General features: G+C 44.8%; 2 long non-coding RNA genes across 9 annotated transcripts; one reads left to right on the top strand and one right to left on the bottom strand.

Annotated features, from left to right (window-relative positions):
• Positions 1-35,089: 35,089 nt before the first annotated feature.
• On the bottom strand, positions 35,090-50,294 carry LOC120842981. Its single transcript, XR_005716072.1, has 5 exons — positions 50,213-50,294; positions 45,736-45,930; positions 42,427-42,475; positions 41,381-41,503; positions 35,090-35,333 (listed from the first exon to the last, which is right to left on the bottom strand). It is a non-coding gene; the product is annotated as an uncharacterized LOC120842981 (long non-coding RNA).
• A 1,880-nt stretch (positions 50,295-52,174) lies between these two features.
• On the top strand, positions 52,175-119,064 carry LOC115320649. Of its 8 annotated transcripts, none has more exons than XR_005716062.3 (5): positions 52,175-52,394; positions 77,450-77,531; positions 81,574-81,645; positions 83,450-83,688; positions 111,852-112,457. It is a non-coding gene; the product is annotated as an uncharacterized LOC115320649 (long non-coding RNA). The 8 variants fall into 8 exon arrangements; XR_005716061.2 differs by lacking the exon at positions 52,175-52,394 and adding an exon at positions 75,407-75,452; XR_005716067.3 differs by lacking the exon at positions 52,175-52,394 and adding an exon at positions 118,954-119,064 and having other exon boundaries at positions 77,252-77,531; positions 111,852-111,950.
• Positions 119,065-125,754: the final 6,690 nt, after the last annotated feature.

The following is a 125,754-nucleotide window of genomic DNA, read 5'->3' on the forward strand; positions in this document are numbered from 1 at the left end:
ACGCTTAGTAGGGTCAGTCTATTGTCCAGACTTGAAGGCATTTAGCAACACCATCATGCTGAAAGGCTGTCGTCATGGCTGAGAGTCGCAACATCAGCAACATCCTACAGATATACTGCGAGAAACAAGTTCACGAGCAACAGGCCCCACATACGGTTGTCAAATGCACGGAGACCATACACGCGGATGCAATGAAGCACGAGTGAGAGCAGAATCATAAACGGACCTGTCGACTGCTTCACAGTCTTGTATAGTCGTCAATTGAAGGATACATTTTCACAGGCAGCTTTCTCGACAATTATGAAAGTCTCAAGATCACTGCTTTGTTTTTATTAATATTTCGCATAATAGTTTTGTCAGTGTTGGAAAAATGTATATTCATCACTCGGTTTGATGCCGTTATTCGATTATTCGATGCAGTCGCTAACGCAAACCCCGCTAAAGCTGTTACTATTACTTTAGTTAAGGCGCTAAGGAGGTATAACCGTGGGTGTAAATAAATTGAACACCTCTTTAATTTGGCGTCTGCACACAGAAAGAAAACTGCAACGCCTCTTTTCTTTACACGTGCATTTATTAAAGCAGTTTCAAAGTCGTTCATATGATTCTGGGCACAGTCACAACAGCCGCGACCCTTTTGGTGCGTTCTACTAGAAGCCTCTGCATATTCACAGAAAAAATAGATAAGGATAAAACGTATTCTTGCTTTTCGAATTAACAGAGCGCGCAAAGCAAGAAAAGTTCCTTCTCTGCACAAATCTTACAACATAACGTTTGTAAGCCATTAGCTTCGATTATCATAATTCAGTTCACAAATTCGACATTTTTGTAAAGAATTTTATTTTAGCTTTGAGTGTTCTAAACTGATTCACAAATTCAAACAAAGTGCAAACTTCAAGATCAGATCTACAAAAATAAATGGATCGGGCAGTCGGGCCTATAATTTCTTTGTGGACGAACAGATTTCTAAAAAAGAAACAAAATCTTCACAAGTAGTTACTATACTCAATATATAGTAGCAAGGTTATAGCATGGTCTTATAAAAAAGGGGTCTACATAGTCCTCCCTAAAAGAAAAAACGCTGGTGGTTACCTGTGTGCCTTCAGAACGGGAAAAACTTTTGTCGCAGAAAGCAGGAAAGCAGAGTTCATCTGTCGTCTGCATCTCATTATGGCGGCCCAGACTGGAGCAAATCGAGCCCAATAAGGCTTAACGAGGAGGCTACGTCTACTTTCCGGGACGAGAGAAACGGCCAATACAATCAGCATAACTCGAGCTTTCCGCGAACTGTATTTAGTTCCGAAGCCAGCGCAGATCAAGAAACTTACGTTTCGAAAGCTTCTCGTTGTAGCACAGTCCTCTCGTTGGTGACTGCGATGTTAAAAAACTCCGCTTCACTTTTGTTTATGAAAAGAAAAAACAATACAGTCTTTTTTAACATCACTTAGAAATGCCACACGTCAAGTATTACAATCTAGTTCTGTCTAAATGTTTCTTAAGCGGTCCGGCAAACTTTGAAACGCGCCAAGTTGCCGAAATCGGCAAACTATATAGATGGCGATTCGAGGCGCGATCAGCAACGCAGTCGAGGCTACGGCGTTGGCGTAGCCCACATTGAGCTGAACGTCATCAGTATTACCCATTTTTGTTTGTTTTTACTTCTCTGGGTAAGCGTAACAGGTGATGTCAGTAACGTTTCCTCTCGCCCTCAGCGATGTTCACCTGATTGGCGTAACGCGCCTGCACAGCGCGGTTTTTGAGCCGTCCGGCCGTTCCTCCGTCTCCTACGTCACAACCTTTGTCATCATCTCGACGTTCGTGATTATTGTTTCTGGAAGTTTCGTTCAGAGTACGTGCGCAGACTGATGCCACCGCTGTGCAGAGGTCATCAGATATCGTAGACACCTAAGCGTGGTGAAGACTGCGATGCAGACGACACGTGCGCCAGGCAGACGCCCGCCTCAAGGGTGACCCGCCCCGATCATCCCAACACCTCTTAGACAGCTTGAGATCATGCCCGTCGTTGCGTAGAGGATCACGTGACATCTAGTTCCACGTGGTAGCCATGTTTTTGGCGGCCCGAGGCAAATGTTGCCTGACGGAGCCGAAGTTTCGGTTTCGATTTCTGCTCATGTTTGAAGTAAGATTTTATCAAAATATATCCCATTTTTCGAGAAGCAAATGACATAGTGCCTTTTATTAGTGCTTTTTAATGTTAAATTCCTATTCATCCCAAAATGTATAAAATTTTATGGAGTTGCCTTTCATAGATCGACACGCGGCCCTGACGTCACGCAGCTGCAGTGGTGCTGTTGACGGCACGGCGCATGCGCAGACGCTTCACTTCACGCGAATTCGATTCCTGCGCACGCGCAGTGCCCACACCTGGTGTGGGCAAACGCGGGCTTGTTTGTAAACAGCGTGTCGGTCTATAGTAAGACAACCGACGCCCAGTCACTTCGCGCACTTTACGTCTTCCCTTTGCTATTCCTCGAGACAGAATTCCTTCGTCAGCACTCGGAGAAGTGGTAAACCATTCGCCAAACTGAATGCTTCTTTATTTTCTCCTAGGTTCTGGAGCGCTTCATTCCACCAAGCCATGACATGGAAGATGTCTCGGGACTTATCTCGTACATGCTGAGGGTCCTTGAGAATGCCAATCTCAAGCCGCGCACATGCCAGGTGCTATCCCAAGACCGAAACGGCTCCGACCCGAACGAATTCATCAGTAGGTTTTTGTGACTAGTCTTGTATGGTTTCCTATTTCGATGCGTATGCGTGGACTCATACTTCCTATATACTCGGAAACTTTTCTTGACGTTTCCTGAAAAAGCAGGAGAGCGCGGGCATAGCTTTGATCCGCGCCCAAAATGGAAGATGGCCCTTGCAACTTTCCAAGAAAAGTTGACCCCGAGAAAAACCTTTTTTGTGTACTCTCGTCCCCAGCCACTTAATAGGTGTATCCGGTATGGGCAACGAAAAAATAACGAAAAGGTTTCAAACTGCAAATAGGTAAAAATAGAGGGGAGTGAAAACGAGCATGTGTGACGGCTGCGCTTGTATCCTAAATGTCTCCTATTGGTGTGGTGGTGTGGAGACGGCCGATGTTTTCTCGCATACTAGAAGTGAAGAGCAGAATGCGAGAGGAAAGGGTGCGATTAAAACTGGGTACCGGTTTTCTTCCCGGCAGAAGGCGATTTTGTAGGTCGGCCTTTAAAGTGGAAATAGTAGAGGGTTATGTGGAGGAGCAATTATCTTTTTTTTTAACCTCCCACAGAGTATAAAAACAAAGTCTGCGACATCCAGTCTTGTTCGCGAATATCTCGATAACCCTCCTCTGAAAACACGAAAAACTAAGCGTCGCATTCTTTTTTTTTTTTTTTTTTTTACACAAAATGTGTTTTAATATTATAATTTCGCGAGCTTCTGTGACTTTTGGTTCCAACGGGCAGCTGTAAAAGGCCCCATACAATCCGTTGTAAAGGGGCGCGCGCGTAGTCGCACCATGGTTCCGATATGTTGTCGAAGAGCCGGCACTCTACTGCCCGGTGGCTCATCGCAGCCATCGCAATCGGCGGCGGTCGGTGCGCTGGGTGCGCTTCGGCGGCGCCGTCGCGAAATAAATCGCGCCAGGCGCCAGGCAAACCCGACCAGAATGCTGCACGCGCGCTCGCCTGGCTCGCCGCACTTGCGCAGTCGCACCCGAAGTCCCGGAGCCTGCAAGCGATAGCGGCCTGCAGCGGCAATTCTGGCCATCTGCAAGCAATGTCTGCGTTGTCTGTTGAGTGATAGAGCGTTTAGGCGCATGCGCTACACAGTCCCTGTGTCGATGTGCGTCGGACAGTAGAAAGGAGCATCTCCGACGCACCGGGATTAGCGTAGCTTGCGTCAACCACCTCTGGCGGCCACGCCGAAGACGTTGGGCTATAGTGAGCTTTAGTATTGCGTATACGAGCAAACGCAAGCGCTGCGCGTTAGTGTTGAGTTCTCCACGATGCGCATGCGCGAAGTCGCCATGAGCCAATCCAAGGCCGCAGTTTGGGCTCCGCGCACACGCAGTGTGCAACACTCAACGCTAACGCAAACGCACACGACTTGCGTTCTCTGGTATACGCAATACTAAAAGTCACTTATATCCAGTAATTAGCAGCCGGCTGTAACGGCCAACTGCAGCGGCGGGCTGCAGTGATCGGTTATAACAAAAAAGTCCACACCGAAGAGCCGACATAGGGAATTATATAAAAATACTTCAGTCCCCCCTGCAGGATTCGAACTCACCAGCTTGAGGTAACGGGCCAAGGGCTTTGGCAACTTAGCTCTCCATGGTCGGTGCTATGAGTCATGACCCACGCAAAAGCGAGCTCATTCGCCCCGGCCCTTACTGTCATATAGCGCCATCACACGGCGTCTGTTAGAAATGAAACCGAATCTTAGGTAGGCCGTGACGCACAGACGCCCGTCTCTTTTTCAAGTCTATCGCACATTTTGTACTGACCAGTCTTTCTCGACATAATCGAGCCTTTATGACTATTTATTTCAGAACTCGAACTTTCACTAGATCCCGTTCTCCCCTTACTGCCGGAGGAAGCAAAGGCCCAATTCAAGACTGACGTGGCGGATGTCATTAACAAGATGTGGACTGAGAAACCAGCTGGGGATCCACAGCTTGTGACGGACATGTTCGTGGTTCACGCGAGCAAAATATATAAAAAAAAGTTTTTTTTAACTAGGTGTTTTTTAGGGGCGAAGCTCCTTAGGGTCTACCCTTGTCCGCCCGGCGTCCGTGCTCCCATCGATTGCCATTAGGGTGACCACCCGTCCCGCATTTAGAGCGCGCGTCCCGCGTCTCGCAAGAAATACCAAAATCTTTAAAAAGTCCCGCATTTCACATTGTCGTAGCATTCACTACGCAAATTATGGCGCTTCCGAAGAACGGGCCACGGGGTAGCGCGGAAGTCACTGATAAACATGTGAATATCGATGGTATGCCATTTTCTATAAAAGCACTGCGGGAAGCGACCGTTATTCTTGCAGGGAAAAGACGCGCATGTGCCGTTGTGCCTCTCCCCTTGATGGCAAAATATTGCGAGCGAAAATTGGTCGCCAAAAGTTGAAAAATAAACTATTGTAATTATTTGCAAATCATACTGTGTCATGCGAAAGGGTTGTTGTGGAAAGCTTTTTCTTTTTGTAAAGACGGCCACACAAGACAAAAAACCTGCAACTCACAAGGGTAAAAAAAAAAAAAAAGGTCCCAATTTTGTTTAAGAGCATGTTAGTATAAGAGTAAGTATCGACAGGAAAAAATAAGCCGAAAAAGATTTACTATTTCTTATTTCCCTTCCATGCATTTGGGGTTTGCTGCAGTCATTTTTTTATGTTTTCAACTTAGACACCCATAATAAAATATTTACCATTACAATTACACAAAAATATATCATTGTGAATGAAAATTATTTTAGCTTAATTGCCGCCGCACTATTTTCAGTTGTGTACCATGGTGATTATTTTTTTTTTAATACCGTCCTCCTTTTACTTCCCCCCCCCCCCCCCCTCTTTCAGGGTGTCCCACATTTCGCCTGCCGGGAGGTGGTCAACCTAATTGCCATCCCACCTGTCTTCTTAAAAAAAAAATGGTTGCAGAGTCGACAGGATTCAAACCTGTGCGGGGATTTCTAGTCCATCGCCTTAACCACTGATTTTTGGTATATATCAATTTCAAAAATAGTATATATACTATTTTTGGTATATATCAATGACATTGTAAACATACATGGTAGTTCAAATATAGTATTATATGCAGATGATACCAATATTTTCTTCTCCGGTGTAGACATACACGATCTCTTTGGTAGGGCAAACGAATGGTTAAGGGGGTTAGACATGTGGCTTAAATCAAATAAACTTTATTTAAACGTAGACAAAACTAAGTACTTACTATTTAAACCGAAAGGAATGACATTACCGTCAAATTTTAAATTAGAATTCCAGGACTCTTTCATTCAGCAGTCTTCAACTATTCGTTTCTTGGGAGTTGTATTCCACGAAAACTTATCATGGGCACCCCATATTGATTCGATCATAGGAAATCTTTGTCGAGCTGTTGGTCTTTTGAATAGATTAAGGTATTATCTCCCCCAAAAAGCTAAACGTCAAATTTATTTCGCCCTCATACACTCCCGCATAAGTTATTGTCTATTAGTGTGGTCAAGTACGTCCCAAACAAACTTAGATCGTCTCTTATCTATACAAAAGCGAGCATTACGAGCAATTGGAAACATAAATTTTTTTAGGAATGCCACACCATACTTTAGAACATACCAAATATTAAACTTAAGAGATCTACACAAATATAAACTGTCCCTCGAGATTTGGCGGCAATTTCATGCTGACAAATGGCTGTTCCATACAAAGTACCCCGTGAAAATTGGGCCGTACAATTTAAGAAAAAATGTAATAATGAAATCTCGTTCACGGACAAATTATGGAGACCAGAAGCTAAGTTTTCAGATACCAGATTTTTTGAACAAACACCCAACTATTTTAGACTTTCTAAATAGCGCCAGGTCACCCCTTAGTTATAAGAAAAGTGTGAAAGAAATTTTATTTACGGATCAATAAAACAACGAAAAATATGTCCTAAACTTCTTGAATGATAAATGCATGTAATATCACAAAAATGTTTTTTTTTTTTTTTTTTTACCTGTTGTAGCAAAATGTAATATTATAGATAATTGGCCCACCTGTGTTCGCACACCCCTGGTTGTTTGTGATTTGTCTTCTTTTGTGTTTGTTTTTTATTGTATAGCAGTGAAAGCATGTCACTCTTGTTTTGTTTTGCTACCGCTGTTGCCAAAAAGGGCGGCGTGGCCTCGTCAGGCACTTCAAAGTGCCTTTAGCCATGTCCCCCGAGACATTCTGTAAGTTCTGTCTCAAATAAACTTATACAAACAAACAAACACTCGGCCACGACTGCGGGACGAGTTGCGGGCTCTGAGATGTGGTAGTAACTCAGGAGCTGGGGATGTCATAAGTGAAACGTTGCATGTAGCCGCTCAACGTCTATACAGGAGAGGGCGCTCCGGTCAAATGCGTATATAATCGCGTTAAACTCTGCATGCATTCGCTCAACGTTTATAGACGAAAAAAAAAATCAGCACCATCAGCACTACCTATCAACAAAATCAGTATCATCAGCACCACCAGAGCTTCGCCCCAATCAACATCATTCACCACGTGAAGATGCGGTCATTTTTTTGTTTTTCTTTAACGGGTTCTCAAAATTTATTTTTATGTTCTTATACCGAACAAGTGGTTTTGTATTCTAGCTCAGGAGTAGCCACTGGAATAAAGATTAATGTAGTTGAGTACCGCCAGCCGATAACTCCGTGAGGTGACTCATACACCAGCGATAAGTCGAATTAATTCCACAATACGGAGTTTTTGTAGATCAATCCCATAACTTTGATAGCCATGCACAATACTTCGCCAGCACCTTTACGTATGTATCGTATCTGTATCGGGTATTGTTATCAAATGTATCAGAACAATCTACTTGAAATTCGTAGTACAGAGTTTTAGATATCGCTTTTCGGCATTTCGATAGCGATACACAAAACTCTGAAAAGCGTCTTGACGCGTTTATTGTATTCCTAATCGGTATGGTTATCGGAGATAATATAACGCCATAATAGGAAGTTTTAGTTTATAATAACTGGGATTCCGAGAACGACATCCCATATTCCGCCAACACGTTGCTACTGGTTCGGAGCGCAAAAACTCCCCATTAAAACTTTCTTCTAACTTGTACTCCTTTCCGCAGAAAAAAATATTGTCATTTTTTGCAAATGAGATTCACCCCGTATGTTAATTGTCTACGGCTACGCGGGAACCTTTATTGACATGCACTGAACATGACATTCGCTTCCAAAGGGGTTCGAGGAAACCCATTTGTGTTTGCACTCGCACCATCTGAGTGACCCCGTTAGCAGAGGCGCAGTGAACAACGGCAACGTGAAATTGTATTAGGAAAATACAAACTGTTATTTGCACGTGTCACTAGGTGTTGACTTCTTTTGTGGCAATAAAAGGCATTACACAAGGTAATTTCAAAGAGCTACTTTTGTATTTCAATATACATGATGTGAGCAGCGTGCCTGCCCACAGCGCCGAACGTGCCTCATATGGCCTGAGAGACAGGTAAAGAAGTAGAAGAAGTAGAAGAACGCCAGCCAGCCATGACCAGCCATCAGCCTTCACTCAGCCATCCCTCCATTATTTACTTTATTTTCATTCATTAAACATTTTTCTTATTCCCAAAGTCTCACATATGGCGCAGTCGACAGGATGTCCAAGGATGTCCAACGCAGTGATCCTCACACGGTCAGCTCTCTCGCAGTTTGATCCTCCGCATGCTACGGCCGAGCCTCTGCAGACCAAACATGAGCCCGACGAGGATGCACCACTATGGAGTGAGCTGAACAACGCAGCCTGTTGTCATGAGCCCTCAACCTCTGCTCCACCACAACTAGCGGCAACCGCATCACCAAATCAAAGTCTCATATATGGCTCACATTCATGTGCATCCGTATCAAGTGAAACTACTCTTGATGGCGTTTGCATCGGCTCCCAGCTCACGACTAAACAACAACACGATGTGAAACAAATCTTGCTCCTTCACACTGACCTCTTCCCGCGTGACCCTTTCGACCTTGGCCTCTATGAAGGCATTGAACATCAAATTGACCTTGTACCTGAGGCAAAACCATATGGACGACAGCCATATCGCTACACGGCGACGGATAGACAATTCCTCGAGACCCCGGTCGTCACGCTTCTCGACAAGGGTATCGTCAAGCCATCCTCGGGACCATGGGGATTTCCAGCCATTGTGGTCACACAGAAAAATAAGAAGAGACTGTGTGTCAACTACATCCCATTAAACAAGATGACGATCAACGTCCTGCAACCGCTTCCCCGGGCCGACGACATCCTAGACGATCTTGCGGGATGCTCTTTGTTCGCAGTCCTGGACTTGTGCTCTGCCTACTGGCAAATTCGTGTCAGGGAGTCCGACCAAGACAAGACTACGTTCATTACACATCATGGTACCTTCAAATGGACCCGAATGCCCTTTGGATTGAAAAACGCACCAGCAACATTCCAACAGGCAGTGAACAAAGTTTTTACAAGTTTGAAACCTAGACAGACCAAGTCAGGAGTCAGGACATACTTGGATGACATCATTGTGTTTGCTGTTGAATTCTTGGAATTCTTGGACCTTTTGGATGAGACTATGAGTCTTCTCCAACAAGCCGGCTTCAAGATTTCGTTACCGAAATGCAAGTTTGCCATGCCCTCTGTAAAGTTTCTTGGCTTCTTGATTTCCGAAAAAGGAAAAGAGCCGGACCCCTCCAAAGTTGAAGCCATGCTACGCATCCCTACACCATTGACCTCAAAGCAACTGCTCTCCTGGGTTCAGACAGCCAACTTTTACAGGAGATTCATTAGCAACTTTTCGAAGATCGCTGCCCCCCTGCAAGCTGTGATTCGAAGCCCTGAGTTCAATTGGACACCGGAGTGTCAACAAGCCTTTGAGACCCTTCGTGCAGCCCTCACATCGGCACCAATCCTTGGACACTTTGATGCAGCTGCGCCAACAACTGTTGCTACAGATGCCTCAGCCACCGCCCTTGGTGCTGTCCTCTCTCAGAGGCAGAATGACAAAGATATTGTCATTGAGTATGCAAGCCGTGCCCTCACTGAACCAGAACGCAAGCTGCACAGCAACGTTTGGGAAGCCCTGGCTGTGCATTGGGCAGTGACAGTAAAATTTCGTCATTACCTACTGGGACGAAGGTTCCATCTCCTAACTGATAACTGGTCGGTCGCCTGCCTAACCACAAGTTTCAAGCCTTCTCGACGCTTTACAGGAATGCTGCTTGATCTAGCAGAATTTGATTTCTCGGTTGAACACCGACCAGGTCGTCAGAAGCATGTGGCTGATATGCTTTCAAGATATTCGTGCGCCACCGTTTCTCAGATCGACAGCCTTGTTACTATGCAAACTGAAGATGAGCAATGCAAGGCCATCCGCGCAAAACTTCTGCCAGGACGGGAGTCACGGGACTTCATTGTGATCGACGACATCTTGTACAAGGTTGTGAGCCCAGAAATGCTCACAATAGTGGTCCCAACCAAGATGCAACAGCAGGTCCTCGAACTTGCCCATGATGCCAATGGACACATGGACGCTTCACGCACCCTCGCTAAGGTGAGAGAACGCTATTGGTGGCCAAAGATGGCTGCTACAACAACAGAATACGTCCAGGCTTGCCAAGTTTGCCAAGTGCATAACCGGCCCACAACCCGATCAGTAGGCCCTATGTGCTTTATTCCCACAACAGACGTTCCCTTCAGCACCATAGCAATCGACCACATTACACTGTCTGGAACTCAAGAAAAGTACATCCTCAACGTCATCGATTTCACGACTAGATACATTGTCCCAGCCGCTGTGCCTACGACATCAACAAAAGATGCACTGAGACATCTGCACTCACTTTTCTACCGATTTGGAGCTCCTGACGACTGCCTCTCCGATCATGCTAAGTCATTTGAGTCGCACCAATTCAAGAATTTTATGCATATGCATGGTGTGAACATGCATTTTTCAATAGCATATCGTGCAGCGAGCAACGGACTTGTTGAACGAGCCAATGCAACTCTTGTGACAGTACTTAGGAAACTGTGCAATGATGACCAGTCACTTTGGGTGACAAAAATAGATGAAGCTGCTTTCGCAGTAAACACCACGCGCCACCGAAGCACCGGATTTTCTCCTTTTGAGCTTTTGTTTGGGTTTATTCCAAAACTTCCACGACAGAAAATCCGCCCGCGCCAAGGCTCTGACATCAGCGATAGGCTCCTTACACTTCCGAACCTGCGAAGTGAAGCAGTGTGTAATTCCGAACAAGCTCAAGAAGCTCGGAAAACAATATATGACAAATCACACAGAAATGCATCCTTCAACATTGGAGATTTTGTATGGATAAGACGACAACAACCTATTTTACAAGGATCCGAAAAGCTAGCCCCGAAGTTCAAGGGTCTATACCAAGTTACACGCCAAAGAACCCCAGTCACGTACGATGTTAGACGCGTAACAAACTCCACAACGTCCACTCCAGACGTTCGAGTCGCTCATGTAAGCCAGATAAAAAAATACTGCCTACCGTATTTTGATCCAATACTGTCCGATCTCACATCTGAAGTCCAGATATCCACTCAAGATCCTGCTGAGTCCGCCGCTGAACGCCCCGTCGTGCTTTTGACCGAACCTAACTCAACAGCCCACCCAACAGACCAGAGACCACAGCGCCATCGGATACTTCCGAAACGACTACAGGACTACGATTTGTCCCCGTAACGATTTTACTGCAACAGCGGAGCCCGAGACGGACTCATAAGGGACCCGGCCGGACCCCGGCCATTCTCTCAGACTCAGCCCCTCGAATTTCGTCCTCTCGGACCCCGCTCCATGTGCCAAACGCCGTCTTCCCATGCCAAGCCTAGTCCCAGCGTTAAAAATATTGACAAAAAGGACTTTGCAAAAGCTCAAAAAAAAAAAAAGGAGGTCGGATGTGAGCAGCGTGCCTGCCCACAGCGCCGAACGTGCCTCATATGGCCTGAGAGACAGGTAAAGAAGTAGAAGTAGAAGAACGCCAGCCAGCCATGACCAGCCATCAGCCTTCACTCAGCCATCCCTCCATTATTTACTTTATTTTCATTCATTAAACATTTTTCTTATTCCCAAAGTCTCACAATATAAAAAAGAGCAAAATGTGTTGTGTGTATGTTTATACAGCCGGAAGTTAGCTGACAGATGAGCAATTTATTCAGTGCTGTGTATACCAGAGTGTCGAACCGAAATTTTTATCGGTTCGGTTCGGGTTCGGGTTCACGGCTTTCGGTTCAGTTCCGGTTCAGCTCCGGGGAGTAAAAAATAACGGTTCAAACCGGTTCGAACCGGTTCAAACCGGTTTGAACCGCTAAATTGAAAATTTGTTTTCCGCGGTTTTTTGCAATATGCACTATTTCCGCCGTGAAACGAGTAACTGTATAGTGGTTTATCGTTCGTACAATCTACTTTTATTTTCAGGTACCAAAAATAAGAAATTGCGTTATTTATTTTGACACAACAGTAAAATAGAATCTAGATTAACATAAAGAAATGTCGTGTTTATACGACTGAGCATTCATCTGTTTACCTCAGTTACATATATTTTACCTTGATCGAAAGGTAGTCACGAAGTACAGTCGGCCACCTAAAATACCCGTGATTGGTACAGCTTTGCATCGCAGGACTAAAAGCTGAATCGTTAATGTGTTCTTGAACTAGGGAATTAATTGCAGTGCCTAAAATCATGGAATGGGTATCTCGTCGCCGTAAATATCATAAAATATACTTTACAAAATACGTTTTACAATATACCGGGGGCGGCCGTAAGGAGCAACATATTTTGCACGCCTTGCAACATTTGAATTCCAAGCGGACATATTTGAAATTGGGCGCGCGGACGTAGTTTTTAAGAAGTTGTATCTCCAATTTGTTTCTTTAGAGCTCAATTTAAAGGTCGTGAAGTATTAAAAATAAAGCAAAATCGGAGACCGTGCATTTCCTGTGTTCTATACCAGCCTGTTTGTCGTCTGCACACTTGTTTCTGAGGTCACTCCCAGGTCGCTTGCTGAACGCAACAACGCCGAAACTCAATAGCAGAAGCTGGCGATGAGCAAGATAATCGCGATAATTATTACTTTTAACGAAATATATAAGTTAATGATAAATGAATGCATAATGAATGATAAATGAACGCATAATGAATGAAAAATGAACGCATAAATGAATGATGATGATGTCTACTTGCGAGCAATCTCACAAACCAGTGCGAAGACGATGAACATCCGGTACAGGGCATAGGAAATGCACGATCGCCATTTTTGCTCTATTTATAATACTTTACTATAACCTTAGCTCTAAAAAAAAAATCAACACTTTTCGCGAGATTAGGTTCGTATGCCCAATTTCAAGTATGTCCGTTTTGAATTCAAATTTCGCAAGGCGTGCCAAATGTGTTAGTTCATTGGCCGCACCCTGTAAATGATGACGACGCGACTGAGCTAAAAGCAGTTGAAATATTTATGACGAACGCATGCATTTGTAGTCACTCTGAATCAGTGACATACCTTTTATAAAAACGGTGACAATCACAACACTCGTTTTCCTAACTAACACCCTTTACACTCAGCGTCGTGATGCAGGCGAAGAATCATGCCGATAAAAGGGATCCGAAATGGTGCACTATCATTTATACGCAGCTTCGCACTCAGGTCGAATCTGGCCTAAAATAGCGCGTACTCAAGTGAACATTTTTCTTATGCAGTATAAAGTGGCATAGCCGGGGTTTTGAGGTTTGTTCTTGAGTAGATGCCAGGTGAATTCCATTTGAAAATAAGAATCGCACTTGCTAATTGATATTTTATTTATTTATTTATTTATTACATACTGCAGACCTTGATTAGGACCTTGCAGGTGTGGGGTACATTTCCAAAAGATGTAATTAATAAAAAAGGACACATTTCAATATTTCAAATATCGTTTTACATAACGAACAGTAAAAAGAATAGCAATGACTGTCGGAATAAACGATGAACGTACCGATCTAAAAGACGCATATATATATATATATATATATATGAAAGGCACATTTGAAAATTTCAATCGTCGTTTTACATAACTAGCAGTAAGGAGAATAGCAAAGACTGTGATAATATGCAATCAACGCTCGAATTAAAAAATGTGACAGAAAATATAAATATAAACTTCAGTTGCCAGTCAGCGTTGTGTTCGGTCACTTCTCGTTCTTGTCCCTTGTTTTTTGTGTGTGTGTGTTTTTTTTTTTTTGCGCTGTTTCCAAGCTTGTATGATTTAGTGCGTTATTGAAGTCAGGGAGATAAAAACATTATAGGGCAGTGTGTTCAAATTAGATATAGTGCGTGGAAAAAATGACAACTTGAAAATGTTAGTTCGAGCAAACATAAGCTGGAGAGAAAACTCATGGTGGTTCCTTGAACAAAATAGTATTTTATACTCTACTCGACATGACAGCCCTGACGTTCTGCGTGCGTAATCGTCATAGTTCCGTCACGCTTTCCTGTTGACTTTGTTTTTGTCTTGCCCAAAGACGCATAAAATTGCTGTTCATGACATAAAGGAGGCAATAACAGATTTCTATATGTTTGGCAAGTTAGATATGGTGTGAGGAACACAGTAACGCTATTGCAAATTGCTTCGGGTCTATCGAGGATAAAAATGCAAAAGAGATTTGCAGAGCATCTTTCAGATAATTTGCGGGTGAATTTACTAATGATATATATCTTCAAGGTGATCGACCTTTCATTTATGTTGTGAAATCTTCAGTCAGTAATTAAATATAGTTTTATTATCATCAATAAATGTGACTGTATTAAGTTCACATAACCGAACATAATGGATTGACGGGCTCGTTAGTTGTTGACAGAAGTAATCAAAGAGCAGCGCATAGAAGACGAAATAAACCTTTTAGTTGCAAGTTAGCGGTGGTCCTGTGTTTTACTTCTCTGACCCGTCTTTTATGCGGTACTCTTTTACCATGTCACATAACTGCTTGAGACCGACACGGAAGGACAATACTCGAGTACACCAGCGCTTGAGGGCTGTGGCAACATTTTTTTTTTATTTCGCCGTTTGGAAGTGTGAAACATCGGATCGCCGGATATGCATAATAGGACTTTGTGCTAATATAATAGTTCTGAAGTGAAATACGCGAAATGGGAAGAAAGAGAACGAAAATAAATGGTAATCTTAAAAAGAATATGATGCACGACGCATTAACGCAAAAACAATTGTAGAGACGTAATGATATACCCATTACACATAAATAGCCCAAAGGACAGACGAAGATTCTTATATCACTAACTTAAATTACATTTGGCCATCAGTTTGCATAAACTTGAAACTTCGGGAAATACCGCCTCGGGAGGTTAATGTTACATTCGGCCTTGACGTGCACTTGTTTTTGGCACTCACTTAACAACTTGGTGCTTTCAGTCATGCGCTCTAACATTTTGTTTGCCTGCTATATATCATCGCGAGACTGCTACCTATACTGCACAAATATACAATTCGATTATCTGCTTTTGCTAGTTTTGCGAACATCGCATTTCATAAGGAAACTGAACTGTTTAACATGGTTTGCATGTGACGTCATCGCACTATGCTGGTGGTATTAATAGACCTTTCCGGAAATATGTGGCGCCCCCATTGTGTGCTTGACGCATTGTGACGTTCCGATGTACGGCACGTGAGATTAATCAGGAGGTAGGGACGAAGTTGACGTTGGTTTAATGTTCTGTGGTTTAATAACACAGAGAAGGCAGAAGGAAAGCAAAACGGAGAATGCGATGAGCTCTTTTTGTGTTCGCAATATTTTTTGGGCGTTCTAAGCTCCTAATTATAAGAGAATGAACCGCGTCGAAAATATACGAATCGTTCGAGCCGGCACGAGCGTATATTGGAACAGCCCCACAATTCTCACTGCAGCGGAATCGTATGGGATTTTCCGGAAGGCTCTATTGCAATTGCTCTTAGTCAGAAAATAAAAACAGGTAATGCAAAATGCACGCTGCAGAAGGTTTACTTTGAGTGCAAGCCATGTATTTGATAGACACAAATTATTCTTGCTTGGAGCAGCGTCGTGATGAACGGCGCGAGAACCTGGCACCACGAAATCGCGCTTTTTGGTTAGAGTATCTTTTGCAAAGATGCTTTTTTCCGGGTCCACGCTTTCTTGTCTATGCCGAAAATGCGGAGCAGAGAAACCGTTACAACACAGTACGCTCTTAAAAGTACCCCCCCCCCCCCCCCCCCGGCCCCATCTTTTTTTTTTCTTACTTTTTTTGCTGCTCCTTTAGAGACTACTTTTTCTTACTGAGGGACTCCCTACTCCGTTTGTGGGTGTTAATTCGGCTTATTAGGATAATTTTCCATCGCTTTTATTTTGCACCCAAAAGTTAACAAACTACGGAGATGGTCGAAGCTTGGGGGAAAATGTCCCTCCGAGGCCACTAGAATCTTTCTTTTCCGATATCCCTCTCGTACACAGTTGTAATTCTATATAACATAGGATTAATTAATAATAAATTTCGTAAATGCTTCACGGGGACAACTATCTGAGGCAGTTGAGGAACAACGAAAACATGTTTGGGTGTCTCAATGATGTATAGGCGTAAAATAGGTCGTGCAACAATTTTTGTACTTTCAGTAAATACCAAAAAGAGCTAATCCCTGACTTTGATAACTTGAATAAATAGTAATACCGATGAGACGCAGAAAAAATCAAGGAAAGAAACGATACCCCCCCCCCCCCCCCTCACCTCGCAATTCGAACAAGCGGTCGCGTGAACGGACGCTAATAAGAGTAAGGGGTGAGCTTCAGACATTGTTAAGGTTCTACTATTCTCATCTTTAATTGACCACGACCCATTACGCGAGAGTTTGGTGATGCTGTCTGTCATAAACCCGAGCACTCGACTCCGGCTCATGACAAGCGAGTACGCTAGGGTGCAACATGACTTGCGGTGCGAAGTCGTGATGTCATGTGACGTCACGATGTCAACAACGCCAATAAATCTCGTGACGTTCTAAATTTAAATCAATTTGACAAAGTGAGTCACATGAAGTCACTGGGCCAAGTGACGTGACATCGCTTGACAGCATGTCTTGACACTAGGGTGCCTTGAGCGCGCTTTTGACTGGTGTGTTTAGAGTCCCATCTCTCTTAACAGCAGTCCCAAAGTGTTACCAAATGACGTCATAAAAGCTTGAGTATTCTGCTGTCGAATGACGCGATTCTGGCGGCTCGTCGAAGGAATGCTGGCGAAAAGCACAAGCGAACGCGAGTGTCTTGGTCGTCATGGCGTCCCAACTTCTGGCTGCCGAAGCTACCGTGAACTGACGCACTGGAGAGCGATTTGCAGCAGAATAGGCGTCTGCCACATCAACCACCGCTGCTGGGACACCGCCAAGATCGCGACCGGCGACTGCACAACACTTCTATGATGTCATCAAGCGGACATTGAGGGACCACTTTTTTTGGCGCGGTAAACACACCAGTCGGAGACGCGTTCCAATCATTGTACATGACACTAGGCACGTCAAGTGACCACGTGACACATGATTAATCCTACTTCCAAAACAAAAGCGCTACGAGAACCCATAATTTCTCACAGGTAGCAGTTCTTAATATGACGATTTGATCAATATATATAGAAATGCAGCTGCCAATTTCTTATTCTCGAATATTTGTTTTGTGATACTAACAAAAAAAAATTCCGTGAACCGTTTTGAACCGGTTACCGTTATATTTTTTTTCGGTTCAGTTCCGGTTCAGTTCCAAGATGGCGGCAAAAATTTCGGTTCGGTTCAGTTCCGGTTCGGCTAAAAATAACGGTTCGGTTCCGGTTTTCGGTTCGGTTCTGTTCCGGTTCGACACCCTGGTGTATACAACCGCTAGCCGGGGGTCTTTAACGTGCACCACGCAGTAGTGATACACGATCGCACGCCGGTACGATGCTCATCCAGATCGAAACGGCCAGGGCCGGGGATTGAACCAGTGTTGGACAAAATACTCGATAAAAGTATTTACTTTAGGCTACTAAATCCCTGCTTCATAAATTATTTAAAATAATACTCAAGTTACTTTCACTGTAAAGTATCTTGATTAGAGTACAAATACTTAGAAATGTAACTCAATTACTTTTGAACATACTTCCGCATTGTTTAATTTGTATCGACGTCATTGACAACGACAGTTATACAGCTGCGCAAATCTGGTTTACCAGTATGGTTTATTAGCACGCAACATAAAACGGAAAAAGAAAAAAGAAAAGTATCGTAGGGCTATTTTATGCAGTCCAACTATAAGGAGCAGGATATTATCACGAATGACATATGATGAGGTGGCGAATAACTGAAGAAACTAAACGTTTAATAGGGCGAACTTGTGCCCAAAACAAAATAGAGAAAAGCTAGCGTCGCAGGTGTCGATGTCAGCGGAACAGCAGGATCGAGCGCTCGGTCAAGACTTACTCCGGACCGCCACTCGGAGTACCTTTTGTACCCGCGTGAGTTTCTGGAACATTCGGCGCAGACCGTTCGGCGCGTAAAACATTCGTAACTCGATCAGACGACAAGGTTCTCGAACTTACGAGAATGTCAAGTTGAAAGAATAAACAAAAGGGGAATCCACTCCTTGGAATCGAACCCGGAGTCTCCGCGCGAGAGCGAAGCACGGCAACCATTCGGCCATGAGCTCGCTCGGTAACGCACGTGGCAATACCCCAATATGGGGAGAAGATCAAACCGTGGCGCCCCAAGCGGTTAACTTTAGAACTACATAAATGGGGACAACAAATACAATTACTCAGCCCTCGGCTGACATGACCGAATGCGGCGTCAGCGTTCGGCTGGAGTTCGTGTTCTCCGATGAATTCGAGGAGGGGCTATTTTGTTACCACTCCAGCCTCCATGAAGAATGAATGCAGCATGCACAGTGCCCAGTTCAGCACAAAAGCCGAAGTAGGTCAAGCTCGCAGCCCCTGACGACACCTCTCGAGAGAAATCCGGCATTTAAGGTCACTTCGTTTATTGATAGTATTTTTACATTACACTGTGCCCCGTTCTACTGAAGAAGGTTACATGGACATTCCCACAAGGCCTGAGGGCAAGTGCACAGGCCGTGTGGTGGGTAAACACCTAGGTGTGGGGACAACAAATGGGACAGAGCGCCTCGCCAAGAGTGGCATAGCTGAGGCGAACTTAGACGCATCGTTTATCTACAATCCATATCCCCTAATAGGCGAGTTCACTATAAACGGACTCGGGATAGGAATATGAGTGGAGGAATAACAAAGAAAACCCACATAATAGCCACGGCAGTGGTCGCACCTTCTTTTGGTAGGTAATGTTCAGAAAGGCACTCAACGTTGGGGATGCTTTGTTGGCATTTGGAGAGGTCATCCTGCGCGTTGTTAGTTTCCTGCCCTGTTCCCTGCTTATCAATGTTCGTTTACAGACAGCGTTCGCGAGAGCAATAAGTGACGGACTGGCGACAAAAAAGAAAAGAAACAAAAGAAAACCTCGATGTTTTGTCGTAGCGGGGTGAAATATACAACAAACAAAACAAAAATGTTTATTTGTGTGTGTGTCCACTTCTTATATTTTTTTTCTCTTATTCTCCTGAACCTCAAGTCTGCATTGTTGTCGTAAATCGTTTTCCGGTCTGCGTTACGCCTCAGTGTGGCAATCTTCCGTAAAACCACCCATTTTGTTTGAGGATATTTTGGGGAAACCTCCAGGAAACAAAAGGCGGCTTTGGGAGGACGAGAGGGAAACCTTCATTGGGGGGAGGAACTTTGGGGCGAAATATGAGTCACACTCGGCAAAAAAGCGATGTTTTCAAAAGCTCAAACAAACTCGCCGTAGCTAATTGGAGTTAGGAACAGAATTAGGTTGCTCGAAAGAATGTTCACGTTTGCTCGTGCCACGCCCACGGCACTTCATACCTAAAAACTCGGAAAATGGGGGCATGTCAAAAATGTATTTGAGATAATGAGTACAAGATACTCAGAAATGTAATTAAGATAGAGTATCAAATATTCTCGATCAAAATTATTTGCAAGATACCAAGATACTTCAAAAAGTTTTGAAATACAGTGTCTGGAGTAGAGTATTTGTGATAGGCACATGTCTGGGTTGAACCCAGGTTACCTGGGTTCTGCAGCGCGATCTTTTGCTGCACGTGCTCTGAGCTGGTGTGCACACTCGGCCAACGAACCCCCAAGAAAGAGTCATTTTTGTTCTTATCGGTGTCCACTGCAAACTGTATATTTGATGCCTAACATTCTGAAGGCATTCGGATACCGCAGACGACATTTTACTTGGAGCACCGTCCCATAGCCTCTATGGCTTCTACGGGCAGAATTTAATCAGACTTGTACGTAATCCGTTAGAAGTAACGAAATTACTTGTAATCCCTTACATTTATCAGTAATTTAGTAACGGAATAATTACATAATTTCAAGAGTAATTTTAAAGTAATTCCCTTACATTTTTTACGTAACGGATTCCTTGTAATCCGTTACCTTTTTTTTCTTTTTTTTTTTTTTTGTCAGAACCAACCCCCTTCCCCCCCGCGCCCCTTCTAAATAAAGTTTTTTTTTTTTTTTTTTTTGTAAAGTTGAGCGTAGTGCCACTGTCACGCGAATTGACCAGCGCAAAGGGAGGCTTGGCGCTCTTCAATTCCGCAAAGCCTTTTTTTTTTTTTTTTTTTTGCAACACCAAGCCCTTGAATCTATTTTTTTAGACCCTAACAACAATGTCAAAAAATCCAAATGAACATTTCTACAAAAAAAAAGGGGGGGGGGGGAGGGGGTTGCAGGTTATTTCCGCTTTTTTTTTTTTTTTTTTTTGGTCCCCTTGGTTTTTTTTTTGTGTTTTTTTTTTGCGATCGAAGACGGGGAGAGGAGGACACCAAGTTATTGTGTGCCTCTTCGGGAAGCTCCTGGTGGTAAGTGCACTGAAAAGGATTAACAATGTCCTTCCCGGTTGTAGTGACTACGACCGTTTTCATAATGTCACCACACGAGACAACGCTCCGTCTACCCCACCCTTTTTTGAGGCAGCTTTTTGCGAGCACTTAGAAAATGGTAATAGTCTTCCTTTCTTCTTCTTCCGGTTTTGCCCCAGCAGAACGCAAATTATCTCAAGCAGATATTTTTACAAATAAAACATAACGGTGGCTGACGTAGACTTGATATTCAGTGCTTGAGGGGTGAGTGAAACTCGTGAGTGGGGCCATAGCGCGGCTTACTTAGTACTCTGCCCTTCGCTGCCCGTGGCATCAGCGGACGTCTATCTGGAGAAGAAGAACACCGGAGTAAAGTGCGGTCGGTTCGTGCTCCGTGCATTTTTTAACTGCACCAAGAAAGATGCACACGGCAAACGTGCGTATACATTTCCTTGTTTTAACCGACGTTCTAATTAATTTTTGTTATGAGTGTCCTTCTTTTTCTTCTATTACTTATATTTATATATTGGAAACTTTTTTTATTCACCAACGTCTGAAGTGAGGTTCGAACTGTTTAGAACCAAAGGAAGAAGAATATCGAGCCAAACCTTATTTATTATTTAATTATCACCTCACTGTTACAAACTCTGTTTTGCTATTGATGACTTCCACAGCTTCGCGATTTAAACAATGGAGAATTTTAGTAGCTCGGTCCGATGACTCCGATAACGATATCCGATACTTCGCCGCAGTCTTTGCACATCCATCATATCGTTATCGCGGGTATCGGAGGTATCGGAAGGATCTACTAAATCTCTCGAATATCAGCCAACGGCTGCAACGACGAAGCTTTGTTCTATCTTCGAGGTAAATAGTACTTCCCTTGCTTAACTGAAAAAGCTCATCGCAGAGCATAAAACATTCGTGAGGAACAATATGGCACTCCCATCCAGTGCCTCAGCTCAAATGGTGTTCAGCGTAGCAGTCGACATATTGAGTAAGAAATACCGCAAGATGTTTGACTAGACTTTCGAAAGCCAGCTGCTGCTCAAAACACTCAAGGTCTTAAATGGAACAGGTTGCAACAATAAGAACTTGAATAAATCCTCTCCCCTTTATTTCTTAACTGAAGACAATATTGTTGAAAGTAACGCCACGAAAGTAACGGATTACTTTTTGGGGTAACGGTCAGTTACTTTTATGGGAGGGTAATTGTAATTGTAATAAATTACAATTACGTCTTGAGTAATTGTAAATGTAATTCCTTACTATTTTTCAGTAACGTGTACAAGTGTGATCTTAATTATAGGATTCCGTGTTTTCGATGTTTATTTTTCGTGAAATTCGGAGGGTGTTTTTCGGAGTTTATTTTTAGCTGGGTATTCGGGGATTATCGGAGTTTAATTTTGTTAGATTCCCAATTCTTTGAAATTCTAAGTTTGTTCCCGTGACCCATGGACACCTCGGCGACGTGTGACGTCACCCCCCGCATGCGACCAGCTCATTTGCAGGCATTAAAGAGTTTTAGAAAACCGTTTTTTTTTTTTTTTTTTTTTTTTTTTTTTTTACATCCGATACGGTAGAATGAGCCCTCCTGTACGAACTGCGAATGCGCTACCGACTCGCATATGCCCCGTTCGTACAGGAGGGCCCACCGTTCCGTATCGGATGTGCGACAATAGCTCCTTCAAACTCCCTATTATGTGCTTCCCGGTTTCTGCCACCATGGTCAAGCCAGTGTTTCTTTACTTACGTCCTTGTACGCTACACCATCGGGTCCCTATTAGTCCGAAGCCGGACCATTGAGAGTGCGGCGATCGCTCGATCGTGACGTAGAGTAAGGGATCACGGAACAAAACCAAACACTTCCTCCAATTTTTTTTTTTTTTTTTTTGGTTGCGTGATTTAATCTTTACCGGCGGAAACTCTTCGCCGAGTGTAGTTTCTACTTGATATTCGGTGTATAAGTCTAATTCAAGCGTAACTGCCAAAAGTGAAATCAAAGTCGAATTGGACATTTAATATTTTACAGCGTAAGGTTGGTCTGCCAGGATGAGGCGACACTGGTTTACACTGTAGATGAGCAATTTAGCCAGTGCAGTACAACTGCTAACCTGGGGTCTTTAACGTGCACCACGCAGTAGGGATACACGACCGCACGCCGGTACGATGCTCATCCAGATCGAAACGGGCACGGGTGGGGCTCGAACCCAGGATCCCTGGGTTCTGCAGCGCGAGCTTTCGCTCTACGCGCGTCGAGCTGGGTGTGCGCTTTAACCCACCCGGTTTAAACTAAAGAAAGTTAATTAAATTAATTAACTCTCTTTCGGCTCAAAAACCTCTTAGTGTGTATTTCGGTTTGGAGCAGGGTCAAAAGAATGAGGCTTTGACAAATATAAGCAGGGCAGGGCCGAGTCGCGGACGGGACCGCCTTCTGTTGCTTCGGGGGGTATCCCGAAGCTTGAATGACGTAGTCCCGAGCCTAGTAATTAGCGTATTCACCCACCTAACCAGAAAGGGCGAGGAGAGGGGACAAGGAAAGCACCGAGCGAGGTGTGGAAAACATTTCCCTTGCGAACGCAGTCGCGCAAAGGAAGAATTCAGGAAAAATTGACTGCTTCCGTGTGGATGGAGGGACAGTCTACGCTGAGCATCGGAGGGCGTCAGACGCCAGATTTGTACACGTGACTAAAGAAGCAAGGAACTACACTTACAATTACCTAAGTCTGAATTGTAACTGATTCCAGTCACGATTACCCTTCCACAAAAGGAAGTAACCCTTACGTAAAAAGGAATCCGTTACTTTCGCGACATTAGTTTCAACCATACTGTCCTAAGGTAAAACACAAAACAAAGGAGGGCTCTGGAAGCGTTTATATTTGCTACCATTCATACTTGTGTTAAGCAACAGCTGGCTCTCGAACGTCTTGTCAAGAATCTTGCCTCGTTTCTAAGTGAAAATGTCGACCGGCACGCTGAACGAACTTTCAATATCAGTACTTCCAGTCTTTTCTAAAGTAGCGGAACGCGTTATTTACAAACGTTTAAGTGATTTCTGTAATAAACATAATATTATTACAAACAACCAGTATGGTTTCCAAAAAGGTAAATCAACTGAAATGGCACTGCTAAATATCAAAAACAAAATCATAGACAATATTGAAAATCAGTGCTATACTCTGGGTGTTTTTTTAGATTTCAGGAAGGCCTTCGATTCTATAAAACACGACATCCTACTCTGAAAGTTACCGCTGTATGGAATAAGAGGCAGTGCGCTAAATTTAATAAGCAGTTACATGACCTCACGTTTTCAATATACCGTCCTCAATGATATGCGCTCTCCTTTAGCGAAAATTCGATACGGTGTGCCGCAGGGGTCGATTCTCGGGCCATTACTTTTCCTTCTTTTCATCAATGATATAGTAAACATCCCACAAATACCTAACATAATTTTATATGCAGATGATACGAATGTATTCTTTACTGGTAACTGTTTGGATAGCATAGAAACAGAAACAAATAATTGGCTGGAGCAACTTCATTTATGGTTAGGCTCAAACCAGTTAGAGCTGAATACGGCAAAGACTAAGTACATTATTTTAGAGCAAAAAATAAGCCCATAACTAGCGAAATTAGTATAGCTTTTCGAAACTCGAATATTGAACGCGTGGAATCCTTTAAATTTCTTGGTGTTCGTTTTCACGAAAATCTATACTGGACTTGTCAGGTGAACGAACTCCGAAGGGATATTTCTAGATCAATTGGTTTAATTTGTAAGCTAAAATACCTTCTTCCAGCCTGGTTAAAAAAACAACTGTATATATCTCTGATTCACTCGAGGCTGCATTACTGTTTATTGGTCTGGGGGACGACTACAGCAAGTAATATTAAGCAATTATTTACATTGCAAAAACGCGCAGTTAGGTCAATTGATAATTTACCTAGGACTGAATCGACTTCCCCTAGCTTTATTAAACATGGAATATTAACGTTAGATAATCGTTTTTGCCTAAAGGTCGCAATTTCAGTTCATACTCAAATAACACGAATCCCGCAATATTTTACGAAACATATTTATCCAAGCAAACAAATTACAATTTGAGACACCAGCAGTTTTCAAAACCTAAAATAAGAACTAATTACGGTACACAAAAAATATCCTACCAGATACCCGATCTTCTTAACAGAAATTATTGTGTATTCGAATTAGCCCAGACAATAGCGTCCGTGTTTCTTTTCAAAAAATACCTTACGGTATACTTCAATGTGCCTAGCTAGTGTGCATTCCTAGTATAGTTCACATCAAAATAGATTGTACATTTTTTGAGTGTCATATTTTTATCTTCTCAGATATTGTTTTATTTTTTATTTATGCTGTTTTTGATTCATTTCCTGTGCCCTGCTGCTGAGTGCTGTAACGGGGGTTGGGGACCTAGTCAGGTGATTCGTTTTCGCCTTTTGTCCCAACCTCCCTGACAGTTGTGTCAAAAATAAAATAAACAAACAAACAACTGAGGCACCCGCGAATGCCTGACGTACTGCACTGCATGCTTCTTGCAAATGGTGGAACAGCTCCCTTCTTTGCAGAAAGCGCGAAGTTTAGTAGTTATAGCCGGAATTTCATGCTATCGGAACCTCGCAGTTTTAGAAGTTGTCATACAAGTAATCAGACCCGGAATAAGATCACGCATCCAAATCTATACAAATTTCATGCGACAAATATTGCCAAAGTGTGGTTCAGGAAAAGATAAACACGCGTTAACCACACATAACCATTCAGTTACGAGTTTTTGCATAACTAAAACGTCATATGTGAATAAGCGTTTGGAGCTTCTTATATATTTAACCTACAAAAACATCAGGACTTCTCTTACAAAACAAAGATAGAATGTCGATTAAAATAACTAAATGTAGTCGCACGTATGTCGTACGCAGCGTTTCTTGATACCGGTCAAAACGATTGTAGCAGCGGTCAGCCGTACCACAGCCCCTTCAGCTAGATGCCAGCTAATGCAACGCAGCGTCCCTTTAGAGCGAGAGCAAACGACAGGGAACTAACCCTTACCATGTAACTCCCTCAAGTCGAGAACATCTAACCTAACAGTGATCATTTGTTTTCCTATTAGTTGCTCCTAAAACAACTCAAGGTTCCGCGTCAAATTTCACTGAAGACGTGCCCTGATATTTTAAAAAAAGGCCATTAGCCTTTTAAAATGTCAGAAAAGGCTGACGTGCGAAAAGAACGGCAGAGATTTTGGAGACCAGGGGCTTTTAATATATTATAAAAAAAGTGAAAAAAAAAAAACGTCGTTTCTGTAAGAACTGAGAAGTGTTCTAATATCATTTAAGCAGCATGCATGGAGCGAGAAAGTTTGTGATTATAAAACATCCAGTTATTGGCCCATTGTTTTGAGTCGATATCCCGGCTTAACATTTTTTAGCGGAAAACGGAGCGCCCCCTCCTGTTTTGAACATTACGCGAAAGGTTATAGTCACTTTAATAGCTATATATAGTGCCAGCTGAACATTTGACATCCACAAGATACGCAACAGAGATCGATCGTTTGGCTTCAAATGCTCTCTGTTCAGATGATCAAATGAATCAAATGATAGCACAAGATACACAGCAGAGAGCATTGTTAATTGTCATGAGCTCCTGGAAGACGCTCACTCGCTTGTTTTGTGTCTTCCTCTTTGCGTCTCCGAGGGCAAAGAGTGAAGAGACAAAAAGAAAAGGCACGCACACATCCGCTCCACCAACTTGCGTGCACATTGACTTTTTGATTTTTTTTTTTTTTAGAGAGAGAAAAACATTTTGACCTTGGGAGTTTGTCTAATACTGTGCGTCAAGAGCCCGGTTCGCTGTGGGCGAGCTAGCTGACAAGTGAACACCCGTAAACAACCAAACCACGCAAAAAAAAAAAAGCGATTTCAGTTGACGTGCTAAGCTATGTGATGAAAGGTTTTGAACATCTGAAGAATGTCAGGTCTTGCCTTTTCACAGTTCAGGTGACAGCGCAATTCGAATACCAATTAGCGTCATACAAAAAAAAGAAGATATTTAGAAACTTTTTTTGTCGGTGCTAATATTTACGTGCTTTTTTTTTCCTGTGTGAATGAAAATGAATATGTAACAAATTGCAACCATTCCCCTACGTAAATAAGTAAAAAGCTACGTTACAATTATTTCAGAAAACACGTGGTTATTCCCCTATAAAATTGCTGATAAACGTAAGGGATTACAGTATAATTTTGTTATATGTAACAGGTGGCGTCTTACACGCTTGTATGTAATCAAAGTCAAATTTGGGGGTTTTACGTGCGAAACCAACGACGGGCATCTGGCACGCCCCAGTGGAGGACTGAGGATTAGTTTGGACCACCTGAGGATCTTTTGACGTACAACCGAAAGCTCGGTTACACGGCGCCTTCCCCGCAATAAGCCTCCGTCAGATTGCGGGCACCTTGGCCGGCAACCTGACGGAAACTTAATGTGGAGAAGGCGCCGTGTAAAGGCCTGTCCAAACAGGATACTACAAAACTCACGACTCCGGCAAATCGTGCCGCGCTCCGCTTCCGGCCGTCGGAGGGAAATTTCCCTCCGTCAAAGCTCCCGGGGGGAAACTTCCCTCCGTCAAATCTCCCCCTCGCTTCCTCCACGGCGGCCTTGCTCTGCTCATCACGTGGGTCCGGAGAGCCACTCACGCGCTCTGTTGGCTGTCGGTCAATCGCTCAAGGCCTCCGCTCACAATACGGAACCGCGTCGGACGCCATCACGACGAAAGTGAATCTCGACAAAGAAAGCAGACCCGAGGCGGGCGAAGCGCACCCTTAGACGCAGGAATGTCCCAAATCCACCCGAAGCCGGACCCCCTTGGCCTTTGAGCCGAGGCGACGGCGGTACGCGAGGTCGTTGGCGAGGTGAGCATGACGCAGGTGGTGTGTGATGTCAGAGAAAAGTGGAGGAGGCGTGGAGAGCAGTCGTGATCGTGAAAATTTTCACGACTCCTGCAAAAATTTTCACGACTCCGACAAATCGTAAAAATAAAAGCGTCCGCTTCGATTTTCACGATTTGTCGGAGTCGTGCGTTTTGTAGTATCCTGTTTGGACACCCCTTAACCCAGCTTTCGGTTTCACGTCAAAAGATTCCCACGTGGTCGAAACTAATGCTCAATCCTTCGCTGGGGCGTGCCAGATGCCCGTCGTCGGTTTGGCTAGTAAAACCCCCAAATTTGACTTTGATTACGTACAAGCCTGTAAGACGCCACAACACTCCGAGAGCACTCACGGGATTTTGAGTTAGCGTCTTTACCGAGGTTAAATATAGTATGCATACCAATTATACATACTACATCTACTGGTAACCCTCACCCGGGGTGTCCCTGTGCTTCTCTACAATCTCCGTTGGCCAATGCGCAATCCGGGTTGCCATCATCCCATCTGCGGCAACCCCACAATTAGAACAACTTCTCTCTCAACAACATCGAGAGGAAAGTTTACTCTTATCGTTATCGTGAAAGCATAATCGCACCGCTTTACCGAATAGACCTTTTTCTAATTACCGAAGCATCAAAGAGAATGTTGGGAGCCTAGGTACACGCGGTGCACGAGCCCGCCTTCTCTATAGAAAAAGATTCGAATTAAATAACCGAAATTTCCTTAAGATTTTTGCTTTCGAACAGTAAGAGCTAACGACGCAGCATGCGCAGCGCGTGTATCTACGTTCCCGGCATCCTGTTTGATACTTAGGTAATTGGAAAAAAAGTCTATTGAGTCGAACGAATTAAAGCAGGAAATACCTAATGCAGCGAAGGAATATTTTATGTACTTTATTGCAAACGAAACGTTTGTTTTATATGCCTAGAGAACTTCTACGGATCAAGAGTTGTTTGATAAAAAAAATACTCGCGTTCAGCGAATTCACAAGCGAACAGCAGACTTCCAAGCGAAAAGCTGTGTGAGTCGTGACAGTTTTCGTGGTGTGCACACGCGTCCACTTTCGGAACCTCCCGATCTGGCCATGTCTGAAAATGGTGTTTTTCTACATATGCAGTGTAAACAACCATACATGTTTGGTTCTTTTCAGCGACACTGTGGTACGCGTGATTTCCTTATCATAAACGAGTTCGGTTGCGTGAGAAAAAGCGAGAGAGAGAGAGAGAAGGAAATAAGGCTTTCAAAAATGAAAATACATAATGCGGGATTTTTCAGTATGATTCATCTGCAGGCCGGCGCTTTAAAGGGATGGTGAACTGAAATTTGGATTTCAAAAAAAAAAAAACAATGCTGGAGATGTAGGCGGGACGCTACAATCCCTACAACACTACTAGTAAGGCGATATCTCAAATGGACGGCCGTATTTTTGGAAAAAGAAGTCGAGATTGAACCAGGCCGACGAGGCGCGTGACCGTCAAGATACCTATAGTCAGTTACAGGTTAAGAAGGTAGCGGCAAATGCCCCTCAAAGGGAATCAGATATCCCTCCGCCACCTCCGCATCCAATAGCGTCCCACCGTTTCCGTGACGTCGCGGCCAACGCGCGAGGAGGGTCTTGCCTTTCTTTACATATTTGCTTTATCTTTCGACTTTGACTTAGCATTGTGGAAGCCACGAGAGGGAGATTAGAGTTTTCCCCCATCGACGGAAACAAATACGACTTTCGGGGATTATCTTCCCCCCCGATGGATACAAAGGCTGCTTTCAGGGGCTCGGTTCCCCCTTCAATGAATACAAAGGTCGCTTTCTGAAAAAGTGGGATCGGAGACAAGTGGGAATCCATTGAAGCGGAACAAGGAGCGTTTCCAGTGAACTCTTCTTTCGACTGCGGAGAGATTTGAAACGGGCGCATCACCGCTTATGGGAGGAGCTTCTCCTACCTTCTTGACTTGTAACCGACTATAGTTTCCTCCTCTCTTCGCTTCGCTCCCTCAAGGCCGCGAGGCGGAGAAGACGCGAGGCCGTTCCCTCTCCTTCTCGGAGAAACATGACGTCAACATTCCTGCCAAATGCGCCTCTTTCTTTAAAAAATACGGTCATCCGTTCGAGATATCGCTGTATGAGTGATGTTTTGGCGTTTGTAGCATCCCGTTGCACGCTTTTGCCGCGTGTTTTGGGGAATCCAGATTTCGGTTCAGCATCCCTTTAACTGTTATTTCAATGAACGCAATATTATGGACATAGCCACGGATATATTCTCAATAAAATTTTATTATTATGGATTAAACTAAATCACAGCACTCAGAACAATTCACTGTCGGTAAAATCTCAAATTAACCGACTGAAATGAGTTGAAAAACAAACCGACATCGGGTAGATAAAATCTACGCATGTGATATGTACATCATTTAATACTGAGGAACGGTGTCCAGCACGGCCGGTCTTCTGTCTGATGGCTTCAGGAACCCTCGCTCGAGCACACTGCTCGTGAACGTGCGCGCTCACACCCTGCGCCCGTTGCGTCATACATAACATCCCTCCAACCTCAGACGTAGTCACCATACCGGTCTGGGGGACGTCTAGTCCTTGGTGGATTTATCCTGCGTGGTTCTGTAGCTACAGATCCGGGATCCCCAGCTGCTGGGTCTTCTTGCCGAGGAGCGTCTTGTGGGTGTCGACCGATATCAGAGCGGTCAGAACCGTCGATTTCCCACGCAGCGAGCGACGTCGACGAAGATAAACGTCGTCGTATGTGGTTGAGGTGCCTCCGGATCCTGCCCCAAGCAGTTTCTATTAGCCAAGATCGGCAGCCAATCTTTTTCACCAGTGTGCCGTCGATCCACCTGGGAGTTCCCCTGAAGTTGTCGACAACCACCGGCTCCCCTTTCTTGAAGGCTTTGGATGCAGGCATATTTTCTTGCGGTTGTCGTTCTCGTTCTGGGGGCGGCATCAGTCTGCTTAAGTTTGTAGCCAGTTCGCGGCCGAACATCATGAAGGCAGGTGTTTTCCGGTTGAAGTAGATACCGTTGTATGTTGCTTGTAGAGCAGTCTCGCCACTCTTAATGGCAGAAGTCCCTTCTTGTCCCTTGCCAATCCTTGTTTTAGTTCGTAGACCATCCGCTCAGCTTGGCCATTTGTAGCCGGATGGTAGGGAGTACTGGTTACGGCTTGAATTCCGTTTTTTTGATAAAATTCGGTCATTACGCTTGACACGAAGACAGATCTATTGTCGGGCACTATCTTCCTTGGTACTCCGAACGTTGCAAATAGAGCTCGCAACTCTCGGATGACTGATGCAGATGTGGCAGATGTCATGTAGCGCACCTCAAGCCACTTGGTGTATGCGTCTACAATGACGAGAAACATCTGCCCTCCAAAGGACCCGCGAAGTCCAGGTGTATGGTATCCCAGGGCTGAGACGGTTAATCCCAGGTTGGCAAGGGTACCTTGTGAGGAAGCGGCATGGACTCCTGACAGGCAGCACACTTGCCAACTGTGGATTCAATCCCTTTGTCGATGGCTGGCCACCACAAGTGGCTGCGAGCTGTCAACTTCATGGACACAATTCCCTTGTGTCCTCCGTGGAGCAGATTCATTGCTTCGGCGCATGCAGCGGTTGGAACGACGACCCTGAAGCCCCAGATCAGACATCCTCGCTGTGTCGACAACTCGGCGAATTTCTTTTTAAAAGGCACGAACATTGGCTCTTTGATCTGGTGGAGAGTTCCTCGCAGTACAGCTTGAAAAAGTCGGGAAAAGACTGAGTCCGCTTGCGTCATTTGTGCTATCCTGCTGGCCGTTAGGGATGAACCCATTGGCGCCTCAATCATCAGCACATCACCTGGAGGACATGGTTCATCCTCGCTGTCGGGCAAGGGTAGCCGACTTAACGCATCCGCGTTCTGGTGCTTCTTTCCGGGTCTATAGACCAGCTGGTAGTCGTATGCCGATAGCTTAATGCACCAGCGTCGCATTCTTGGGGAGAGAACCTGTGGCACGGGCTTCTGGGAACTTAAAATACCGAGCAAGGGTTGATGATCAGTGACAATCACCACATTGCTCCCAGCGATATATTGGTGGAAATGTATAACTCCAAACACCACAGCCAACCCCTCTCCGTCCAATTGTGAGTAGTTCCGCTCGGCCTCGCCCAGTGTTTTGGATGCGAACGCGATGAGAGCTTCCCTGCCTTCTTGATCTACCTGAGCGAGGACTGCTCCCACGCGGTACGGTGAAGCCTCACAAGACAAAATAAGCTGCTTTGTGTCATCGTAGTGAGCCAGAGTATAGTATCTTGAGGTTCTTGAAAGCAGCAGCATGCTGTTTCTCCCATCTCCAGGGAACGTTCTTTTCCAGCAGCTTGTATAGTGCGCAAGCCACCGTGGCTCTGTTTTCCAAGAATCGATCGTAAAATGCATTCCAAGGAATGACTGTAGAGTGGCTTTGGATGTCGGTTTGGGCCATTCCTTGATTGCCCTCAGCTTGTCGTCTGTGGCCTGGATCCCCGCTGAGGTGATTCGGTCTCCCAGGTAGGTGACTTCGGCGACACCAAAACGGCACTTGGCTTTCTGTAGTCGCAGGCCGGCTCCTTGAAGCCGTGAAAGGACGGAGTCTAGACGCTCTGCGTGCTCCTTCAGTGTGGAGCCACAGACGATGACATCGTCCAGGTAGGCGCTGACTCCTGGTATTTCTTCAAGTCTGGTATCCATGCACCACTGAAGAATTGCTGATGCTGCTGACACTCCAAAGGGCAAGCGCTTGACTCGATAGAGACCCTTGATGGTGTTTATCGTTACTATGTCAGCAGTGCTCTCGGTGACCTTGAGTAAGCTTGTGCAAGATCTAACGTGGATAATATCTTGCCTCCACGGAGCTTTGCCAGTGCTTCTGATATGGTTGGTAGAGGGTACGCAGCCTTGCGTGCGACGGCATTGATAGTGCTGCGGTTGTCCCCGCATAGACGAATAGTGCCGTCCTTTTTCCGGACCACCACGACAGGTGTGGCCCACTCGGAGTGTTGAGTCGGCTCCAGGACGCCTTGGTCTGTGAGGCGCTGTAATTCTGCTTCAACCGCTGGCTTCAGGGCGAACGGCACTGTTCGCGCTTTTCGAAACTTGGGCGTAGCAGTTTCTTGCAGCTCCAGACTCACGGCCGGACCCTTGTACTGGTTCAAGTCACCGTCAAAAATGGGAGCGTGTTTTTTAATGATATCGATCAAGCTTTGGTCATGCAAGATTTGATGAACACCGCTCAGTCCGATACCAAGAGGTTCAAACCAATTACGGCCAAGCAGATTGCAGCCAGGACACTTCATCACGAGGAGCGGCAACTTCACTCTGAAGCTCTTGTACTGTACCCACATATGTACTGTGCCCAGAGATTCCAGACCTTCACCCGACCAGGTACGCAGGGCGACGTTATCGCATGAGAACTTGGGCGGTTGCCTGGGCCAAGCCGCGCAAAACGTTTCTTTGCTGATGAGTGAGCATGCCGCCCCCGAGTCCACCTCAAATTGAAGAGGGACACCTTCCACAAGGAGGCTCACCACGAGTTTTTCCGTTGCCGTCGGCCCACTTCTCAACGAGTTGATGTCGTGCAGTGAGCTTAACTGACTTGACCCTTGAGCAGCCGAGCCAGAAATTATCTGTGGGTCAACTAGGTGAACGGCGCTCTTGTCAGAAGCCTTTTTTTTATTCATACAGGCCTTTGCAATATGACCCACCTTCTTGCAGTATCTGCACTGCGACGTGCGGACCCAAGTAGCACAGAATTTTCTAAAGTCATCGGCCATGCCTCGGCCATTGCTAGGCCAACGATCAATTTGGTCGGCCACCGGCAAATCCTCGGTGGACAACCAAAAACCATGGTCGGCAAAAGCCAGGCCACCGATGCCTCGAATTCAGCTCGGCCATTGGCAAAGGGCAGTGCTCGGCAAACTCCCGGCCATCCAAGGTATTTTTTTACATGTTGGCCACCAAGGAAGGGCCTAGCCCGGCATTTGCCCAGTTGCCAAGGCCCTGTTTTCACCTTGGCCACAGGGCAAAAAAACGAGGGCCGGCATTTGCCAGGCCACCGAGCTCTTGTTTTCACCTTGGCCATTGGGCAAAAAACAAGGACCGGCATTTGCTAGGCCACCGAGGCCTTGATTTCACCTCGGCCATTAAGCAAAGACCGAGGGCCGGGATTTGCTAGGCCACCGAGGCCTTGTTTTCACCTTGGCCATTGAGCAAAGAACGAGGGCCGGCATCTGCTAGGCCACAAAGGTATATCCGAGGGTCGTTTTCAGCCTGGCCATGGAGCAAATACCGACGCGGCATTAGCCTGGCCACAGATGTATAACCGAGGTCTCGTTTTCACCTCGGCCGTTGGGCAAAAAACAAGGGCCGGCATGTGCTAGGCCACCGAGGCCTTGATTTTACCTCGGCCATTAAGCAAAGACCGAGGGCCGGCATTCGCTAGGCCACCGAGGCCTTGATTTCATCTCGGCCATTGAGCAAAGAACGAGGGCCGGCATCTGCTAGGCCACAAAGGTATATCCGAGGGTTGTTTTCAGCCTGGCCATGGAGCAAATACCGACACGGCATTAGCCTGGCTTTGTTTTCACCTCGGCCATTGAGCAAAAAACAATGTGACATTTGCCTGGCCAGAAAGGCATAGCCGAAGGTCATTTTCACCTCGGCCATAGGGCAAATAATGCTAGCTGTGGCATTTTCATTGCCACTAAAGGTATACCAGACGGCAGTTTCCTCCCCAATCTAAAGGCAAAATAACATGCAAGAACAGATGTTTGTGTTTGTAGGTTCATCATGTTGCAGGCAACAATACTCAAGCTCTAGGCATCACTGTAATGCACTCAAGGCACTGGGGTGGATCAGCTAGGAGGCATCCAGATTGAGGTCTTTGTGATCTGAACATCATATGACGCACCCATTCTTATTGAACCTTCATGTTAATGCACCTGCTGCTTCGCTGTGCAAAAAGAAAAAAGATTGACAAAACCTACCTAGTTGCAATTGCTCATGATAATCAAACTCTAGGCTAAATTGCAGTTGCATTAGCTTTCCAACAACCACCTCCGAAGTCTGGCACAAATGATGTGCAATGTTTCTTGTCACCCCGTACGAAAAAAATTGGTGTCATTTACAGTGTATGTTATCTACTAGGCAAACAAACAACAGAGAAACAGTTTACCGGTTTCACAAGAATATAGTCTCCGAAGGATATATATATTGCCTAGTCCAAAAATTTCAAAGGTGTTGGTGGTCAGGCTGTTGGTTAACTGATCATGAATTCAATGGACACTGTAAGAAAGGGTCATCAGTTCGATTCACTGTCAGATTAAAAGTGCATGTCCCCAGGTTAGTCAATTTATACCAGCAAAAGAAAACACCAATGTGTTGAAATTCGAAAGATGTTTGTCCTGTCCGTCTTCTTTGTATAACTCTTTCGTATTTTTGAATCAGGGCTGTTCAAGAAGTATCCAACCTTTGGCAGGAAAAAATACATTTATTTGCCTTGAGGTCTAAAACTCTAATCCCCTTCAAACTACTCTCCTTGGGATAGCATACACTTCAATGTTTGAAAGGCTTAGCTGTTTATTCAGCCAGCTGTCCCGGTGCCCTGGGCCTCTTGTGCCGTAGTTCACATGGTTTCTGAATGAGCCGAAGTCCTATCTTCTTTGATGACTTGGCTGCCTCCAGTTCCACATGGCCCAAGCCTCAGCGCAATGCCTGCAAAATGTTATGAGAGCAATTCACTTATAGGATCAAGACAAACAAAATTTAATTTAGGCTAATAGCTTCTTTTCATGTCACCATTTCGGAACAATGTTTCTACCAAACTAGACAAGCAGAAAACCGAAGAATTGCCACTCATATGGCTGCATGAAAAAGTATAATCTGCTTGTAACACTGGAATGTGCTTGCCAGAGGCGAGTTACAGCATAATGATGTGCTGTATTACCAATTTCATGTGATCGTTTAAAATCCTCTAAAACTGTAAAACTACGGCACCTGAAAAAAAGTATATCAAGTATACAACCTCTACTATTTGCATTGACAGCTGCCACTAAATAATGTTTTGTCTGAACTAAAATAAGTACAGTGGACTCGCAATAATTCAAACTCTGATATTTCTTACTGCCAGTTAATTCAAACAAATTTAAAAATTTAGTTTTTTCGCTATGTTTTAATTAATTCAAACAATGTTTTCGCTCTGTTCACACTATTTGTCCATTGCGGAGGGTTAGCCCCGTTGAGTGCGCTTCTCATCGAGCACCTGTGTACTCCGGAAAAGCAATACACGCGAATCTCGTGGTCATTGCTTTGCCGTAGTATACGGGTGCTAGGTGAGAAGCACACTCGATGGGACTAACCCAACCTGATTATGCAAGGAGCACTGTCCTGACAATCTGCTTTCATTATTTGTGCTTCTTTGATTTTTCTAAGGGGGATTAAATTCCAGATAAAAGAAAGAATATTTGCATATAGCAAGCAGATTTATAAATTCCTTCGACTAGGATAGCTGGGCGTTTCTTCAGGTTTAATTTTATGTGAAATCTGTCATTTGGATGCCACCCCAATGTGGGCATTGGACTTACAGAGGCAACAGTTCATAGATGTAGTTATATTAAAACTAACTGAGCTTAGAAGTGGACAAGGGTAAGGTTGGGAACAACCCTCACAAGTTAAGCTGAATTTTTGTTTAAGCACGGCACAACAGTAGTAAAAGGCTTTGAGAAACTATTCTATATTCAATTAGAAAATATTCCGCCAATATTAATATTTGCTTTAAGCCTCACCAATGTTTTACGTGTGCCCTTTTTTAAATAGGCCTGTGCAGAGGATAGTATAAAAAACTGCTTGGTACATGTAGTTATTCCAATAGCAATTTCATACCTTGCCTCATATCACTTTTCCATACATTTCCGATAATTCAAACTTCTCATATTTCAAATTAAAGTCTGTGGCTTCCAGGAGTTTGAGTTACTGAGAGTCAAGTGTATTAGAAGATATTTCCGGTCCTCCCAAAACCAAGAACCTGAACACTAACTTCAAGCAACAGCTTTTCTAGCTGCCAAATAAATGACATGCCACACCAGAAGTGTAAAGCTTCCTTCAGTGACATGAATAGCAACCTTACACAAAAAATGAGCACCAGTTCACTTATGCACAGGAGGCGGCTGTCGCCATGTAGGAAAATAACACAACTCGCAAACGTCCATAACACAGAGGGACATGCCCACCCCAAACTCCAGGATAGCCTAGGTCTGCTGAAAAGCCTCGTCCATCTATCTTGGAGTCCCCAAGTAGCAGCAATCAAGAAGTCAACTTCCCCTCGAGGCAGACTGCCCTCGAGCCCCTCCCAGTGGCCTTCGTTATACCAGAAGCCCAAGACGGATTACGTTAGTGAAGAGTCCTCTCGCTCGTTGCCTAGGAAAAGGTGAGGAGGAGCATCACCACTGGGAAGGTCTAGGGACCATTAACGCAGCACATCTCTATCTTCTGTTTTGGTTTGATCACATTTACACTGCATTGGAAAACCATAAATGCCTGCAGAAGCAAGTCACTGGACCTTGGAAAAACAGCAGTGGACTGTTTTTCATTATTCCACACTGTTCATTGTTAAATTTGTTACACCAGAGACCGCTATTTCACTAGAAATGGCAGTTGGTGGCTGCACTGTCATTGCACAATTAATAAGAGCATGAGTCTCTGGCAATGAAAGTTTCTTAGTAAAACTGGTGCTCTAAAAAATGCTGTGGTTCAAGAAAATGATGATGATGAAGATAAAAATTTAAATAACACTTGAATGTGATGGGTTCTAAAGCCGCAAGCCACATGGTTTTGAGCAGAGGTTGGCGACACCTTTTGTCATAAAAGCACCTTCAAACAAAATATTGATAAACATTAGCTCTCTCTAAACAAAGGAGGAAACCATCACTTCATTCTGTGATTTTGGTTTGCTTCAACTTGCAATAATTTTGACATTGCCTTGAAATTTCACTGTAAAAGAAATGTCTTATGATGAATGTACCGAAGAGTGGGGCTCAGCTAAATTTAAATGGAGAGAAAGGTTCTCAATTAAGTGGCACACAACAGAACATACAGAGAGAGACTTTAAGAAACCCTTTCCATGGGTGCGCTTCCAATACTGCTTGATGCTTGCTTTCCCCCCTCCCCTTTTTTTTAAATAATATATCCTGTATATTTGCTAGTTAGTTGTAAACCTTTTAATGTCGTGTTATTTGCTTTCGTTTTATGTGTGAATGTATATGTTGTATCCCACACCTACTTGGGCCTTCGATGGCTTGTAGTATCCTCTAAATAAATAAAAATAAATTACAACCATCTCCAAAACAAAAATATTTTGCTGGACCTTAGTGCTTTCTATTGAAGAGTACGGCTGGGCAATGAATAGAATAACCGACCAATTAATCAAATATTGCTTTAATCTGGATTATTCTGTTTATCCGGTCAACCGGTAAAACCATGACGAACGAAAAGAAAATCAAAATTAAATGCTTTTACCATAGAGAAATGGCCGAGTACATGTATATGAAGGGCAAAGTTTAGGTGAAATTTTAACCTAAAATAAACTGTAAGGGCAAGATTTGTAACTCCAGACAAGGTGCAGAGGGTTACATGTGCTCTGGCCACTTTAACATATATTGAGTGTCTGTTTAGAGCAGCGAGAACAATCAAAGGAAGCCGCTCTTGCCGATGAATATCAACAAACCCCTTTGCCTCATGCAACTCAAGTAATAATCTGCGAGCGTGTCCTCAAACTGTTGTCAACTATGTATTGAAGTTGATTCATATTCAATTTTGTATACTGTTTATCAAACATTCAGTAAAGGCAAACAAAAATATATATAATTTTGAGTATGCACGGAAAGGAATGAGAATGATTAATCTATTAATAATCGGTTAAGGGATGGCAATTATAATGATGTTTAAATTTATAATCAATGCTCAGCCCGACAGTCCAGTCATTGTTGCTAGAAGCTGAATTGACCAAGCGACGACTGACAACAATGGCACTGCCTTAACAAGAAAACTTCAACTAGCGATAAAAGATAACGTTCAGAAGAGATTGCAGTGGCATGATGCCTGACTCGGCCTGATCATGGTTGAGAACCGCACACCTTGCTGCAGACGTGCTGCTTCTGGGATTGTTTATAGTCACCATTATGTTTGCCTGCTGAGTCATAGGACAAAGTTATTTGGCTGGGACAAAGGCCACCGGCCCAGATAATTGAGGCGCCAACAAGCACGGCTAGGCGATAGCAAAACATAAAAATGACTCAAATCGAGGTGCTCCTAAACAATAAGAAACAGGCAGAGTCGCATAGCAGTGGCCATGCACTCTTGTCCTCAAACCGCCTCTTATTGCTACTTCAGCATCTCTTGTAGAAGCCCAGCAAGCAGTGGATTTCGGTCAATGCACTAACATTTCAGCTTGCACTGTCCAGGACTCAGCACGACCCCCAACATACTCAAGGACAGAGATACAAAGAAGCAACCTACTAACCTCTGTGTAAATGTGATCAAAGAAACAGGGAATACCCTCGAGCTTATAGCCTAGAGAATAGAAAAGCACCATACACAACATTAACTTCCTAAAAGAGAGGGACATCAAACCTGGTTCTAGGGAAAAAGATATAGGCTAAAAAAGTTCTTCCACTCACAGTCAAAACATAGGGAAGACTTATTCACCACAGTTACAAGCTTCAATTTTGTTACTGATTCTTTCAGTATAAATTTGTGGACATTCTCTTGGGTCAAAACTTTTTCAGAACAGATCCATAAAGGCTCACAATTATTCCCTCAAATGTTTTCACAGTTCCAAATACAGATCCCTGTTTTTATGCAATCTTTGCAACAAAATTCTGCAAGAAAAGCAACAAAAAAAACCCACTTGATTAAATGTAATAATTGTGCGCCCTTATGGGATCCTGCTGAAATAGTTTTGACCGAAGGGAATGACTACAAGCATATACTGCAAGAATCAATAATAATAATAATAAAGCATAGAAATGTGTTGACTGAGCCCTTTCTGTGTTTCGACTCTGAGTGGACCAGGCGTACAGGGACGTAGCCAGGGAGGGGGAGGGGTGCTTATGGGGCTTCAGCCCCACCCCGAAATACAGCCGACCCTATAATATTATACACAAGCATTTTGACCCCTTACCCCTCTCTGAACCCCAAGTAATGGACATCCCAGCCAGCAGTGGTATAGCCAAGAATTTTTTTTTTTTTCTTTTTAGGAGAAGGGGCCCCCTAAAAAGAAAAAAAAAAATTCTTGGCTATACCACCGCTTTTTGCCTGTATTTTTTCATTAGAAACAAGTTCGATGTCCACCCGTTTTTGGAAACTTGACCTTGTGTATGAATTTTTTGTACTTCCTAGGTTAAAAACTCAAGCTATTCTTCTTTCAACCACATTTACTCAGAGGTTCGTAGGTTGCTTCGTTTCGTTTGTTGTCTTGGAGACCTTCGGGGTTGCGTACAGTAGAAGGCTGCAATATCCGGGAACGAATTCCCTTTGTAGAGTGGTTGTAAGCAGGAAAATATTATTTGTAAAGAGTGCCTTTGTGTCTCCCTCTTCAGGGTTGCCTATTTATTTTTAGCCCATTGTTTTAGATTTCAGTGTTTGCATCATCCTTCATGAATCCCTACTACTGTATTGGGTAATTCACCTTGTTTAACCTGTGCCAGCTTGCACCTCGGTTTTCTTCTTTAAAGAGACACTAACACGCCCTAAAAGTGTGCATATTTTTTTTTTTTTTTGCCAGGCGATTTAATTTGTGTCAAGATACTAGTCGGGAAATATTTTACTACACAGCCACGTACATATTTAATAAAGCCAAAAAAACTCTGCAGTTCGAAACCGAAAAGACGACGACGACGAATTTGCGTGCACCGTTTGTTGTGCGATTATTTTGCACGACAAACGCTTGATGTCTGCACTTGAAGATCAATTGGCTGGTATCACAAATGACCGTTCCGAAGTAAAGCTCCTCATCCGTCGCAACGTTGGTGCATCATGCGTCACCATTGTATCGTCCAGCCCGCAGTACGTCGCTGTATTGAATATGATATGTATAAGTACTTCCTGTGATCTGTGCAGGATTTTTTTTTTCAATCGGCATTTTTGCTGGCTTTTGGAGACCACAAAAATGTGGTTCATATTCTTCTTTTTTTTTAATGTTGCGTGTGTGCCTTAGATGATGCAAAACTTTGAATAGATTTGGTACATACAGTTTAAACCCCAGATAACCATGAAAAAGAGAGTGAGTGCGATAGCAAGCAACCAATTCAAGAATGGCTGTTTTTGAGCAGAAACAAACAATTTGGATCCGCAAGTAATGTTCTGGGTAGTTGGAATATCGTAGGTCATGTTCAAACAAAAACCTCAACAAGCATAAACACCCTATCAATGTCCCTTTAATAGATTACTGTAAGAGTTACATTTCTAGACACAAGCATAAACAATGTTCGTGATTAAATTGCAAGCACACAGTTAATTCATAGGAATGATTGAGAGCATACTTTTGTTCACTAGTGCTGATACTGACTAAATGATAAACCATCATTTAAGACAAAAACAAAAAAAAACGGTGCAAAGGACACAAGAGAACAGACGCATAAAACACAGTGCTACGGTGTGTTCACCTCCACCTCTTTTTCCATATTTCCATTCTTTGTTTCTAATCCATTTGTTAATATTTTTTTGTTTGGGATTATTTGTGCTAGGGGTTCACTGTAATGACCCACCTGCCATGGCATTCACTTTAGGCGCACTTCTCCCTTCTTCAAGGCACCATCCTCGAAGAAGTGCTGGGTGGGCGTCCCTTTCACTTTTGTGATGCAGTTCCTCAGGTTCCCATTGGTTGCAAGCTGCCAGACAAACCAGCTGAGTCAGGAAAACTAGTCCTGCAGCAGCAAATTTCACTTTAACACTTTTAGACGTAAACACCCATGCACCTAAAAGAAGAAAAGACAAACAGCAAAGCAAGTGGTTTGCCCTTCTTAAATGCTTTCTTTCATTTCGCTGGGAACATATGTATCAGTCACACACTAGTGTACATCCAGTGGTATGGCTTAATTTTAAGATGAGCACTCTCTTATATAACTTCAAACTTATCTAGAAAACACTGAATATAATGGGTCAGACATAAAAAGTTGTTATGAAATAACCTGTATGTTTAATCAACATTTCCTGATATTATACACAAACAGTAATACATGGTGGGACTGTGCATTAATTAGAAACTTGCAACCGGTTGACAGTTGACATTTATTTAAATAATTGATCAGTTATTGAGTGACTTGGAGGTTTATAAAATTGTTCACATAATTTGAAATTGTGAATATTACAAAATACCATTGGAGAATGTAATTGCTGGGATTCCCATATCCTATGCAATGGAGGAACAAAACGTAATAATGAAGCCATTTCTATTTAGTGGTGTGTTTGGCACACAATCAAAGGTCATGGGTTGATGTGGCAGAAGCTGACATCAAATGCCAGCTACTAGGTATTATTGAAGTAATTAAAAAGTGAGATTTGGAATGCAATGCAAATAAGGCATTATCCTCCTACAGGTATAGCCCTTAGACAAGGATGCTGTACAAAGTTACTCCATGTAATGGCCCACAAGCTCCCCAAATTAATCAAAACAAATAATAGTTCTTGCTGACATATTAGGGCAACCTTCCATCAACACAAGTGACGTCAAGGCAACTGTTATCGCATGACTGCCACGAAGCACGAACATCCACACAGTAGTCAATATATGCTGTCATATCATTCAACTCACGTTACGATGCTTGCTAATCATGTCAGCTTCAGCCTGGTCAGGGTGGCACCTAGCACAAGAATTCAGACTTCACTGTGGTTCATATCATGAAGAAAGACACACCATATAATAAGTAAAACAACACTAACAACTAGAACTTTTAACAAGGAGGAGGGTGCAATAGCTTATTGTACAGAATGTCCCTGAAAAAATCTAACCCTGGTTTTCGCACCGCAAAAATAAACTAGGCTTCGGAGAAAGCTCAAACTCCGTTGGAACATAGCCGAAGCCGTTCAAGCGAGACGCTTAAGTTTTAATGCATATCATTACCGGAATAAAAAGTTAGAAGTGGAAAACTGTTTTTGATTATGAGAGGACGCCGTCCCTGAGAAGCAGCAGACAGAATGCCGCTGTTTGTGACAGCATCTCACAGATGGTGCCTCCATCTGCCAAGGATCAGAGCCATAGATAGGGGAGAGTTTGGCCATCCATTGTCCTCGGTGAACCCAGGCGGACCCTGGACTCCTCCCACCGGCATTGACGTTGGCCCTAGCAACCGCGTGGCAACGACGAACCCGCTGCAATCGACACGCTCCCGACCACCATTTTTGTTCTTATTCCCCGTACATGTGCATAGGCTACCCTGGAGGTTTACCGGCTCCTTGATTTTCTGAGCTTTTATTTTCAAAGACGAAAATGATTTGTTGCTGCGCCGTCGGGTGCTCTAACAGCAGCCATGACGGCTTTCGGTTGTTTATTATTCCGAAAAAAAAAATGAGGGAAACTCTGGCTAATAAAAATAAAGCGCGACATGTGGACGCCAACGGCTGGTTCCCGACTTTGTGAGGTAAGAATCTTTTCATTTATTCCAAAAACTTTCTACTATGGAAATGATCACCCGTGCCTTGCGTGATCGCATCTACAGCTACAATCACGGATGGTATGGATTTATAAATTACTGTAAATAGCATTGATCTGGTCATATATGCAGTTCAAACTTTGGCTCAACTCAAGAAAGTGAGACATAATTATAGTTCGTTGCAATCAAGATAAGCATGTGCGATCACTAAAGCTACAATCCTTGTTTGTTGCATAAAGATATACGAGCACATGGAATTTAAATGAAACAAAACAAAACGGCAAAGTTAATGTTAATTGTGCGCATTTCTCATGTTCACTATCTGCAACTTCTAAGGGGCCCTGGTTATGACAGCCCTGTTTAAACTAGTGACTGCTAAGTAAATTGAGTTATAAGTTGTCCTGGATTTAATGTACATGATGCAACTAAGCATGCAAATGTTAATTATAGGGCATTGTTAAGTAAAATTTATCATATTTTTCTAGGCAATTTGAAGGATCCCAGTTTGAGCAAAATTGTGCAGATGGTTGGAAGAAGCTGAAACAGACTGCCATTCCAACAGTGTTTGCATATTCTAATTGCAAGAGAAGGAAATCACCAATGATGCGAAATGCTCCATTACCAAAGGTAAGTATGCCACATAACGGGTGTATTTTTTGTTGTTCGGTCACATGTACTCCAGGCAAAATAAAAAAGAAGAGTGACATTAGGACACTTTTAATTTTCCCAGTTGCTTACCCTGCTTGAGGGACGCTAAGAACAAAATTGTTTGTGCAGTTAGGCGGCTAGGTGCAGTTAGGCGAAGCAGCTCAGTGGCTTGCTCCGCAAAGACGTTGTGCAAGCTTGTACAGCGTTCCAATAGACCTTTTTCTAAATTTCCCAAGCACAGAGTGTAGTTACAGGCATTGCACGTGCTAGCGTCTGCAGTAGTAATTATTCTAAATCAAAAAGTCCAAAACAAATTTTGCCTCGCACACACGTTCGTCAAAGCCTTATTATGATTATTTACTTTGAATCTTTTATAAGAGAAAGGCCAGCGCGCGCGGACCGTAGAATTACACTTCCAGCGTTGTTCTCGATGCTTGGGTAGTTTAAAAAAAGGTCTAATGGGACGCTGTCAGCTTTTATGTGCTATCAATACCCGGCCAATTGAGTCAAGGCAATCCGCTTTCCAAAGACGTTGCCATGCCGACAATTATCGCGTTCATTTAGGCTTAGTAATGGCCAGAATCAAAAAACTATAAAAAAGATGCAAAAAAGCAAAACTATAAACTAAGCAAAACTAAAAAGCAAAAAGATGCAAAAACTATAAAAAAGAAAAGGTCATTGCTCATGCTTTGCGATTTAAGTGAGGTAAGGCAAAGCGAAAGCCTCCTGCACGATTCGTTGCTGACTAACGCGCCCGATATTACAGCTACAACGACATATTAGTTCCAAAGCGAGCGGCACTCACTCACCGGGGCACTGCCACGTTTCCCCGCATCCCTACCGAGCCAGTAACGTGATATAATAATCCCCCTCCTAGGTACTGCGGCTAACTTTAGCAGCTGTTAGCGCTTCAAGCAAACGGGCCGAGACTATGTTGCTCACGCGTTAACTGCGGCCTAAGGAACGCTAGTTAGTTAGTAATAAAATAAAACTGAACATAAACAATTAATGCAAGTGCATGTAAACGACAGTTGGCGTTCGCGAAGACAGAAGCAGATAATGTCTGCTTCGGTATTTATCAAAATGCCTTTTCACAGAAAAAAAAAATTCATGTGACTACAATTTTAGGTTCTTCAATTAGTTTTATTTCCTTCTATAAAGAACCGACAAAGTTGGGGACAAGGATACAATACTTTTGTCAGGTACTGTAACCTTGCTGCCAGTCGCTCGGGCTAGACCATTGAGGGAGCGCTGGAAGCCTCGAGGGCAAGTGGCGCCATCTGCACAACCTACTCGGCAACGGCACATGAAGATCCGGCATGGAACAAATCAATTTACGACTGCATCTCAAAAGACATTGGCTCAACCTTCCAAAATGAACCGATAATGATTGTGGGTGACTTTAACTGCCACATATTAGAACTGGATGGTAGGGAAAGCAAAGCAGCAGAACTCAGGAAACTACCGTATTTACTCGCGTATAGGTCGACCTGTTTTTCAAAAATCGCCTCATCAAAACTGGGGGGTCGACCAATACGCGAATCCCGGTATTATATTTTTCAACTTTTTTTTTTTTTTCGGGGGTCCCGAAGTTAGGGGGTCGACCTATACGACGTATCGACCAATATGCGAGTAAATACGGTAGTAAAAAACAGCATAAAGGGGGGGGGGGGTGCAACGATTTCCGGACTTTGGTCAAAAATTTGTGGAAGTTGCCCTCTGACACTTCTGAAGTAACGAACAGAAAACCGATTTCTCCTGCGTGTCCTAGTTGTTGCATAAAAAAAGATAAATATTGGCATTTCGGGCACCCCTCAACTCACTCCCAGTCTTCAGGGTCACACCTGGTCCCCCTCCTAGTGACGTCCTTCGGAGTGCCGTGTGGGTTCCCGTGTGCTGTCTCGGAGGACACTTCCTCTCCCTCTCTCTGCTGACATTAGCGGGCGTTAGGCTGCAGCTTAGAGCCGAGCGAAGTCACGTAATCTTCTAGCCGTAGTTCCTCCGGCTGCCACTTGCCGCTGCAAGTGGGGGAAAAAGCTTGGCTTTTGCTTTGCAATTATGCAGCGGAATCGCGACATTTTGAAGGAAGGAAATGGTTTCTCTATCCTCCAGGGCACGATAAACAACGTAAAAATGAGGAGATGCAAATTCTTTTAACCATAAAATTGTTGAACCCCCCCCCCCCCCCTTTAACTATAGTTAACCTGGAGCCACAATGCAAGGGAAAAACAACCTGGAGCCGCAACAACCAAAAATCAACAATTGACTATATCCTCATAAACGACGAGGCAGGCAAAGAAAACATCAAGATAGATGCTATAGACATAGACGAGAGCAAGGTAAGCAGCTGTGCAAGCGATTATAACAGAATACTGCTAAAACTAAACACCAACAACCAAAGACAAAAAAAAAAAAAAAAACATCCAGGAAAATTACTGGAAGCTAGGAGCAGAAGATAAAATAGAAAAATTTGCATCAGAATTGGAGAAAAAAATTACAAAAGACAACACATACGAAGAACTAATGAGCCTAATTACCCAAACAGCCAAAGAACAAGTGGAAAAAACCAGAAAAGGGAAACAATAAAACCGAAGCCCCTGGTTCGACAGGAGGTAAAGGAGGCAATTGGGAAGACGAGAGATCAACAGGCAGCACAGGTGGGCACAACGAAAAGGCTACACCCAAGACTACCTGTGGGAATGTTTTGAAGAAAAAAAAGTTCGAGTGAAGGCACTATACCCCGTTTTACCTCATGTTGTACCGCAGCGAAGGCTAGAAGTGCGAGCTCATAGCGTTGGCAGCTGCCCTAGGTGCACGAGAGCTTGTGCCGCCGAGGTGTGCCATAGAGCAAGGAGCTCACGCTTGTAGCCTTTCCTGCGGTACAACACAAGGTGAAACAAAGTATAGTGGCCACAAAAATTCAACAGTTCTGCAGAAAGACAGAGGAAGACATACTGAAAAAGGGAAAAAAATCTAACGAGAAATTCTGGAGACAAATTACTACAATGCATGCAGAAAAAAAGAAAGAACAGACACGTATGCTGCAAAGAGGGGGCAAAGACCTGAAAGAAAAATGCGAAATAGAAGAATGGATGACTGAGTACTTCTTACAGCAACAACAAAAAACTGAAGCAAACCCCGGAAGAGACATACAGTCAAAAAGAAACTTTGGGAAAACGCAAAATACAGAAGCATTCCATACTAGATCCCATAACCACGGGGGAAATGAAGAGGCAAATAAGACGACAGAAAAACAAGAAGGCAACCGGTATGGATGATATTCCGAACGAGTTCCTGAAGGCAATTAAGAAAGAGGCAGCAAACAACCTCAGAACATGCTTTAATGAACGCCTGGTGTCAACAGAAATACCGTAAGTGTGCAAACAGGCAAGAGTAAAGCTTCTATATAAAGGGAAACAAGCAGACCCAAAAGACCTCAATGCCTATCGACCAATCGCAATAATCAGCAGTCTGCAAATTATTTGCAAGCATAATAAACCACAGGCTACAGATCTTGTATGATAAAAACAACTTTTTCGTAGAAGCTCAAAATGGCTTTCGGCAAAACAGAAGAACAAGCGATAACCTATTTACGTTAATCCCAAGCCATAGAAATGAAAGACATCCAAAACTCCCAGTTGTTCCTGGCATTCCTAGACCTCGAGAAAGCATATGATGCAGTACCACACCAAAGATTATGGGATAAGATGGAGAAAAGCGGACTCAAAAAGGAAAGTGTCGAACGCATGAAGAGCTTGTACAGGGGTTGCGAGGCCTGGTACACATTAGAAAACTACAAATCAAAACCAGTACCAATAAGTTTTGGACTGAGACAGGGGTGTTGCCTATCACCAACACCGTTTAATGTGTACACAAACGACCTTCTCAAACATCTCAAACATCTGGTGGAGGAAGGGGCAGGGTTGCACTTGAGCACTACGACCAAGGACAAAGAGGAAGAATACACGCGCATCCCATGCCTGGCCTTTGCGAACGATGTGGTGCTCCTCGCAGAGTCCTCAACCAATATGCAGCACATGATTGACATCTGCACAGGGGTGGCAGCGAGGGACAACCTTAAATTTAATGCAGGAATAACGCAGTGGATGGGCTCCAACGTGAATTTGGACACCAGCTTTTACCTACAAAATTAAACAGTACAGAAAACAACACCCTACAATTACCATGGTGTAACAATAATGCACAGCAAGGACTACCTGACCAAACAGGAAAAAAACGTAATTAAAAAGTCAAACAAACTGAAGGGGGTGGTGTGGCATCTCGCCAGGCACTCATACAATAGACACTCGGTTGGGAGGCTACTATGGAAACCCTTGCAGTCCAAGCAGTGACTTACGCGAATGACGCGATTACATACAGCGAGACAGTGGTAAAGTGTCTGGATCGACATCAATACAGACTGGGGAGATGGCTGCTGAGCTGCACAGCAAACGCAGCGGTAACCGGGGAAATGGGATGTCTACCTACAAGATACGAGAGGCCAGGTCGAAGCTTGCATACATGGGCAGACTAAAGTTCTTTCCCCAGGAGAGCTACGCCAGAGGGATGTACTACCACATCCGATATCAGGGGTCCAAGACAGGCTGGATGAAGAGAATAAAGACCATAGATTCTAAGTACGGTGGGGGCACAACAAGACATCTGGTGACGACGGAACAGGAGTGGGCGAGGACAATACGGGCAGAGGTGACACGGCCGGAATAGAGGACTGGAGAAGGACAATGCAGAGGATACTGAGCCTCCAACTGTACAGGAAACACAAGAAGGAACCAGCGCCCTATCCACACTAGCAGGGAGACCGAGCCAGCGCGCTGCTGTTCCAGGCTCGAACGGGCTCCCTACTGACCCAGAGACGCAGATTTGAGCTTTATGGAGAAGATCCAAACTGCGGGCTCTGTGGCGGCGACGAGGAGACTGTCGAACACATCTTGGGACAACGCAGTAGCATCGACCAGAAAGGGCAAAGCGCGTTGTAGTGCGGTATAGCACAGGCCCTTGGCTACGGAGACGAGGCCGAGGAGGGCAACGACGACGACAGTGACCGTAAAAATTACACGCCATATGGGGACTTGAATCATCCGACGGAGGCAACAAAACGCCGCCTTGTGGCGTGAAAGCGACTTTGCCACACCGCAAAACCCCTTGCCTAGAGCGGAACGCCTGAACTGTGGCCTGAACAACCTCAACAATGCACATCCCCCCCCCCCCCCCCCCCCCCCTGCCGCCCTACCACGCACACGCCCGCTGTCGCACAAGCCGTCTCGCTAGCAGACGGACGGAAGAGCGCAGTGGCGCAGCGAGCGCAAGTGAGAATTTATCTCGGCCTCAGGGTGCGCCGTGCGTGCGGAGCAAGGCGACAGGCGGCGCAGGGCGGTGCGCTGTTTCATAGGGAGGCTGTAGTGAGGGTGGGCGCAACTCAAAACCTGGAGAGCGTTTGCAATTTAATGGCGGCGCCTGAGGGAGAGGATTCGAGAAAGGATATGCCCCAATGTTGCCTGCACGAGAGCAGGCGCCCGCTCTGTTGCAGCTCTGTTGCTCCATGCGCCTTTCCTCCTCTCGCCTCCCATTGCAAGCAACGAGCGCCTTGGCGCAGCCTCTCTCGCTTCCTTCTCGCTCCGAGAATCGCAAACGTCGAGCGGAGAAAGCAAAGTTGCCAGACAAGCAGCAACGTCCAAGATGGCGGAATTTACCATTTTTCGCGTTAAAAAAATACTTAACCTATCGCAACAAAACTGGTGGCCATGGAAAAGTAATCATTTATACCTTGTGTAAATTATTCAAGCACCTTAATGGGCTTTTATGACCCGAGTTAGGAAAGAAAACGACCCTTTGCCCCATAGACTCCCAGCAAAATTTAGCAATTAAATGGCGTCCACGTCCCGTGATCGCCGATCTAGCAGTTGCACCCACCCTCACTTGAGCCTCCCTACTGTTTCAGCTCATTTTGTCCGCGATAGTACAGGTTGAGAAGCTGAAAGCAGATCACCCCGTTATCATGTCGCTAGTACCACGGCAGAACTTCAAAATAAAATATTAACGATAAACTCGCGGATACAATAAGAACCCCAAAATATCGCCGTGCGAATGCAATTGAATGAGGGCACTCTGGGCACAGGGTATTTTTAAAGAGCGAAAGCAATCCGCGAAACCACGAAGAAGACAGTCAGACATATGTGGTCGCTCCCATCGAATGTAAACAATAAAAGGTTTCTATATTCACTTACCAGGTTCCCGAACAAATAGCAAGTGTTCGAAAGAATGTTGCAGATAATATCTCACCTTTAAATCCGTCAACACGTCCAAACGACACGTCCAGATGAAACTGCGAGTCTGCGACGCCATTGGAAAAATGGATTGTCTTGGCCGGCCGGTTTTACGGCTTTACCAGTTTTATTTCAAAGCGCTGCCCATGCAAAGAAACCGAAACTATACTTGAGGTAGTTTCGGTATAGATTCCGGCAGGTTTGAAAGATCAAGGAACGAAAGTAAACCCTGAGACAATGATAAACAAAATAACAGACAAAACAACCATTCTGATGTTAGCCTGAGACTGAGGCAGGAAAAGAGGAAGTTTCAAAGCCTCAGTCTCAGGCTAACATCAGAATGGTTAATTTCCACCAGCTCGCCTGCGCACTCACTACAATATCATAGACAAAACAACTTGCCCTCTCCGTTATTTTATTTCTCCTTGTCTCAGGGTTTAGATTACGTTAAAAAAATTAAATGTATTTTTTACGTGCGTTGTGTGTGTGTGAAGGTGTGAACGCGAGAGTCCGTGTGCGTGCCTCTGCGGATGCGATTGCGTGTGCAACACTGGTGTGTGCAGGCGTGCATGCGTCTGTGTGCATCTGTGCGCGGGAGCGCGCGCGTGTATGCCACGTCCCTGTGCGCGTGCGTGTATGTGTGCGTGCGTGCGCATGTCTGCGTGAATGTGCGTCTGTGTGTGTGCTTGCGCGCTCGCGTGTGCGTGCGTCTGTGTCTGTGTGCGTTTCATTTTGTTAGCCCTGGACATTGGTGACATAATTTTTTTTTTTAGAAAGTGTGGGGGGGGGGGGGGGGGGGGGGTCCGTATGCCGCAACCTACCGGCACATTTTTGGGGGTATTGGGGGGATTCCCCTGGCTACGCCACTGGCCCTGGATGTAAAACAAAATGTAATTTGTGTAGCTAAAAAGCGGCAGAATATTAACAGTAGCGGTCAGGTGTGCCTGCGGAGACTTTCAAACTTCGTTTAAAAATAAGGTGTAAAAAGAAAACAAAAAGTCATTTTGGGAACAAACTACGGCCAACCTACTTCAAAAATTGCAAAAAAAAAAAAAAAAGAACTTTTAAATTTTTGCAGTGAAGACAAAGGCACCGGCACGAGCGCGTGGCTTTGGAAAGTGCCTCTTATGAACGAGTGCTCGTAGAAACAAAAGCACACTACTGAGCGATGCTCACGCGCCTCTCTGAGCCTTTGTCTTTACTGCAAACATTTCTGAGATGGAGTATGGTTAGAATTTCGAGCGCCTTTGGGATGATAGCATCAGTGTCACGAAATACTGTGACGTCATCTAGGCTGCAAGCCATACTCACGAAATCCCTATTTCTATACTGAAAGCATTTATGAAAATAAATATCCTTTGCATTTAAAAATATTTTTAAGGGCACACATTGCACTTCGGGCATACTGTGAATTAGAGTAGCTCGTCTTTATATTTACCCATTTTCATTAATTCATTTATATTCGTTGTTGAAGTGCTACAAATATTTATTTTGGAAAATGTGACGAAGCCATAGCATAAAAAAACAATAAATTTTGCACAAAAATGCACAAAAAATAAATAAATGCAGGCACAGTTTGTACTACGCGACGAAGGGATAGCACAATTGTTAAAAAAAGCACAAATAAAAAAATAAAGGCAGAGTTTGTACTAAAACAAAAGAAAGCGTCATTTCCATTCTCCCTTTCAAATCACGATTCCAGAGATACTACTAGTGTTTCCGAAAACGTTATTTTTTTTTTTCTCCACCTGGTTTCCGAAACCGAAACCAAAAGTATTCAGAATTTATAGTAGCACCAAAACAATTTTGCACAAAAGCGGTCACTCCAAAAATATTGTCGCAGGCGCGTTAGAAAAAAGTCGTTGTTTATACGACGTGTAAAAGAAAAAGTAAAAAAGAAAAAAAAAGAGCATTTAAAGTTTTGCGTTTGTGACCACCACTTGCTCCGTAGTTCCAGATGGTCTGGCACAGTCTGGCATACGAATGGGAACCGCGCCGCCGTCGACGTCGCTCTGTGGTTTGCGTTCATTTCTACGTTTAAACCGATTCCTTTAGGTTTTTTTTTTCTTTTTTCTTTTACAGGTACTTTGTCAAGAGTAACAAACGATATCTGGGAGACGCTGATGGACGCTGCGTCTAGTCAACGACCGTAGGTTGTGCACGGCTGCCGGAGCACCTTCGGGAAACGCTAACCGCCGGTAAGCAAGTGTTTCTCTTTTAAATTGATTCGATAGCGTGTTGATTGAACATATTTGAAGGGATATCCAGCTAGTTTTCGTTGTAGATTCAAAGTTTGAAGTGAGACGCATGCCGAAATGACAGAGACGAGCTTAGAGCATCGCCGCCGGGCGTGTCACGTCCGAATAGATAACTGTCGAGCCAGTCCATCCAGGCTGTCCCTATTCGCACTCCGAGTGCGGATAGTGGGCGCGTTAAGTCGGCGCTTCTTTACTCCTACTCCGACGCTCCGAGTTTCATACTCCGAGCGCAGCAACTAAACGGCGCATAGCGTACAAGAGCGCGATACACCGAGGCTGCGTTCCAAACCTACTCGAATGGATCCGAGTTACACTGGCCGATTATGTCACGTGACAACAAAAATAGAGAAACGCTGGACGCGGGTAGGTTTTCGATAACCACCTTTACCCTAGAGTTAGATCGGTAGATCGAGTAAGCTCCTTCCGACCGTGAATACGGGTGGCAGAAGCCGAAAATATTTCGAAGATAAATAATTAGGCCCGTGTGGAGCCGCAGACTCGAAAGCAAAAGAGACTGCAACGTATGAAGTTTCTACGAACGTTTTAATATTCCTGAAAGGTTTTAACACCCGTTTCGTGCACATATCTGGAAGGTTACCATGGCCGATCTACGGGGTGAAACAAGGAGACGCCAGGCTCTTCAAATTAATTGAAAAATTCGGTCTCTTATAGCGAGTTCGTTTCGCACGCACTGGCACCGTTCGAGTTCTCTAACAGAAGGCATCGCACTCACAGTGTGTTGCACGGAAAACTGGACTCAAACGAACTTGCCAAATGCACCGAGTGCAGAAGACTGATGCTGCCGCCATCTATGTTGTAGAAAAGGCACCGACTTCAAACCGAAACTAGCGCCTTTCTGTTCCGAGCATAGAGGTTCTGAGTGATGCGTGGGAATGCGAGAATGCAGTTGCTACCAACGTTTATCTACTAACGTTGGCAACTGCAGCCTGTAGTTTATAGTTGCGATGTCTTCAAGCAGCTCGGCTGCCGTAGAGCTAGTTACAGACGGCGTAAATTTCCGCAACCAGCTGTCTACAAAGCAGCTGGTTGCGATCTTTCAATTCTTATAACCGTTTACACTGAAGAAAACTAATGATGCTGTCCGAGCAGAAGCTTGATCCGTTTGAGCATGGTATTATGCGTGAACCACTGAAAGGGTACGGCTTAAAACTAGCCTGTTAGAATATCCAGCGAAACTGGGATTTTCGATTTAAATCGTCACTATAGGTGGATTAGATATTAGCTTTGGTGAGGGCGTCGAGAACGAGAGCTTTCTCGAACAAAATACGACGGGGCAAGTTAGCTGCTTAGGTAAATGTTAAACATGATGATGTTGCCCAATCCTCGGGTAAAGTCACCATCTTTAGCTTTCTCTGATGCTTATTGGGTAGTCAGAGGGGGAGTTTTATCGACAAATGTTCAATTTTTCACCCGCACACGGATGGTGATAGAAATCTCGAGGGCCGCTGTTGCGTTTGTTCTGAGCATTTCTTTACACACTGGTATATTTCAGCGTTTTTACGGCAACAGAGTGATTTAAAACCTGCAAATGAATCACGGGTTGTCAATTGCTTCCTTCGTGAGATAGCAGGCGCTCACAATTCAAGTTCGCGTTTGATTTCGTTGCCCGCGGGACATGATTTCTATCAGAAAATCTACTTTTTTTTTTTCCGTAGAGTAGATTGTTGGGCTAGTTGGTTTTAGAATTTGGAATACATTTTAGCGCTCAAAAAACAGGGACAAAGAGGCGAGAAACAGACAGCACAGTGCGCTTTTGGAATACATTTTAGCGCTCAAAAAACGGGGACAAAGAGGCGAGAAACAGACAGCACTGTGCGTCTGTTTCTCGCCTCTTTTTTTTCCGTTCGGTTCCGCCACATATCGTAGGAGACGAACCCTCGTCGTCTGCTCCCGCTCCTCGCCGGCCCCGCCGGAGCGAGGCATGACGGGATTGCATTTTGGCGCACTCCCGATTTTCTCGGTGCAGCGAGCGCATGCACGCGTGGGGTGTCAGCGATGAAACGAACTCGGAGAGTGCAACCACTCTTGGAGCGCCGGCCGAAACGAACCCGTTCCTTGCTGCGAGTGGGCACGCGTGGGCACGAGTGCCGTGAAACGAACTCGCTATTAACCTATCGCGCTACGACTTTGTGCAGCGTTGCCCACAGATGGTGCATTTTTTTTGTAAAATTTGAAAAGAGCGAACTTACCTGAAGAAAAAGTAAAGAAAGAAAAAGGCTTAGCTCCTATGGAAACGCAGCGTAGCCACCAAACAACACGGTGCCGTTTCGCACGGGCCACAAAAGATGGCGCAAGCGGTCGTGACGCCAACTGCCGCCAACGAACGAGCAGACGACGCAGACAGGAACTGCAGTTCCTTGTTGTTACCGCACTTGTTTTTGTTTCTGCGATTGTCGCCGCCCGCGGAACGCGCTCCGCTTTTGAGTCGAAAAGATTGTCTGCTTGAGGCGCTGGCTCTCGGCGCCGTATGCTCGTTCGTTGGCGGCGTTCGTTGCGCCATCTCTTGTGACCTGTGCGAAACGGCGCCGTGTTGTTTGAAGACCGGTGGCGTCGCTGCGTTTCCATAGGAGCTAAGCCTTTTTCTTTCTTTACTTTTTCCTCAGGTAAGTTCGCTCTTTGCAAATTTTACAAAAAAAGTGCACCATCTGTAGGCAACGCTGCACAAAGTCGTGGCGCGATAGGTTAAGAAACCGAATTTTCCGGTCGATTTAAAGAGCCTGGTGTCTCCTTGTTTCACCCTGTATTTATAGGGAGTATTTACTGGCGGCCATAGCTATGTGCGCGACTGCTGAGCCTGTGCTGACGGCGTGCTTCCATAGTTCTTTCGCCACGTGCGTTTCGCACCACCAAGATTGCCGGTCTTAGGAGCCTATTAACGTGAGCTCGTTCCGAGCATGCGCTCTAAACATCGCCCTCAAATATGGCGTCCAGTGAATACTCCCTATTGACCATGCATGCTGTTACGATTTCAATTAAAGAAAACATTCTTGAACCGGCTCGTCGACGCAGGAAACCCCCAAATTTGTCAGATTCCCTGGTTCCGTCGGTTCCGTCTCGCAGCGAGACGGAAGCACGCCGATACCGGCGCACCGTTGTTCAATTGCACGTCAATTCGTTTTTAGGCGGTATGCATGGAGCAAACCTTTCCCGCAACGCTAACTGGTGTTTCGGCTTTCCAATCTAAGTAGTGATGGGACGAATCACTGGAGATTCAGATTCGGTTGGATTCGGAAATTTCCGAACTTCCCGTGACGAATATTCGGCAGATTCGGAGATTCGTCAGGTTCGTTGCTGGTTGCAGACGGCACTATGAACCTTGTCGTAAACCTCGCGAATGTGGTCAGTTGTGTTCCAGATTTCGTCTTGCTTACTTCAACTTATGGTATGTACTGTACTGTCATTCTAAATCCTGGCACGCGCCCAGGTCCAGCTGAGCTGATCGGTGTGGTTGGCGTAGGCCTAACAAATGCACGGTTTTGGTTTCTGTGCGGTTTCGAGGGGATCGGTAAAATGTAGCGAAATGCTGTCTATTATACATAATGTGGCGCAACGCTCAATAAATATATTCAGGCGAGGAAATGATTCGTCTCCTTTTCTAGAGCTAGCTGCGTAAGACGCGAGAGCGATGAAAAGTGTTGCTCGACCCAGCTTCGACCGCGTACGGCACCGGCGAAGAAAAACGTCACACTGGCACTGTCGTTTCTTCGTCTCGGCAGCAAGTATTGTATACTAGAACTTTATTTGATGAAAAAGAAACAACATAGGGGTGTCTAGCGCAACTTTATTGTTCAGGAACAAACACTAATTAAGATATCATTAACTAGAAAGGTACAAATACTCCTTCCGCCGTACATAGTATGGCGCAAGGACTTTTAGATTGTTTCCCGTGTTTCAATAACAATACCGCAGTGGACACACGTTAAAGATAATCGAATCGAACATACTTACATATGTGTGGTGTGTGCTACTGGTGCTACTATGACCGTAATTATGGGCACGAGATGTGTTCCTGCCGAACTGCACGTACGGCATCAATCTCTTGTGGGGGGGGGGGGACTGCTGCGAACCTCGGACGAGCGCGGTCGACGTCTCTGGTAACCCCGGAGTATGAGAACTTGATCTTCACGTAAACATCGGCTCGCTCCGTCGACCCGCCGCTGCACTGGCTGCACGTCCGCTGAATCCCGCCGGGCTGGGGCGGCCACGCCCAGCCTGACGAGATCCACGGGGAACTTTTCATGCTTGCGTTTCGCTGGAAGGGCAGCCGCGGTTGTCACTGCCATGGCCCCGCCGACAACGCCGGAGGTCCCTGGTCCACAACCGGCTGTCGCCGAACCGCCCAAGCCACTCGGGCGATGAAAACATGCGCTTGTATGCTTGTATTTCGACGTGCACCAAGCATGCCTATTTTGGTCGTAATCCGGAACCGAAACCAATGTTCCCGCGATGCCTGGTTTCCATTCTCGACAAACATCCAAAATATTATAAACAAAGCGGAGCATTTTATTAATTACTATGATATTATATTACAACATTATTTTGTGCACTTTGTAGAATTTAGTGAATTTAGTATCACGAAAAGTTTAAACACTCATCAACGTGATCTGGCAACCATGGCAACGCTTTGAATATTTCTGAACTTTTCCGAATCGCTTGAGATTCGGCTACTTTTCCGAATATTTCCGAATCTTCAGATTTGGCTCCAGTCAACTTTCCTCGCCGGGGCCTGGACCTGGTGGTGTAGGGATGGGCGCATCCTGGTCCGGATGGGGATGACCGATGACGGTGGTCGCCCGATGACAGCCCCCCGGAAAGTTGATACTAATAAAAAAAAGGACTAAAAGTTGTTCGATCCCGCTGAACACATTGCGACGTTGGTTGGCTTTACAGTGACCAGTGTGGCCACGTTTATTATGAAACAAAACAACTCAACAGTGAGTTAAAAATCCCAAAATTAAACCCCATACTTTTGTTCCCAGTCTCCCAAAATCGAATCGAAGCCAAATCTGCAGAATCCCTCTCGGGGATCCTTTTGTAGCCTCGTAGGGGCCTCCTTTCCCCTCAGGCTCCAACCAATCCCTTCAAATTTCACCACTCCCACGTCGTACACTGTTCTCCAATGGTCAACAAGCTGTCAGCCTAGCACTTCCAACGGCCAAATCCAAATTCTTTCTAGAATCAACCCCTGCATTTTACGCAGACGGGCTGGCGCCAACAGCTAAATTATTACAACGGGTAAAAAGCGACAATTTGATACTAAGTGGCAAAAACCTCTATGTACAGGCACATTCGGCTAAAAGCTACAAGCCTCTCCAAGCGCGGGCTGTCCCGCTCCCGGTCCGAGCAGGCTTCCGAAACCCGAGACGCTTCTTAACGACCGCGGGGGGAACCGCTCCCGCGTCGCGGCCGCTCTGGCCCCGCCGACACAAACATAGAAAGCTAAAAAAAACAATGCCGACGCAACTCTGGAAAGATAAACTTTCCTAACAAAAATCACCTTAACTAATAAGCAGGATTTTTACAAACTTAACAGCTCCGAATCTCGATTCGGATAAAGATTCGTCCCATCACTAAATCTATGTATCATTATTCGCTGCGGCTGGGCTAAGCATTCTAAGCAGGGCAGCGGTCTGACTGTCCTTTCATCACAACTGTTCTGTCGCTGAGCTATCAGCACTTCGTCCGAGAGATCAATTCGTTTTCAGGCAAGACGCACGAGCAAACCTTTTCCTCAACGCTCGCTGATGTTTTGGCTTTCAAATCGAAGTATCTTTATTCGCTGGGCTAAGCATTATAAAAGGAAAAGCGCGGTCCTAATCTCCTCATCTCTGCAACTTTTCTGTCGCTGTGCTACCGGCATGCTACCGTTTGACAGACGAATTTCTTTTTCATGCGAGATGCACGAACAAACCTTTTTCGGAACGCTAATTGCTGTCTTAGCTTTCAAATCAAATCGTTTTTACCTGCTGGATTAAGCACTGATCAACTGAAAAGGGGCAGCGCTCCGGCTACGCCTCTCGACTCGACGGTCTCAAAAGCAGCGCAGCCATCTCGTTTGTTTACGTGACGTCATGGAGCGCGAAGAAGTCACTCGCGCTACGAGAAATTTTCGGTGCACGAAGAGCGCGCTCGAGTGTCGGTCTCCGGTGGCACTCCTGTCCGTTTAGTGAAAGGAGCATCTAACTCTCGCGCTCCGGAGCACGGACTCAGCGCGCCCGGTGGTGGATTCTAATCTGCACTCTGAGTGCGAATAATTTTGGATTCTTATCCGCACTCCGAGTGCGGTTTGTGCTGGATTCTTATCCGCACTCCGAGTGCGGATTGCGTGCGGAGGCGCGGACGCTCGTTAGCACGAAGCTGTTGAGTCTGTTGGATCTTATTTACCTGCACTCCGCGTGTGGCGCGATTTTGTCGCGGGAAACTATGAACACAGTGGTGTAGATGTTCTCAATTTTGTGTTGTGAATGACATCGGCTTTTATGCAGCCTCGACGAGTCAGTGGGAATATTGGCGGTTCTAGTTTCAGAATTAGATTAATTTCAAGCAAATATTTTTGCTTTTATTGAAAGAAATAACTAGCCTTGGGTGGTGCACTTGAGAGTAAACGGTGCTCATGCCTCGGGGATTGGACGCAGGTGATCAATGTGTATGTATGTGTTTGTGGCGGGGGGGTGGGACTTTTTTATTAATATTTTCACTGTGGCTAGCATTACGTCCAGTCGGAGCACTGAAACACGTATACCTAACCCCCCCGCCCTCCTCTCTCTCCCCCGTGAACCTGGGAAAGGCGGAGATTTGGACTTAACTTGGGTTACGTTGGACGTAACGCTAGACACTTCGTAATATTTTACCCACTCCAAAACTCGGGGGCATCCCACTCACATCAACCCCCCCCCCAAAAAAAAAAAGGTTCTGGCGATAATTTTTTTTTCTAGGGTTAAATATTTTTATTGACGAAAGAAAAAAAACTAGAGCAGTGCACAATTTTTTCCCTGTATTGTCTTGTGCTTAGATGCGGTGGCATAGGAAATGGGGGGGGGGGGGGGGGGGGGGGCAGGAAAATCAGTCATTTCCAGTAAACAATATTATTAAAAAAAGACCCTTCCCTTTCCTATGCCACTGCCCTCATCATCTCAACACAAGGCAATACACGTCTTCTGAACACTTTTAACACTACTAGATGGGGGAATGCCTGAAAAGTCCCTGGCCATTTGTTACTGTAGCTTTTCTTTTTTTTTTTTTTAAAAATGATTTGCGCGTTTGTGAGTAGACGACGATAGATGTGATGGCTGTTAAAAGTTGTGGCTTTCGGGCGCAGCGGCAGCGGAAGTTTGGGACATCTGTGTGTGTGTGTGCTTGAGGGGGGCGGCAATTGCGCCTTGAAAATTGTTTGCTCGCCGTCCGTTTCCACATTACTGACCCCACCAGCTAAGCACCACACAATGTTAATGCGCTAACTGTCGCAAAGCTTCCGGTTTTTTTTTTTTTGTTTTTTTTTTTGCAAATAATAATAATTTGTTTAACAGAAAGAAGAAAAAGAAAATACTGAAGGAAAAATAGGATTGCTTATTTCCTGCTTTCATGCCTTTTTACAGGTCCCCGGAGCGCGAGTACAGTTCAATCTTTACCCAAATGCGCCACTTAGCGCTAATCAATCTCGAAAAAAAAAAAAAAGAGAAAAAGAAAGGTGAATGTTTTGCATTTGCAGTAATGTTTTGAGGTGAGCTAGTCGGTGGTGTATAAAAAAACACAATTAAAACAGCGCAAACGAACACAAGGACAATTAGAAGAAGGGACACAGATACAGCGCTGACTCACGTCTTTTTATGTTGATGTGTTTTAAGAAGACGAAAAAGAGAGCAAGTCGTGAGTCAGCGCTGTGTCTCTGTGCCGTCTTCTACTTGTCTTTGTGCTCGTTTGCACTGTTTTAATTATATGTTTACGATTATGCATTTGTTTCAAATTGAACTAATTCCGAAACACAGGTCTTCCCCCAATTAAACACCGTGCAACTACTAATATTTCTGTGGAATCGGCGCTGCCAACATCAGTGATGTGATTGCTGCACCACTTGTGCCAAACTCTGCGCCAAGGGGCTAACTCTGCTACATCCTGCTACATTTCGCCAAAATATGCAGGGGTGGAAGCGCTGCGCCAATTGTGCCACCCTGCGCCAATTCACTTCCCGGCGCCAGCCTGCTCCAAAACGCCAATTTCAACTTTTTTTTTTAGTGTTTTCTCTAAATTTAGTGGAAAACGGTTGGTCACGGGCCACCATGAGGTGGGTACTTTTGCTTAGGTGTCACTGCGGGTGACTCGTACCAACTCGACTGGGGCTCCGAACCATGTCTAACCTCAGGGCGATTCGTCGATTTTAGTTAATCGAGAGTGCGATGTCGTTTTTTACTACAAAGAGTTTATATACGAACACATCGGTTTGGTTTCGGGCATAGTTGGTTGGCGCGGTTGGAGCGCGCATGCAGTTGCCCGTGGTCCCGATTTGCCGTGATCGTGGAAGATGGTGCCTCGGCACCGGTGGGCTACCTTGGCCATTAACATGAGCAGAAGTAAGTGGTCTTTACTAGCTTTATCTGTTATTTGGTAGCCTACCATATTTGGACGCTTAGCCGTGAAGAATCGCGAGCACAGGCACATCCGTTCTCGAGCTCATTTGTCTTGTCAAAACGAAACCAAAACCATCATTGTGTGCGCGAATGTGCACGCTGTCGTGTGTTGTCTACCGCCGTCAAACCACTGGCGAAAACAATACCCGCGATCTTAAGCGAGTTGGTTAATTGGCAGTGCTACACACTTTTTTGCTTCTTTCGTTTAGCGTGGAGGAGTGGGGGTTACATCAGAAATGCCGTACAACACTCCCGCGCTGCCGATTCCTGTCAAGAACGCACCTTAACTTGCTATAGCCACTCTACTCGTATAAGTTTCTGGTTTGGGGGGGGGGGGGGGGGGTTGGGTAGGGTAGAGAGAAGTTGGTGGGCTTTTTGTCACGTAAGAAGGCAGCCTGCCCCGCAGGGATCAGCGCCTGATCAGCTACATCTCATTTTCAGTCTCGTTCAAACTGTGTGGGGGACAGTGAGCGGACTGCGTGTAGAAGACAGCGCCAGCAGGAAGAAGAAAAAGGGACGCTCGTGGTAGGTGCGCGAGGACGAGAGTTCGAAGGGCCGTGAGGAACGAAAGAGGCGGTGCTGAACGAGCCCAGGCAAGACCCGGACCACAGGGCAACCGTGGCCTTCTACAGCATCGACGGCACAATTTGAGTATTTATAAAGTGTTTGTCTATGATAGCGCTCCTTGTGTGACTTCCTCGGAGCGAGTAGAACTAGGCCTGATCGGGAATTGACAGGCGACCCACATAACTGCCCCAGTTATGTGGGTCGCCTGTCAATTCCCGATCAGGCCTAGTTCTACTCGCTCCGAGGAAGTCACACAAGGAGCGCTATCATAGACAAACACTTTATAAATACTCAAATTGTGCCGTCGATGCTGTGGAAGGCCACGGTTGCCCTGTGGTCCAGGTCTTGCCTGGGCTCGTTCAGCACCGCCTCTTTCGTTCCTCACGGCCCTTCGAACTCTCGTCCTCGCGCACCTACCACGAGCGTCCCTTTTTCTTCTTCCTGCTGGCGCGCCGTCTTCTACACGCAGTCCGCTCACAGTCCCCCACAACTGTCTTCTCTTAAAGCACTTCTACTGAGTGCACAATAACTCATAAGCAAGGGTGAGGCAGTTAAGGACATGGACAAGGTGGGGAGTGGACACCTCCTGCTAAGAGATGTGAACTCTAAACTGCCCAAAGTACTCGAGCGCATAAAAGAAATTGACTCTGCCCTTCAAACTGTGAAAAAAAAGGTGAACTTCAGTTGTTTCTAAATTACACAGATTCAGCTTAGTCACAACCCTTTTTTTTTTAACATGGAGCCTGTGGGCTCTTCTAGTCAGTGTTTATGCTGCATATGTATTAGTGGCTGTGATATTTTTAAGACAATATATTTTTCCATCCAAAGTAATTAGATATAGCTTAGTATGTTAACTTGGGTGTAGGGATTACTGTATTTTATGAACAGGGATTAAGAACATTTGTATTTAATGAAAACAGGTCAGCAAGGACTGCTTTATTCTGAAACATGTTGTGGTACCTTAATTTTTTTTATGGAGACACGCAATGCACAGCATTTTATGGAGTACATAAGGTTGCGTTGCTCTTCTAGTCGATGCTTAAAGCTGCATATGTACGAGTGACTGTGGTAGTCTAAAGATATAAAATACACATTTTATTTTGCATCTGAATCCTTGTCAAATGTCAGTAGCCTTGTATTTTGTTACTAAACTTGATATAGCCCTATTGAAAAAGGCCAATATGAACTCGGCTTATTGGAAATATTGTATTCCAAAGAAGATGATGGAAACCAATAAAAACTTATTGTTATCCGATTAACCCAATACGCACGATGGGAATTCATATCGGAGCACAATATCCCGATATAGTATGCGGTTATTGGTATACAATAGGATATTGGAGCACAATATCCCGATATGACTTGCGGTTATTGGTATACAACACGATATCGGAGCACAATACCCCAATATACTACACGGTTATTGGAATAGAATACGACATCGCGTGCATATTGGTGACCGACATGGACATACTGTACGGCCACACGATATACAAATATTGGTCGTCGATCATGGGACCAAAGGAGAATACAATATGATATCGCGTGCATATATCTCAGAACGCGGGTACCAAGTTACCAACATACATTACGTTGGCATATCCACACGGCAATACGCGAAAAATATATTGGGTGTGGATACACACATAACATAAACGTTCTGCGTTGCGAACACATTAACATTGATCGACAGTGCAAGTATGTACAGCTGTTAGTACGGCACACAGTACACACAGCCTCGCGCGCTTGAAACTAGACAACCACCAAACCATTCAGAATAACTAGCCGGAACACCCGCCGCGACCTACCTTTTAATGAGAAAGCCCAATAACGACGTGCTCATTGGAGTGATCGTTTTCCAACAAATGTTTATTGCAGTTGTAATGCAACAAAAGTTGATCGCCTAACGATAAACCCAACGTACCGGGATACAATTCGATGTTGCAACACACCATCGCAATACAACAAGAAATTATCGGTGTTGGGACACGACCACCACATCGAATACGATATCAATACGAAGTTACCGACGATGAGAAATACAACATCATGACACGATATACTAGTTACCGGTGTTGGGACCGAAATCGAACGCTATACGTGACAATGTCGGTTCGCACGATAAAATAATGACGGTGAATAGGTTTGACAGGTCCCGTGCATGTAGTTGCTTCTTACGCACACATTTATCGATATTGATCCACCTTTCTGGGTAATCCTACGTGGTACACAAAATCCACGACGACATGCGAGCACATTTCACCCACCACTTTTCGTCGCCTGTTTCGCGAGATACACACACTGTCCAAAAAACGACGTGAAAAATACGTGCACTTGCGCCATCAAACGATACGTTACAGCCTCGTTTTTTGAGAAGACAGTTTCCATCGCCAACACGCGCGCACGCGCAAGCAGTTTGGGCCACAGTTTGGACTTCGAACTGTTCGAACTTCGAAGGGAGCGAGCCCGGCTGGCCCGGCGCGATGCCGGCGTCGCCGGCGTGCTGGCGAGCCGCCAAGACGAGCATGCGCAGTGCGCAGCGCGCAGCGGGCGGGCGTCGGTTGCGCCACTGTCACCACTATGTCTGTGTCAACGACTGTGTGTTGCGCGACCCGGCCAGCCTGGCCAGCCGGCGTGATTGGCGTTCGTCGCACTCGATGTCGTTCGATGTCGCTCGATGTCGTGGGCATCGAGCGAAACCTACACACTTTCAATTGCTTCGAAAGGTACGTATACACGACTCTATTACTTGCAGCATTGAGTGCTTTGGCGTACGCGGATCAAAGTAAACACCGAAGGACAGAAAGGATACGTGAAGTTTTTAAATCGAGGCCTTTTTGAACGCCTGTGTCCCCTGTTGAAAGCACCTAGCTGTGCTCTGTTGCAGGCGTCATTTCGACTGCGTGTGCTCCAATGTAACGTCAGTCACTGTTCACACTCGGCTAGCTTTGCCAGTTTGTTATCTCATGTACGAAATAGACATAGAAACCAGCGCCGCGTCTCTTTCGGATACTCAGCCTCCAGCCCCCTTCCTTCCGGCGTGCTTTCTGCCGCGCCCGTTCGGCTCATTGGATTCGCGGGCGCGTCAGGCTCATTCGAAGAGGCGTCTGAAGCTGACGAGTCGCCGAAGTGTACCGGAGCTTCTCTTTAGGAAAGCCGCAATCGACGCTCGGCGGCTCGGCTCTGAGCTCGTACTTTTCTCCTCCCGGGTATACCATGAGTGCCGATGAACGAATTTGAAAAAGCGCTAGCGAGTGACTTTGTGACGCCGCCCAACTGTCCTTCTATCAACGGCGCAGAGCAAATGATGTACAGAAAAAAAAAAAAAAAAAAAAAAGAAGACGCGTTTTTTTATATTTTGTTGGCCATGTTTCACCTCAACACAGAGTGAATCGCGGCTGTACGTCGGTTGACTCATTATTGTGCCTAGATTGTAACGGAACCTTTTTGGTGTGATCTTATTCTGATATCGTTATATCTCGCCTTTTTATCTTGGCTGCACACCTCTAGACGACATTCTACGCATTGCACTCCTCGTCGACATGTCGCTGGTGCTTGAGACTAATTGAAAGTCACTGTTTGCTCACTCCTTGGTGCACACATTTTATGTTCAACATCAGTTATCTGAAGGAGGCTCCATGAAACCCTGGAATTTGTTTAGAGGTACCTCTACATACTATGTTAGAGTGCTGTTTTGTGCGTTGTAGGTTCGCACAAAACCAAATTGCACCTTGTAATATACCCTTTGACTGTTTACTACAATTAAAGTTGCAATGAAACATTGGCCACGAGAGGTGACTCGGCCAACGTGGCCAACAAATTCCTCACATAGTTTTCTCCATGGGTCATTTTGGATGTTGACAAATTTTCTTGTGAATAATGAGTGTTATGCACATATGTTTCTTCTACTTTTCAGACAGGTACTTCAGTTAGATAAACCCCAGCAAAAGCAGCAAGAGAGTCTCGTAGGGTCACACCAAGGATAACGGCATTCCTGCTCGAGTCCCGGGTCTTCTCACCGAACTTCACTGAGCATAATGGTACATTCCCTTTCCTTAACTTTGTGGGAGCCAAGGGTGAAAGACGACGCAGAGGGCACGTGACAGGCGGTCGGCGGAGAAAGAAGTCACGAGCTGGCGCGAGACAGTGCGTGCTGAGCGAGGCTGGAGCTGGGCAGGAACATCGGAGCCGGGCTGCCTGGCTTGGAGCGGTCCACCAGCGAGGTTCAAACCGGACTGGTAGAAGCGGCGAGTCCTGGCCATCTAGCCTAGGCCACGACGATCCCGGGGTGGTTCCGCAGCGAGACTCGGGCAGTGATAGCCCGGGACAGCCAGCCTACGCAGCGCTGGCATGGGAAGGACGATCCGCAGGCCTGGACACTGACTCTGACTGTGAGCTCTGATCGACAGACGACAACAAGGGTCGGCGTGCCTGGACTGCTGGCTCTGAACGACGGGCAACCGTGAGGTAGTAAACTTATTCGCTGTCTTCTCGGTGCTGTATGTCACTCCCTGGGTGACGGGCGGAGCGCATACCGATTGGGCGGTGATTATTAGTAGCTAAGCGAACTCCATAAAGAAACCAGTATTAAAATGGCACATCCAACGTGAGGCTCATTCGGTATGCCTCTGCTTCTAGTCGTCCCCAGGGAGTCATACGGATTCGTTGAGCGGGTTGTTCACTAATGCTAACGATGCCCGTTGAGACAAATATGTTGGAATTTTGGCGACTTGTCTCACGGCAGACCTCAGCAGGTGTCTCCTCGAATCAAGTACCTAAAGGGCTTGAAGAACGAGGTTGAATACACGCTTTCTCGGGTACCCTAGAATAGTGGTTGGCAGGAGACTGGGAGCGCGGTTAAGATGTAAGAAAGTCGTCTCCAGAGGCAGAGGAGAGTCACGGCATGTTCGCTGGAAGGCAGGATAACGAGTGGCAGGAGGGGAAACAGCCAGGACTCATTGCAGATTTAGGATTTAGGCTTGGGGTGATGCGGTAGGCAAGTAAGCGCTTGTCGAGGCCTGGAGTGCAGATGGGTTTTTGACAGTGGGTGTTGGAAAGATTGCGGAAATGGCAGTTGACACCGGGAACACTGGCAGACGAGATTGTCAGCGGGTGTCGGGTAAACTGGCGGAAATTGCGGTTGGCACCTGGAACGCTGGCAGGCGAGTTAATGAGCACTATGATTTGTAACTGCTGGGCCAAGACGGCTAGTTTCTTCGCGTCAGTCCAACAGTCGACAAAAGGCGGAGGGACGACTCTCCCTTGAGGGGGGTCGTTCCAAGAAAGCTACGAATTGATTTAGATGATTCTTTCTCGACTTCACTCTGGCCGGTCGTGGCACTGACAGCAAGACTTTTAATAAGTTATGTCGCGTCACGGCCTGGCCGGGAATGCGGCGGTAGACATTTAGGTGGCTTGTAGCTGTCCAGCTTGCCTTGAGGTGTGAACGGTTGAAGCGGGCTTGCTCGCCGAGCGTGAACGGTGGAAGCAAGCCTAAGGCCCACTTCAGACGGGGCAATTTCCCCCAGCAACTTAACGTCGCAACACCAGCAACACAGGCCGCCTGCGTTCAGACGCTGCAACCAAATTGCTACGACTTGCCATCATCATCACGAAATTTGATTTTTCTTGCACTATATAGACGCACAACTACGTGCTAAAAACATGTTTTTATATCTTTGACTGGCATTAATACTCACTCATGTTTCTGAAAAAGTTTATTTCTAAAAACGATCCATTTGAAACCAGGACCAAGTCTTCAGCTGTCATCCTCACCACCACAGGGGTGTCACGTGAAAATATTGCGTCCCTGATTGGCTGCTGCCGCTTCAAACTTTTCCAGTTTGTTCGAGTTGCGTGTCTGTTTTAAGCCGAACCTGATCTCAGAAATTCGTGCTGATCTGGGAAAACCTAGGGAATTACCCGCCAGCAACCTCAAAATTGCTAGAAAAGTTGCCCCATCTGAAGCGGGTTCTAGGGAACTGAAATCAAGGGCAATGGAGCTCTGGGTTCAAACCCACCTGGAGACGTTTCTTTTCTTTTTGCCTTTTTTTTAGTATACAGTATATATATATTTATAAATAATACTTTTTTTTAAGTTTTAACGTATAGACGCATAATTTACACACTAATTCACATTCAGAAGTGCCTTTATTCACACACTGTGGCTCCCTAGTGCTTGCAATAGCTTCTTGCTAAGCTATTGCAAGCTCTGCAAAAGGAGGGGCATCTTCCCACCCTTTGCAGGCTGTAAAGCTGTGGCTTGCACAGCTCTAGCAGGTCGCACCTCGCACACTGGCTCCATCATCAAGCATAGGGGCTGCATGAGTCGCGCCACACCGTAAGGCTATATACGGTCGGGTCACAGCACCTGGGACCATTCGTCGCTGCATTCAGCTGTGGTATGGTGGCGTGGTCAGGGCATGAAGCAGGGGTACAACTTGGAAATGCTCATCTTCATCACATTTGAAGCACATTTTTTTATTACTTTTGTGTCGAGTTGTGAGCATTTTAAGGGTGAGGAAGCAAGCAGCAGCGAGAGCAAGAAAAAAAATTGAAACCCGCTCTTATTGAGAATTTATTACAAGCACTAGGAAGCCGTGGAGTATTCTTAAAACGCTTCTAAAGCTGAATTAGCGTATAAATTATGTGCTAGTGCCTCAAAAATAAAAAAACAAACAATTTAAGTATAATTAATAAGGATAAACATATACACCAGGAGGACTTCAACCAGAACAACACAGTCTGTAAATTTGAAATTTGACACCATAAACCGCTTGGCCACCACCCAATTTTATTTTTAGGTCGTTTATCGAGGTATATGAATTTCGTTTGCAGCTGTGGGCTGCAAGAGAGATAGCCTTATTTTCATTTACCGGTACTTTACTATTCCCACCAAATACGGCAAGTGACCAAGAATAGAACGTCATTTGTCGGCCGAGGCACTGTGCTTGCATCAAGGCAAACTAGCCTGGCTTGGTAGGCTTATATTTTGTTTCATCACCCGTTTAGGATTCTGTTGTCGCTCATCAAAAGAAAAAAAAACTAAGTCTGACTTATTCTGGTGTGCAGGTACCCTTGGCAGTAAACTCTGCTAAATGGGGCAAAATATATATTATACATTTTTTAGCAAATATGCATTGTTTTAGCAAAATGAGCTACACTATTTGACTAAGGTGAAACAGAACGAGCCTTTCCACCTGGGTCTGTTTCCATCTTTCGCAGACACTATTTCCTGGTTTTTGTGGTTTGTATCAGACTTTTGTGTCTCTGACCGGCCAAAGCATCTGTGTTAGACTCAGACTGGTTTCTTTAGGATATGTGCAGGTATTCTTCGCAGCAAATGGCTGCCAATCATGAACACGAGTTTGTTCTCGGCCACCAAGAGCAAGTATTTTCAAGGTGAGCTATTGCCTGCCTATATTTTATTTATTTATTTATTTGGTGATACTGCCAGCATTCTGTGGAACGCCCAGGCAGGAGGTGTACAAAAACAATATTCAAAGACAAGCGGAAGTAGTACAAACAAGCAGACAGCGCCACTGCTCAACAAAGTGCGAGAGTAGTGCTTCAATAAAAGCATCTAATGATCTCAAATCAAAACACTTTCAAGAAGCTTATTCCACTCACACGTGGTTCTAGGAAAAAAGGATGCTTTGAACAAAGTGGTTCCACAAAATGGTTCGACAAGTGTTAATTGGTGTTTGCCTCTCATGGGCCTTGTTTCGTTAAATGAAGTGTAATCACAGAGACGCAGTCGCAAATTACCCTATATCATATTATAAAGAAACTTCAGCCGTCCGTTTTTCTCTGGGTTGCCAAATCACTCAATCCCGATCTTGGGTACAAATCTGAAACTGATGACATAAAACCATAATGGTTGTACACAAACTGCAATGGTTTTTTTTTTTTTTTGCACAGTCTGTAACATATCGATTGACAGCTTTGTATGAGGGTCCCATACAATACATGCATATTCTAGCATTGGTCTTATGATGGTTTTATAAGCAGTCAGTTTAGTTTCAGGTGAACACAGGTTAATATTTCGTCTTAAAAACCAGAGCTTCCGCATTGCTTTACGAGCTATAAACTCAATATGTGCACTTCATGACAAATCAGAGGTAATTAAAGCTCTGAGGTATTGATATTGGTTAGCAGTATCGAGTGGTACTCATTTGATAGAATATGTAAAAAAACAAAGGGTTGTTCTTCCGCGTCAAGGCCATTTGAACACGCCTTTTAGAGTTTAGAACCATATTCCATTTTATGCACAATGCATGAACCAAAGATAGACATTAATTTAATTCTTCTTGATCAGACGGGTTGTTTACCTTGGCAAATAAAACACAATCGTCAGCAAAAAATCGGCTTTGTACATTGGGGTGGTGTATCTTTGAATCGTTAATAAAAATTAAAAACAAAAGTGGCCCAAGGACCGAGCCCAGGGGCTCGCCCGAGAAAACGGGTGACTCGGGGGGGAAAAAACGGTCAACACTAACACACTGCGTTTAGTGTTTCATTCTCCTTGGATGCCATTTCCTATGTGTAGTGGTCTTGCATTAGTATTTTTTGTCTCCCTTCTGCAAAAACACCCAAGTTTAATTAAGACCGGGTTCTTTCTTATACATGCAGGTCTTGGTGGCAAGCACCAGCCAATCAAGGCCAGAAGTTTGCTCTTTGCCGCTCATCGCAAGTGTTTTCAAGGTGAGTGATTGATGCCTATCTGGGTTGTGTGTTTTATTCCTCAGACACTCTATTTCCGGTCTTTATAGTGGTCTTGTGTCAGGCTTTTGTGTCTCTGTCCGGCCAAAGCATCTGTATTAGACTAAGACTGGGTTCTTTAGGACATGTGCAGGTATCCTTCACAGCAAATGGCTGCCAATCAGAAACACGAGTTTGTTCTCGGCCACCAAGAGCAAGTATTTTCAAGGCGAGCTATTGCCCGCCTATATCAGTGATGTGATGGCTGCGCCAATTGCGCCAAACTGCACCAAGGGGCTAACCCTGCTACATTTTGTCAAAATATGGGTAATCTGCGCCGAGCCTGCGCCAAAGGGCCAATTTTGGTCGCCTTTCAAAACCGAAACTAAACTAAGTACCGTAACTGAGCATGCATGAGCTAGGCGGCACAAACAACCGCCCGACACAAAATATCCTGCATCAATCGTCCATGGTTTTTTTTAATGGTCTTTTCCCGCCATGCCGTCTCTTCTTTCATGCTCTCGTCGTCTCGTAAGCAATAATCTCGTCTCGCGATTTTTTTTTTTTTTAACGATAGATGTTGGCGTGTGTGTGTGCTGCAACGCTAGCGTGCTGGGTACCAGCCATGACGTGGCGCTGTGAAACGAAACTATGTTTTGGCGCGGCGGGAGTTGCTTTTTGAGCTGAAGCTCTCGCTCCTGAAATCAATGGCCACACGACATTGCAGATATGGAGCTTCCTAAACTGAAACATAAGGACCGCCGCATGTTCATCAACATTCATGTTCTTGTTTAAAACATACGCTGCTACAAAAATCCCTCTCTAACTCAAAGACTGCTGTGTCGAAGTATTGATTACCTAGGTTTCTCTTGGTGGGCTTTCTTTCGAGAGGGACCCCGGTACGTGCAAAATGTGTTCTGAAGAAAAGTTGAAGTGAGCTAAAGCAAGGAAGGGAATGTCCGCACGCTGAACCCGCAGAGAACGCTTGTTTGTCTCGAGTTCAGTCGTTGCACAAAGCGACCCTGGCTCGCGATGTCTTGTATCAATGCGCTCAGGTTCTTTTTTTCTGTGTTTAGCTCGTACCTCGCCTGCCGGCCTTGCAAGCACGCGGCGCTGGACTCTTTTTTTGTCGCATGCTGGGCAGTTACATTTTGCATAGATTTTTGGCAACCAGTTGGGACGGAGCGGAGAGGCATGCTTTCGGTTTCGATTAAACAGCCATTTCGCTCGCGCGACAAAGCACATGCACCTGCAAGCCTGCCGGAGTTTCCCTCACGTGCATGCGAACCAACGATGCGAACATAATTGCACGACAGAGGCACCAGCCGGGACGCTTGCAATTTAGTGTTTTACATTTAATTACTTTTGACGAAAATCTGGCACGTCGGCAATCAGTAAAACGGTGGCAAGCGGTTTTTCGGAATTGCTTGGCAATGCCTACAGCACTGTACACTTGTGGGATGTCGCAATGTCTCTTTGGGGACATTAAAATTGGACATTCAATACTACCCTAAGCTAAAGCAAAGCTTGCTCCAGCTTTGCAGAATGTTTCGAAAACCAAAAAGAAATGTGTCATGTCATTGGCATTTCAGTTACATCTTGAAAGACTCCCAGGTGGCCAAACTTGACCATAATTGGTTTATTTCGGCGAGCAAGATTCCCTTCGCGTGTCCAGCATTTAAAACAAATATTTTTATTTTTATTAGAATATCTGCTTTAAAAGCTACTTTTGCTGCTCCAAAACACTGTTTTGGCTGCTCCGAAAGGTGCTCCAAAACGGCTTAGGCCAATCACATCACTGCTATATGAGTTTCAGCATTTGTCAAGGAGCGCAAAAATCAAAGCCCGGGGGTTGGCCATTGCAAAAATGTTGACTCGGAAGCGCATAGGGAGGAAGCTTTACAAAAGTATCCACCTGCCTCTACAAGTGAAACCGAAACTAAGAATGTGGGTTCCATTTGAAAAAAAAATTGTCAGCCCGAATTAACTCAAGGCGGCACGGAGCAAACAAGCCACGGTACTAGTAGGCTTGGTTCAGGCTTTTGTAGGGGTGGTCGATGACTCGGTGTTTTCTAAAAAGTTATCTTTTTCTAAAAGTGTGGTGGTCAAATATTCGGGGATGGGCATTGAGTCAGGATCTTAAGGTAAAAATTTCATCCACATGCCGGGATTCATGTGCCTTAGGGGGACAAGGCCTTCAAAATTTTAGGTTCGCAAAATTGGTGCATCAGTATTGACGTCTCATTTTACATCAGGCCTCTCATTTTAAAACTCACTATAAATGACATGTCTAAAATTCGTTTGGGTGTACTTCCTTCCAGCAAGTATATGGTTCTGTCTCAAAAGGTCTAATCTGATGTTGACTGCACCTCAGGTCTCCACCGACAATTCATCAGGACGAGACCCAACCGGGACATTAGGGATGAGTGGCTTAAGGCAAGACACTGGTTCTAAAATCGACTTTTTTGTTTATTAATGGATTATAATGAAAATCAGTGTGTATATGTGTTTTGGCTTCCTCTTTTCAAATATTCAATTAGTTCTGCAATATCTCAATTACTTTTTGAGTTACGAAGAAAATAATGAAGCCTAATTAGGTCATTGCTTACGACTCATTAAGGAACTTTCTAATACGAATTTTTTTGCATAAGTGATATGGATTTGTAGCTAAAGACCTGTCATGCAAGATGATGCTATCTATATTTTTGTAAAGATAGATCATTGTATAAAACTAGTCTAATTAGGTCAAGTACACTATTTACAAAGCCTAACGAGGTCACATTATCACTAATAATAAAATTTCGGGCCCATACTGTCATACAAAAATAGCATCACCCTGCAGTTCACTTCTTTCTGAATTCAACGGTATAAAGTTTATAGAAATCCTTGAAGAATAATCTCATGAAAACAACCGTAAGGCTAGGCATGTAGACGAAAAATGCGAAGCTGAGAAAATTGCAGTTGAAGTTTTGACACTCATTGCATAAAATTGAGCAAGGGATCCCATGCAATAATGTTCAGCAATATGAAGCATAGTTCTATATGAACAAATTGAGATGAAAAATTCTGCAATCCGTTCACAAGAACCTTTAAAAAATAATATAAAACTGAGAAATAATGTCTGCAATGTAAAATAAAGTTATAAAAGAATGAGTAGACTCTATAAGGGACAACGGGAGGAGGCACCAAGGCTTGCACGTTCCGAAAGCAGATTTGTTTGGCCCTGAAAAGGGCCTTTGTTCGTGTAGCACTTGAAAGGGGAGCCCCTCACAGCTGTCCAGGACTGTAGTCCCCAGCTGTTCCAGTTTGGTGTTGCCTGGAGAACCTCTGCTTTGCATTGCTGCTGCTCTGGTGGGCAGTGTTGGCCTTACGCAAACGCAGATTGTCCTTCTCCATGCTTTGAGAGCTTTCATGTCCACTACAATGAACTGTGTCCCAGCGTCGCGCGTCTGGCCTCCTGTGGTGACGCCGAGAAGGTCGAATTTGCGCTGGGTCGCCGACTTTTCCGATAGCGCACGCTTGCATTCGTCCGATCGTGCGACTCGTTGCGCCTGCTCGGCCGTGGAGTAGTATGCGGTGTCGACACGAACCGCGCTCGCAAAGCTCGACAAACTGCCGCTGCTGCATGGAGTCGCGATGTCTCCGGCTAATGTTTCCGGAAGATCCAAGGCATCCGGCGGTGCCGATCGCGGTGGCGCACTTGCAGCACACAGCTTCGACTTTTTGTTCCACGGTCGCTTCCTCTTCCTTCCGAACGCTTGCCGCGCGCTCGATTTCAACCGAGCGTCGTCCGGCATCTCGAGAACTCGAAGCGAAACAAAACAAAACACGCGCGACTTCGTAGGAAAACGAACCAACAATGTTCAACGCAAGCGCGCAAACGGGAACTAAAACGTGCGCTCGACCACGGAAGAAACAAAGCAGACAGGCCTAAGGAGACGGGCGGAGACGGGCCCAGGAGCAGACGACGCACCTCTCGCCAGCGCGGGAACGGAAAGGAGGAAAGAAGAAAAAGAGCGGAGGGGCGCGTTTAGGCCGATAGCAGGGGCGCTAGGCGCCGCGCGTGCTCTGACGTATGGGCACCTTGCTAGCCGGCCAATGAGCGATCGCAATTGGGGCCTTCGAAACCCGCGGAATGCGGACGTTCCCCGATGTTGTTGCGATAACGAATGGCATGGGGACGTGGGGAAAATAAGCGGCTTTCCAACAAGACCAAGATGGCCGCGATCCGACGAGCGATCGCGAAACGCGCGGGGCGCGAAGTTCCACTTGTTTTCATTGAACTCGCTGTGTCAGGGCTCTGCGGGGACATCGTAAATATCATTTTTTTCATGCTTAGACATTGAATTCGACATTGAAACTTTGCAGGCAGGTACCTTAGACTACAATTAATCCAAATAAGTGAATTTTGAAAAACGTGAAATTTCGCGTTTTTTGACCATTTTAAGACCCGCGTCTCCCCTTAAGCAAGGAAGGCTACATATATGACAGCTTCTTGCGGACAAGAACCGAAAATAGATAGACGGTGGATGTTTCATTTGCTATGCCTTTTGGCATGCACATTCTGTTTGTTATGATTGAAAATTCCTGCAGAGTTCAATTTCAACTATTGTAAAAAACCGAGCATGCGCTCAGATCGCAGAAGCGCCTACCCTCTGATTCGAAACGATCCGCAAATAAGCAAAGGGCATACCAGACACCCATACACCTGTTTTGAGCCATGCTCAAAATATTAAAAGAGCACATAAGTGCCAGGTGCTTTGGCGTCTTTGCCACAGTGGCGCCGGTTGCAAAGCTGACAGACCCGTGACTGGCACAAGCCATGGCATGGCCTTTGGGAACCAGGGAATCGAGATTTAAAAAGTAGCACAGAAATTGGAGGCGGGTGGTGAAGGTGGGCAGAGTTAACAGAAAACAAGGATGAAGGAAGTTCGTCGCATGAGGCATCTATGTCCAGTGCATATAATTTTGAGTGTGCTGTAGTTGGCTACTCAAAAAAATTGTTACTTAAACGTAACTAATCGCAAATCTCTTGCAGTTTCCACGGCCCACAAGCCTGCAGGCGCCAGTTCATTCTTGTTCAAAGGTGAGGATTCTAGATTTTCTGGATTGCTCTGAAGCAGCAATACTGAAGCCAGACAAGCGGTACGGCATATTTAATTGACGGAGCCCAGAACGACTGGGGACGCTTTCACTGAAGCTTGTTTTGCTGCAATACACGCTTGTATTGCAGCAAAACAAGCTTCAGTGAAAGCGTCCCCAGTCGTTCTGAGCTCCGTCAATTAAATATGCCGTATCGCTTGTCTGTCTGGCTTCAGTGTTGCTGTAGGCGACAAAACATGTGCCAAGTTTTGTCACAAGAGGCATATTATGTCACGCACATGTAATTTTGATTTTATCCGGCTTAGTGTGCTGTAGGTGGCTGGTCAAAGAAATTGGTACTTGGACGCAACTAATCGCAAATCTTTCTGGCAGTTTCCAAGGCCTAAGAGCCAGCAGGTCCCAGTTTGCTTTTCCTCAGAGGTGAGAATCCCAGATTCCCGAAGCAGGAATACTGAAGCCAGACGACCGGTACAGCATTTTTAATTGACGAAGCTCAGAACGACTGGGGGCTCCTTCATTGAAGCTTATTTTTCTGTAATACACGCGAGCGCTATTGACGTATGCCTAGTTACGTCGCAAGAGGTTATCTATGTCCCGCGCATGTAATTTTTTAAATCTTTCCGACTTAGTGTACTTGAACGTGACAGCGCAGGAAAAATCGAACTCACACCAGACACTCAGGAAGACAAGCACACGCGCTGAACTTACAACTCTTGTGTATTCGACTGCTTCATTTTTCTCTTCAGCGTCTGGGTTGACTTTTCAGAACTTGATAAGTAGAAGAAGTAGCACGAAATACAAAGGAAAATTCTAAAGAGAAGGCAAAAGAACAGTAAAAGAGAAGACAAATAAAGAAACGGAAGAAATATCTATACGAAACACATTTACAAATCGTCCCTCTCCCTCATCGCTATCATTTAGATAGAAATTGCTGCTCTTTGGTCGACAGCGCTATAGAAGGACTACTTACACACTTGTCCTTCAGCTGTGCTATCCTTTCCGCTTCCATTATTTCTCTAGTCAATGCGTCTCTACTCCTACCTATTACAGAACAATTTTCAAAATGTGCTATACAGCCACAATCGCGACAATGGATTCCCAAGTGTCCAGCTACGACTCGGTGGGTGTTATAAAAATGCTCTCTTAAACGATCATTCAAACACGTTCCAGTCTGGCCTACATACTCTCTAACACATGAGAGTGGGACAAAATATACAACTCCTTCAGTACAATTTACAAAGCTCTTTTGGTGGTTTTTCGAACTACCAACTTCCCGGTGTGCCGATCCGTTTACCTTCCGGCACAGGCTTAGAAGCTTATTTGGTGCTGAAAAAGCAACATTAATGTTAATGCAGTTACCTATCTTTTTTAGACCGTGCGAAACTTTATGTATATATGGAACAACGGCCGTCCTTTTCTTTTCTGTATTGCGTTTAGGTTGTTCACCCCATCTTATTCTCTTTAATAAATCCTCTGCCACGGCTGTAAGTAATGCACTAGGATATCCTGTTGACTTTAACCTGGCGATTTGAGCATCAAAGCTAACCTTAATTGAATTCATCACTCTCTGAAGGCTAACAACCCATTTAATTTTGACTTTTATGACCATAATAAGGTCAAAGTAGGAAAGTTTTAACCTACACAAAGATATACCAGGTGTTTCTTTCAAAACTTAACAGATTTGTTTAAAAAGCCGTGAAAGTTACACTTATGCGGTTTGTGCAGATGAGTTATACAGCCAGGGGGATAGAGTATTGGGGCTAATTGTAACGATCAGTTGGCTAATTAAGTAAAATTCGTTAATTAACTTTTTAATAAATGAAAATAGACATGTGGTTCCAATTAGAAACTTGTTCAGCGTCACCTAAGGCCACTATATCAACTCTTTTTCGAAAGATATAACGCAGGGGCTGTATATTACAGCGTTCCATGAAAACGCTCAATGTGGACGCGTTTCTAGGTTTCGATTTGTTATTGCAGTGCATCTCTGCTCCCACGGTCCTGCTCGACAGTGGCTGAGACGTGCAACACAGTTGCGCCCAACTTCCCTCTATGCTACAAGGTAAGCGAGGGAGTGGCTTTGTGCCGCGACTACCGGGGAGGAGGAGGAGGAGGAGGAGGAGGAGGAGGAGGAGGAGGAGGAGGAGGAGGAGGAGGAGAAGGAGGAGGAGGAGGAGGAGGGAGGGGAGGGGGAGGGGACAGGATTGCGGGCGCAGAGATGTGCTCGGATAAGTAAGCGAAACCTAGAAACACATCCAAATTGAGCGCTTCATTAGAACGACGTAAAATGCTGCCCATGCTTTATGTTCTAAAAAGAGTTGATTTAGTGGTTTTCAATGGCGCTTAGCAAGTTTCTAATTGGAACTATGTGTCGATTTTTAATTATTTAAAAAGTTAATTAACGAATTTTAAATAATTAGCTGACTGATCGTTACAATTAGCCCCAATACTCTATCCCCCTGGCTGTATAACTCATCTGCACAAACCGCATAAGTGTAACTTTCACGGCTTTTTAAACAAATCTGTTAAGTTTTGAAAGAAACACCTGGTATATTTTTGTGTAGGTTAAAACTTTCCTACTTTGACCTTATTATGGTCATAAAAGTCAAAATTAAATGGGTTGTTAGCCTTCAGAGAGTGATGAATCAGTCAGCTATGGAATTAGACTGTTTGTGTCTCCACTGCAGAAAGAAAACTTACCATATGCAGCATGACTGCTAACTTGGGGTCTTTACATGTAACCTTGTAACTTGACCTTCTGACTTTCTTTGTGCTGCATCAGTCATTATTTTGTTAGCTCATAAAATTGAAGATAGTTAATTTTAGGTTAGTTCAAAAAGCAAGCTGCATTACGGTCTGGTTTCTCACTTATTTTAAATAGTCAGTGTTACGTAAAGTTTCCCCAGATTGGTAAAGTTCCATCTTTCTGTGGCAGTCGTGCATTTCATTCCTCTGGTTCTATTATGCTGTTCTAATTTCTATGCCTAGGTGTTGAGGGTTTTTCTAAGTGTCTGTTAGTTCTGTCTTTTAGCAAACAAATACAAGCTGTGCCTTAGACCTAGACATTGTACAAAGTTTCTTTTCTATTTCACCTGCTCTGCCTCAGATCTCAATCATGAAAACCAACACTAGGATTATCACATTAAGCTTAGGTCATTTATGACCTACGTAATTTTCCAAAATAAACCATTCAGATTCCCGATCAGCCTTCATAACCATTTCATGTTTTTGTTAGTACCTGAATTATTTCCTTAAGAAAATAGATGAGCAGATGCTGGAATAAGCAAGGCTTGAGTCTAGGGCTGGGGTCCAGTTGCTTGCCAAGGATAATTTAACCATACATATTTGTATAAAAAATTTCCAAGTGCAGCCAGAAAACAGAAATACTGGGTATTTTCATGATGCCTACTTCACAACACAACTTATGTGCATTGCAACAAAGTGCACCCCAAAAATAAAAGTAAATATTGTATTCAATTTTGACAACAATTTAAATATATCGAAGTGCAAATACAATTACTGAACGATTATTAGCTTCTACGGTACTGCAGAACATGTTGTAACATCTGTACCCAGAGGGGCATGGCGTGTGAGCTGTGGCACAGTACACTGCCTGTCTCCCTAGTTGAACGTAAGGCGGTGGCGGTCTTTGAAGTATGAAAACTCACACTAGGTCATCACATTGTGTCTATGAGAACAGTCATCTCTTCGCACCACCCGCCACAGCCTGCCCTAATACAGTGCTGAGCAAATCTCGCATCTTAGTCGTTATGATTTCTTGTCGCCGCTACAAAGTGCGGTCACCAGATAAGTTTCGACTGTAGAACGACACAGTTTTCCGAAGCTAAGATTTTACTCGGGAGACAAAGAAACTTCTCTTAAAAATTGTCCTAACACTAAAAAAAAAAAAAAAAAAAATAGCCTTTTCGTTGCATTATTGTCTAAATGCGTTGTTCACCGCAATTTAATGACAACGGAAGAATGGGGCTACAATCGGCTGATCGCCGAGATCGTGCACTGCCGCTATTCAACGCGCTGATTGGAAAAAAGGAAATGCGTTGAAAGTAAAAATCTGACGTTTACAACACCCTGTAACGCCGAATTAGAGCACAGCTCTTAAAGAAGATGAGGGAAGGGTACTGAGGGGAGGGTATACCCCCTCTCCCTGCTCCTCCTCACCCACTCATCCTCCCTGCTACGCCTCCCCTCCTCCTCATCTTCCTTCACCTCCCCCTCACCTCATCCTTCAAGCTCCTCTCCTCCCCTCCTTCCTTCTCTTCCCCCTCCTCCTCCTTCCTTCCCTCCCCCTCATCCTCCTCCCTGCGCATTGCATCATGGGTAGTGTTCCATAATGCACCGTGCGGTTACGCCGACTCCACTCAAGCCGGAAACGGGTGCCTAAGAGCTGCGCTCTAAGATAAACAAGGTTGTAAATAGCAATACGTTACAGATATGCGCAAATAACTGCATACGAATAAGCACGCTGAAATAAAAACCAATGGGAAGATGGACGTGAGCCGTGCGTGAGCCCCACATCTGCATACCTTCCCTGGTTAGGGCTAACACACACTGAGACTGGAAAGTCAACTTGAAAACGGGTCGATAAACACTTCACATAATATTTTGCATCTGTCGCAATCGAAGGTCATTCTGTTGAGGCTCTCACGCTGCTGTAGCCTAAAACACTTTGTACAACCAATTTCGTCCACCGTGTAGACCGCCACAAACCAGCCGGCATGTTTTAAATCCAGGATTAAGAAACGACCAAGTAAAGTACCCGATGTTGAGCGCTCACGATAGGCATGGTTTAGTGCTAGGTTTAGCGATAAGTGATTTTGGTGCAACAGAACAAAACCAAAACTCGGCTTAGGTTCCCTGCTAATCTCTGATTTGCGTTAAGCTGCATTGGTGCAACTGGCCCTAAGTCTCAGACCGCCGCACCTTACTGTCACGACCAAGAAGGCACCCAAAACAGGCAGTAGAAGATGCGGGAAAGGCTGTCGTCTGCTCTCCGCTCCTTATCTGGGAAGCAGCTTTACCGCATTGCACGCGGAGAAGCCGTTGTGGCATGCCGATAGAGGCGTTCGGAGCGCTAACGACAACATGCCGGCGGAGATGACGGAGAGAGCCTAGATTTAAGAGAGGGAGCAGTAAGTGCGCCTGCATTTGATTGTTGCCTGGCCAGTCTAGCGAGAAAACTGGGCAAGAAAAGAGGGACATAAAATATAATACAGATGACCCAGGCTTTTAACTTGCAACAAAATATATATTGGCTTCAAGTTGCTTCCCAAAGCTCCATGAGGGTGTGACACAAAGAGGGAGGGGGAGAGGACGGTGAATGAGAGAAGCAGGGGGCTATGTGCCTATGCCAACAGCTAAGCATATGCAGCGGGAAGTAGTCTGCTGAGTGTCAAGTGACATGACGCCATTGGCTACAATATGTTTGCTTTTTGAAGCCTACATTTTACCTTTTTCTTTCCTTAGTGAAGGCACCTGTATTGTTTTCAAACGTGAATTCTGTTGTTTGATTATAGGGAATGAATTAGATTGTTGCACTTCCATTTTGTGTTAGTTCAATCAATCAATTAATCATTTTATTTGCACCTGTACAAGTACAAATGCTGGGAGGCAGACAAAAAGCCAACAGTTGTTTGCTTGACAAGGTATTCTTTTTCATCTTCTTGACAAAGCGAGCTACAAAAACAGCGAAGAGATAACTATCATATGTCTCAAGAGATAAAAACAGGAAAAAACAAACAAACAACAGAATGAACACTTGTAGGTATGACATTGTCGTGAAAACACTTATTGGTTTGAGAGCCCTGTGTTCTATTTCAACATAGAACACATGGTTGTGCACCATAGAAGTGGAAGTTCGAGAACAGTGATAATATGCAACCACCAGCTCTGCAAAGAAATGCTGCATGTAAAGCATACATACATTGTTATTTTCAGCAGGAGGTCGCATTTTTCGAATGTGCTCTTGCTGCACAAGCATTTATATAGCAGATGCATCTGAGGGTTCTGCACTCAATTGATAGTTATTTTTTAAATTCTGAGTATTAGAAGATTTGTACCTAACAATCCATCTTATTTTCTAATAGCACCCCAGGAGCTACTATCGCCCGAAGATGTCACAGGTGGTCATGATTCTTTGAGGCAGCGGAATTTCACCGGTAAGTTGCCCCCCCCCCCCCCCTCACCGACGTTTTGACATGTGTGCTTGCCTCTAATGGCCCTTTCAGAAATTTGCATCAGGAGCTGTAGCTTTGACAGCATCCGTTGCAAGCACGATGTCTGCAACGACCACAGTGTGTTGCTTGGACACACATTTGACACAACTTCAGCAATAGACTTTTTGCTAATTACCCAAGCACCAAGGGGAATGCTGGAAACGTAGGTACACATGTTGCACACGCTTGCCTTCTCTGCATAAAGGATTCGAGGCAAAAAACCAAAATAGGGTTTCGAGGAATGTGTGTGCAATGTGCTATTTATTTTAGATTTTTACCTTTGAACAGATTCGCTTGCAGACACCAGCACATGCAGTGTATGTTCATACATTCTCAGCATTCTCTTTTGTGCATGGTTAATTTGGGATATGGTCTATCCTGACATATGTGGCAGTATATAGTGTTATTTCTGTGACTGAAGATTCTCTATGGCCATCAGCTTTTTCTTTTATTGGCCATGCCTTAAAAAACAAGGTCTTTTCAAAGTATGATTGGAAGCAGGTAGGTGTTTTTGTTTGTATAAGCTTGATGTTGTTATTATTCCCAGGACATCATTCTTGCAGGCCTAAATAGAAGAGCAAACTGTGATTCACCGCACTAGAACTTGAATACTCCAGTCTCACCGCATTCTTGTGTTGCAACTATAGAAACATACAATAAGTTTCCTTGTGCAGTGTATTACTGCAGAAGAAAGCAGGCATGGTTCACACACTTGCAACTGCCTACAACCGGCACGGCAGTCATAAGCATTTATAGAGGTTTAAAGCCAGTCTTTTAACCTCTCCAGCCAGAAGCAGTCGCAAGTGTGTGAAACAGCCTTTGTGCCTGTTTTATTTCTGTTAATCACTACCCCTGGAATGAGATCAGTTGTGAGCAATTGAAGCAGCACCGACCGAAACCTAGTTCAGGCCAACATCTTTATGCAAATTTTTAATGCACATTCACAAGCCTGTTGAAAGCATTTTACGTGCATAATCTTTTTCTTTCAAACTCACTACAGATATAAGCACTGCATTAGCATGACTCTTCCCTATTTGTTAATTTTTCAGCACACAGTCGCTGACCAACATACTAAAGCAGGCTCCTCTGGTCCGTGCAATTTGCTTTGTAAGCAGTCGGTCAACTGAACCTTCAGTCTATGTCCAATCTGATGTTGAGGTTGGGTATACTGTCCCTATCACGTGAGCAGATAGCTGAAATTGTAGCCACAAGGCTAGCTCCCTCCTCCCTGTGAAAGTAGGGTGTTTTTCGGGTGGCGGATCTAAGGTTTGGGAAGCCAGTGCTTTCCTGTGGCCCTTTCAACCTTCCCTTGACACTTCTGCTTGTACAGCGCATGCTGACAGCTACTTGAAGTATCTTTTTGGTTGTAACGTTTGTCTCGACCACAGTTTTCAAGGGCATAGAATAGTTTCATTGATTAACCCTTAACTTGACACTGTAAGTCAAGCAGGCTGTCATGACCATGCTCATCTCTTATTGGTGCTGTATCTTCAGAGTTTAATGTATTAGCTGTTAATTGAAAGTTGGCTTTGAGGCAAGATGCCGAGTTATTAGGTTGTAAACCAGACTGAGGTTCCTGCAATTTGACTGAGGCTTATTGTGCTGCAAGATCAGTCTAGGTTCACAATACCTGGGTGGTTGAGATGAATCTTCAAAGTTTTGTTCTAATTAAATCTGTATGATTTTCTTTTTTAGCACCTTTCAAGCTAAGTAGTTAATGTTTTTTTTTTGTGCCTTGTCTTTTCAGCAGTGCATCTTTAACACCTTCAGTTTCTTTTCTACTGCAAGCCTGGTACTACAGCTTGTGGCCCGTGTAGAAGAATAGAGGGGTGAAACCAAGGCTCAAGTGACTGTGGACTCATGGCCCTCAGACAGCTAGAGCACCAGACCAGGCACAGACCAGAGCCATTTATGCTCCACTTCTAGAGGACATGTTGCAGTTTGAAACTACCAAGACTCATGGAAGCTGCTGACAGGAGGCTGTTGGTATGTTCAGTTTTATTCTTTAGTGGAATTACTTCTTGGAGCATTGTAATTATTTGTGTAATAATGGCAATTCCCTGTTTAATATCTGCAGAATATAATTGTTAGATATACATCCTTAGCCATTGAAGATCTGGAACTTTCCACAAGTTCTGGTGGCAACCACATAAAATTGCAGTCATGGAAAACACCAAGCCATATAGAATTTCTGGTTCTAACTGACATCTATCGAGAATCACTCCTCTGGTAGCATACCTCTTGACTTAAAGGGGCCCTGCAATCATATTTAAGCGTCTACCTTCTTTGCGGTTTCCAAATCTATTGGGGTTCGGGCAAGGCAGCGGGCACGGAGAGAGTAACTAAATACCAGTGCGTTATATTTTAACCGGACGATGTGGAAACCTCCTCCACCTACGGGGGCGACCTGCGGTGCCGAAAGCGCGCAATTTGTGTAGTCTACTTGTCAGACCCGCTAAAAGCTTCTTTTTAGTCGAAATACAAATAATAAGTGGCGCGAACCGTTTCAGATATTTATGAAAGTACTTTTTGTTCAGTATTTTAGATCAGAAAATAAACAAATGCAGTTTATAAAGACGGAAACAAGAAATGACTCGTCGACATATCCACCACCAATCGGTGGAAAAGGCGGCGCATACTAGAGGGGTAGTGGGGTCAGGCACCGATGAGCGGCGAGTGTAGAAAGGTCTCCGATGTACGTGGCGGCGCTGCGGTCGTATACGGTTCGAGGATCCGACTGGTTCCGAGCGTTTCGAAGGCCTTTGGCGAGCAGATTTGGCTTGCGATTTGGCCGTTTGGTGGTATGGTAGCGCGAAGTGGCTGCCTTTCTGAACTGATTTTTAACTCGTGTTTGCTATCGTTGGTGGCCAATGAAGTGTCATGCCGAATCAGTGTTTAATCGTGCAGCAAGTGCAGTGCGAGCCACCCTGGCCGCCCGCTTCATACAGCCTAGCCGGAACATGCTTTAGTGGCGCCCTCTCGAGCCATCGACACGGAGTGCGGCAGCCGTGTGTGCTTGTTGAGCTCACTAATCCTGCTCTAGTTCACGACCACTCAAGCGACGAGGACGTCATGAAAGAGGGTTTTTGTGCTTGTTTTTGTATTTTTAATTTGCCTATATCTTTTAAAATAAAGTAAAATTCGTGAAAAGAACAGTTTCATTAAGATACGACATTCAGTGCACTCAGGTTCGGTGCAAATTAAAAACCAGTACAAAAGTCCTTGCAGGGCCTTTTTAAAAATCAGCCATGTAATCCCTGTACATTAAATCAAATCATTTATTGCATCTGCAAGTACAGATGTCGAAACCACGGACAAAAAAGCCAATCTTTGTTGGCTTACTAGGTCCGGGCCCCGAGAGCTTGGCAGATGGTGACGGAGATGCAGGAAAAACAATCAGGGTAATAAATGTATACAGAAAACGCGTTAACTAAACGATTAACATAACTTAATACATGTTATACAAAAAGTAGGTACATAGGTTCGGAGATAGAAATTCACCTCACTATTGTTCTATATCACTCAGCATGATATCTTCAAACATCATTAGATACACTGAGCCTAATATGCTCCTAAACAAAAATAAGCACAGATTTAGAAAGACATTATCATGCAAAATACAACTTTTGTGATTTATACATGACATTCAATTAAATTTGCAACGTAAACAACAAACCGTTGCTATATTCAGTGGTAAAACTGCTGCGCTAATTGCGCCAAACTGTGCCAGAATGAATAGCCTGCTACATGCTGCTCTAAAGGCTGTATTTGCGCGCAATTTGCGTCATGTCTGCGCCGAAAGGGAGCAGTTCTCGAAAAGGAAACTGAAAGTGTCTGGCACGGGACAAGCGATGCCACTGAAAGTTAAGAAAGTAGTTTTTTTTTTCTTGATGCCTAAGTAGTATGTGCGAAGAATAGAGCTAAGCGAATATTTTAATTTTCTAATAGTAGTTCGAAATAATATGGTGATATTCGCTTAAAAAATTAACTGCAATATTCATACATTTCGAAGTGTTGATTGCGGTGGGTTAGCCCCCTTGAGTGCGCTTCTCCTCAAACACAGTTGCACTGCGGAGAAGCAATACCGATGAAGCTGACACAGTGATCTCGCTACCCGCTTCGCCGCAGCTCATTCGCGCGCTTATGCGAAAAGCACATCTTCAAACTAGTATGGTGCACGCGCAGGCCTAATGTATATTAAAAGAAAAAAACAAAACAAAAAAACATAAAACTTTTGGGATCGTTATTATTACATTGCAGTAAAATCTTCAAAATTTAACTGTGACTATTATTCAAGGGTATATGTTAGAGTCCGTTGCAAGTCAAGGAGGTAGGGTGAAGGTAAGACGGGCCGGGGCAGAGGAAGCAGACGGAACACTTAAGAGAGATTTCCCCCTCTCTTCTCCAGCATTCCATCTGCTTCCTCTTTCCTGGCCCGTCTTACCCTCACCCTACCTTCTTGAGTTACAACAGGCTGTAGGCAGCAATGTTCAAAAAACCTCTGTTTATTGTTTGTGCTTTTTTTAAATTCAGAATCAACAAAAATATTTTTATATAGGCACAAAATTTTTAAAATCCCCTCTATTATGTATGGCTAGGCTCCTTTATAGGCTTAATTTTATGTCAAATTTGTCATTTACTTGCCATCCCACTGTAGGTACTGGACGTTCTGAGGCTACAGTCTATAAATATAGCTAGATTAAATTTAACTACTCATAAGTGGGCAATTAGGAACAACCTTCGTGAGTCCAGCTGAATTTTTGTTTAAGGGGGGACATGGCCTCGGAATTCAAAATTTTCAGAAAAAAACGTTTTTTTCAAAAATGATATGTTTATGCTTATTAACTTCCAAAGAATGGTTTCAGAAACTTTCATTTAAAAACATGCAGGATTTATCTCAGAATAAATTATTTTCGACATGTCGGCAGCCCTCCAAGTCAGCAGGAAGCAAGTTTTTTGTGTTTTTTATTTAGCACTGCTTCATACTCGTTTAACCTAGCCAGAACATCTCACCCTCATTGGAAGTGCCATTTACTCTAGATCTAGCTCGTAGAAGCTTTCGAAGTTTACAAGTATCAAGGGCCAGGAGGACCCAATACATCCAAAAAGAAAAAATCCTGAAAATTTGGTATGAGCAATTTTATTGGTTGACACCTGAAACAGGGTTTACGGTTGGTCCCTCCCGGTGACATCATATTTTGTCGTCTTCATTAACGCCCCTTTACAGTACCTTCCACTTCAGATCCTATTCCTGCTTTGCTGCTCTTTCTCAGTGTGATTTGCCTCTTAGTTCCTGTCAGCTTATCTGTCAGGGAATGCCTGCTACAAAAGTTAGCATGCCTACAAACAACACAAACTGGTAGCTATTGCCAGGGGAACAACAGATGCTCAAAGACGAAGGTGCTAACGACGCTCCAGGTGAATTTTGCCTACCTCGGACTCATAAAAAATAAAGAAACCTAAAGTTGAAACTTCAAATGCATTTTTCTCAGTTTCACTTTTTGGCAGGAAATGTGGTATGAGGAAATGTATCATTGGACATTTTGAAAGTGTAAAGATTTCATTCAGTGTTGTCCTTGACTCAAATTTCCTGAGGAACAAGTTAAGGTACTCATAATCTGAAAATGCTAAATTCTTCATGACAAAAACTGAATATTTTAAAACTCGCAAATTTGTTAAAATCGTTCGCTCTTTTTGGGTGTTATTGTTTTTCTCTAGAATCACATTTTCTACAGTTAATTTTTACCTTAACTTGCACTATGGGTATTCTACTTCACATTAAACTAAACATTTTGTGGATTTCAATTATTATTTTTCTTAAATACATTTCCTAATAAAGTAACTTTTTTCTGGAGCTTGCTAAGCATAGTATGCGGTAGAATTGGCCTATAAGGCTGAAACTTTAGATGTCATCAATCCTAATTGGGTTCAATTCACCCTGAAAGTTTGAATCACTTTGAGACAATGGTTCAAAAGTTGACCCTCCCAGGCCATGTCCCCCCTTAAGCATGGTGGAACAGTAGTAAAAGGCATGGAGAAAGGTGCAAAAAGTCTTCAATATTCAATTAAAAAATATTCGACCGAAAGAACTATTACTATTCACTTTGAATTTGCTTGAAACCCAACATCTATTTTTGCTCATGCCAAATGAAGAGTTGTCGTCTTTTTCTTTTTTTTTGCGAACGGTGCTCACATCGATCGCAATGAATAGCTACCGCTACTCGTGATCGGTTAGAGTAGCTATGTGCTCCGCTTAGCTGTTCTATGAACAGCAGCAAGTTGAATACGAGGGAGGGCAATGTGAGGCACTTTCAACCATAAGTGTCCGTTTGATGTTAAATTTGTGACAATTACGTCACTGTAATAAAACCCGCTACAAAGTAGCCGAAAATATCTTTTTACGTTAAACACAGACTGAAGATGCCATCGGTACTAATAATAGGTTAATTGAGACTTCTACAAAATTGCTGGCGTATGACTGTTCAATAAATAAATAAATAAATATCTGTACAGGCCAGGTCCTCTGTGGGCATAACACTTCAGTCTCCCAATGCTCCAACAGCTACAGTCTTTTCTATGGGCTAACTTTCGAAGAGATTGTATAAAACTTTCTGACATGAAAGCTCAAAATTGTCTGCTCCAAAACCGATTTTTTCCTGTTACAAGAGCTGCTCCAAATCACCTCTTGTCAGTTTCACCATTGTATATTCCTAGACTTCTCAAAAGCATTTGACAGGGTGTCTCACAGGGCTGTACCCAGAAAAAAATTTCGGGGGGGGGTTTTTGGCGACAACGGCGGCCATTTTGAAAGTGTCTATTGTCTTATTTTCACCTATGAATCATGTGCATCGCTGGTATATAATGGAGAGTTGCAGCAAACCGGAGAACCGGTCCCGGTTTGGTATCCGGTAGCCGACCGCGCCACTGCGCGTGCGCAGAGGTGGAGATTAAAATCGGCTGGCTGCAAGTGCACCGACCAGGGCCGTACCCAGAAAAAAATTTCGGGGGGGGTCAGAACCCCCTATCTGTTACGGCCCTGGTGTCTCATAACCACCTTATCGTGCAATGTCACAATTGATCCCTTTATTGTTGCCTGGATTTTCTAATTTGTTTCCAATCAAGTTAGCCGCCTCGGTGGCTCTGAGACGACAGCGCCGGCCTACAGATCCCCAGGTGGCGGGTTCGAATCCCGACCGAGGTGCCCCCACAATATGACGGAGGCTTATTGCGGAGAAGGCGCCGTGTAACCGAGCTTTCGGTTGCACGTCAAAAGATCCCCAGGTGGTCAAAATTAATCCTCAGTCCTCCGCTGGGGCGTGCCAGATGCCCGTCGTAGGTTTGGCACGTAAAACCCCTAAATTTGACTGACTTTTTTTCCAATCAAGTTCAATGCACTGTTATAAATAACTTCATGTGATCCAAGTCCAACTTAACATTGGGCATTCCTTTAGAAAACATGCTCAGACCGCTTCTTTTCCTAATCTGTATCAATGATCATCCTTTTCGTGTTGCGTCCACTATCTGACTTTTCACAGATGACTAATTTACTCCTGTCACAGATGGCGATCATCACTTATCCTTGCAAACTGCCTTATTATCCATAGCGGGTTGGTGTGATAGTGGCTGTTGTCCTCGAGGATAAAGAAATGCAAATTGCTTACATTTGCTCAGCTTTCATTACCATCTTTTTATGTCTACAGTATTAACGATACCATAATCAGCACATTCTTGTTTTATAAATATGTTTGTCTTTATATAACAAGAAATTTTACACGGATCACCCGCATTAGACCTACTATCGGTAAGGAAGACAGCGCACTTGACTTTCTCCTGGACAATTTAATACTAGCCCCTCCTAATAATAAATGCGTTGCATACCTTACCTTTGTATGCCCTAAGTTAGAACATTCATCATCTGTATGGTCTCCATGGCAGAACTATCTTGCTGAAGAATTAAAACTTCTCCAAAAAAGTTTTACAATTTAGTTATTCTGTCTACTCTTCTTATACTACAGTGATGTGATTGCTGCGCCAAGGGCCCAACCCTGCTACATGCTGCTACATTTTGCCGAAATATGGGTGATCTGCCCCAAGCCTGCACCAAAGGACCAATTTCGGTCGCATTTCAAAACCGAAACTAAACTGAATGCTGTAATTGAGCATGCGTGAGCTAGGTGGCGTAAGCGTCCGCCCGACAGAAAGTACTCTGCATCAATTGTCCGTCCGGTCTTACATGGTTTTTCCCGCCGTCTCTCGTTTCGCGCGCTCGTCGTCTCGTGGGTTTCGTCCGTCGGCTTTTTAAAATTGTTTCAACTGTAGACGCTGGCTTGTGCGTACGCTCCGACGCAAGTGTGCCGGATACCAGCCATGCCGTCATGCTGTGAAACGAAACCACGTTTTTGCGCGGTGCGAGTTACTTTATGAGCTGAAGCACTCGCTCCTGAAATCAAAGACCGTGGGAAAACTATATTTTGTCCCTGTCTGCCAGTCACCGTGGTCGCGCGAACTCGAGTGTTGCCGTCCCCACGTCACTGAAGGTATGGCGCTTTCTAAACTATAACGTAAAGACCGCCGCATGTTCATCAACATTCCTGTTGTTTAAATCATACTCTACTACAAAAATCTTTCTTAACTCAAATACTGCTGTGTCGAAGTATTGATTACCTAGGTTTCTCTCGGTGGGCTTTCTTTTCAGAAGGACCCCGGTACGTGAAAAATCTGCCGCAAAAGAAAGTTGAAGAGAAGTGAGCTAAAGCAAAGAATGCAATGTCTGCACGCTGAACCCGCACAGCGCGCTTGCTTGTCTCGAGTTCAGCCGTTGCACAAAGCGCTCCAAGAAATTTTTGACCCCATGGCTCGCGATGTTGTGCATCGATGCGCTCAGGTTCTTTCCCGTGTGTTTAGCTTGTTTAGCTTCTGTCACCTGTATTCACCAGGCACGACTAACCAGCGCCGTTCTAAGGTTAGTAGCACGACTAAGTAGTCGCGAGCTAAACGAGAAATACGCGTCTAACGAGCGATTATGTTCTGCAATATTCACGAGCGCGAAGCGAGCGGGTGACTATCTATTCAGAACTAACAAGCGGAAGATACGTAAAAAGGTAGGATACGGATATGCAAATTTCAACGCAACTGCGTAAATGGGTATTGTTTCGTATAAAAACTAAACTTTAAATGTTTATCAGGAAAAAAAAAGTTACAGTAAAAGACATGTTGTCCGAGACAGTTTTACAAAGAAAAATTTAAAAACAACACCAGGGAGAAACACGGAAGCCGCATTGCCAGCGACATAAACAAATATGGAAGCGCCGGTAAACATGTTTTTTTCTTGTCGTCCAGCGCCCTGCTGAGATCTCTTTAGCGGTATCTCGGTCCACTGAACATGGCTATTTACGCATTATTTGCTTCTCCAATTCTTTCTAGATGTGCCCCCAGGGTTCCGAGAGAGTAAGGGGTTCGTTAGCGCTGGCGGTCAGCGGTGCTATACGCGTTGGCCATGGCACTGAGTCGCTAGTCACCCGCTAAACACGGGCTAAACTAGCCCTACCCTATCACTAAGATTTGTCAGTCGACTCCTCAGTCGCGCGGGGCGACTATGCCCTAAACACGACCGGTTAATACCAAGCGCTCACCTAGCGGCGACTATCGCTTGCCACGTGATAATTTTAGTCGATGACGTCACTAGTCAATGGTTAAACAGGCGCTACTCGCGCCTGGTGAATACGGGTGCGTTTTTTGTCGTATATATGCTGGACAGTTACATTTTACTTTGCATACAATTTCGGAAACCAGTTGGTGACGGAGCATAGAGTCATGTTTTTTTTTCGATCGAACAGCCATCTCCGCTCGCGCGACGAAGCACGTGCAGCTGCAAGCTTGCAGAAGTTGCCCTCGTGTGCATGCGGACATGAATGCACGGCAGAGGCACCCTCTGGGATGCTTGCAATTCATTGTCTTACGTTTGCTTACTTTTGACGAAAATCTGGCACGTCGGGATCCAGTAAAACGTTGGCGAGCGGTTTTTCGGAATTGCTCGGCAATGGCCTTAGTAATGTATGTATACACTTGTGAGATGTCTCAATGTCTCTTTGGAGGCATTTCATGTGGACAATCATTACTAGCCAAAGGCAAAGCGAGGCTTGCAGCAGCCTTGCTAAGAATTACGAAAAGCAAAAAAAACAAAAAAAAACACCCGCTAGTCGTAATGCACTTTTGTCTTGTGTACAATTTCGCATTTCACTGCAGTAGTTACGTGTTTCATCAGCCTAAGACTGCTTCCATATAATATATGACTGGTCAACCTAATGCTTTTGATATTGACTACTAAGCTGGTCATTTTCAAATAAGGTTTAATATGTCCAGTTTCGTTTATATTTATTTATGATGGGTACATATATATGTATAATTTAATTGAAGCATTGCGAAATTGGTCATGTCATTGGCATTTCAGTTACATGTTCAAAGACTCCCAGATGGTCTAACTTGGCCGTAATTTGTTTATTGCAGCGAGCAAAGCACCCTTCGTTTGTCCAGCACTTAAAAGGAATATTTTTATATTTCTAGGAATATCTGCTCCAAAAAACACTTTTTCTGCTCCAAAAGCCACTTTTTCTGCTCCAAAACACTGTCTTGGCTGCTCCGAAGGCGACTTTTGCTGCTCCAAAACACTGTTTCGGCTGCTCCGAAAGGTGCTCCGAAACGGCTTAGGCCAATCGCATCACTGTACTAGCATCTCTGAATTGCATTAGAGAGTGAATCCCCCAGAGCCAACGTTAATAGAACAACTCAGTCGGGAAACTGCCTTAGGAGCCTGCTTTGAAAAATTGGCTATGATCCGTACTTGAGAACCGAACTAGACAAGATTGTATTGCTGCCATTTCTCTCGTAGCGCCCACTCTGGGAACTGCGTGGTTGCACGTACCAGATCAGCGGAGTTGCACAAGGGCCGGTGGCGCCATCTCGCAGTGCCATCTCGAAGTAGCTATATAAAGCAACTTTGATATTTTGACTCGCCGCTAAGAGGCGGCACTGTAATCGTATCTAGTTGAAGACGTATAAAAGTGCTCTTCGCTCATCAAAAAAAAAAAAAAGTTTTTCTTTGAGGACCTTCCATCGATGTTACGAGATAACCCCAAAGAGTTTTGGAAATTCATATTCCCCCAAAACAATGATCGGTCTGTCCACCTGATGGATGAAAATGGAAGTCCTGTCTCTGAAGCTAACGTTTTGAGTGCAGTGAATGAGTATTTTTCGTCTGTTTTTACTGTTGAAACAGAAAACAACTTTCCCCTGTTATGTCATTTGGATTTAGAGCCTATGACACCTATTGAAATTTCCCCTGCTGGAATTTCAAAGCTCATCGAAAGACTTAAACCCACTTCTTCTTGTGGGCGAGGTTATATCTGCTCAAAAATGTTTCCTAACACAAAAGTTATTTTAAGCTCGTACCTCCACTTACTATTTGCGCAATCATTGTCCCAATCACGTCTTCCGGCAGATTGGAAATTAGGCAGAGTTGTTACCGTTTTTAAAGCTGCCATTCACTCCTTGGTTTCGAACTATCGCCAAATATCATTAACCTGCATAGCATCAAAACTCCTAGAACATGTTTTATTCTTGCACATTGCATCGCATCTGGAATTTAGCAATATATTTTATAACCATCAACATGGATTTCGGAAAGGGTACTCCTGTGAGACATAACTTCTGAAATTCACCCATGATCATCATATTAACCTTCAAGCATGCATCCAGACTGATGCCGTATTTCTGGATTTTGCAAAAGCATTTGACAGGGTTCCTCACAATTGTCTCATCGCCAAACTCTCATGCCTTAATATTGACTCACTGGTTCTGTCTTGGATTCAAGAATTCCTTTCTTCACGCTCGCAATTTACATCCGTTAACAATAGTGAATCTAACAGAGAACCAGTGACATCAGGAGTTCTCCAGGGATCAGTGCTTGGAGCTTTACTTTTTTTAATATTCATTAATGATCTCCCTGTATTTGTCGTTTCTACCATTCGGCTTTTTGCCGACGACTGTGTACTATACCATACAAATTGTTAATCAGAATGACCACTATGTGCTACAAAGCGATTTAAACAAAGTTAGCACATGGTATAATAACTGGCTTATGTCACTGAATAAATCAAAATGTAAATTAAATTGCTTTACTCGAAAATAATCATTATCAGTATTCTCATACTCAATAGGAAGCGGTCTGATAGAGGCTGTAGACTCATATAAATATCTCAGTGTAACAATGACAGCTAACCTTACCTGGTCTGACCACATTAAGGGAGGACGCGGGTCTTGAAAAGCAAAAAATCGAGAAAAAATCACTTTTTCAAAAATTGAATATTTGGATTGTTCATGCCTTTCTCCATCTCTGCTGTACGTATTGAATCCCAAAACGCCAAATAAATACCTATAATAACGCATTTTCGATGCTTCCGCGGTCGCGAAATGCTGATCGATCAACCAAATCGAGTTCAGATTCGCGCGCGCCTAGTTTCCGAACCGTTTACCGGACGGCAGCCATCTTGATCTTGTTTTGTTCGTGAATTCTTGCTCTCTCTTTCGCAACCTTTCAAACTGGCGTCACGCTCGAGGCAACGCCGTTTCGTGAGGTTTCCCGCCAAAGGAGCGCGGCGCCGTGATTGGCCGATGCGCGCGTTCGGAAAATCGGACTGTACTATTGGCGCCGAGAGGCTCCGGACAGTTCCGAGCAAGTTCCTCCTCTCCCGCTCGCTCGTTCTCTTTCTCCGCGCTCGGTCTCTCCGGCGTTCCTCCTTGTTCGCTCCGCTTTTTGTCGTCTGCTATCCGCAAGTTTCCTCCATTGCTCTCGTCGCCTTTGTTTACATTTTTCGATCGCGTCGCGTATTTTTCACGCTTCTTTTTCTGCGATGTGGAGGAGCAAGTATAAGAGCAAGACTCGATATGCGTATGGAGCGTGTAAGCGCGGGATGAAGCAAGTCAGAGCGGCGAAATCGAGCCTCGACCCGACGATCGCCGCGAGGAGTGAGCCCGAGATCACCGCGCCTGCGTGTTCATCGACTGCCGCCGCCGAAGAAAACTCAGTTTTTTGTGCGTCTCAAACCACGATAGAGAACACGACTGTTCATCTAGAGACGCAGTACGTGTCACAGGAGGAAGCTGATGCGACAACCGAACATCGCAATGCCGTCCGTGCGAAGCTTGCCTCCGTTTCCGCGACGCAAAGGAAGTTTGAGCTGCTTCAGCAAGCCCCCGCTATCGCGACAAGCTCATCGGCGAAGTTCACGATTGTGCAGCTTGATGCTATAAATGAGCTTCTTGGCTATACAGTCTGCCAAAGCTGTTCGTCGACGGGCGTAAGAATTCAGGAATCGACCGCTCTGGGACTTGCCGTCAAGCTTGAACTTGTGTGCCCCGTCTGCGAAGTCGTGACTCACACGTGGTCATCCCCGCGCAAGGTCGACTCCAACGCATTTGATGTGAATTTGAGAGCGATTTCGGCAATCAGAAGCATTGGCAAGGGTCAGACTGCCCTGAATGATTTCTGGGCAGTAATGAATGTATCACATAGAGGGCTCCACCACAAGACCTACCAAGATCATTTGAAAAACATCGTTAGTAAGTCGGCTGCAGCTACTGCTGAGAAGATCTACACTGAGTCAGCCGCTGCTGTGAAAAGCACATACAGGGAAATGAACCCCAATTTCACCAAGGATGTTGCTGTCGTCTACGACGGCACATGGCTCAAGAGAGGCTACAGCTCCCATGTTGGTGTCGGGAGCGTGATCGACTATGACACTGGCCTCATCCTAGATGCTGAGGTTCTCTCCAATCTGTGTCACAGCTGCCAGACTGGACCCAAGCCGGGAGAGGAGAGGTACTCTGAGTGGCATCAGAACCACGAGTGTCAGAAAAACACCGACGCAAACTCAGGAAGAATGGAGGTTGAAGCGGCACTCGCCATTTTTGGGCGCTCTCTGGAGAAACATGACTTGCGCTACACGACACTAATATCTGACGGGGACAGCAGAACTTTCTGTGCTCTAGTTGAAGACAAGACCTACGGGTTTCTCCCCATAAAGAAAGAGGAGTGCCTCAACCATGTACAAAAACGTATGGGGACTGCTCTGCGGAAGCTCTTGCAGAACAGCAACAAGCCTCTTGGAGGAAAGGGCCGCCTCACAAAGGTGCTCATTGAGAGGCTGACTGGGTATTACGGATGGGCCATCAGAAGCCATAGTAACGATGTGGAAGCCATGAAGCGAGCTGTGATGGCCACATATTACCATGTGACTTCGACGGATGAAGATCCAAAGCACGACCTTTGTCCAGGAGGACCGGAGTCCTGGTGCCGGAACAAGGTCGCCGAGGCAAAGGGACAGCCACAACCCAAACACAAGTACAGCCTCCCCAACTACGTTGCTGAAGCCATGTTGCCTGTGTATGAGCGTCTGTCGCAGACATCGCTTCTTGAACGCTGCTTGGGAGCCAAGACGCAAAATGCTGCAGAGAGTTTCCACTCCGTATTGTGGGCCTTGATGCCGAAGGAGCAGCACGCCTCGCTGGTGTCGGTACAGACTGCGCTGCACGAGGCAGTCGTCAGGTTTAATGCTGGGTGCGCTAGGGCACACCTAGAGATGTCCAGTGCCATGAACCTGCAGCCTGCGCACCTGGCTCTCCGGCGGGCTTCGGAGAAGGACTCCCTACGCTTACACAAGGCCACCAAACGCCACAGTGCAAAAACCAAAGCACGCCAGAAGAGGACGTTGCAACGCAGCACACAAGACTATGCTGCGGGTTCCTTCTGACACTACTGCCGTGCCTCAAACTTTCAGACTCTTTTTCTCAGGAACGCATTTTCTTGAGCCATGACTGTTTCTGCCATTGATATTTTCTTAACTAGTGGCTCGATTTGTATGCAGTCTTTTTTATTTTGGTGCCAGAGAGTGCTAGAAGGGCATGACAATCTCAGTTTCTGCAATAAAGTATAAAATTTTTTTAAAAGTTATAAAATGTCTTTGTACTTATTTGCGGATTTGGTAACATGAACATTCAAACTTTCACTAAAGCCGTTCCAGAAGGAAATTTATAAAAAGGGCTCTGTCTCCCCCTTTGGTATATATTCAAGCACTTGTCCAGTGAATTTCATTTTGCTACTGTGCTCCAAAAATATCTCGGGGTTGGCAAAACAAAGAAACATAGAAACTCGTGTTTCTCAAAATCTAACAGGCATAATTGAGTGAAACATTGCAGTGGTTATTAGGGCCCCTGTACCAACCTAGTCTGCAAGTTTCATGCCAATACCTTTAAAAACAAAAAAGTTTTTTTTCTTCCCCACATCCTCCCTTAAAAACATTAAAGCTAAAGCATCCCGAACTGTGGGTTACATTAGACGCAACCTAAAAGCCTCTCCCTCGCATGTAAAGAACGTGGCATGTAACACATACATAAGGTCAAAATTAGAATATGCAGCATCGGTTTGAAACCCTCATCAGATCTACCTTATCAACAATCTGGAATCAGTTCAGAACCGGGCAGCAAGATTTACCTTGTTCGAGTATGACCGCACCACCAGCGTATCTGCTCTAAAGAATCAACTGAACCTCCCACCATTACAAGTTTACCGTAAAATTGCACCCCTTTCAGCCCTTCACAAAATTAACTATTATCATCCTACGCCTCGCGACGCCCTACTGCGTTCTCTCCTCCGATCATCGACCCGACAAGGGAATTCTCGAACAATCGCCCGTTTATCTGGTAGCACGAACGCATTCAACCACTGTTTCTTTCCCCAGACAATTGTCGACTGGAACAACTTGCCTGATGCCATAGTAACAATTGAAAACTCTGAAGCATTCAGAACTGAATTATTGAGATTATTTGATTAAACAGCGAGGTTTAATCTTGAAATGTGTTTATTGTGCCTAATGTTTTTTTTTTGTGCTTTTATGGGAACTCGTGTTAATGCGTGTATATTTATTTTACCTTGTTCAGGTAATTATTGTATGAAACTTATCCACGCAGGCCCCCACCTCCTTATGTAATGCTCTCATGAGGGCTTTTAAGGGTATATGAATAAGTAAATAAATAAAAAAGTTTGGTCTTGGTGGACGCACGCGGTCCGGGTTTCAAGGGTTAGTTGCCCAATTGAGTGTTCTAATAACGTTGCCCAGAGCTAACCATTAAGACGAGAAATATGTCGGCGGACACTGTTTTACAAATTTTACCACATAATCCAGCACTTAGGAACACATTGTTTCCATCTCCCCTTTCATTTTTCTTCCAAGACGAGACATTACCTGCAACAATCAGGCCTTCTTCGTGTCCACTGTGCAAACTCTTTGATACCCTTAACAATAACAGAAGGAAACGCTTTGCCCGACCACATAGTCACTGCTAACAGTATTTGGAATCAATGGTTCTAACAATACCACTCAAGTGATAAGATGTCCCTTGTTAATTTTTGTATGTATAACTTTTGCTAAAGGGTGATAATGCCTCAGACTAAAAAAAATTCAGGAAAAAAGTTTTTTTTTCTTAAAAAAGATTATGTTTATGTTTATTAACTTCAAAAGAGTGGTTTCAGAAACTTTTATTCATAAACATGCAAGATTTATCTCACAATAAATTATTTTCGACATATCCGAGTGAATGGGAAACAAGTTTTTTGCGCATTTTATTTAGCACGGCTTAATGCTTGTTTAACAATCCCAGAACATCTCACCACTTTCGTTGTAAGTGCTATTTATTCTAGGTTTAGCCCGTAGAAGTTTTCCAAGTTTAAAAGTATCAATGGCCAGGAGAAGCCTATACATCCAAACAAAAAATCCAGAAAATTTGGTGAGAGCAATCTTATTGGTTGAGACCCGAAACAGGGTTTATCATTGGTCCTGTCCGGTGAAGTGATATTCTGTTATCTTTGGTAACACCCTTTCACAGTATGTTCCACTTCAGATCCTATTCCTGCTTTGCTGCTCTTCCTTAGTATGTTTGCCTCTTAGTTCTTGCCAGTTTATCTGTCAAGGAATGCCTGCTACAAAAGTTAGCTCACCTGCAAGTGACACAAACTGGTAGCTATTGCCTGGGGAACAACAAAGCCTCAAAGGAAGGTGCTAAAAATGCTCCAGGGGAATTTTGCCTACCTCAAAGTCATATAAAAGAAAGAAACCTAAAGTTGAAACTCCAAATGAATTTTTCTCAGTTTCACTTTTTGGCAGGAAATATGGTATTAGGAAATGTATCATTTGACATATTGAAAGGGTGAAGATTTCATTCAGGGTGTTCTGGACTGAAATTTCTGATGGACACGTTAAGGTACTTATAATCTGAAAAAGCTAAATTCATGACGAAACTGAATACTTTAAAACACAGAAATTTGTTAAAATCGCTTGCTTTTTTGTGTGTTATTGTTTTTCTCTGGAATTCCATTTTCTACAATTAATGTCTACCTTAACTTGCACTATGGGTATTTTTCTTCACATTAAACCAAACATTTTGTGGGATGCAATTTTTTTAAATACATTTCCTAATAAAGTGACTTTTTTCTGGAGTTTGTTAAGCATAGTATGGGGGGGGGGTTGTAGAACTGGCCTATAAGACTTAAACTTTAGATGTCATCAAGCCTAATGGGGTTCAATTCACCCTGAAAGTTTAAATAAATTTGAGAGAATGGTTCAAAAGTTGACCTTCCTAGGCCATGTCTCCCCTTACTTTTTTATCTGTGTATACTATTCTTGAGTTTATGAGTTGTAAGGAGACCGAAGAAGACGAGGAGTGCAGTACGAGAAGAAGAGAAGGAAGAAGATATAAAATCCAAAAGATGGTGACCATTCTTTTATAATGTGGCTCCCGAGTTTTAATGTTTTGGAACACTACAAAACGGCACAGCCGACTGGATTGCAGTAAGTTGAAGGGGTGACCTTCGAAGTTGAAAGCGGCGACAGGGGAGTTATACATTCCATGAAATGTCAGCTGCATGAAGAGCCTATGGCGTTACCGCTAGCGGTAAGCTCCAGCACCTTCATTCAATATCTAGTTGACAAGCCAGGCCGAAGCCTTGAACATGTTTTAGAAAAAGTCAAGGTCAAGATAAACATGAAACTGTCAGATTATCAGAAGTTCATCTTGGAAACTACTTGACCGAAGCCAACAAACCTGCACTCTGAAAATGCAGGCCTTCTACTTGCAAGGATGCTTGGATTACAACAGATGGTCCATCAATTCAAACTACTTCAGACAATTGCTTTCGTATTGCAAGCGGCGAACAAACCACGTTTTAAGATGGTGAAGCCCGACATCTTTGATGGAGCTTTTAGCAACCCAGAATGCTGGATTAATTTCTATGAGCATGCTTGTGGGCCTAACAACTGGCAGACAGTTCACGACAAAGTTAAGAAGAACTTGTGTCTCTTTCTTGATGGCATGGCCAAAAAGTACTACGAGCTGTGCGTGCTTTTGCATGAGTATGAGTCATGGCAGGAATGACAAGACAATTTTCTTTCCTCTTTTGGTCAGAAGCTACAAGCATGGCAACGAGCAATAGCCTAGAAGTACAAAGAGGGGACTGCAATGCCATACATTTTTAGAAGAGGATACTTGTGCAGCTTGCAGATTCAAAGCTACCAGATTCTTCACTGGTTCCTTTAATCATTCATGGGATGACGAAGGACCAGTTGTGTGCATACATCTTGGCATAACTGCCAAGATGTATGCAACAACTGTCTGAATTAGCCAACACACACAAGCAGCGGAAAGTTTTTTTAACTGCTCAGTTCCACTGAAGCCCAGCGTGCCGACACACAAAAGCACTGGAAGCTCTGTCACCAGGTCCACTGGACCATTTGAATGAAGTACTGCCCCCAATGATTGGATACAAAAGTAGACCACTCCCAACACCGTCAACGTGGCCCAAGAGGGCAACGTCAAAGAGGCCAGGGGGAAGATTGCAATGCAAAAAACTAATAAAAGAGGGTTTCGGTATCTGACCAATGACGCCAAGGGAGAGTGTTTCTTTGAACAATCATAACCTTTATATCTTGGTCAATGTAAATAGAAACAAGCTTCAAGCTTTAGTCGACAGTCGAGCAACTGTCGCTGTAATTAACGTGGACCATGTCAAGGATGCCAACATATCTGATGAACACATTGAGGTGAAGGGCTACGATGGTGAAAAGCTGGTGTATTGAAAATGGGCAGAAATTATCATCTATCAAAAAAACCACGCCAAAGTCAATGCACTGATGAGGCAGAATGTTGCCTATTGGTATTGGTATTTGGTATTTATTGCATGCCCAAAACACTGAAGGCTATCAACTCCTGTTGCCTTGACCACTCATTGAGCAGCTTTGTTTGAACATCTGGACTGGAGAGGTCAGCATTGACAAAGCACAAGTCTTCAGAGATGCACAGCCGACTCCAGAAAGAGCTCTCCGAAAACACAAATCAGCAAAGGACGTCACACAGATGTACCGGGAACTCGAATGTCTTGGAGATTTTCCAGAAATGACTACAGCAATCGAGGTACCTTTTAAGCTAAGGGTCATAATGGTTGTCATGAGGAAACCCTACAACATGTCAAGAGGGAGGAAGGTGTGGCCAAAGTCGGAGCTGCAGAAGATGCTAGACGCGAAAAAAAAAACCCATCTACTTCAAGTTTCACATCACCAATTACTGTTGTTCCGAAAGAGGATGGGTCGTTTCATCTGTACACGGATTACAGGATTATCAGCTAACAAACATCTATTTTCGTCTCCTATGCCACGAATTGAAGCCATCATCGACGAGACTGGTGGCTGTAAGATGTTTTCGCGCATCGACTTATGCAAAGGCTTCTGGCAAGTCTCATTACAGGAAGAATACAAGTACACACCTTTGTGACTCCATTCGACATATACGAGTGCAGCCGGCTGTAGTTCGCGTGGAAAGATTCTCCAGTCTTGTTTCAGCAAATGATGAATTGGGTCTTGAAGCACTTCATAGGAGTGTTCTCCAGTGTACATTGACGACGTTATCGTCTGCCTGAGGACCGCCGAAGAAGACATCGAACAGCTCACAAGTGTTCTTAAAGCTTTGACTGCGTATTTAAAAATTTATGCTAAGGAAAGCGAGTCAAGGTCATCTTCCTGAATCGTACGCTTGATGGCTTCACAAAGACGACGAAGCAAGAATCCGTCGATTGGATATCCATGTTTGTGAGGCCATATAACGTTCATTCTCTGCGAGGTTTCCTCGGCTTGGCTGGTCGATTTCGGGCGTTCATAAAGGGCTATTTTAGAGAAAAGAAATGCCTCATGGGGCTCGCGAAGATAGAAAGACCATTTGAATGGACTAACCAGTGCAAGATTGCATACCAATATCTGATCACTGGTGTTTCCAGTGATCCTGTGCTGACCCTGCCAGGTATCAAATTACCATTTAAACTGAATACCGACGCCTCGCACTATGTGACAGGAGCTGTGCTGTATCATAGACACCACTCTACCCCTGAATCAACAAATCAAGGTTATCGGATACTACTCTTTCACCTTCTCGGAAACACAGATCAACTACACACCCACTGAGAAAAAAGCACTGGCTTTGTTGATGGCGATTTAATATTTTCATACTTACCTCAATGAAAAGAATTTCAATGTTTACACGGACCATCAAGTGCTGACCTACCTTCTTGGTTTGATGGAAGCAAAAGTGAAGCTGGCGAGATGGATAAACAAACTGCGACAGTTTGAGTTTTACGTAAACCATCGTCCTGGAAGCATTCTGGCTGACGCAAATGCATTGTCCCGGCTGGCTGTAGACCTCCCATTCGAGGAGACTAATCTTCAAAAGGTATCTGAAGGAACAGAAGATTTCCAATTCGAAGATGCCAAATACACCATTCCTGGCACACTCGTCCATAAAGTGCTGCAGCTGTATCAAGATACTGGAGATGCAGGCATACATTGTGGTTTTTGGTGCACTTGCAACAAACTGGTACAAAAGTTCAGATGGAACCACATGAAGGAGGACATCTGGAAGTATGTTACAACTTGCTACCAATGCCAACTCCATCAAGCCGAGTACCGTCCGCGAACTAACGAAATGGTTCTTCCAAAACACCCCGGAAAACCCTTCAAGACTGTTCATCTGGATTTCGCCGATATAAAAAAGAGCCCACGCATTCAGAAAACTCAAGCACATTTGATCTGCATCGACCAGGGCACACGAAGGGTCGCCGTCCGTCCTGGAAAGGAAGATGCAAATAGTGTAATACGTCTTTTGGAGTGGGATGTATTAAAAATGGGAGGACCGTCATTTTTGACAACGGACCTACCTGCCTTTGTAAGCGAATGCCTCTGGGACTGGGGTCTACAGCGCCGAATCACTTTGCAATGGTCATCTTCATACCATCCAGCAGCTAATGGCATGGCAGAGAGGGTCATCCAAGACCTCCAACAACATGCAATGATGTATCCAACCTTCAAAGGCGTATGGAAACGTTGCCTCACGGCAGAATTGGCTCATCACAACGTTCGCGTACTGCCGCTCCTGGGTGCAATACTATGCTGTCTTTGAAGACGCTCCTAAATTGCCAGGGGACCAGCAGCTGGGAATTTCGGAGAAACTGGAGCTGAGGGAATGAAGGAAAATAGCAGACAAAAGGTTCAAGTATCGAGACAGCATGAAGAAAAACTTCAGGGCTCGCCACGGCAGCCAGATACCCAACGTGCAGCTGAATGACTTGGTCTTAGTTCGTAAAGACCTCCTAGGGACAAACTCCAACCTCCTTGGCCCTTTCGCGTTGTCAAGATGTCCAGCCAGCAAGGCATTTTGAAGACCATTGGATATCGAAATAGTGATTGCAACTCAAGTTTGCCACAATTGGCAATATTTTACTTTATCATCCCAGGAGGTATGAGTCTCAAAGTGTGGAAATGTAGGGAGACCGAAGAAGACAAGGACTGAAGTATGAGAAGAAGGGAAGGAAGTGGATGTAAAATAAAACCAAAAGATGGTGACCATTCTTTATAATGTAGCTCCTGAGTTCTTATGTCTTAGAACACTACCTACCGTAATATCCCGAGTCATCGCCCATCCCCGAGCCATCGCCCACCCCATTTTTTGGGCCAATATCGATTTCCGAAAAAACACCGAGTCATCGCCCACCCCTTCAAATACCCCAGCGCGGACTCTGCGATCCGCGAACACTCATCCTACCCGAATGACGCGGCCGCGGACCTTACAGTTGGAGGACGTCCGTGACAGAGTAAAACGAAGGAGGGAAAGACACTTCTTTTTGTTTACGCATTTCCTCCTTGAGCGACCCCAAAGTGGTCGTGTATCCGTGCGAAAAGAAAACGACGGAGATAACAAAATAAGAGTTTGTTAACGTAACCGCGGAGTGTTAGGTCAAAGTCTGTCTCCGCCGAAGTAAGGTCATTGCGAACCCGCTCCTTCTTCCCGCCCGTCGCGACCGCGGTTGTGCAATATTTTAGGCAAAGCCAAAGCGTAAATAAAGCTTTGCTGGAACGTCCTACACAGACGTTTGCAGAGCGTCCCAACCGTGCATTGATAGCCCGCCGTGCACGGACGCACGTATGTACGCACCAAACAAGAAAGTTGCGCAAGAGCTTGCAATTGACAAGGCGCCCGACTTGGCCCGACGCCAAAGTATTTGCCAACGCGACCGCCGGCTTTCCCGCTTTCCCAGCATTGCTCTTGGTCGCTTCTTTGGTCCGCTCGCTCGCTCGCTCGTTGCGCCTGGTCGGTTTTTCTATTTTCTTGTAGACTTTTCTTTCTTTCTTTTTTAACTAACTAGGAGAACATAGTGGTGACATTCTTTCACGGAACAAACGTGCGTGCTATATGCAGATCGGCGGTGTTTCTAGCGCGTATGCAAGCATCGGACTTTGCTATAGTAAAATATTCTTTCGTGAGCATTTTTTTCTATAAAACAATGAAACTAAATCGAGTTTTGAGTTTGTTGTATTTCTTGTGCATCAGCGCTAGATACGCAGAGAAAAATAGGCGGTTTTTTCCGCTTTTTTTTAAGTGTTTGTGCTCACCCACCGAGACATGGCCCACCCCACTTTTTTAAAGAATTTCAGGCGGTTGGGGGGTGGGCGATGACTCGGGATATTACGGTACATGACTTTTCTTGTTCTTGAGTGTAATGGTCACTTATTTGCTATCGCAAATATCAGCAGCCTATCCCTTGTGTAATGCCCAGTTGCAGTGATGTGATTGCTGCGCCAATTACGCCAAACTGCGCCAAGGGACTAACCCTGCTACATCCTGCTATATTTCGCCAAAATAAAAGTAATCTGCGCCAAAGGACCAATTTTGGTGGCTTTTCGAAACCGAAACTAAACTGAGTACCATAATTGAGCATGCAGGAGTGAAGTAAATTCGGAAGACAAAATGAAGGAGTCATGTCAGCCTAGCTGGTTGTCACAAGACTGAGCGTTTATTCGTCGTCGTCGTCGTTTTGCCTTATTTTTCGGCGCGGCCGATCTTGATAGATCGGTGGTTTAGGGTAAAAGAAGAAAACAAAACAACTTCGGTCAGCCGCGTGAACCGCAGCGCGTGCAGCGTCATTCGCTCCCCAACACACAAAGTGTTGTGTGTTAGGGAGCGAATGACGCTGCACGCGCTGCGGTTCACGCGGCTGACTTTTTTTTTCAAAGATAAACGCGGGCATGTGTGGATGCTCCGACAGTAGCGTACCGGGTACCAGGCCAGCCATGCCGTCATACTGTGAAACGAAAGCACGTTTTTGCGCGGTGGGAGGAGTTACTTTGTGAGTTGAAGCACTCGCTCCTCAAAAGAACGGCTGATGGAAAACTATATTTTGTGTCTGCCTGCCAGTCACCGTGGTGGCGCAACGTCGGGCGTTGCCATCCGCACGTCGCTGCAGATGTGGCGCTTTCTAAACTGAAATTTAAGGACTGCCGCATGTTCGCGGCGTGTTCACCGAAATTCCTGTGCATTTTTAAATCTTACGCTACTACAAAAATCCCTCTTTTACTCAGTTTGCTCTGTCGAAGTAATGATTATTTAGGTTTCTCTTGGCAGGTTTTTTTTCGAGAGGGACCCTGATACGTAAAAAATCTCCCACGGAAGAAAGTGGGTGGAGAGAAGTGATCTAAAGCAAAGAAGGCAATGTATGCACGCTGAACTCACAGAGCGTGCCTGTTTGTCTCGAGTTCAGTCGTTGCACAAAGCGCTCCAAAAGCTTTTTGACCCTTACTCGCGATGTCTTGCATCGATGCGCTCAGGTTCTCTTTTTTTGTGTGTGTTTAGTACGTACCTTGTTTGCCTGCCTATCAAGCACGTGCCGCTGGACGTTTTTGTTGTATCCTGGACAGTTGCATCTTGCATACAGTTTTGGGAACCAGTTGGCACTGAAGCGGAGTAGCATGGTTTCGGTCGAACAGCTATCTCCGCTCACGCGATGAAGCACGTGCAACTGCAAGCTTGCCGAAGTTGCCCTCAGGTGCATGCGAATATGATTGTACAAGAGAAGCACCTGCTGGGACGCTTGCAATTCATTGTTTTACGTTTGCTTACTTTTGACGAAAATCTGGCACGTCGGGAACCAGTGAAACGGCGGCAAGCGGTTTTTCGGAATCGCTCGGCAACGCCTACAGCATTGTACACTTATGGGATGTCTCAATGTCTCTTTGGAGACATTGAAAGTTGACATTCATTTCTAGCCGAAGGCAAAGCGAGGCTTGGAGCAGCCTTTCAGAAAGTTTCAAAAAGCGAAAAGAAAAGCACGCGCTAAGACTCGTAATGAACCTTTGTCTTGTGTACAATTTCGCATTGCTCTGCAGTAGTTACGCGTTTCATCAGTCGGAGACTGCTTCCTTTCATTATATTATATAACTAGTCAACCTACTGCTGTGATATTTACTTGTAAGCTGATCATTTTCAAATAAATTTTATTATGTGCAGTTTGGTTCTTATTTATCTTCAGCAGTTACATATGTGTGTATAATTTACCTGAAGCACTGCAAAATCTGTCATGTCATTGGCATTTCAGTTACACGTTGAGACTCCCAGGTGGTCTAGCTTGACCATAGTTTGCTTATTGCGGCGAGCAAAGTGCCCTTCGTTTGTCCAGCACTTAAAACAAATATTTTTTTTCTAAGAATACCTGCTCCAAAAGTCACCTCTGCTGCTCCAAAACACTGTTTTGGCTGCTCCAAAAGCCACTTTTGCTGCTCCAAAACACTGTCTTGGCTGCTGCAAAGGCCACTTTTGCTGCTCCAAAACACTGTTTTGGCTGCTCCGAAAGGTGCTCCAAAACGGGGTTAGGCCAATCGCATCACCGCAGTTGTGAAACCTTCAAGGTAATAGTGAAAAAAAGATATTATGTAAGGCCTGTTTACACATACAACCACAGCTCTACATTAGGGCTATTAGTCAAGACCTGGGAATACAGTATAGACCGCATATAACGTAAAACGCGGGAGTCGCGAAAATCTGCACTATAAGCGGTACCGCGTTATAACGAAAACATCAATTTTTCAGGCCAAAATACATGCCATGAGACAACTTACCTTAAAAAAAAAAAATTTATTTTATGTTAGTCGAAGAGGAGTCTTTATTTCACCAGACTAGTACACTTCTCTTTTAAGTGTGTCAATTTTGAAAGAAATGAGCGACTTTTGCCTGGCGCAGCCTTTTAACGGCGTCGCTGGTTGCGGACGGACGTTGCAAGCGTTAGGATTGCTAACCCTAATCACTTTTTTCCGGTGATGAAGACGCGTGAAAATTCGCATCCTTTATACGGTACGCGCCAGTAATACCTTCAACTTTAGCACAGGCGTGAAATGCTCCAGATAAGAAATCCGGGCGATGTTCAAAAACACAAATGCTTAGAAAGCACCACTGTAGTCGAAGTAAACAAACACAACAACACGGGCGTTTCTGCCGTCTTGAGAGTGCCGCCACGACATCGCCGCACGAGTAGGTGGATCTCCCCTTCTAGTACGTGCTGGGTTATCATAGCGGCACACAACGAAAATTCACAGTCAAGGATAGTGCTTTTGCGTGGAACGATCGCAACCGACGCCATGTTTGCGGATAGAAGCCGGCCCGCGACTGACATGCAACGCGCTCTAACAGTTCTCCCCAACCTGCAATTGGTCTGTCGTTGCGGTTGTTTCCAACGCACGCACGTGAACGACACGTGCGTGCGTCCCTTCGTCGGTATGGCAACTGAAGCCTCTCTCTTCGCTTCTTGGAGCCACGACTTCGAGCAACCTCTTTGCCCCGCGAGTGCCGCTTGCGGCTAGCCAGGCTAGCGCCATTATCTAGTGTCGCACAGGGAAGCGTGCTGGCTGCGCAGGGCAATCGGCGCGCTGTTCCAGAAACCGCACTATAACCAGTATTTCCCTTCGCGCCTGCATTTTAAGTGGTATGTAATTACATGGAGTTCTATGGGAGGCGAACCGGTGGTTTAAAAAAGTCGCGTTATACCCGGTCCTGCACTATAAGTGGTTACGTTATAAGTGGTCTATACTGTAATGCTGATCTTGTTTATGCAGTCTTACATTTGTCCTACACCAGTGATACAGTGGTGAATTAGTGCTAAATTAGGTTCATCAGCTCTGTGCTGTACATGTGTACCAGCCTCTAAAAAAAATTTTTTTTGTTCATGTTAAATTTGTTTTTTACCTGCGTGTCCCTCCTACATTTTCTTTTTTGAAGGTCCCTTTTAAGTTAAAGGGACACTGACAGCCCCCAAAATTTTTTTTTATTTTTTGCCAGGCGCTTCATTATGGTGTCGGAGGACTACTCAATTAATATTTTGCAACAGAGTAGCGTATTTGTTTAATATAGCCAAAAGACGCAACTGCTCGAAATCGAAACCGAAACCCGACGGAGGTCGGAGAAGTGGAGAGAAGAGAGTGAGTGGCGGAAGTCACGTGGCTACACCCGACCGTGCGTTTTTGTTTTTGTTTTCTCCTCTCCATAGCAGACGACACGACATGCGGTGTGCTATGCGGCGTGCGGGAACTGCTCGCCGTGCGATTCTTTTGCAGTTATGTTTGTTCCGCTCGTTGTTTTGTACTCCAAGATGAGTTGTTTTGTACATTGAGGAGTTGGAGGATGAGTAGTAGGTGCCCGTGGTGAATTTCCATGATCGGCTCCGAAAAGAATACACCCAAGATGTTGCGTGAAGAGCTGGCTCACATGTCCTGCATCCGAAAAAAAGTGGCATTGTGCGACAGAGTTTCCGAAAGATCAACGGGATCGGGACCAATGGCTGGCTGCAATTCCTGTAGAACATATACGGGCACCTCGGAAAGCGGACGCTACCTGATTTATATGCTCCTCGTATTTTGTGGAAAGTGATTACATTGAGTTCGCAGGTGTCAAAACGGAAATCCCATACCATTTAATTCAGCGAAGTATCGTCCACAACTTTTGTTTGTTTCTTCAGTGATGATTGTAAAAAAAAAAAGAAAAAGATATGTAAACATCGGAAAATGTTAAAAAAAAAAAAAAAATAGAGCTACACGAGGGATCGATCCCAGACCTAACGCGTGTGAACCGGACGTCTTTCCCACTGAGCTACTGGCACATCTCACTTCTGGTGGATCTCTTTTCTTAGTAATAATTCAGCCGGTAAACTGTAAGTTGGAAAGTTTGCTGTCGATTTTTCTCTAGCAAAAGCACTCCCGGGTCGAAGTCGGGAAGCACCACGCTTTGGGGACATTCGCACGTAGTAAAGAAATCGTACGCGTGCATATTCAACTCGAAGTAGACACGTCGTGCTTGACGTTTGCGCGAGCGATGTCTTCAGCCACGAGAAGGGAGCGACGGCTCGGCGACGTCTTCGTGCAAATCTGCTTGGTGGCCGGGCGTGTCGTACGGGATGAATACCAATTCTTTTGATCAGTCCCAAATTTCTCTTTTAACGGTAGACAGAATTCGCCGGTACCGCAAACGACAGTTCTGAAATAGAGGTCCCATGCCCGTCGTCCGCTGCCATCGCCGTCCCCGCGAGTCCCACGATACGCGAAACGACGAACGCACAGAATGCTTCCGGTTGTCTGTGGAACTTTTTTTATCAATCAACGTATTTACAGCTTTTTAGAAGCCACAAAAAATGGGTTTCATATTTTTTTTCTATTTTTAATATTGAGTGTGTGCCTTCAGTGACCCACGACTTTGATTAAATTTGGTGGTCGCATCGATACCTTAGAAAACGGCCCGTGACCGCGGAAAGGAGAGTGAGCGAGACTCGAACCGGCCAGTTCTTGATCGGCGGTTTTCGGGCGGAAAGAAACCGAATTTTGAGCCGCAAATTCTGTTCTGGGTAGTTGAGCTCTCATATGTCACGTACAACTAAAAACCTTGGCGAGCATAAATACCCTGTCAGTGTCCCTTTAAAAAATAAAAAAAGTGTGCGAGGAAAGGCGGTCACTCTTTGCAGAGAAGCACTGGTATATGCGTGGTAAGACGCGATTACACGACTGGGGCTTCTACTTTTTTGTGGCTTGTACGTTTTGAGTTTCCTTTGCCCAAAGAATGTTTTCCACTCTTTTCGTGCCAGACAAGAACACACTTTCCCAAGGCAATTGATGCCCCTACATTCTTTATTTTTTGTAGGGACAGCAGGTTTGGTGACGCAGAACACTCTAAACCAATCTCTGATAAGACTCAGGTCTTAGTGTAAAGAAATATTTTCTCCCAAATTGGCACTCCTTTTCTGAGAGAGTAATTTTTTTCCTGCCAAACATTCCATAATGCACTTTGTAGAATTACTCACTTATTCCCTTCGCTCTGCGATAACTCACGCTTGAGAGCCCCCTCGACAAAAATATAGATCCGGACCCACGGATATCCGCGCCTGTAGCCCATGACATCTGCATCCAATTCACAATCCGCCAAATCTAATTTATTTTTATCGGCACCTGCCAGTTCACTGGGCATAACCGTGGGTAGTTCTTGGGCATTTGGCGCATCCGCAGTGCTTTACTCATGAAACTTCAGTACCCCCCCCCTCCCCCTTGGAAGTTTAGACCGTATGCAGTGGAACATTCATTATACAACATTTATGGGAACGCGCGAAAGTGTCAAATAATGAACCCGGAGTCGTATTACCCAAAACGACAATAATTACAGCACTTTGACAAACCTGCGCTAAATTATAGTAAAATGCAGGACGTTGAATAAACTGGAAATGCATAATCAAGGTTCCACTCGATATGCAGTTTTATGGGCAATTTTATTTTGCCTATTACTGGTGCGATGACTTACACCAGAACATGCACACATACTGTAAGTGGAAAGTAGCGTATTATTACACAGCGTACTCTGCTAATTAATATTGGGAGGGGTGAGTGGGGACGTAAATTATTTTTGGCTGTGCTACTGTACCTCTTTACAAGATCTAGTGTGCCTTGTGTGGACTTTCAGAAAATGGGTCTATTGATGCAGCAATGCAATTGGAACCGTTCAATATTTTTTGGTGTTATAGGGACTGGATCTGTTTATGTTATGCCTCTGTGGTTGCAGCCTGTAGAAGGGGGTGGATGCAAGCTGAGTGATATAGCCCTCAATATGATAGAGATTCAAGTTTTAGGGCTGTAGGCTGTGGAATAAGCATTGCCAAAAAACCTCAAACGAGGAAAATGACTTTAGCGTTGACAAGGAGGCTGTCATGTTACTAACATGCTGCGCAATGATACGTAAGGTGGAGCAAGCTGCATGGCTCGGACAACCTGAAATTGTGCAATGTCTCTTAAGAGTGAGCTCCTGTGATTAATTTCAACCAGACGAGACATATATATGTACCTAGCAGAGCTTGCATTCAAATTTGCCACTTGACAGAGGCACGTGATTGTTTATGTCGTTTGCACGGAAATTGACTGAATATCATATTCAATCTTGGTTCGTACATAACATGCTTAACTGCATGAAGCAAGTGATAGATGTAAGGGACATACTTTAAACCTACTTTAGGTGGACAACATCTCTGTACAGCATCTGCTCTCTTCCCCATATTACAACTAATGCACAGAGTATATAGAATGTGCACTAAAGCACAGGTTACATTGATATTCTTGACAGGCATTAGATACCCAGAAGTTTGATTTTTTTCTTTGGTGTTCTGCGTGCAGGCAATTAATTGTGTGTTTTTTTGTTTTTTTTTCTAGAAGCCGTGGTCGCAAGGCACCCATGACATTGAAGTCTTCCAAACAAGGCACTATGAAGGCATGACTTGTAGCGGCACTGGAGCAAGCGACACGGTCCGGGTGAGCCGCAAGTGTAACTGTTACACTGTAAACAGGAAATATAGACATGTGTCCGACAAAGCACAGACTCATAAAACTTTCATGTAGCAATAATAGTTTAATTTAACTAAACAGTGCATCAACAGAGCCTGACCCAAGAATGGGGAATTGGGGAACCGGCCAATGTGTAGAGTCTAACAGAAACAAGGAAGGCGATAAAAACAAATGGGGCAACATGTTAAGATAGGACAATAATGTCGTGCCTATTTTTTGTTTTCAATTAAGATTTTATAGGAGCTAGCAAAATATGTCCTTGCAATGGAATAGACCTACTTTTACAAAAAGACCTTCAATGTTTTTGTTAAAATAAATTGCGTCTGAGGAGGTGGAAATATGATTTTCCCAATTGCGCATTAACATATCTTCGAGCTCCACAGGGTAATAAAACTTCCCGAAACGTAAATATTTTTATGCATGCTCAGAAGTTTTTTTAAATATAGAAAAAGTCAAACAATTTTTTTGTGAGAATTCAAAGATATTGTCATCCTCTTTTTTTTTCATTTTCGTTATTGAACACTTAGAAACATGTAATTCAGAATCCACCACCAAGACCTGTTGTATTCTATTGTCTTAAAATAAAGAAATAACGGTTTTGCCGAGTCTGTTGCAGTCAATTTCTGTTGGAATTGCTGTGTCTCAACAACTAGTGGTTACTCGAGCACCGTATCCACAGTGGCCATAGTTGGTCGCATTATCTCCCAGGCACCACAAAGCATCATACAAAAAAATGTTTTTTTATTTATATTTTTTTTATCTGTGATGTGTCTGGTAGTGCCTATGGAAACTGAACTTTGTGGTGCATCAGTCCTCGGGGTGCTGTGCTTGGTTGATTGCTCTCAACTGTGCTAATTTCTCGAAGTAGTATTTTAGTGCATGTAGGGAGTTGACAAAATGATTCAAATAATTTATCTAGAAGTCACTATACTCCGTTTGTAAGTGCAATGGATTGTAGCGGCCGTTGCCAGCTGTCTCGGGCAACTTAGCGCATCAAGTGACAACGCATCACAGCGCCTCTCTCCGAGGTCACTACATTGAGTTGACTTGTGTGGCCTGTAGCATGGCCTGTGTTGTATTGTAAGGTATAACGAACATATGAACAGGAAACATTATGAATTTTAAGCCCCAATTGATGGCGGGCATGGCGAGGGTAAAACAATAGCAGGCTGTGTCTAAAAAGAAAATGATAAATGGACGAAGAAGCAGAAAGCTAGGCAGTGTCATTGGAGCAACATCATGCCTTCGCGCAAGTGGTGACTCTGGTATTTGTAATACCGTTGCACACTGGCTGATGTTTACACCACACAACTGAAGGCTGAACTCTCTTAACACCATGGTATTGGGTCATTTCAGATGAAACTGAGTAGTAGGTAAATGGTTGACATTTTTTTATTTGCTTGATATTTTATATGTCATTCCCTAAATTATAGTTTACACCAGTTCATATTTACAAACTGTAGCGCCACTGGCGCCGCGCATGCGCGATGGAGTGTGGGCGAGAAGCTCGCCGTCGCCCATAAACAAACCATTGGAATGCGATGTTGTCGTTGTCGGTGTGAGTCCCCCTGCCCTTTTTGGCGTTCGAATTGGTGATTCTACGTCGTTTTTGCGATGCCTGACTACTTGAGCGGCCTCAGGGAGATTACCGAGGCTCGTTGCACCGCAAAACTTCGCGTGAATAATGTGGCATGCGGCGATTCATTCCGCGTGGACGCCGCAGAATGTACGCTAAAGCCTGATTCGCATGATGAGATTTCGCTCGCAATTTTCAGTCGCGAAGTCACTCGGGCTGCAACAGCGTGAACCGTAGCTGAGATGGTCGACGCCGATACTGAAAATCGCAAGCAGAATCGGACCAAGTGAATTAGGCATAACAAGTTGGTGATGGCCACTGGTAACAATGATGAACATCTTTTTGTATCTACTGTTTACATGAAGCCTGCTTACCAAGTTTCAAATTTAAGTCTTTTGAGGGCTGCACTTACTTCTTATCGCAAGTACGGCATCAACATTTGATGTTCGGGCCGGTGTCTTCTAAAAGAGCAGACAAGCAGAATTGTCTGAGACAGCAGACGATAGTTCGAATGATCAGGCGGCCGTTTGAACTTGAAGACGCACTGAACATAGTCATTATACAATGGTCGGTACAACATGACGGTTTTTTGGCATTCATGTGGGAACAAAAGAATAAATTGATGACCACCAGTATTCGTGAATTCAACCCGAAGTGCTTCCCGCCCAAGCAGATGTGGTCCGACGGCATCTGGTTTTCCCTTTTCACGGCACATATCCACGTTCTCGGACGAACCGAGCACATGAAAACTAACCTTCAAACCTTTCTAGACTCTTTTAGTACAGCCCCAGTCGTGATGTTTTGACGAGAAAGCGGGTTTTTGTCAGGTTCCTTTCAAAACAACGCAGGAATACACGTCTCGCACGGGGACTTCCGCCCACAGCCCCAGACCGGAATTGTGCCCGAAGCGCCACCACCGCACTGTGACGTAACAGATATGAGTTTGTGTATGAAGGAATACAAAAAACACTTTTGGATAAAAAACTAAATTTCTAGACACAAAAAGGTGTAGATTATGAAAAGCTAGGTTGTCACTTGCATTCACGAGCATGACTGATGTGATCAAGTTTGATGTGAATACCTTAAGTAATAGTTTTAGGCAATTATAGGCTAGAGTACCCAAAAGCCTTGCGGAAGCAAAAATAGCGTCGTCACCAGTGCGCATGTGCCAAGCCTAGACCTTGTCTGGATTGGCGCATTACGACGATGCCATTTCTTTGAAACGCACAAATTTGGACACATTCTAAAACTTGCAATTAGAAGTTCATTAATTTTGAGAAACAATGTCTGGGTTAGGCAAAAGAGGCCTTGAGAACATACGTTCATCATTCATGCTCCTTTTTTTTTTTTCATACTTTATATTGAATACAAAATATTTGCATATAACGAGCAGATTTAAAAATCCTCTTGACTAGAATATCTGCAACAAATTTCTTGTTCAGATGCCGCAGTTTATAAATATGAGTTACGTATTAAAATAAGGACTTAGGAGAGTACAAGTGAAATCTCGGCAGCAACCTGCAGGGTTTCTATTTAAGTATCGTACAGTAGTGGAAGGCTTGTAAAAACTATAACAATATTAAATTCAAAACTATTCAACAGAAAAAAATATTCACTTTAAATTCGTTTTGAACTCAAAATCCACTATACGTCAAACTCGTTTACATCAAACTCGCAAGAAAACGTCTGCCAGTTCGATATAGCGGGTTATTCAATTAGAAGTATGTATTAATGAATTTGACTCTCAAAAATCCACTTTCTGCTGAAATATTACACAATGAAATAGTCTTGCATCTTCTGCTGCTTTTTCTTCATTGCATCCGCAATAACAATATTTTTCTACGCTATCGATGGACTCCGAAATTTAGGCCGCTGCCTTCTATATTCGCACATTAGGGCCGAACTATGCCGAGAGCACGGAGCACGTCTGAGCAGTAGCACCTGCAGAGCTTCCGTTTCGCTTTGCAAGTTGGCTTTCCCCTAAGGCAGGCAGCTGCGTTGGGGGAAAGCCAGCTAGCAGAGCAAGCTGGCTTTTTTTTTTCCGGGCGGCCGCCTCAACCTTCTCGGAAGAAAAGGCAGTATTCTCTTTTGTGGACGGAGTGGGAAGAGGAACCATGGAGCGCCCTCCCCCTGCTCCCTGCGCAAAAGAGATTTTTTTTTTTTTGTTCCGGGCGGTCGACCAACACCTCCCAGAAGAGAAGGCCGTAGCGCTCCTCTCGTGACGTCGCAAATGAAGGCCATCGGGGGCGCACGTCGAAGCGAAGGCAACGCGCGTGGGTCGATTGTTGTAATGCGGTTTTAGTCACATAAGCGTGATTTGTTAGCTAAAATGAAAGCTGCCCATAACAATGGGTCTAGAAAAGATTGTATTTCACGGGCAAAGCATTACATCGCTAAATAATCGGTACAAAATGGCACGAAGTATGCGTATAAGACGCCTATACAAAGTGATTGTTTTAAGTTGAAAACATTGAGTCACGCAATTGTTGTAGGAATGCATAATTTATACAGAAACGCTTCAACAAAATTGTGAGACACGCAGTGAGTGGACACAGCAAAACAGATCAGTTAAAGATCAGGTGGACGTAGTCAACGTGGACACAGCTAGAGAAGGGTCACTTACAATCATGTAAACAAAATATAACTTCTTTTGTATACAATAATACTATTGCCGTAATACAGTTAAGGTCCTGGTATAAATGTGGTAAAGGCAATAAAATGACATTAGTATCAGCAAACACGAAACCACAAAAAATGCATTTTGTATGATCGCACAAACTTGTCATTCACCTTCCAGTGAAAACTAGAATGTTACAACGCATATTTACAAATGTCGACGCCACTGTACACGGATAGCGACAAAGAACAAAATTCCACTCTATCACAAAATTTTAAAAGAAAGACTGCAGCACTTACTTGCGTCCCACATGACCAAGAAAGCCCGTAAATAAGTTGTTTCTCACCTGTCGATCGTATCCATATGTCCCACAATATCTGGCACGAAAACATTTGAAGACAAGCTCCAAGAAGTCCCTCTTAGTCGAGATCTCGAGAGGTCTATCGATAATCAACCAGTGTCATTGTTGGCTAGTTTCCACACACGTCACTCAAACAGTAGCAGGACTTGTTCCGCGAATCCACGTAAATGCCGTAGTATCAAGCGAACACAAAAACTACCCGAGACTGCGGTGACGACATAAAAACGTCGGGAACAAGGATCAAAAGAACCTCACACGAGAGCAGCGGAGCAGTGTGGGAGGCTTAACGTTGTCGGCCCATCTCTTGCTCGTGTGCGCTCCCCGCGGCGATGACTTGATTTTTTTCCATTCTCTTCCCTTCTGAAAGTCCCAGCGTTCCTTTTCAGACAGTCTGCAGCTCGCACACAACATACATTTACCAGAATCGGAGCCGTTGGAGGGAAGATGAAAATGTCTCACCGAACTGGTTCATTCGAAAGTTGTGGGGAGCTGCGGGACTGCACATAGTCCCGCGGTTATAGGGGTAATCATGAATATAAAATTGGTACTTTCAACCTTGGTAGCACATTGTATATTACATTTATATTATATATATATAATAAATTGTACAAGACAGCACTTTTAAGACATATTAATGTCGGATAAACGCGCACAAACCCCACCGTGCCGCTTGACAAGAAAAATGTTTTTCACGACGATGTGATATTTTTTTTTTATGTAGTTGCACCATGGCCTTCCTTCTCCGACATTGTGATGTAACCACTCGGAGCGCTACGGCCTTCTTTCTTAGAGGTGTTAAGTCAATGCGTCCGCCCACAAAAAAGAAGCCAGCGTGCTCTTCAAGCTGGCTTTCCCCCAATGCGGCCGCAAACATTGGGGGAAAGCAAGCTTGCAGAGCAAAACGGCACTCTTGGCAGTTCGATGTATCGGTAGTGGCTGCTATTTTTGTTCAATGTAACCGTAATTGCTGATATATATTATCGCTGTAACATTACTGTGCACAAAAGTTTTTCAATATAAGAAATAATTCCAAGTAAACGGGTTCAATATAGTCGGGTTTGACTGTACACACATACCTACAAAACATAGTTCCTGAATAATGTGCAAACATTTCTCTTGATGTGACAACGGGTTTAGGTCAACTAGGGTCAGGACAAAGCAGCTTCGGCCTTCGACAGCACAGTTCATGGTGTTTTCGAACAACCTATTGCCAGGCAAGACTAACGAAAGATGTGTCTAGCCCTATACTCTTGCTCCTAACCAGGGTCCTGGTTGCTGGAAATCGGGGCAAGCAATCTTTCCAACTTTAAACATTTACTGTGTTTAGATGGCAGGAGCTGCTGAGGGTGATGTCATTCTTGTAGGATCTAATGCCAACGGCATGTGCTCATGAGAAAAATGCATATAGGCACATCCGGTTACCAAATAGCACCGTAGTGCAGTCAATGGCACGGGCTTGTACCGGAGGACGCTCTTCCACATATTCCCAACAGAACAGAAGCAAGTGTGTGAAACAAAATGATCAGATCTCATCACTTTCAACAAAGCACACATGAAGGAATGCTAGGTAATGTTATTCCCTGAAGTTTGACTGTCATTGCTCCTTGAAAGAGTATTACATATCCGTCCTTTGCTTACTGTTAATGTGTACTTGCCAAATAGGATTCCCTGTTCACTTGTTTATTTTTCACTTGAAATAAATTTACATATTTTTGTTGGCTCCTGCCATGAATTAGGGTGTGTTTCTGTAGCCCCCCCCCCCCCCCCCCCCCCAAACAGAGGAGGCCAGCTGCATGACAAGAAATTGAATAGGCCAACAGGCAACCTGCAATCCACTGGTTAGGGGAACATGAGCGACACTAAATAAGCTATGCTCCAGAGTAACAACACTTAGGCCATCTTATGGATTAAAATTATTGTATTCAAATTATTTGGAGCTTTACTTAGAATTTCAAGGACAGCTTTCCGTCGTCCAGAAATGTTGAAGCGGTTCATGGCAGAGCGGTCTCACTCAATCTTCTGGCGGTGCCACAAGACAATCGGGGAGTGGAGTCCCTAAAGGCGCATTCACACTTCCAAAATCTGGTGGTCGCGCGACTGCTTTTTTGTCGCAAAAGCGAGCGGTTTCAACTCCAAACCAGTCACTTTTGCGATCATCACCGTCTCTCGGTGACCAAAATGCAGTCACGCAACCACTGCGTCTTGCAAGTATGAACAGACCTTGAGCGTGGCCTCTAGTGAGAGTCATTGGGCTAACCATCTTTGCCAAGTTTTTTCTATGGACACCATACCAGCTTGGCTGTCAACCCAATGCCATTGCCGGCCACTGGCATCCTGCCGGTGCCACACTGTCAATTCGGCGGCCGACCGAAAGCCGCCCTCGGCCAATGGCGTTCTGCTGGTACCACAATCTCAGGTTGGTGACCAACCCAAAACCGCCCTCGGCCACTGGTGTTCTGCCGGTGCCAGGATCCCAGGTCGGTGGCCGACCCAAAGCCACCCTCGGCCACTGGCGTCCTGCCGGTGCCACAATATCATCTCGGTGGCCGACCCAAAGCCGCCATCGGCCATTGGGGTCCTGCTGGTGCCAGGATTTCAGGTAGGTGGCCGACCCAAATCCGCCCTCGGCCACTGGTGTTTTGCCAGTGCCACGATATCATCTCGGTGGCCGACCCAAATCCGCCCTCGGCCACTGGTGTTTTGCCAGTGCCATCGATATCATCTCGGTGGCCGACCCAAAACCGCCCTCGGCCACTGGTGTTTTGCCAGTGCCATCGATATCATCTTGGTGGCCGACCCAAATCCGCCCTCGGCCACTGGTGTTTTGCCAGTGCCATCGATATCATCTCGGTGGCCGACCCAAATCCGCCCTCGGCCACTGGTGTTCTGCCGGTGCCACGATATCATCTCGGTGGCCGACCCAAATCCGCCCTTGGCAGCTGGTGTTTTGCCGGTGCCACGATATCATCTTGGTGGCCGACCCAAATCCACCCTCGGCCACTGGTGTTCTGCCGGTGCCACGATTTCAGGTTGGTGGCCGACCCAAATCCGCCCTCGGCCACTGGTGTTCTGCCAATGCCACCATGCCAGCTCGGTGGCCGACCCAATACCGCCCTTGGCCCTTAGTCTTCTGCCGGTGCCCGGCCATTGGTGCCCAGCCGATGCCTGAGCCAGGGGTGCTCGGCCGTGGGGCCCGGCCCTCCCAAAGCCCGGGCAGGTGGGCCTTTCTTATGCCGAGGGACCATAACGAGGTCGGCACCGACCTCTTTGGCCGGGCAATGGCCGATGAAAATAGGCTCGGCCATGGGGATATGGCCATCCTTCGGCCGGGCTCCCCGTGCTACTTGGGTAGATATTGTACATTTCAAGAAAAGCCAAGTCTAACTGCAACTTTTAAATGAAAGAGTACAGTTGCTGACCAGGTGGAAACGGCAGGACTCGTCTTGGTTGGTGACCACAGTCTGTGCCATATCCACGGTCTAGAACGGATGCAAAGCCCTTTAATTTTGTTGTGTTGGTCCACTTTTTAGGATGTGGAGGCAGAGCGGGACGTGATGGCGAAGGAGCTTGACAAGCTCCGCAAAGAGCTGCAGGCGGAATTTCTGCGGAACGTCGAGCTGCGGAACAGGGCCAAGATCCTCTCCAAAGACCTGGATTTCCGGAAGTCCCTCTACGAGAAGGTGAGCATCAGAATGAAACGTCGCAGAGTAAGCGTGCTTCCCAAGGACCTTTCTAGAATTTCCGGACAATAGGGAGCATGTGGAAGGAGGACCCGCAAAAGCTCTTGAAATTTTCTTGCATGTGAATTTAGAAAATTCAGTCTGATCGGCAACTGCGTGAATTCAGTGGGCAAAGTATGCAAAAGGCTGTATTTTCAAAAGCGTTCTGCTGTCTAATGTTAGTGATGTGATGCCATAAAATCCTGTGAAGATACCCTCCTTCCGACGGGTAGCCCATTCGATATTCCTAGCTAAATATTCATAGTGGAAAAACTCCAACGACCGCACGCGGATCGCGCGGTCGATGCGATTTCCGTTGACAAGAATCTCATCAACTGCGCGATCCGTGGGATTGGTACGCGTGGCAAGCACATTTGTAGTGCGTTTCTTCGTTTTTTGTCTGCAATATGCAGAGATAAACACAAAGACAAGTGTTCATCACGACACCGGTTTCCGTGACGGGCAAGTTTGGAGCAGACTACTGCACGGTCATTGCAGTATGAAACTCAAATCTGCTGCATCCACAATCTACGGCAGTGGTTCTCAAATGAGGGTCCGCGGACCCTTTGGGGTCCGCGAAGCCCTGCCTCCTGGCGATAAAACTTGTCTTTTTTGCAGATTAAGAATAAACCTTCCATTTCTTGGGTGTGTTTTCCCGTGTATACGTCAATAAGAGAAATCCACTTCAGGCTAGCCCTTAGTTACATCCATTTATTAAATCACTATCATAATTAATCAATAACTTTTCCTTCCCCTCACCGCGAATGGGGTCCTCCATCATATCCGGCGATCCACAAGGGGTCCGCGAAACATCAGTGGTTGAGAACCACTGATCTACAGTATCCTTTCCCGTGACAGAGTTTGTAGCGAATTCTCGCGTTTTTATTGCATCGTGAAACGCAAACTTGCCACATCCGTGATTCGTGGTGACGCTTTCCGTGTAGCATGTTTTATAATCCTGGTGTTCGTCGCTAACTTGATAAAATTGCTGTGGCATCCCCAAGATAGCCCACCCCATCTTTCCACAAGTTGTCTCTATTTTGGGTGAACGTCCACAAGGAATTTTTTGGTATTTGATGTATCGGCCAGAGGGGTTCACAAATTAATCGAAGAATGCCTTAATTAAACGGGCGACAGAACAATGCGTTCCATCGGCCGTTCATTCGTACCCAGCTTCTATGCGCTCAGTTTGCTGGATCACGGAGCGCATACTAGTTCAGTGAAAACACTATCATCGTACCGTGGTACAATTTCAGTTTTGCCCGTGAGTCAAAATTCGTATCTCAACATAAATATTAACAAAAACAATTTTTTTTACAAACGTTTTGAGACATGTCCGTCCAAACCAGGTAGAAAAGAAAATTGCCTATGTTTAGTGTCCCTTCAAAAAAGTACTCCGGCAATTTTTTTTTTAGCTACCCTAAGTAACTATTTTTGCAATCGCTGGCCTCTACCCTTTCCGGCATGCTATTCAGTGTCGCGAAATTCAGAAAAAATGACCGCATCTCCACGTTCTGAATGATATTGATTGGGATAAAGCTCTGCTGTATGCAGATGATACAGATATTTTTTTATTGCTCATAGTTAGTGCTGAGTTGCGGGTTGCGTTTCGACTTCATTGTTACTGCTTTGTGGTCGGTGAAATGCGGTGCCAGGGATTCTTCTAGCAGATCAGCTTGGATCCGCTAGAAGCCGTGGGAACGGATCTCCACCGCTTAAGTCAACGGTCCATGTCAGAAAGAGAATATATGGTATGGAACGTAGTTATACACGCATTTGAGCATTTCACCGCAGCGCCCTCTCGTCTATAAACGTTGAGCCAATGCATGCAAAGTTTAACACGATTATATACGCATCTGACCGCAGCGCCCTCCTGTATTGACGTTGAGCTGCTACATGCAACGTTTCATCCATGGCGAACCCCAGCTCTTGTGTTACTACCACATCTCAGAGCCCCCTACTCGTCCCGCAGTCGTGGCCGAGTGGTTATGGTGATGGACTAAAAATCCATTGGGGTTTCCCCACACAGACTCGAATCCTGTAGACTGCGCCAAGATTGTTTTCTTTTTATGTGAGCACAGACGCCGGCCGGACGGACGGACGGAGAAGGCTAGACCCCAAGGAGCTTCGCCCCTAATAGCTATTGTGAAATCGGCAAATGAAAATGACTCCAAAACCAAGATTCAAATGTACCCTCGCTTTTCAATGCCGTGACATTAGAGGAAAGGCAGGCTTGCAGGTTGAGCGGGCAGTATGGGAATTGACTGTGCCCAGCGTTCGTTCTGTGCTGCTGGGCAAAGACTGGAGCCAACTTCCAAAGCATTCCTTTGACACCATGAAACTAATCTGTTGGGAATAGTCTACAGCCCAAAGAGCAAACCCCTGCCTTCCCCTGAGGTCACCTCTTCATTGTGGCCAGTGGACTCGCTTTGAAGGACAAGGTGAGGATGACAATTGTAAGTTCAATAGCAGATTTTTTTTTTATTTTGGCACAATATTTGGGTTACTTTTTCAGTGATCTTTTTTGGCGTGTTTAACGAATTTCCAGGCAAATCTGGCACTACGACGACAATGCCAGAGGACACCTTCAAGGGAACGACATCCATGCCCCCCCACCGCCCCCCCCCCCCCTAAACCTTCCCTTGCCCTGGCGTGGGTGCCATTGCTCAATGCAGGAGCTCCTGGAGGTGCGCGTGGCCAAGCAGACGGAGACCACGGAGATTGACGGGCGGCTGAGGGAAGACTACGAGCTGCGCCTGGCGGACACGCTGATGAAGCTGCGAGAACTGTACGAGTCGCAGATGCAGCTCGACCGGGAGAAAACGCAGAACATCTACGAGAACAAGATGCGTGACCTGCAGAGACTGCTCGAGCAGAGCTCCAGCGACAGTTCCAGCAAGATGGAGGAGATGCGGGCGTACAAGTCCCGCCTCGAGGGACTGAACTCCAAGATCTCGGAGCTCGAGTCGCAGGTCAGGGACGTCTTCCTTTTTGTGCAGAATTCGTTGGGGTTAGGGTGTTAAGAATAGATTTCGCAGGCTCTATTGTGCAAACAGACCTGGGGTCACAGATTGCATCCAGGGCAAACTTCTAGCACAAAGAAATCGAAATCGCTTTGCACTGAATTCTTCTTTAAATTGAGTTAGGTAATTGGCACGACACGGCATCACTTTCCACACTATGTTTGGCGGGAAGATGGACGTCGGGTCAAATCACGACAATCGTGCGACCTCAGTTTCTCTGCTGAATTTGGAGGAGAAATATATGTTGCGTGTCGAAAATTTGTTCAAATAAATGTTTTGGGGAAATTGGCGTGCTAGTCCTCCGCAGCAGTTTCTCAAGAATTTTTCTCGTCGAGTTTATTGAGCGCGCTACACCTCAGAGTCAGAGCCATGTAGAGTTTCTAACACAGAAACAAATTCTGTGTTGGAAACTCTGCATAGTTGTAGCTCTGAGGTGTACTGCACTCAACGATGTAGAGATGCGGAGAGCGTTATCAGCGGGTGAAGCAGAGGCCGGATTCTCACTGCGAACTTACGACGAAAAAAATGCGTACTACAAATTTGAGAGAAAATCCGTATTTTCGAAACGAAATTGTCGTAACGTTTGCGCAGGTTACGACAAAATCCTACGACAGCTCCGAAGCTGTCTTACGCCCTTTCTATGATCAAAATAACATGGCCGACAACGTCGCTCAGTTGCTCGGTCGCGACGACCCAACGGACATTTATTTTTCTACCTGCTCTTCTTGCTCGTCCCGACTTCAAGCAGCAAGAAAAAAAATGAAGAAGTACTTGAAACCTACCACGACGAACATGAACGCTGGATCCACAGACACCCGGAAAAGGCAACAAAGACGACGACCCCACCGACCAAGCGAGCTCGGCAGAATATGAAGGCCTAGCAGGCACTCCGACCCGTTCCGGCGCAGCATTGCTCAGACGGTCTTTGACCAAGACCGTCTGCCCACGACCGGCTGGCTTCCTGAATGGAATATGCCCGCGCGACCCTTGTGGACACTCCCGTTTGATAGCTGAACTAAATTTCAGAGGTCAACCGATTCCCGTTATCATCTCGATCACCTTGTTTTTCGAGGCGGCGGTGACGAACGCTGTCGTCGAAAAGGGACTCCTCGATTCTACCTCCCTGTTGTGTGGTATACAGCTCAAATAAACGCCGTATGGATTACCTTCGCAACACGGTATGTACACTTCCTTATTAGCATGCCATTTTTAACTGTCGAGCTGTATATCAGTTTGTGGGAGCTACGCGATGCCGGTCCAACCTTTCTTTGCCGACTGTCACGTCAGTATCGAGTTGCAATCATAGTAGATCGGTTCCGAAGCGCTTACCGAAACGCAGTCTGAATCCAGCACTTCGATCAAACGCACGCGTCCGCTCAGAGTGTGAACAGGTATTTGCGTGACTCTTGCTGACACTCTCGTAGTTCAAACGTATCTTTTTTAACGTCGGCTCGCTCCTGCATTTCCGAGGCCGCGAGAAACGCCGCGGCGGTTTGTTTCCTTCTACGTCGCTTTGCAAACGACTGGCACGGGGCTTTTACCAACGATGACAGTTGTGTTGGCTTCGTAGCGATCGAGTTTGTAGCAGTCAACGAAGCGTTTAAATCGTGTTAGCGTCGATATACCACTGCACGGACACGAACCCCAGACAAGCGGTGGTGGAAAGGTCGCCCGTGTTTATGAGAATCAGCTTGAACACTACACATTTACACACAGACAGGACAGGACGTACACAGAGCAGTCTATCAACGAGTGGTTAGCCTGTGTTTGTTATAAACAATCCAAGTGCTCCGAACTGTGCCTAGCTCTCTAATTGGTTGTTCGTTTTGCCGAAGACGCCGTTGCCATAGCAACAGCACCTGAAGTCATCGTTTCTCCGTAAGAGGTCGTAACTTTCCTCCTCTCACTTAAGAACGCGTTTGTGAATACAGTTCTCGCCTCATCTTACGATGATCGTAACTTTACGAACTTCGTAGCTAAGTTGTCGTAGGTAAGAGGTTTTTTATGAATCTGGCCTCAGATGAGCTGCACTCGTCCTGAACAGTTTGGAGGACAACTCCGGGGTGACGGGTTAGGCTCGTACAAAATGGTCGAGTGTGGACAGTGCGCATACATGGGAACCAGGTCCAACTAGCCCCCCCCCCCCCCCCCAATTGATCAAGATCAATAGGGGGGGGGGGGGGGAGACTAGTTGGCTGAACATCTAGACTTTGAGTTAACAAGCGCAAATGACTAAGGGAAGGGGACAGGACAGAGTGCTCACTTACAACTGTCGATATTATAGAGCGTGTTGAGAAAGACAAGGTGAAAGTGAAAAATAATAGAAAGTTAGAAATAAACTCTGAGCTGCTATTAAGACAAAATAATTAGCTTTAAAAATTGAAATAAACATTTTTTTAAGAATATACTTTAAAAAAATTGGAATGGCATGGATACTGAGAGTAGCATATCCCATGTCGGCGCGCTACAGTCCAC

Source organism: Ixodes scapularis, unplaced genomic scaffold (assembly GCF_016920785.2).
Source record: "Ixodes scapularis isolate PalLabHiFi unplaced genomic scaffold, ASM1692078v2 PGA_scaffold4__175_contigs__length_147842914, whole genome shotgun sequence".
Classification (NCBI taxonomy): domain Eukaryota; kingdom Metazoa; phylum Arthropoda; class Arachnida; order Ixodida; family Ixodidae; genus Ixodes; species Ixodes scapularis.